Source organism: Mus musculus, chromosome 8 (genome assembly GCF_000001635.26).
Source record: "Mus musculus strain C57BL/6J chromosome 8, GRCm38.p6 C57BL/6J".
Classification (NCBI taxonomy): domain Eukaryota; kingdom Metazoa; phylum Chordata; class Mammalia; order Rodentia; family Muridae; genus Mus; species Mus musculus.
In genome coordinates this window covers 80281007-80425185 of record NC_000074.6, presented here as the reverse complement: position 1 = coordinate 80425185, position 144179 = coordinate 80281007, and the positions used below count along the sequence as shown (strand labels likewise).

The 144179-nt window shown below is 40.9% G+C and overlaps 2 long non-coding RNA genes across 2 annotated transcripts, besides 1 other annotated feature; one reads left to right on the top strand and one right to left on the bottom strand.

The window, feature by feature from the left end:
* The first annotated feature begins 30000 nt into the window (after window positions 1-30000).
* Gm30605 (predicted gene, 30605) lies at window positions 30001-112113 on the top strand. The gene is made up of 4 exons (NR_168035.1): window positions 30001-30307; window positions 94644-94742; window positions 95482-99912; window positions 111784-112113. It is a non-coding gene; the product is annotated as a predicted gene, 30605 (long non-coding RNA).
* Window positions 109735-110841: an enhancer, noted in NCBI's record as "Hh enhancer approximately 250 kb from Hhip". NCBI's record gives its function as "Hedgehog-responsive enhancer that can activate a minimal SV40 promoter in transfected C2C12 myoblast cells" and the evidence as "EXISTENCE:reporter gene assay evidence [ECO:0000049][PMID:26912062]".
* A 10003-nt stretch (window positions 112114-122116) lies between the features above and the next one.
* Gm39208 lies at window positions 122117-140343 on the bottom strand. The gene is made up of 3 exons (XR_878961.1): window positions 140187-140343; window positions 132863-133110; window positions 122117-122415 (listed from the first exon to the last, which is right to left on the bottom strand). It is a non-coding gene; the product is annotated as a predicted gene, 39208 (long non-coding RNA).
* Window positions 140344-144179: the final 3836 nt, after the last annotated feature.

Below are 144179 nucleotides of genomic sequence, written 5' to 3'. Positions count from 1 at the left end.
CATCCTTTTCATGGTGGCAGATGCTGTTTTTCTGTGATATTCTTGAACATGTCTTCCATTACAGATTGTACATTATCCACTTTAAGGGTAATGCACACCTTTTAATACCATGCATCTTTGTTTTCTGTATGTACAATTTTCTCCCAAATTACTAGTTTTTATTGTCGCCACTTCTTTCGTTTCTATTTCTTTGATAAACACATCTCTATTTTTAGCATTCCTTTTATTACGTCTGCCCTGAGTGCCATCTGTCTCCAGTTTCCTAAGGTAACAGCTTCAATCACTACTTTGGTACTTCAACTCTAATGAGGACTAATGGTACCAGTTTCCCTGTCATCCTGTTTTAAAAGCAGCTATACATTCTGGTATATGTTAATTCAGCTTCATATACTTTCAGATTTTCCTTTTGATCCATTTTTTCAAATTTATGACCCCACATTTATTCTATTTTCTCAAATATCCCATATTCACTTGAAAAGATCATATAACCAACTAGTTCATAATTTGGAAGATTTTGTCTGATCAGTAATGTTAAATTGGTTGTTGCAGTTTTTACACCTTTAATATCCTTTCTTATTTATTTCTTTATTTTTTCATCTGTACTATTAACTATGGAAAAAAGTGTTGAATTCTCAAACCATCTTTAAAACTTCACCACTGACTCCTTCCCACTCGACCAGCTTCCTCCTTTATTTTGATGAATTAACCCACTTATCCTCACAGAATGCTTCTCTTTTTCTGTCATTATATTTGCTATTCTGGGGTCTATTTTCTTATATTAACATGTCTGCTTCAGTTTTATTGTAAGTGACCATGCACAGCAGCTGTTGCTATTTGCATAAAGCTTGCATGAGACTGTGCCTGTTATACCCAAAGGCTATCTCAAAGAGACAGATATTTAGGAAGACTTTAGAAATTAAATGGCAGGAATGTGTTGGATAAAATCCATAAAATAAAATGCTAGAGTACCTGCAGAGATGGCCAAGGGCTAAGAGGACCTATGGCTCCTACAGTAGACCTCTTTCAGTTCCCAGCAGGCATGTGACTGCTGACAAGCATCTGTAACTACCTCCAGGGGATGTAACACTCTCTTCTACCCTCTGAAGGCAGCGGGCACACATGTGGTGCACAGACATCTATCTATGCAGGGAAAACATATTGTAAAAAGAAAATTCTAAAGAAATTGAATTTAAGGTATATTGAGTGGCAAGAAACTTGGGTGGAATGAAACTTTCAGAAAGTTCTGGTACATGAGAGTGAGCTAAGACTGTGAAGATATAAAGGACTCGCCAAAAGTTATGGAGACTAAAGGCAGAAGGATTTTTCCAAACTTCTGTCTGTAGTACCTTGAATATGGTATGTGCCCACTAGTAAATTTGTGGAGTGAATGACTTAAATTATACCTCATTTTCTTTGGAATTTCCAGCTGTATAGCTTGAATCTGAAGTATTCTCCACAGGCCCCTGTATGGACAGCTCAGACCCTCTACTATGGTGCTAGCATGAAGCAGAGATATCTTTAAGATGTAGGGGTTCTTGTGAGAAAGTTCAGTCACTGTGGCTGCGTTGTTGAAGTGTCTTCCTCTAGTTCTTTGCTTTCCAGATTCCATGGGTGAACAGCCTCCTCTACCATGCCCTCCCACCATGAGGTACCAGGCTACCACAAGCACATGGCAAAAAAGCCAAGTGAGCACAACCTGAGATGATTAAAATGGTGAGCCAAAATAGGAAGAACTCTGCTGGGGCAGGGCATCCGGGCACCTGGGCTGGAAAGTTCAGGGCTGGGGGCAGGGTATGCTAGGTAGGAACTGAGGGATGCTGGGAGAGCCTGGAGGCCAGGTTTGCAAAATAAGCACCTCAGGCCCTGGTCTGAAATCCAACAGAAAGTTTATAGAGGTAAGATTGGCAAGAAGGATCTCAGGGTGGAGGAATGACTGCGGCTCAGGCTCATCCTGGGCTCTGTCAAACCCACACCCAGTAGACTAACCAGGACCAGGGGGCCCACCGATTATCTACGACTTAACGCATACCCATCCTCTTTAGGCTGGAAAGGTGAGTAGTTTAAGGGAAGTAGCTCTCAAAGCTTGGTGCTGTCAACGTTTTCAACTTCTCTCAAGGTCAAAGGTCTTCTAGTAGTCCACCCCCTCCCCTCCAGAGAATGTTGGCTTTCCTTGTGGGATATGAGAGTGAAGGTTTCTTCTTGTTGTTGTTTTCATACTATCTGGAAACAATAGGTAAAGTTGCCTGTGAAACACTTTATCAAATAGCCCTGGCTGAAGTCAAAGCCACGATTGGCTTACAATGAGATTTCTGGTTCAGAGCTTTTTTTTTTTTTTTTTCCAAACTATTTCATAATGGAAAACAAATGTGTTTTGAATGTGAAACAAGGAGAAAAGTTACAAACTATTTCCCTAATTAAAGAACGGTTATCAAACATGTGCTGTTGTTCACTGTAAATAAACCTAGGAGATAACTCACCATGCCACATTTATTTGTTTTTGCATACCTTGAGTGAATTTGTGTGTGACAAACAATGGAAAAACGTGGTGTGTGTGTGTGTGTGTGTGTGTGTGTGTGTGTGTGTCTGGAGCTTGATACCAGCACTCTATTTTTATATAGTGTTAATCACGATCTCGTCTCATTAACTTTCTGACAATCTTCAAACAAGCAGTGAGATTTTGTTCCGCATCGTCAGCGTTTTTCTACACACTGGACTGTCTTTGAAGTTAATTGGAGCCCTCCACATTGATGCAAGATGAGGTTAAAAGTGAGCAAGAAGCTCAGAGTCTGACCACAGGACCACTGATACCCTGTATAGCAGGAAGATACACAAGCTCAGCAGGGAGCTTAGACCCCTCCACACAGGTAAAGGCTGATGCACAGTATCCTGGGAGTCACAAGCACAAAGGTGTGTGTGTGTGTGTTTGGGTTGGGGGGTTGGCTACTGCAAGTGAGCATGTGATGTAACTGGAAAGGCCGGTGCTTTCTCTCTTGTTTGATGCCCCAACCATTGAGTACCTGACAAGGAAGTAGAAAGGTGTCTGAGAAATCTTTAGTCACATTTAACCTACATGTGAATGACACTCACCAGAGCAATGATTTAAAACCATGAGGTATGGTCATCCTGGTCTCCATTTCTAAATACTAAGGATCCTCACAAGATCCTTCGAGGAAATAATCTAGTTTTCCATGACTAGACTAGCTTTCTAAAGCTTTATGATTTGATTTAGGATCATTTGTGTATTATGTGGATACATTCAAATAGCTACAAAATTAGGAGGGTCTTCCAGCTGGGATCATTCATTTATTCATTCAGAGTTCATCTGTTTGAGCATGTAATTGGTTCTGAGCGTTTTACCAGTCCCTTGGGACACAAAGGTAAACAAGCAAATGCTCCACAGTTTCTTTCTATTAAAGACAGTATATTCATGATTAAATGTTAAGCTAGAGATACTTTTAATAAAAATGTTTTTCTAGCACTTTATTCTTTTCCTTTTTGAAACGAGGTCACTCTGTAGGCTAGGCTATCCTGGAGCTTACTATTAGCTCAGGTTGTACTTGAACCAGCGGAGGTTCTCTTGCCTCAGCCCCAGCATGAGCCACCATGTCTGGCTTAGCGCTTTGCTCCACCTCTTGTTTCTGTTCTTACAGATGTGGAAGTGCCTGTTATCGTGAAAAATATTTATTATATCATTTCAGTTTTTTATATTTATTCAATTATATGTGTGTGTGTGTGTGTGTGTGTGTGTACCATGTGCATGCCTGTTGTCAACAGAATTCTGAAGAGGGCATCAAGTCCTCTAGAATTAGAGTTGTAGAAGGCTGTAAACTACAGTGTGGGAGCTGGAGTCCTCCACAACCACAACAAGTGCTAATCCTAACAGTTGAGATGGCTCTCCAACTAACTTATATGTGTTTTTAAATATTGTCAAATTTAATGCTTAAAAAAAAACTCAGCAGCTGCTAAAAGTTGGAAGGTGAAAGTGTTTTGCTTAGAGTTGAATGATTAGCAATGTGGCAGCTGGACCACTAGACCAAGCACAAAACCCAAATTTATGTCTTCAGTGTTTTCTTGGTAGGTAGATGCACTTACAGACGTTTTTTTTCCATGTTCATCATTAAAACATGTTTCCTAGTTGAGATCATTATTTTATAATCAATGTGCAAACCCCTCCCCACCCCGGTCAATGGCACATTGGTCCCCACATTGGTCTATGGCACTCCTTACAATGAAAACTGCAATATGAGTGTCTTAGTATATGGAACCTCATTGTTTAACATGGGACACAACAAGTAAGATGTGTAGAAAATAGAAAGTCACTCTTCCCCCAGAGTCATCATTTCTTCCTGACAGTTGAGAATCTGGCAGTGCAGTAGGATTTGCTTCTAAATCAAGGCACAAATTGTCTTAAACATTCAAAGAAACCCTGACTTCTTTGGGTTTCTTTGCTCTTTCTTGTTCTTCTTGTTGTTTTTTTCTCTTATATATTATATCCTGAACACAGTTTTCCTTCTCTCCTCCTCCCCCTCAGCCACCCTTCCCTCCTCACCCCTATCCACTCCTCTTCTGTTTCCCTTCAGAAATGGCAGGTCTCTCAGGGATATCAAACAAACATGGAGTGTCAAGTTACAATAAGACTAGGCACCTCCCCTCTTATTAAGACTGGACAAGGTAGCACAGTAGGAGAACAAAGGCCCCCAAAGTGCAGGGGTAATTTCTGGTTTCACTGGAGGCTTGGTTGTGTCATGTGATGTTTTTTTCTGAACGCTGTCTTACTAGAGGATGTTTTGATGAAGCAGCATGTGGTGTTTCTCTGGAAGCTGCCTGGTGAAAGAACATGTGGTGTTCTGCTGAAGTGGATGCTTGAGAAGACACAGGACGTTTGGAAACAGTGTAAGTACAACCCAACAGACAGCAGATGATGCTCTGGCATTGGTTCACCTTGCTTTCTTCTCTGATCTTTGCTTGTTGTGACTTCATAGAGAGAAGTCACAGAGAAGGCACCAGAGAACTTCTGGTGGTATTCCCACTGGTTCTTGAAGCTTCAGTGGACTCCCGCCGATCAGTAGAGTCTCCTAGTTTCCTCTGGATCAGGCTGCTGCTGCTGATTCACATTTGTTTTTTTTTTTTTTTTTTTTTTTTTGCTAGTGGACTGGACTGCTGACAATGAAGATTATAATCTCCCCAAAGAACTACTTCTAAGCAAGTCCATACCTACCTTGTCCTAATAGCCATCTTCTACCCCTACCTTTGGTCAGTGGCTTATAAAGGAGGTTGACTCAGTTAAGAACCCTTATTAAAGTAGGTTTTGAAAAAATATAAGCCTACACCAAAGTAGGCAAAAGAGATAGCCACCTGCTTCAACTGTTAAGACTTCTACAAGAAGACCAAGGTATACATCCATAACATATATGCAGAGGGTCTAGATCAGACCCATACAGGGTCCCTGATGGTTCAGTCTTAATGATCCCCTATGAGCCCTGGTTAGTTGATTATGTGCATTTTTCTTTGATGTTCTTGACCCCTCTTAGTTTCTACAGCCCTCCTCCTCCTCTTTGGCAGGATTCCCTGAATTCCACCTAATGTTTGGCTGTGGGTCTCTGCATCTGTTTAGATTAGGTGCTGATTAAAGCCTCTCTGATGACAATTATGCTAGGTGCCTGTCTATGAGTATAGAACAATATCATTAGGGATAATTTTATTGACTTCCTCCCAACCCCCGTTTTGTTTGGTTTTATCCTACGTCTCTGGGATAGCTGATCTTTGGTTCCTGTCCCTCTAGATAGTGACAGTGGTGGCATGAATCCCAAGCTGGATTAGTCATTGATTGGCCACTCTCATAATTTGTGCACCACCTTTATTTCAGCACATCTTGTAAGCAGGGCAAATTGTAGGTCTAAGGTTTTGTGGTTGTGTTAGTGTCCAAGCCCCTCCCCTAGAAGTCTTGCCTGGCTACAGAAGATGACCAGTTCAGGTTAAATATTCCCCATTATGAGGAGTCTAAGCTAGGGTCACCCTCAGAGTCTTGGGAGTTTCCATTGTAATAGGTTTTTAGCTTGTCCCTAAAATGTCCCCCCATTCCTATTTTCATTTACAGTTCTCTCTCCCTCCATCCTCCCCACACCTGATCCTTCCTGTTCCCATTCCTCTAGGGAGATTCACAATGCTCCCTTAATCCCTCCTTGTTTCTAAATTTCTCTGGGTCTGTGGATTGTAGCATGGTTATCCTTTATTTTACAGCTAATATCCACTTATACATAAGTACACACCAAGCTTGTCTTTCTGGTTCTAGTTACTTTACTCAGGATGATTTTTTTATTCTGTTTCATCCATTTGCTTGCAAATTTCATGATTCTATTTTTCAACAAATATGTAATATTTCATTGTGTAAATGTACCACATTTTCTTTATCCATTCTTTGGTTGAGGGATACCTAGGATTTTTTCCAGTTTCAGGATATTATGAATAAAGCTTCTATGAACAGAGTTGAGCAGGTGTTCTTATGCCAGATCAATAGAATAAAATCAAAGATGTAAATTCATGTAACTATGGTTATCTGCTTTTTGATAAAGAAACCAAAATTATACAATGAAAAAAAGAAAGCATCTTTAACAAATGGTGCTGGTCTAACAGGATTTCTGCACGTAGAAGAAGTAAACAGACATATACCTATCATCCTGTGCAAATTAAGTTCAGATGGATCAAAGACCTCAACATAAAACCAGATATACTGAACCTGATAGAAAAGAAGTGGGAAATACCTTTGAATACATTGGCATAGGAAACTACTTCCTAATCAAAACACCAATAGCACAGGTATTAAGGTCGACAATTAGTAAATGGGACCTCATGAAACTGAAAGGTTCTGTAAGGTAAAGCATATTGTCAGTAGTACAAAACCCCAGCATACAGAACAGGAAAAGATTTTTGCCAACCCCTAACATCTAACAGATGGCTAATTTCTAAAATATATAAAGCACCCAAGAAACCAGATACCAACAAACCAATTAATCCAATGGATCTAAAAACAACAACAACAACAAAAATTCTCAACAGAGGAATCTCAAATGGCTGAGAAATACTTAAAGAAATATTCAACATCCTTAGTCGTCAGGGAAATGCAAATCAAAATGACCCCGAGATTCAATCTGATACCTGTCATAGTGGCTAAGATTAATACTACAAGTGACACAACCAGAAAGGACTTCTGGTGGAGGGATGGGACACCAACCCAGCCACAGAACCTTAGACCCACAATTTGTCCTGTCAGTACGAGGTAAAGGTGGAAAGATAGAGCAGAAATTGAGGAAATGGCCAAACAATGACTGGCCCAGCTTGAGACCCATGCCATGAGACAGAGCCCTTTCTTGACAAATTTAATGATACTCTGCTCTGCTGGCAGACAGGAGCATAACTGTCATTAGAGAGGCTTCACCCAGCAACTGAAGGAAATAGATGTAGAGACCCATAGTCAAACATTAGGCATAGCTTAGGGAATCCTGCAAAAGAAGGGGAAGAAGAACTGAAGGAGCCAGAGAGGTCAGGGACACCACAAGAAGACCTATAGAATCATAGAGAATGAACCACCATACTTGCATGGGATGGACCTTGTCCCTCGTACATATATAACAGTTGTGCAGCTAAGTCTTTATGAGGGACTCCCAGTAGCAGAAGGAGGGGCTGTCTCTATCTGTTGTCTGTCTTTGGATCCCCTTTCCCTAACTGGGCTGCTTTGTGTAGTCACAATAAAATTCTCTAGTCCTACTGAAACTTGAGATACCAAGGTGGATTAATATCCATGGAAAGCCTGGCCTCTCCTTTGCTAAGGGAAGATGGGTGAGGAAGGGGAAGTAAGAGGAAGGGACTTGGAAGAAAGGAGGGAGGAAAGCTGTAATCAAGATGTAAAGTAAATAGATAAATTAATTAATTAAAAAATGCAAGTGACAGTTCATGCTGGTGACAATGTAGAGCAAGGAAAACACTCCTACATTATTCGTATGTAGGTTTAGATTTTTCAAAATCTACTTTTAATGTGGGTTCACAAATGCTTCGCCCACCCCTATTGTAGCCCACTGTTCAAAGGTAGGAGAGAAAAGATGGTAAGTAGGACAAGGGGATGTGGACCTGGTTAGAAGTAGTTCTTTGGAGAGACTGCAATTTCCATGTGTCAGGATACCAGCAGTCCAGTTCAATAATGTCAGGATACCAAACAAGAATCAGCAGTGGTGGGTGGCACAATTCAGCAGAAACAACCAGTCCTCTATTGAATTGATACGAGTCAACAGGAGTGACCAGAATCAGAAAAGAAGCCAGCAGAAGTTCTCTGCCATGCCTCTCTCAATAAAATGAATGAAGATCAGCGAAGATCAACGAAGCATTGCAAAGCTAGCTATACAAACACATCACTATCCTTGAGTCCTGTTTAAGCTCTCTCCAATTTCACATGTTGTCCCACTGGTCTTGCCTCTGCAAAACATCACATAAATCTGTGTCACCTGCCATATCCAGAAACAGGTGGGAATGCAAACTTGTACAGCCATTTTGGAAATCAATATGGTGGTTTCTCAGAAAACTGGGACTCAATATCAGCTATACCACTCCTGGGCACATACCCAAAGAACACTCCATCTTACCACAAGGGCTCTTTGTTATTGTCATTGTTGTTGCTGTTATTTTACTATTGATCTGCTCATGAGCATCCTATAAGCAGATTCTCAGGCAGGGCAGGTGCCAGCAGGATGCTTCTCTGACAACTTGGGTTTTCCTATGGAAAAGGCTGCTTGTTCCACTCTCATCTCTACATCACGAAGCCTGCACACTCCACTCCACACACGCTTGCTCTATTTTTGTGTTTCAATGTGGAGAGCTAGAACTCATAAACGAGACTGAACAAAATAATCCTCTACACTCTGTTCCTGGATATGAACTTAGATTAAGCACCGTCAGAGTTATAAAATTAGTAGAAGTTTACTGGGGAGTCTTCATTCCAAATAATTTCAGCAGAGCTTGTTCTGAAGAGTCCAAAATAGGAAGGTTGCTGAGTGTTCTGCTTACATAATGTTCATACCCTGTGCATACAGAGATATTCACCGAATTAAAACATTACCTTAAAAAGATGTATTTATGTTTATGAGCATGTGCCTGCTTGAGTTTTAGATGCACTGTGCACATGTAGGGGCCTGCAGAAGCTTGAAGAGAGCTCAGATCCCCTGCAACGAGAGTTACAGGTGATTGTGAGTTGCTCCATATGGGTGCTGAGAACTGAACCTCTTAACTGCCGAGCCACCTCTCCACCCTCAAATCTCACCTTGAAAGTTGTACACTGATTTTCCCTTGGTTCTCTGGTTTATGCTTGTGATTGTCAGCACCAATTATAAAAGGTGGCATCTGAACTGGAAGTTTCTTTTTGTCATAGACTCATCTTGAACCTCTTCCTACCAGATGGTCATCAAAAATGTGCCCAATAAACCTGAAACAATCTAATGTTCTTGAGTAACTGTGAGCTTGGTAGTATAATCATTTCTTGGTGGAGAAGAGACCTCTCTTTTAAGAGCTAGTGAAATACATTGCTGAATGGAGTATTATTCTGACACCCCACTGTATTCTGAAACTGCCATGAGAATGATTCTCTCTCTCTCTCTCTCTCTCTCTCTCTCTCTCTCTCTCTCTCTCTCTCTCTCCTCCCTACAGCCCTCCCTCTCTCTTTCTCTGGAACTAAAAAGCTCTTTCTTTTTTTTTTCTCCTAGAAACAGTAAAATCCTCTGATCTGTGTGGTTTAGTTCTTACAGCAGGGGACCATAGAGTATTGGAGTGGAAGAATAACTGAGTGGTGGAGTATCTGAGTATTGGAATAGCTGAGCTGTGGAGTAGTTCAGTAGTTGAGTATTGAGGTATCGGTAGTTGAGTATCTGAAGTAATGGAGTAACTGAGTAACTGAGTGGTTGAGTATCTGAGTAGTGGAGTAGCTGAGTAATTGAGTAGCTGAATAATTGAGTAGTGGAATAGCTGAGTCATGGAGTAGCTGAGTTGTGCCTCCTAGTAGCTGAGCCTTTTGTTTGCTCATTTGTTTCTCAAGATTCTAGACTCTCTTTGACTTACAGATGGAGAACGTTTTTTGTTTTCATAGATTTTGGTTATCTAGAAGAATGTTGAGGGACTCAATAAGTAGCTATGAAACAAATAAGTGGACCAGGACAGATGAGCTGACAGGTGACTTTTTTATTCTTTGCATTTAAATGATTGTGGAACTTTTCAGAAAGCAGTGTTGAGTCTGTGCCCGGTGCCACAGCAAGACTTTTGTATATCATCTTTTTTTTTTTTTTTTTTTTTCTTTCCATTTTTTATTAGGTATTTAGCTCATTTACATTTCCAATGCTATACCAAAAGTCCCCCATACCCACCCACCCCCACTCCCCTACCCGCCCACTCCCCCTTTTTGGCCCTGGCGTTCCCCTGTTCTGGGGCATATAAAGTTTGTGTGTCCAATGGGCCTCTCTTTCCAGTGATGGCCGACTAGGCCATCTTTTGATACATATGCAGCTAGAGTCAAGAGCTCCGGGGTACTGGTTAGTTCATAATGTTGATCCACCTATAGGGTTGCAGATCCCTTTAGCTCCTTGGGTACTTTCTCTAGCTCCTCCATTGGGAGCCCTGTGATCCGTCCATTAGCTGACTGTGGGCATCCACTTCTGTGTTTGCTAGGCCCCGGCATAGTCTCACAAGAGACAGCTACATCTGGGTCCTTTCGATAAAATCTTGCTAGTGTATGCAATGGTGTCAGCGTTTGGATGCTGATTATGGGGTGGATCCCTGGATAAGGCAGTCTCTACATGGTCCACCCTTTAATCTCAGCTCCAAACTTTGTCTCTGTAACTCCTTCCAAGGGTGTTTTGTTCCCACTTCTAAGGAGGGGCATAGTGTCCACACTTCAGTCTTCATTTTTCTTGAGTTTCATGTGTTTAGGAAATTGTATCTTATATCTTGGGTATCCTAGGTTTTGGGCTAATATCCACTTATCAGTGAGTACATATTGTGTGAGTTCCTTTGTGAATGTGTTACCTCACTCAGGATGATGCCCTCCAGGTCCATCCATTTGGCTAGGAATTTCATAAATTCATTCTTTTTAATAGCTGAGTAGTACTCCATTGTGTAGATGTACCACATTTTCTGTATCCATTCCTCTGTTGAGGGGCATCTGGGTTCTTTCCAGCTTCTGGCTATTATAAATAATGCTGCTATGAACATAGTGGAGCATGTGTCCTTCTTACCAGTTGGGGCATCTTCTGGATATATGCCCAAGAGAGGTATTGCTGGATCCTCCGGTAGTACTATGTCCAATTTTCTGAGGAACCGCCAGACGGATTTCCAGAGTGGTTGTACAAGCCTGCAATCCCACCAACAATGGAGGAGTGTTCCTCTTTCTCCACATCCACGCCAGCATCTGCTGTCACCTGAATTTTTGATCTTAGACATTCTGACTGGTGTGAGGTGGAATCTTAGGGTTGTTTTGATTTGCATTTCCCTGATGATTAAGGATGTTGAACATTTTTTCAGGTGCTTCTCTGCCATTCTGTATTCCTCAGGTGAGAATTCTTTGTTCAGTTCTGAGCCCCATTTTTTAATGGGGTTGTTTGATTTTCTGAAGTCCACCTTCTTGAGTTCTTTATATATGTTGGATATTAGTCCCCTATCTGATTTAGGATAGGTAAAGATCCTTTCCCAATCTGTTGGTGGTCTCTTTGTCTTATTGACGGTGTCTTTTGCCTTGCAGAAACTTTGGAGTTTCATTAGGTCCCATTTGTCAATTCTCGATCTTACAGCACAAGCCATTGCTGTTCTGTTCAGGAATTTTTCCCCTGTGCCCATATCTTCAAGGCTTTTCCCCACTTTCTCCTCTATAAGTTTCAGTGTCTCTGGTTTTATGTGAAGTTCTTTGATCCATTTAGATTTGACCTTAGTACAAGGAGATAAGTATGGATCGATTCGCATTCTTCTACATGATAACAACCAGTTGTGCCAGCACCATTTGTTGAAAATGCTGTCTTTCTTCCACTGAATGGTTTTAGCTCCCTTGTCGAAGATCAAGTGACCATAGGTGTGTGGGTTCATTTCTGGGTCTTCAATTCTATTCCATTGGTCTACTTGTCTGTCTCTATACCAGTACCATGCAGTTTTTACCACAATTGCTCTGTAGTAAAGCTTTAGGTCCGGCATGGTGATTCCACCAGAGGTTCTTTTATCCTTGAGAAGAGTTTTTGCTATCCTAGGTTTTTTGTTATTCCAGATGAATTTGCAAATTGCTCCTTCTAATTCATTGAAGAATTGAGTTGGAATTTTGATGGGGATTGCATTGAATCTGTAGATTGCTTTTGGCAAGATAGCCATTTTTACAATATTGATCCTGCCAATCCATGAGCATGGGAGATCTTTCCATCTTCTGAGATCTTCTTTAATTTCTTTCTTCAGAGACTTGAAGTTTTTATCATACAGATCTTTCACTTCCTTAGTTAGAGTCACGCCGAGATATTTTATATTATTTGTGACTATTGAGAAGGGTGTTGTTTCCCTAATTTCTTTCTCAGCCTGTTTATTCTTTGTGTAGAGAAAGGCCATTGACTTGTTTGAGTTAATTTTATATCCAGCTACTTCACCGAAGCTGTTTATCAGGTTTAGGAGTTCTCTGGTGGAATTTTTAGGGTCACTTATATATACTATCATATCATCTGCAAAAAGTGATATTTTGACTTCCTCCTTTCCAATTTGTATCCCCTTGATCTCCTTTTGTTGTCGAATTGCTCTGGCTAATACTTCAAGTACTATGTTGAAAAGGTAGGGAGAAAGTGGGCAGCCTTGTCTAGTCCCTGATTTTAGTGGGATTGCTTCCAGCTTCTCTCCATTTACTTTGATGTTGGCTACTGGTTTGCTGTAGATTGCTTTTATCATGTTTAGGTATGGGCCTTGAATTCCTGATCTTTCCAGAACTTTTATCATGAATGGGTGTTGGATCTTGTCAAATGCTTTTTCTGCATCCAACGAGATGATCATGTGGTTTTTGTCTTTGAGTTTGTTTATATAGTGGATTACATTGATGGATTTTCGTATATTAAACCATCCCTGCATCCCTGGAATAAAACCTACTTGGTCAGGATGGATGATTGCTTTAATGTGATCTTGGATTCGGTTAGCGAGAATTTTATTGAGGATTTTTGCATCGATATTCATAAGAGAAATTGGTCTGAAGTTCTCTATCTTTGTTGGATCTTTCTGTGGTTTAGGTATCAGAGTAATAGTGGCTTCATAAAATGAGTTGGGTAGAGTACTTTCTACTTCTATCTTGTGAAAAAGTTTGTGCAGAACTGGAATTAGATCTTCTTTGAAGGTCTGATAGAACTCTGCACTAAACCTGTCTGGTCCTGGGCTTTTTTTGGCTGGGAGACTATTTATAACTGCTTCTATTTCTTTAGGGGATATGGGACTGTTTAGAAGGTCAACTTGATCCTGATTCAACTTTGGTACCTGGTATCTGTCCAGAAATTTGTCCATTTCGTCCAGGTTTTCCAGTTTTGTTGAGTATAGCCTTTTGTAGAAGGATCTGATGGTGTTTTGGATTTCTTCAGGATCTGTTGTTATGTCTCCCTTTTCAGTTCTGATTTTGTTAATTAGGATTTTGTCTCTGTGCCCTCTAGTGAGTCTAGCTAAGGGTTTATCTATCTTGTTAATTTTCTCAAAGAACCAACTCCTCGTTTGGTTAATTCTTTGAATAGTTCTTCTTGTTTCCACTTGGTTGATTTCACCCCTGAGTTTGATTATTTCCTGCCGTCTACTCCTCTTGGGTGAATTTGCTTCCTTTTTTTCTAGAGCTTTTAGATGTGTTGTCAAGCTGCTAGTATGTGCTCTCTCCCATTTCTTCATGGAGGCACTCAGAGCTATGAGTTTCCCTCTTAGAAATGCTTTCATTGTGTCCCAAAGGTTTGGGTACGTTGTGGCTTCATTTTCATTAAACTCTAAAAAGTCTTTAATTTCTTTCTTTATTCCTTCCTTGACCAAGGTATCATTGAGAAGAGTGTTGTTCAGTTTCCACGTGAGTGTTGGCTTTCTGTTATTTTTTTTGTTATTGAAGATCAGCCTTAGTGCATGGTGATCTGATAGGATACATGGGACAATTTCAATATTTTTGAATCTGTTGAGGCCTGTTTTGTGGCCTATTATGTGGTCAATTTTGGAGAAGGTACCATGAGGTGCTGAGAAGAAGGTATATCCTTTTGTTTTAGGATAAAATGTTCTGTAGATATCTGTCAGATCCATTTGTTTCATCACTTCTGTTAGTTTCAGTGTGTCCCTGTTTAGTTTCTGTTTCCATGATCTGTCCATTGGTGAAAGTGGTGTGTTGAAGTCTCCCACTATTATTGTGTGAGGTGCAATGTGTGCTTTGAGCTTTACTAAAGTTTCTTTAATGAATGTGGCTGCCCTTGTATTTGGCGCATAGATATTCAGAATTGAGAGTTCCTCTTGGAGGATTTTACCTTTGATGAGAACAAAGTGCCCCTCCTTGTCTTTTTTGATGACTTTGGGTTGGAAGTCAATCTTATCAGATATTAGGATGGCTACTCCAGCTTGTTTCTTCATACCATTTGCTTGGAAAATTGTTTTCCAGCCTTTTATTCTGAGGTAGTGTCTATCTTTTTCTCTGAGATGTGTCTCCTGTAAACAGCAAAATGTTGGGTCTTGTTTGTGTAGCCAGTTTGTTAGTCTATGTCTTTTTATTGGGGAGTTGAGACCATTGATGTTAAGAGATATTAAGGAAAAGTAATTGTTGCTTCCTGTTATTTTTGTTGTTAAAGTTGGCATTCTGTTCTTGTGGCTGTCTTCTTTTAGGTTTGTTGAGGGATTACCTTCTTGTTTTTTCTAGGGCATTGTTCCCGTTCTTGTATTGGTTTTTTTCTGTTATTACCCTTTGAAGGGCTGGATTCGTGGAGAGATAATGTGAGAATTTGGTTTTGTCGTGGAATACTTTGGTTTCTCCATCTATGGTAATTGAGAGTTTGGCAGGGTATAGTAGCCTGGGCTGGAATTTGTGTTCTTTTAGTGTCTGTATAACATCTGTCCAGGCTCTTCTGGCTTTCATAGTCTCTGGTGAAAAATCTGGTGTAATTCTGATAGGCTTGCCTTTGTATGTTACTTGACCTTTTTCCCTTACCGCTTTTAGTATTCTATCTTTATTTAGTGCATTTGTTGTTCTGATTATTATGTGTCGGGAGGAATTTCTTTTCTGGTCCAGTCTATTTGGAGTTCTGTAGGCTTCTTGTATGTTCATAGGTATCTCTTTCTTTATATTTGGGAAGTTTTCTTCAATAATTTTGTTGAAGATGTTTGCTGGCCCTTTAAGTTGAAAATCTTCATTCTCATCCACTCCTATTATCCGTAGGTTTGGTCTTCTCATTGTGTCCTGGATTTCCTGGATATTTTGAGTTAGGATCTTTTTGCATTTTCCATTTTCTTTGATTGTTGTGCCGATGTTCTCTATGGAATCTTCTGCACCTGAGATTCTCTCTTCTATCTCTTGTATTCTGTTGCTGATGCTCAAATCTATGGTTCCAGATTTCTTTCCTAGGGTTTCTATCTCCAGTGTTGCCTCACTTTGAGTTTTCTTTATTGTTTCTACTTCCCTTTTTAGGTCTAGTATGGTTTTGTTCATTTCCATCACCTGTTTGTATGTTTTTTCCTCTTTTTCTGTAAGGACTTCTACCTGTTTGATTGTGTTTTCCTGTTTTTCTTTAAGGACTTGTAACTCTTTAGCAGTGTTCTCCTGTATTTCTTTAAGTGATTTATTAAAGTCCTTCTTGATGTCCTCTACCATCATCATGAGATATGCTTTTAAATCTAGGTCTAGGTTTTCGGGTGTGTTGGGGTGCCCTGGACTGGGCGAAGTGGGAGTACTGGGTTCTGATGATGGTGAGTGGTCTTGGTTCCTGTTAGTAGGATTCCTACGTTTACCTTTCGCCATCTGGTAATCTCTGGAGTTAGTAGTTATAGTTGACTCTGTTTAGAGATTGTTCTTCTGGTGATTCTGTTACCGTCTCTCAGCAGACCTGGGAGACAGATTCTCTCCTCTGAGTTTCAGTGCTCAGAGCACTCTCTGCTGGCAAGCTCTCTTACAGGGAAGGTGTGCAGATATCTTGTTTTTGGACCTCCTCCTGGTCGAAGAAGAAGGCCCAAAACAGGGCCTCTCTCAGAAGCTGTGTTGCTTTGGCAGTTCCCAGAAGCTGTCAGCTTCTGTGGTGCAGACTCTCACCTGTGCAGACTAAAATCCTAAGTTCCAGGGAGTCCTGGAACCAAGATGGTGACCGCTGCTCCTGAGGCCGAGGCCGTCTCCCGAGCCAGGCGGACACCTGTCCTCTGGTCCGGATGGTGGCCGGTTATCTGCGGCCCGCCCAGGCTGCTGCCTCAGCGGCTCTGTGCTTCCGCCCGTCCCAGAAGCTGTCCGGTTCTCTGGTGCACCCTCTAACCTGTTCAGACTAATTTCCTAGGTCCCGCGGAGTCCCGGAACCCAGATGGTGACCGCTGCTGCTGAGGCTGAGGTCGCCTCCCAAGCCAGGCGGACACCTGTCCTCTGGTCCGGATGGTGGCCGGTTGTCTGCGGCCCGCCCAGGCTGCTGCCTCAGCGGCTCTGTGCTTCCGCCCGTCCCAGAAGCTGTCTGGTTCTCTGGCGCACCCTCTAACCTGTTCAGACTAATTTCCTAAGTTCTGCTGAGTCCCGGAACCAAGATGGCGACCTTTGTATATCATCTTACCTTTAAAATATCCTGGAAAAAAGTTTCTGTTGTTCCTATTTCACAAATGAAGGCATGGCTAGAGACAGTTGTCCCTGAAAGAAAGTGGGAAAGCCACACTTCCTGCTGGGGTTAGCATGAGTACAGAAGGTCAGGCTGACTCCCACCCCAGGTACAGTGGCTTCCCACACACCTATTGATGTTTACAATAGGAAATAAATAATAATGTTGATTTGAAGAAAGAGGGCAACAATTAAGAACTAGCCCAGGCAATTCACAAGAATGATCACTAGACTTAAGATCAGGAATCCGGTGAACTATGGATTTTTCTTTCCTGTCACCCTTATGGCCTAAAAACATCCAGGCTTATCCTTTTTTTTTTTTTCCATTTTTTATTAGGTATTTAACTCATTTACATTTCCAATGCTATACCAAAAGTCCCCCATATCCACCCACCCCCACTCCCCTGCCCACCCATTCCCCCTTTTTGGCCCTGGTGTTCCCCTGTACTGGGGCATATAAAGTTTGCAAGTCCAATGGGCCTCTCTTTCCAGTGATGGCCGACTAGGCCATCTTTTGATATATATGCAGCTAGAGTCAAGAGCTCCGGGGTACTGGTTAGTTCATAATGTTGTTCCACCTATAGGGTTGCAGATCCCTTTAGCTCCTTGGCTACTTTCTCTAGCTCCTCCATTGGGAGCCCTATGATCCATCCATTAGCTGACTGTGAGCATCCACTTCTGTGTTTGCTAGGCCCCGGCATAGTCTCACAAGAGACAGCTACATCTGGGTCCTTTCAATAAAATCTTGCTAGTGTATGCAATGGTGTCAGCGTTTGGATGCTGATTATGGGGTGGATCCCTGGATATGGCAGTCTCTACATGGTCCATCCTTTCATCTCAGCTCCAAACTTTGGCTCTGTAACTCCTTCCATGGGTGTTTTGTTCCCAAATCTAAGGAGGGGCATAGTGTCCACACTTCAGTCTTCATTCTTCTTGAGTTTCATGTGTTTAACAAATTATATCTTATATCTTGGGTATCCTAGGTTTGGGGCTTATCCTTAACTTCTTATCTAGGAAGCCATGTACCCAGATGTTCTGAGACAGTTCCACTTAGTGCCATCATTCATGAGAGAGTGTTGGGAGCAGTGTCCCAGGTCAAAGCATCCCACTTAGATGATATGCCTGCTTGTGTTAGCTCAGTTTTGCAGAGCTTTAAACAAACGCCTGACACAAACTACTAAACCTGAGGGAAAATGTGCTGGGTTCATGGCTTCAGAGGGTTCATTCTTTGGTTGCTTGGCCTCACATAGTTTGAGAAAGAATTCTGGTGGTGAGACATGCAGTACACAGTTCATGGTTAGGAGAGAGCTAGCTGTGTGCATGGTGCCCAGGAATCAGAGAAAGTGAGAATACAGTGAAAGACCCAAGCAAGACAGCCACCAAGAGACACCAAGAAACCGGATTCGTTTGGCTAGACACCACCTCCCACCATAACCACTTCCCAGGGATCATATATCACACTATAAATCCACTGAGGGGTTCATTGAAAGGTCAGAACCCTTATGACCTAATCATCTCAGGATATGCTTCATATACATACCCAGAAATATACCTTACTAATCTAGGCATTTCCAAGCCAGGAATCCAATCAACATCAACTATCTGCTCTACATGGCTGTCTTGGCATCTGTCTTCTTAGGATCGAAGCTATGCTGCTTGGGCCTTGGCTTAGCTAGGATTTTATTACTGTGATGAGACACCATGACCATGGCAACTTTTATAAAGAAAATCATTTAATTGGGCCTGCCTCACAGCCTTACAGTTTCAGAGGTTTAATCCATTACCATCATGACAAGACGCATACCAGCATGCGCACAGACATGGGGCTGGAGAGTTCTGTATCTTGGTCCAAAGACAGCAGAAGGTGACTGGGTGCTACTCTAAACATAGCAGAGCATAGGAGATCCTAAAGCCCACCCTCACACTGACATAATTCCTAAGCCACTCCTTCTAATAGTGCCACTCCCTATGGATCAAGCATTCAAACACATGAGTCTATAGGGGCCATTCCTATTCAAACCACCACAGGCGCTAAATCTGTGTCCTCTGGCAAGAAAATTTGGGTTACCTCACATTCTTTGTCATCATTACTCAAAGAACTGCTCTCAATTCTCACTATTCCTTGGGCAACTGTTCTAGTCCATTAGCTACTAAAGTTCTATTGTTCATACAACACACACACACACACACACACACACACACACACACACACACACACACACACCAGGTACACATGCACATGAACCACAGATTGCTTTTTATCTGAAGTTAAGTTGTCTCTTCTACTCTTGTTGGTTACATGACTGACTTAATTCACTTTATTATGGGTGTTCCTTTGGACTCATCTCTCATAGACAACAGTTATAGGATTTTTTTTCACCTAACAACAGAAACTCTGTGAGTCACTCCATTATAGGAAGTGGAGGACCATCTCTCCTGCAATCTGGACATAGCTTTGCAATGCCTTCCTTTGTAGCGTGACTGTCATCTTTTAAATGTCATTGGAAGATACTACATTGATCCTTGGTGATTTCATTGACTGTGTGCGCATGGTATTACCCCACTTCTGCAGAGAAAAAAAAATCAGCTTTTCAGGTTGCATTTCTACTTGTTAGGAATACTATGCCATTCTGCCTTCTGTGTCTTGTTGGTTTTGGATCTCTGTAAGCCCCTTAAGTTAAAAGCCTACCATTATGGTTACCTGTGCCATAAGAACTCATTTATTATTTTAGTCAGTGTCTTCTAGAAATAAAAGTCAGGTGGTCAGTTTATCACAGTTTCAGAAATGGTTCTGTCAGATTAAACTGCCTTCATTATTTAAATGTTTTTGATCTTATGATATAGTTTAAAAAAAAAACAATTTCAAAACAGAATAGTGCCACACTCAGCACATATTTAAAATGCTTCCTTGTCATTGCTAAGGATTCACTGTTTTCTGAGTTGGAACATCTACAGTTATTGCATGAAGGGACACCAAGACAAAGGACTTAATTTCATCATAAATCTATTAGTATTAGCTTTCCCAGGGCAAATTTGAGGATCTTCAAATTAAATTAACATCCTTTAACTCAAATCATTTTTCAAAACAAATTAAAAATGGTCTGAATGTGTGTTTTAAACTATGCTAAAATAAAAGAGGCAAAAAGCTATATATTCTGGTTGCTCTGTTCCCATTAGGATGGAAAAACAAATAAGAGGGTATAAAAGAGTGTAAGAAAAGCTGGAGCCGACTAAGGGTGGGAAGCCCAAGTCTGTGCATCTCTCTTGCCACAGAAGCTTCAGAAACTTCTGTTTCTTGGATCAGAATAAAGTATGAACCAGTTCAGTCCAGGTCACTGGCTTCCCAAGATCACCTTGTCACTTGGGGACTTGTAAGAAATGCCAACAAAATTTTTGCTTCTATTTCATAGGACTATATCAAAAGCTGCAGAGAGGAAACTTAGCAGCAGCTTGTAACATGTCCTATAACAAGCCCTCTGCATCATCATCCTCGTGAACCCCAGATCAAGACCCATTGCAACAGAGTAAAGGGTTCCAAGCCAAGTGTTGGGAACAGATGAAGGGGCCATTATTTCAGATATTTGCTTTATATTCTTAACACACACACACGCGCGCGCGCGCACACACACACACACACACACACACACACCAATAATAATCAGAGAAGAGGAGGTTATCAACTTGAAAGTGAGGAAGTGACATTGAAGGACTGGAAGGGACTGGAAAAGGAAAGCAGAAGTAATTATATTTTAATAAGGAATGTATTAATATTTTTAAAAATGAAAACTAAAACCCACTTCAGATTCTGGGTCCTTTTATTCTGGTCATGCCTTTGAAGCTGATGCTTCTCAGAGTTCCTTGTGTTCATTTTGCAGAACTGAAGCAACTGTGTGTGTGCATGTGTGCTGTATACATATATACATGTTCATGTGCATGCAGATATGTATGTATGAGAGAGGTATGAGTATATGTGTGTGGAGGTCAAAGGACAACCTCATGTGTTGATTCTCAGGAGTTAGTCATCTTTTTATAAGACAAAGTCTCTCTGTGACTTGGAACCAGATAGCTTAGTTTGGCTAGCTATGTTTGCCTCTCTTTGCCTACCCTGAGGTCACAAGCATGCACCATAGCACTAAACCCTGTAATATTAACATGGTCTGGAGCTCAAACTCAGGCCCTCATGCTTATAAAGTGAATATATGCATTATTCACTTTATAATACTAGATGCATTAATCCTGGTCCCCAACAAGGATTCGTTTGATGTCTCTGTTTGCCTTTTAGGTGCCTTCAAAAGGACAGTTCTATAGCCTGGGAAGAGGCTGGGGCTGCTGTTAAACATCTGCCAGGCTCTCTGAAGGTCCACACGGGAAAGAGCTGGTCCAGAATAGTGATAGTCCTGAGGATGAGCAACTGTGCTCTGTGATCTTCATGGACCATTTGTCTCCCGATGCCCTGTGCACTACGCAAGTTACTCTAAGGCCTCTGAAGCCCCTCTAGAGTTTAGAGGGCAAGTTCATCAAAACAGTAAAAGCACACGGACTGAATCTTGACTGTCCATGAGAGAGAGAGAGAGGGAGGGAGGGAGGGAGGGAGGGAGGGAGGGAGAGAGAGAGAGAGAGAGAGAGAGAGAGAGAGAGAGAGAGAGAGAGAGAGAGAGAGAGACTGAGACTCAGATGGAGACCATGGGAGTCACCATCAGGACACAGATGAAGAAGGATCTCACAGTGAGACTCAGATGCAGGTGACAGCCACATGGCTGGGGAGGTAGGCCAGGCCCCTTCCTCTTCTTACCAGGTCCTCCTGCCCTCAGGTTTAGCATAATCCATAAGAGGCTCTTTATCCTGGTCTCTTTAATTTACAGCCCTACCATACCACTATCCCTTCACCCTTGAAGAAGTTTTTCTCACTCCTTGGTAAAAATCTTTTAGAGTACGTTATTGTACCAGCCATTAGCAGGATGAAAGCTGATATCCACTAAGATTTACTTTTAAAGTTTTGTGTCAAAGTACTCAATTATTAGTGGGTACCAGGCCTCAATTGTGCAATGCTGAGTATGGGATCCCATTACTGTTACAGATCTTCCTACCAATAAGAGGGGTGGGCCTCCTGGGTTTTTGATGGAAACTAATTAACAATCATGCCTTTTAGATGCAAGTGTTATGTATAACTTTAGTCAACAATGTATTGAGTAAAGGAGAATTCTCTTATTTACAGAACTCTGTCCCTTCTCAAGAGACTTCATGGTTTCTTATAAATGATCTAATGATTACTTGGTTGCTTCTTCCTCTCTCTGGAGACTGGTGGCATCAATCCAGAATTACAATCGCTTTTAATGCCTTTTTCCTTTGCTAGAGCAAGCATGACATGAGTTATGATTGAATTCTTTTGCTATATTCTAGTAAGTTTATGGATACTGGAAGAATAGAATGCTATTTGTTTTTAGATCGACGACAGGGGTGACAAAGGGGAGTTTATGTGAAATTTATTCTCTCTGGGTGATTTCTGCCCACTGGTCCCTTTGTCCACAGCATAGTTTCCAATTTGCTTGTTTGTTTGTTTATTTGTTTAAGAGCATCATCAAGACACACAAATGCTTTGGCTGCTGAGCCCTATGTCCCCATCTAACTTCATTTGGACAAAATGTGTTAGTTGCTCTGTATCCTCTTTTTAGTCTTAATCATAGGACCCAGCTCATCTCAAGCTGTTTATTGTCTAAATCCAACATTGATCCAATCTCCATTAGCCTAATCTGGAAATGTGATCCCAATCCAGACCACAAAAATAATAAACAGGTAGGGCCCAGGGGAAAACAGAGGGACTCAAGCTTTAATCAATGAGAACTTGAAGAATGAACATTTTATAGTTATGAAAGCTTTAGGCAAAACCAAAACAGTTCTGTCATTGTTCCTCAAAGAAGATAATGTTTCACTATGGAAAAGAAAAAGAAGTGAAGCCACTCCCCTTTCTGAAGCCACTCTCATTTCTGACTGGTTTATGATGCAGGTTGAGGATGGCTATCTGTCCTCAGAGACTGTGTAAATAAGGTTTTCTTAGGTTCTATAGCATTCCTGAAAGGATGGAAATTTGTTGAGAATTTTCTTTTTTTTCCAATTTTTTATTAGATAATTTCTTCATTTACATTTCAAACACTATCCCGAAAGTCCCCTATACCCTCCCTCCCCCACCACCCTGCTCCCTTACCCACCCACTCTCATTTCTTGGCCCTGGAGTTCCCCTGTACTGGGGCATATAAAGTTTGCAATACCAAGGGGCCTCTCTTCCCAGTGATGGCCAACTAGACCATCTTTTACTACATATGCAGCTAGAGACATAAGCTCCAGGGGTACTGGTTAGTTCATAATGTTGTTCCACCTATAGGGTTGCAGACCCCTTTAGCTCCTTGGGTACTTTCTCTAGCTCCTCCATTGGGGGCCTTGTGTTCCATCCAATAGATGACTGTGAGCATCCACTTCTGTATTTGCTAGGCACTGGCATGGCCTCACAAGAGACAGCTATATCAGGGTTCAGTCAGCAAAATCTTGCTTGCATATGCAATAGTGTCTGCATTTGGTGACTGATTATGGAATGGATCCCCAGGTGGGGTAGTCTCTGGATGGTACATCCTTTCCTCTTAGCTCCAAACTTTGTCTCTGTAACTCCTTCCATGGGTATTTTGTTCCCTATTCTAAGCAGGAATGAAGTATCCACATGTTGGTCTTCCTTCTTCTTGATTTTCTTGTGTTTTGCAAACTGTATCTTGGGTATTCTAAGTTTCTGGGCTAATATCCACTTATCAGTGAGTGCATATCATGTGTGTTCTTTTGTGACTGGGTTACCTCATTCAGGATGATATCCTCCAGATCCATCCATTTGCCTAAAAATTTCTTAAATTCATTGTTTTAAACAGCTGAGTAGTACTCCATTGTGTAAATATTCCATATTTTCTTATCCATTCCTCTGTGGAGGGACATCTGGGTTCTTTCCAGCTTCTGGCTATTATAAATAAGGCTGCTATGAACATAGTGGAGCATGTGTCCTTCTTACCGGTTGGAACATCTTCTGGATATAGGCCCAGGAGAGGTATTGTGGGATCCTCCAGTAGTACTATGTCCAATTCTCTGAGGAACTGCCAAACTGATTTCCAGAGTGGTTGTACCAGCTTGCAATCCCACCAACAATGGAGGAGTGTTCCTCTTTCTCCACATCCTCACCAGCATCTGCTGTCACCTAAATTTTTGATCTTAGCCATTCTGACAATCAACTGTTTTTATCAACCCAGTGGAAACAGAAGCAGCTGCCCAGAGACACATTTTAGTTTCATGTAGAACTGTGGTTGAATGTATAGAAATGGAAACATTTTGGCAGACCCTTCCGAGGACAATTGCTTGAAACATGACAAAGGAACCACCAGCCCACCCCTGGGAGACTGAGGTATGCATGCTACTCAGTTCAAGCAACTACAGGAATGAGGTCTCCCAAGACTTAGGCTGTGGTCAAAGTGGGTAGATGCTAAAATAAATGTTTCTGCTCTGGATTATGGGAAACTCGGGAGCTTCATACACCAAACCAAGAGGATCGTTGAAGCTTTTGACCTCCTTTTCAGAGTAGAGAAGTCACACATCTGAGGCTTTAAGTTTCCTCTAAACTCTTCAGCTTGTGATGGACAGTTAGGAGCTTTGGTTTCCCCTCGATAGCTTTGCCAGTTTGTGTTTATTTGCAGGTCGTAGCTAACTGATCACACAGCATCTCCGTTCCATTGCGGTAGACCGGCGATGTTCACTTGGTTATTTTCCTGGAGATTGTTTGTGAAGTGTTTCCAGACTGCAAACAACTGGGTTACGCTGAACACTCTTGTTTTCTAAGCATTGGGTGTACCCCCTTCTCCTGTGTGACTTGGGTCGAAACTCTGGTCTGTTGATTTAGGGGCTTAAAGAATTTAGATGGAGCATGGGTAGGCACATAGATAAGCAGATGAGACACACACACACACACACACACACACACACACACACACAGAGAGAGAGAGAGAGAGAGAGACAGAGACAGAGACAGAGGGAGAGAGACAGAGAGAGAGACAGAGAGAGACCCTTAAAGCCATGTTCTGTTTATAGAAATCTGAAGCATTGACTTGTGGGCTACACATTTCAGAGAGAGAGAGAGAGAAAGAGAGACAGAGACAGAGATAGAGATACAGACAGAGAGACAGAGAAAGACAGAGAGTGAGAGAGACAGAGAGTGAATAAAAGGAGAAAGAGTGTAAAAGAACATAAAAGGGAGAGAGAGACAGAGCAAGAAACAGAGTGAAAGTCAGTTCAAATGGGTGACTCTAACCCCTGGCAAGAGATCAGACAGGCAAGTTCAAGCCAAAGCCAATTTCACTTTATTGGACCACACTGTTTCAGGCAATTAGAAAAATATTTGTTAAACATCAGATGAGAAAAAGGAACATGGAGGCCAATAATGCACAACAATGTTTATAAGAGAGAAATCATGAAGTGGGAAGAATAAATACAATTATTCTATCAGCACCTCCTGTTCTAGGGACAACTTAACTCACATGGAGAAAGCGACTCTGAACACAAGGCCAAAATACTTTCCTGTTGGCATCCTCATACTCCCTGCCCCCCACCCGTTTAAGATTTAAACAAGAAGAGCAACAACAGCTTCTACAATTAAAGTATATCATGAGATTATCAATCACTTTTTTAGTTAAAATGGCCAAAAGGATAATAAAACTGTCTTTTATAGCTCCTGTGCATCTTTGCTTTTTCACTCTGACTGAAAAACAAAAAACAAAACAAAACAACAACAACAAAAACCCGGACTAACTGATAAAGCATATGGGTGATGACCATAGGTTATCGAGTTCATAGAGGCTTATTTAGAGAGGTGAATATATGTCAGCTCTTCATCTAACACATAGGCTGTCCAGTCTCCCACAGTCCATGCAAGCATAATCAGTGTGATTGAGTTCTGTAGTCTGCTCTACCAATTTTTACAAATAAGAGTAACTGAGAACATGGAAATGTGAGACTCCATATCAGTTAGTCTCACCATCTACCACACACACACACACACACACACACACACACACACACACACACACACACACACAAACACACATATATACTACTTACACATACACACTCACACACACACATCCCTTACATATATACACATGTGAAATATCTATGATTTATACCCTATACATATCTGTTACATAACCCTCTTTATTCTGACTCCTGACTCTCTGCCTGTCTACACTTTTTTAAATAGATATTTTCTTTATTTACATTTCAAATGTCCCTTTTTCCTAGTTTCCCCTCCAAAATCCCCTATCCCCTCCCCTTGCCCCTGCTCCCCAACCTACCCACTTCCAATTCCTGGCCTTGGTATTCCCCTATACTGGGGCTTAGAACCTTCACAGGACCAAGGGCCTCTCCTCCCATTGATAACGAACTAGGCCATTTTCTGCTATATATGCAGCTAGAGCCATGAGTCTGATTGGTGGTTTAGTCCCAGGGAGCATTGGGGGTACTGTTAGTTCATATTGTTGCTCCTCCTTGGAGCTGCAAACACCTTCAACTCCTTGGGTATTTTCTCTAGCTCTTTCATTGGAGACCCTGTGCTTCATACAATGGATAGCCATGAGCATCCACTTCTGTATTTGTCAAGCACTGGCAGAGCCTCTCACAGAGCCTCTCAGGAGACAGCTTTATCAGGCTCCTGTCAGCTAGCTCTTGTTGGCATCTGCAGTAGTGTCTGGGTTTGGTGGTTGTTTATGGGATGGATCCCCAGATGGGGTAGTCGCTGGATGGACATTCCCTCAGTCTCTGCTCTGAACTTTGTCTCTGTAACTCCTTCCATGGGTATTTTGTTCCCCCTTCTAAGAAGTATCAAAGAACTCAAGAAGCTGGACTCCAGAAAACCAAATAACCCTATTAAAAATGGGGTACAGAGCTAAACAAAGAATTCTCAACTGAGAAATACCGAATGGCTGAGAAGCACCTAAAAAAAGATGTTCAATATCCTTAATCATCAGGGAAATGCAAATCAAAACAACCCTGAGATTCCACCCCACACCTGTCAGAATGGCTATGATTAAAAACTCATATGACAGCAGATGCTGGCGAGGATGTGGAGAAAGAAGAACACTCCTCCATTGCTGGTGGGATTGCAAGCTGGTACAATCATTCTGGAAATCAGTTTGGCAGTTCCTCAGAAAATTGAATATAGTACTACCTGAGGATCCAGCTATACCACTCCTGGGTATATACACAGAAGATGTTCCAACATGTAATAGGGACACATGCTCCACTATGTTCATAGCAGCCTTATTTATAATAGCAAGAAACTGGAAAGAACCCAGATGTCCCTCAACAGAGGAATGGATAAAGAAAATATGGTACATTTACACAATGGAGTACTACTCAGCTATTTAAAACAATAAATTTATGAAATTCTTAGACAAGTGGATGGATCTGGAAGCTATCATCCTGAGTGAGATAACCCAGTCACAAAAGAACACACATGATATGCACTCACTGATAAATGGATATTAGCCCAGAAGCTCAGAATACCCAAGATACAATTTGCAAAACACATGAACTCAAAAAGAAGGAAAACCAAAGTGTGGATACTTCGGTCTATACTTTTAAAATAGAACCTCTCTGTTATTTTCTATCCCTTATTGTATCCAATGCCTTAAAACTGTCAAATTCTACAGATGACATTGGTAAACAATGTTGGTGCAGTTAGTCTCCTGCTACAATAAACCAAAATGGGATTGGAGATGGTCTTTCATGTCTGCCATCACAGCCTAATGTGAGTCCTCAGATCAGTTTGGATTTTCTGAACAAGCAAATGCATCAAAGTGTATGTCAGGTGGTCATTGAAAATCTAGTGATGCCACGAAGTGGTGGCACACGCCTTTAATCCCAGCACTCGGGAGACAGAGGTAGGTAGATTTCTGAGTTCAAGGCCAGCCTGGTCTACAGAGTGAGTTCCAGGACAGCCAGGGCTACACCAAGAAACCCTGTCTAGAAAATCTATTTAAAAAATTTTAAAAAAAGAACAGAAAAGGGAAAAAAATCAATGATGATGAAGTGCACATAAAGACATATTTATATATAGCAACTGTCCAAGAAACACCAAGTTATTAAAAACCAAGTTATCTATAAATCCTAACACTAACTCTATTCTTGGCCAGTTTTAGCCTAGAGCTTCATTTTTTCATTGAAATCCAGTGACTCTGGGGATTTATTTTTTTATTGATTTTTAGGGGACAGGAAAAAATGTCTTAAACATTGACTAGGATTATGTTCAATAATGACTAAGGGATCTTCAGGCAAATCTAAAAGAAAGCATGGCTATCTGCATATAATGAGAGCATTTGAAAACACAGCTACCACCTAGGCCCAGATCCAGGACTCTGAATCAGCGTACCCCCAAATCTTTATTATTTGTGCAAGGTTGGGACACATGAAAGGGCCTGTCCTGCTGATGCAAAGCTATAGGATCTCCATGACACAGGGCAACAGCAGGATAACCAGGAGGAGTCCTGATGAGGATCCAGTATTCATGGTGTCACAGACCTCAGAGATCTCAAACCAGACCAGTGACTCGTGTCAATGAACGTTTGCAAGTGAAGATGTGCGGACAGAGGGGTACACTGTGGGACACACCGTGACACGCTGCAGCTCCCACTGAGATGTTTCCTATGCTTAGGGTTTGTTGTTGTTCTTGTTTGTTTGTGTGTTTGTGGGTGTGTTATTTTCCCAGAGAGGTTGCAGGGAGCTGAGTGGGACTGTGTGCATGATGTGAAACTCACAAAGAATCAACAAAATGTAAAAAAAAAGAGAGAGAGAAATTCCAACTGCACATTAAACTGACTTACACAACAGGTGAGTGCATTGGGTGTGTGTTTGTGTATGTGGAGTGTTTGTGTGTATGTATGTGTGTGTATGGTATGTGTACCTTTGGTGCATATTTCTTTGTGTAAACGTGCCTCTTTTTTTGTACCCAGATTCTGCCTGCAGAGGCTTCAGAATGTGAGGTGTTTATTATGCCCCCCCCCCCGCCCCAGTCAAAACAGCAGAGGAGAGAAGCTCGCCTGGGCATCTGGTCAGTTTTTAAGTACTGTTAGTGAATCACTGCTCTTGGAAGAGACTGATGTGGTGAAACATTTCTGCTAATTTCCCCTGAAGAATGTCACATTGGGTAATGTTCTGTGGGTGGTCATGTAATGAGACACTGGTGTCTGTCTATCACACATACTGTACATGAAAGGAGGCACAGATAAAGGTAACTTGAATTCCATCCCCCTATGTTTATATGATGCTTATCACCATGCTAGCTAGACACCCAGGCTAGAAGTTTTATGACAAAAAAAAAATTTCCAACTCCATTTATTTGAAATCAATGGGCAGTGAGACTAGACAGGCTTTTGAACGGGTAATCTGGACTGATGGGTCAGGATTGTCAGAGATGAAGTGACTGACCCACGTAGTGACAGTTCTCCCATCTCCAGTAGTGTGAGCATCTGCTTCTGTGGAGTGCCACGTGAAACAAAGCTTCTATCCTTATAACATATCGTAAGCACTTTGTGGGCGTTCAGCATTAAAACTGTTGTTGTTTGTTGTTGTTGTTGTTGTTTTGTCTTTATTTTTTTTAAACCTAAATCAGTGACTTTTGTAAAACCTGGCAAGTCACTGTACTGGTTTATTTTGAAGAACAATAGCATGGGAAATTTCGAAGGACAATATTTGGTTTCTTTTTTTTCCTATAGAAAAGAACAAGAATTGAAGCAACTTGTGTGGAATGTGTCAATGCAATATTTGTGTGTATGAGTACTTGCAACATATATGTGCATATATGATGAAAATTAAAACACATACTCCTTTTCATAAGTAAATATGTAACTTTAAGGCCCTTGGTAGTTTCTTCTCTTTACACAGTTAACAGAACCGTGTGTGTTGTTGATTAAGACCAACCATCACTCAGTTCAACTGGACATTTGACAAAGTCACATTGTAACAGTAAGGGGACCCATAGAACATCTGTATTTTCTTTTGAAAAGTCTTTCACTTCCTTCCTCTTTCTCCCTTCTAACTTCCTTTGTTTTCTTTCTGTCTTGAACTGTAACGAGGACATTCTGGCAAGCTGATTTATTCATCTTGACCTCCGCTGTGGTTAATCCACCCGAGACAAAGATCAGCTTCTGACAAACACTGCTTTCCTTTCCCTCAGATAGGAAAGAAATTCAGCAAGTTGCTTTCCGTCTCTGGCTTAGGTGTGCTTGAGAAGGAAGATCCTGAGAGGAAAGAAGCAAAGAGCATCTGTCCCTGGTTAATCTCTGTGTGTTCACCGGCACTGCATCCTGGTGTACTTGATCAACTGGATGCATTTCACCATCTTGAAGCTCTCCAATACTAAAGAAGTTTTAAAAGATGCTGAGGAGCCTACAGTCCATACTGGTATGTTCCAGTTTTGTTCTGTCATCAAATGGCATGGGAACAAATTTTTTATTCTCTTTGGATGGGAGTAGATTAGTCAAACACACTGGAAATGAAGATGAATACTAAGAGATCACTGGAACAATTAGTTCTGGACTCTTTATCAAACCCTGTACCTAAGCTGCTAACTATGAATGAAACCAATGCATGTGAGTATTCTATATGTTGCCTTTCTTCTGGTCACTTGTCAATTAGTAGTTTTGTTGAGAATTTACTCCACACGAAACAGTGTACAGACTCAGAACCTCCAAACCCTGTAGAGTCACCCACTATTTGAAGGAGTGTCAATGACTGAGACAATGTTGACAGTTTTGCAAATAAGTTAGTTCAGTGGTTAAGAAGTGATCTGTTTATAAGAGGGCTCCTCAACCTAAAATCTACTAACACGTTGTTAGCATCCAGGAGGAAGAGTAAACATTCAGCATTTCTTTTGTTATTCAGGCACTAATTAGTATTTCCTGTACATAGTGGTCCAAGTGTTCAGTGACTGGGGGCTGTGATCTTTGAAGAAAGAGCAGTCACCAACACCATTGCATTTAGAACCAAGAATGGAGAGATTAATTAACCCAGTGGTCCCAAAACAACTCTTAAATTTCCCCTAGCATTCATAGTAAAACCTAAGTTCTCAAAATCTAGCCTTTCTCCAAACTTAGGGAAAGAGAATTTGGAAGGCTAGAACCAAGTTTCTCAAGGTCTTGTATTAAATCTGAGGATCTGTCAGGTATGGGAATTACTGTCCAGGGGAAACCAATCAATGCTCGAGTAAGAGCAAAATCCCTAGAATCTCTGTAGCCTGGCTGTGCAAACAGTGCTACAGAGAGTAGAAGAAGCGGTTTCCTGCTCTCTGCCCACATGGCAGAGCGCCTAGCCCCCCCATGCTGGGGATAAGGTACCAAGAGCAATGTAGACCACTCTAGAAGACTGGCTGTGCCAACCTATTCCCCAGCTTAGTATTTTTCACTAGGAAATTTCAGAAATAATGGGATTTATGGGTCAAAGGAACCAACACGGCAGAAGCACAGTATCCAAGTTTGCTGACCAAAAGAAACTTGGAGGAGGGAAGGGTTTATTCCATCTTCCAACTCACAGTCGATCATCAAGGGAAGTTGAGGCAGGAACACAAGACAGGTACTTAGAGGTGGCAGAGATTAATGATGCTCATTGGCAACCCCATGGCTTGCTCAGCTTTCCTTCTTATAGAACCCAGAACCACCTACCCAAGGGTTTGCACTGCTCACAATGGCCTGGGCCCTTTCACATCAACTATCAATCAGGAAAATGCCCCATGGACATGCTCACGGGTCAGTCTGATAGAAGCTATTCTTCAGTTATGTATTCCTCCTCCTATATGACTCTAGTGTGCATCTAGTTGCACCCAACTAACACACACACTGAAAAAAAATCACATGAGTTGAAGCCCTGGTGTTTTCTTAAGTTAAGAGGCAGAAACCACAAAGTAACAAGGAAGGAGACAGGAAACCAGCAGCAAAACACAGAGAGCCGAAGCTGTGCTACAGACACCATGGGATGCCATGCCATGTGACTCTGTTGGTGAATTCTTTGGCAGGGCATATGCAGCCTGCCTTGCTTTTATTTAAGCTCAATAGACTTGATTCATCTCTGAAGTTTATTCAAAGTAGAAATAAAAGGGGAAGAAGAGCTCTCTTAGACACTTCCCAGCGTTGACTGCAGACTGCTAGTGCCCGAAAAGAGTCCTGCATTTACATCATTTTCCCTCCCTCTCCTCCTCCAATGCCTCTTGTCCTTTACAAATTCATGGTTTCTTATTCCTTAGTGATAATGGTTACATGCATGATGTCTATAAATTTATAAATACAACCCGCTGAGACCATTTGGTGCTGTGTTTAGTGCTGATGGGATAAAAATGAGGACTTGCCCAATCCAAGGTGGAGTTGAGGAGAAGGTTTTTGTAATAGACAGCAGGTAGAGTACATCTGGAAGGATCCAGAGCAGGGAGAGGAAGTAGTAGACTAGACATGGACAGTAGACCAAACCAGGCCATGAGAGGAGGGAGGGGGCAGTGAGAGAAAAGAGAAAAGAGGGAGAAAAGAGAGGGAACCAAGAGGCCAAGAGAGGAACCAAGAGAATGTGTGGCTGAGTTATGTATGAAAGAGTTGAAGGGAAAGGGCATCCTAAGCCCTGGGCTGGATAATCCATGGTAGTGGGGCAGGGTATGTCAGCCGTATCCTGTAACAAGGACTGGGGGCTGCTGGTTTGCGACCTAGAACTGACCTCTTGGTACTGACTAACCTATCTTAGGCTGTTGAGAAGTCTGGATTCTTCCCTCTCAGTCACCATCAATTGCTGTAGCTCTTTTGGGAGTGAAACCTTGTGAGCATTCCCTCTTCTGGTTGGCCTACCTGTTTCAGTTGCCATTGTTTTTGACTTTGTTTATGTGACCATATTAAGATTTCCTGGGTTGCAGTTTTTCTGTGATAGAGAAGACACGATACCAGAAAGTGTTCTGGTATAGTTTTCTTTCTGTCTTTTTTTTTTTTTTTTTTTTTTTTTTTGCACACTGAGGAGAGTTGGGTCATGGGACCAAAAGTTCTCCTGCTGTCCAGGGTTTTTCAGGCTTGGTTCTTCCTGATTCCTGTGTCCATTTCCCTTGGACCCCACACAGAAGAATGCAAATGTCCACCTCCCTCCAAACTTTTGCTAACTTGAACGGCTCTTTGCTTCTTACCAGAAATGAAAACTTCCTAAGATTGCTTTCAGAATAAAATGATCTATGGATTCAGATGGTTAACAAATATATTTTTCTCTTGAAACATGGCTCTCTCCTTCATAAATTTAGTGTATACGTATGAGGGTGTGCATAAATATGTATTTTGAAAGTTCAAAAAGAAGTGCAAATTTCTGCAGCTTCAAATTTCAACATTACTTTGCTGTACTGGCTACTCACACAAGCTCCCACCCCTATCAAAAGTAGATGGCTTCAGGGGACAGAAAAAAAATCAAGTTTCCTTAAGAGCATGGCTCCAGGTCGACCTCACTCCAGTGGACAACCCCATACCCCTGAGTATATGGGTAATACAAATTGGCCTAGATGGATTATTTAAAAGAGGAAGATTTGAATTTTACAGTAAAAGAAACATTAAACAGGAAAACACAGCTGTACAAGTGTTGTTAGGGTGTGGTCTCTAACATGGGGATGCTAGCCACCTTCTTGGCTAAGGACATAGAAGAAGAAAGCACAGAGCACCACCTCCACTTTAGCTCTTCTGGGTTGTTGGCTCTTTTCCTCATTCTGTCTGTCTTCACCAGGCCTGCCAGCCGATCTTGTCTGAAGTCATAAAATTTACAGACTAGAAGATAAATAAATATCTGGCAGCATCTTCCTCTTCTCTTTAATTGAAAATATTTTTTCTTTCATATAATATATTCCAATCGAGATTTCCCCTCCCTCATCTTCTCCCAGATCTACAGCAGCTCCCCATCCCCCACCCAACTGATGTCATGACTTCTCCCTCTCTCTTTGGAAAACAAACAGGCAAATGAAAAAATCTAACAAATCAGAATTAAAAAGAAAAAGTGCAAGGAATGACACACACACACACACACACACATATCACAATTTGAAACTGTAATATATAAGTGAAGGATTTGTAAGCTTAAAAAAAGCCCAAATAAAGCAATGTGAGACAAGAAACTCCTCAAATTACCATTGAGTTAGTTTTGTGTTAGTGTCTACTGTTGGGCATGGGGCCTGCCCTTAGGTGTGGTTTGTATACTTAGTGAGACTCCACTGGAGAAAACTATTTTTTCCATTGCAAATGGTTATCAATTGCAGATAGCTTCTGGGTTAGAGATGAGAGCTTATGCCCACTTGCCTTAGTTCTGGGGCCGAGTCTAGCTTAGACCCTTGAAGGCCTTGTGCTCACTGCCACCGTGTCTGAGAGTTCACATGGGCATCAGCCCCACTGTGCCTAGAAGACCTTGTTTCCTGGGTGGTCTTCATCCCCTCTTATGGGCTTTCAGCCTTTCCTTTTGCAGAACTCCTCATGCCCTGAGGGGAGGGATTTGATGAAGACAAATAATTTAGGACTGAGTATTTCAAGGTCTCTCACTCTCTGCCCATTGTCTGGTTGAGGGTCAATGTATTAGTTCTTGTCTACTGCAATTTTTCAAATCATACCTCTTCCTGCTAGTTTACAAGTTTGTGTCAATGGAAACACATAGAACTGTGATGTTGCTTCTCTCTCATTTTTAAAATAAGTGTGTGTGTGTGTGTGTGTGTGTGTGTGTGTGTGTGTGTGTGTGTGTTAGGTCTCAAACCAGGGGCAAACAGCTGATGTACCTATTTAACATATCAAAGTCCTTACCTGTTACAGGAACCCCTGGCTGACATATCTGGCCCTCTACCCTAAACTTTTCCAGCCCTGGGGATGGGCTGTCCTTCTCCCAGATCTCTTCCTTATATAATCCAACCATTTTAGTTACCTGGTCCTTTTGTATTCTTTTTTGGGCACCTGAATGCTATACTTGTTTCCCCTTTTTCCTTCCTCTTCTCTCTCCCTACTTCACAGAGCTCAGGGTCAGGTCCACTATGGACTCTCCCAGATCTCTACTTCTGGTTATGACCGTGCTAGGAGCAGCCATGTCCCTTTTTTATTTCTTTTTTTTTTTTTCCATTCAATATGTACATGCATATCTGCAGAAAATAAAATAGAGAACATTGATTATATGTCTAAAAGGATTCATTCAGGGGAAAACTTCTATAAAACATTTCTTATTTGCTTTATTTAGCTTTTCATTAAAAAAAAAAAACCTCCTCAAAACAAAGGTCAAAATTTAGTGCAGTATACTTTTCTCTTTGCCTATAGCCATGGTAAATATTTGTACTATTCTCTTGTACTGGAAGAAATAAACTTGCAATACTAAAGAAGAAAATATCCATTGATAGAATATTAATCTGTATTTCTTTTATAAATCAAAATTACCTAGTTTTTATTATTACATTGTTTTTTAAAAATTTTCTTTATTTTACTCCTCCTCCTCCTCCTCCTCCTCCTCCTCCTCCTCCTCCTCCTCCTCCTCATGTTTATATGGTGTTTGGTGGGTATCTTTATGCCACAGCATTTACTTGAAGTCAGAGGACAACTTTGTGGAGTTGATTCTCCTTCCACTTTTACAAGGATTCTGAGAATCAATTCATGTTGACCAGTGAGTGCCTGTCCCACACTATCAATTTCTAAATGTCTATAAGTCCACATGTTATAAAATATATAACTTATAGTTTGATGAAACTACTTCCTTATAAAGGATGAATGAGAAATAATGATAAGTTAAATTATAGCAGGCAAGAGATAAGCCATATTTGGCTGAAGAGGAGTTTATAAAACAGACTTTCAACCCAAGCTAGCCTTTAAATTACCGAGCAGACGTGAAGGCAAACATCGTGCAGAGTGGCCTGCCAGCCGTGAGTGTCAGTTCTTTCTACTGCCTAGGTATGTGGCAATGAAATGACCCGAGGACAAGAAAAATACACACGATGGTTCTGCAGTATGCACTAGATAATCTGAAACAGGACGACCATACCAGCTCTAACACATGTGTGTTCACAAAAGATTTCATGGAAGGGCCTAAGGACAATCAGGGGATGAACTGATCTTTGGGGGCTAAGAAAAAAAGAAATAAAGCTGGGTTTTAGATTCTCTAAACTTCAGAAGATGAGCTCTAATGTCCTGTCCCTTGTCTCCCTCCCCCCGGAGCAATAGCCAAAGAAATCTCCTCTGTCTTACTAATAAAATCTAGAAGAAACAGCCACTAAACACAGAGACACACCTTGGAAGACACAGTTTACCCTCTGAAAGTTAAGGGAAAAGGCAGCTATCCTTTTGATATTATAATTTTTAAGTCTTTATGCTTGTTCGGAAAGAAAAGCACGCCTGTTTCTCTACGGTGAAACTTGCTTTAGAAGTGATCACTTAAAACCAACCCCAAAGAGGTAGTGAGTTACAGGTAACTTTGCTATGCTGGTAGGCAGATAATAAATTTTAATGGGAGGCTTACAGTTTAGTTTTTCCAATGCTATTAAGTCATTCCACTTTTATGAAGTCTCAATTATGATACTAGTATATTTGCCCTGGCTTGATTTTGTAAGACTAATGCTTAATAAAAATGGTGGTGGAATTTAATCTTAACTTAAAAGGGAATGTTGGCAGAGACTGGGAGGAAAGTTACCTTCCATTCACCGAACTCAGTGTAAATTAAGGATCATGGCTGGGAGTTTCAGTCTTTCAGCTTTCATAGGGGTCTCATAGATTGCTTCCCATGATTCTCACAAACACTGCTACATTTGGAAGGTAGAAAAATTATCTTCTAAATGCATTTACAGAGTCTCAAAGACTTAGCAGCTACTTCCCATTCTTACCAATCCCTTTTGGAGGCCAAGTGCTTAAGGAAGGTCATGGACCTTCTGAGGTACCAGAATGAAGGCTCTAAAATAGCCTGGTTGTTTGGAGAATGCCATGGTTACAGTACCTTAACCTACCTGGCTTCTATTGTTTGCAGTCTTTGGCACAAAGCTCATTGTGAGGTGGAAGCTTCCTGCTTGTGACTGTGACTGTGACTGTGACTGTGATTGTGGGAGCTTTCTGAGCTTCTATTGGTGAAGGGTACTTAAATCAAATCAGAAATATAGATGGGAGAGGACAAAAGGAGCCACTTTGACACCCACCAGGAGAAACAGAAGGGCTCTTAGTAGACCAAATAGAAAGCTTGACCCAAGAAGAAGCTTTGCTTTAAAAGTGAGCAACTTTATTTTTATTTATTTACCTATCACATATATTGATTACATATGATAATAAGTTTCATAATGATATTTTCATAAATTATCATAAAGCATACTATATTTATTAAATTCAACTACCACTATTTAATCTAATGAGTTTTATCGGGTTGCTTATGAAAGCATGGATGGGGAATTAAGTATCAAACCCTGGGACGAATGGCTGAGATGCATCCCTCAGTCCCTAGCTTATAAGGATTCATCATTCTCTACTCTACCCCAGGGGCTGAGCTGCCCTTCCCCCAGAGATTCTTATCTATATAATCCAGTCATTTTGGTTACTTGCTTCTCTTGTATTTTCCTTTTAACCTTTTGCCCTCCTGGCTGCTGCACCTGCTCTTCTCTATCCCCCTTCCCTTCTCTTCCCTCTCCCCCTCACATGGCTCAGAGTCATGTCTACTCTAGACTCTTCCATATTTCTCTGCCTCTGGCTGTGCTCTTGCTTTTATTTTTAAAAACGTTTCTCTTCCACCATATATCGAGGAGCAGTTAAGTGCATTTTTAATTTCTTTTTTCATTCAGATTGCTTATAGGAGAAATGACAAGTAACCAGTAAAGAAATCTATACCACTGAAGAAAATGTCTTTCCCTCCTTCAGTTACCACTACTTGCCAATAGATACTGTTTTTAGTTAGGGTTTTACTGTTGTGAATAGACACCATGACTGAGTCAAGTCTTATAAGGGACAACATTTAATGGGCTGATTTATGGTTTCAGAGGTTCAGTCCATTATCATCATGGCAGGAAGCATGGCAGCATCCAGGTAGACAAGGTGCTGGAGGAGTTGAGAATTCCGCATCTTGATTTGACTGCAACCAGAAGACTGTCTTCCAGGCAGCAAGGAAGAGGGTTTCAAAGTCTACCACAACAGTGATGCACTTCCCCCAACAAAGCTTTACCTATTCCAACAAGGCCACATCTCCTAATAGTGTCACTCCCTGGGCCAAGAATATTCAAACCACCACAGATACTTAGAGAGGGGTGGAACCAATCTTGTTCAGGTCTTGTGCTGATAGTCACAGTTGTGAGTTCATGAATACAGAGACTATCTCATTCTTGGAAGACAGAACTTCAGGACACTCCACTACTTCCTTTAGCCCCTAGATTCTTTCTGCCCTCTCTTTTCAAATATTCACTGAAAGCCTATTCTTTTGGTACTTTTACCTTTGAGTTGAATTATAGTTCCATCTATGAAACATGATATCCACACATATGCCTGTTCTAACCAGAGTGGTTGGAGGATACTTGTTAGCCCTAAGAAGAAGAGACCTTTGGGTTGTTATTTAGAAGACTTATGAAAAATTTCAAAGGTATACAAAAGTAGGGCTGTTCAGTGAGCAAACTATATGTCTATGATTAGGTTATGACTAATGATACATGGTGATTCTTGTTTCAATTAAACCTCCACCCAATTCCTAACTCCTCACTTGTTCTAAAGTGAACCTCTGGCCCTGTATTATCTATCTACAGATATTCTAGTGTGTTTTCACACAAAATTTGCTTTTGTATTGAGTACTGGGCATATGTGTGGAAAAAAAATTAGAAATATGCATAAGATGAGTTCCTGCAGAAAGAGTTTCTGTTTAGCTCTGGATAGACATGAAACCAGGAAAATCAGCTCTCTCATAGAGCTGTGAAATCAAGTTTAAATCCTTTCACCTCAATTATATTCCTGTTTTTTAAATTTAATTAATTAAATTTAATTTTTTTATGTATTCATTTTATGTCCTATTCACTGCCACCTTTCTGTTCACCCCCTTCCATGATCCTTTCCCTCACCTCTCTTCTCTTCTGAGCAGGTAGGAGCCCTCTAAGGGATTCCCCCACCCTGGCACTTCGAGTCTCTGCAAGGCTAGGCACTTCCTCTCCCACCGAGGCCAGAGAAGACAGACCAGCTAGAAGAACATATCCCACTTACAGCCAACAACTTTTGGGGTAGCTCCCATTCCAGTTGTTCAGGACCCACATAAAGACCAAGTTGCATATCTGCTACATATGTGCAGGGAGGCCTAGGTCCAGCTGACGTATGTTTCCTGATTGGTGGTTCAGACTCTGATTGCCCCAAAGGTCCAGGTTAGTTGACTCTGTTGGATTTTCTGTGGAGTTCCTATCCCACAGTCCTAGCTCCTATTCTTCCATAGGAGTCCCCCAAGCTCCATCCACTGTTTTTGGCTGTGGGTGTCTGCATCTGTCTGAGTCAGCTGCTGGATGGAGCCTCTCAGAGGACAACATGTTACTGTCTGCAAGCATAAGAGAGTATCACTAATAGTGTTAGGGACTGATGCTTGCCTATGGAATAGGTTTCAAATTGGGTGAGTTATTTGTTGGCCATATTCTCAGTCATTGCTCCATCCCCCATCTCTTCATTTCTTGTAGACAGGATAAATTTTGGATTGAAAGTTTTATGGGTGAGTTGATGTCTCTATTGATTGCTCCATTGGGCTTCCTGCTTAGCTATAGGAGCTTACCTCTTCAGGTTCCACATACCCAATGTTGTGAGTCACAGCTAAGGTCATCCCCATTGAATCTTGGGTGCCTTCCTTTAACCCAGGTCTCTGTCTCATCCTGGAGATGCCCACTCATCTCTTTACTCCCTTCATTTGCAGATTTCCATTCATTTTCATGACCACCTAGCTGTCTCTCTTGTCCTTCCCCACACCTGATCTTGAACCCCCTATTTCCCTCCCCATCCCCTCTCCCACCCAGTGCAATCCCTCCATCTGTCTCTTATATCTATTTTATTTTCCATTCTAAGTGAGAGTCAAGCCTTCTCACTTGGACCTTCCTTTTTGCTTAGCTTCTTTCAGTCTGTGGAGTGTACATGGTACCTGTATTTTATGGTTAATATCCACTTATATGTGAATACATACCATGCATATCCTTTTGGGAATGGGTATCCTTACTCAGGATGATATTCTCAAGTTCCATCCATTTGTCTTCAAAATTCGTGATGTCTTGATTTTTTAAAGCTGAACTGTATTCCACTATGTAGATGCACCACATTTTCTTTATCCATTCTTTAGTTGAGGGGCATCTAGGTTACTTCCAGTTTCTGGCTTTTACAAATAAAGCTGCTTTAAACATAGTCCAGCAAGTGTCCCTGTGGTATGTTGGATCATCTTTTGGGTATATGCCAAGAAGTGGTACAGCTGGGTTTGAGGTGGAACTATTCCCAGTTTTCTGAGAAACCTTCAAATTAATTTTCAAAGTGGTTGTACAAGGTTGCATTACCACCAGCAATGAAGAAGTATTCCCCTGGCTCCACATCCTTGCCAGCATGTGCTATTCCTGGAGTTTTTGATCATACCCATTCTGACAGGTGTAAGATGGAACTACAGAGTTGTTTTGATTTGTATTTCCCTGATGACTAAGGACTTCCACCATTTCTTTAAGTGCTTCTTGGCCATCCTAGATTCCTCTGTTGAGAATTCTCTGCTTGTTCTGTACCCCATTTTAATTGAGTTATTTGGGTGGTTTGTGTCTAACTCATTGAGTTCTTTGTAAATTTTGGATGCCTTCTGTCAAATGTGGGGTTGGTGAAGATCTTTTCCCACTCTGTAGATTGCCAATGTGTCCTATTGATAGTGCCCTTTGTCTTACTGACACTTTGCAGTTTCATGAGGTCCCACTTATCAGTTGTTTGTCTTTGAGTGATTGGTTTAGGAAATTGTCTCCTGTACCAATGTGAGTGTATTTCCCACTTTCTCTTCTATGAGACTTAGAATATCCAGTTGTATGTTGATGTCCTTCAACTTAGACTTGAGTTTTGAGCAGGGTGATAAGTATAGATCTATTTTCATTCTTGTAGACTACCAGTTAGACCAGCACCATTTCTTGAAGATGCTTTCAGTTTTCATTTACATGGTTTTGGCTTCTTTATCAAAAATCAAGTGTCCATAGATCTGTGGGTTTATTTCTGGGTCTTCAATTCAGTTCCATTGGTCAATGTGTCTGTCTTTGTACCAGTACCATGCAATTTTATAAGTATTGCTCTGTAGTACATCTTAAGGTCATGGATGGTGATTCTTCCCTAAGTTCTTTTATGACTCAGGATTATTTTGACTATCCTGTTTTTGTTTTGTTTTGTTTTGTTTCGTTTTGTTTCGTTTCTGTTGTTGCTGTTTTTGTTTTTTCTATATGAAGTTGAGAATTACTCTTTCAAGGTCTATAAAAAACTCTTTTGGAATTTTGATGGGGATTGCATTAAAATCTGTAGATTGTTTTTGGTAAGATGGACATTTTCACTTTGTTAATCCTATCTATTCATGAGTATGGGGGTCTTTCTATCTTATGATTTCTTCCTCAGTTTCTTTCTTCAGAGACTTGAAGTGTCAGACAGATCTTTCACGTACTTAGAGTTACACCAAAATATTTTATATTATTTGTGGCTATTATAAAGGTTATTGTTTCCCTAATTTCATTATTGTTCCATTAATCATTTGTGTCAAAGAGGGCTACTGATTTCTTTGAGTTAATTTTGTATCTAGCTACTTTGCTGAAGGTATTTATCAGATATAGGAGTTCTCTAGTATATTTTTTGGGATCACTCAAACATACTATCATATCACCTGCAAATAGAGATACTTTGACTTCTTCCTTTCTAATTTGGGTCCCCTTGATCTCCCTTAGTTGTTCTATTGCTCTGGCTAGAACTTCAAGTATTATATTGAATAGATAGGGAGAGTGTGGGCAGCCTTGTCTTGTTCCTGATTTTAGTGGAAATGGTTTAAGTTTCTCTCCATTTAGTTTGATGCTGGCTACTGGCTTGCTGTATATTACTTTGATTATGTTTAGGTATGTGCCCTGTATCCCTGATTTCTCTAATACCTATAACATAAAGAGGTGCTGAATTTTTATCAAAGGCCTTTTAGTGTCTAGTGATATAATCATGTGATTTTTTTTGCTTGTTTATATGGTGGATTATATCGATGGATTTTCATATATGGAACCATATCTGCATCTCTCAGAGATGAAGCCTACTTAATCCTGGTGGATGATGTTTCTGGATTCAGCCTTTGAGTATTTTATTGAATTTTTGCATCAATATTCATAAAAGAAATCAGTCTGAAGTTTTCTTTCTTTGTTGAATCTTTGTGTGGTTTAGGTATCAGGATGACTGTGGCCTCATAGAATGAGTTTGCTGGTGTTCCATTTCTCTTTTGTTGAATAGTTTGAGGATTGTTGATATTAACTCTTCTTTGAAAGTCTGGTAGAATTCTGCACTAAAGCCATCTGGCTCTGAGGTGTTTTGTCTGTCTAGTTGGTTGGTTTTGCCTTTATATTTTATCTATCTATCTATCTATCTATCTATCTATCTATCTATCTATCTATCTATCTATCTATCTATCTATTGGTTGGGAGACTTTTAATGACTGCTTTCTTTAGGGGTTATAGCACGGTTTAAATAGTTTACATGATCTTGATTTCATTTTGCTAAGTGGTGTCTGGCTAGAAAATCATCCATTTCATTAATATTTTCCAATTTTATAGAGTACAGGCTTTTGAAGTAAAACCTAATGACTTTTTGAATTTCTACAGGGTCTGTTGTTCCTTTTCATTACTGGTTTTGTTTATTTGGATACTGTCTCTCTGTCTCTTGGTTAGTTTGGCTAAGATTTTGTCTATCTTGTTGATTTTTCTGAAAGAACCAGCTTTTGGTTTCGTTGATTCTGTATATTGTTTTCTTTGTGTCTAACTGATTGATTTTAGCCTTTTGATTATCCTGCCTTCTAATTCCTCTTTGGTGCTTGCTTGCTTCTTCTTCTTCTTCTTCTTCTTCTTCTTCTTCTTCTTCTTCTTCTTCTTCTTCTTCTTCTTCTTCTTCTTCTTCTTCTTCTTCTTCTTCTTCCTCTTCTTCTTCCTTTTCCTCTTCCTCTTCCTCTTCCTCTTCCTCTTCCTCTTCTTCTTCTTCTTCTTCTTTTTTTCTAGAGCTTTCAGGTGTACTTTTAAATTGCTGGTTCAAGAACTTTCGAATTTCTTTATGAAGGCACTTAGTGCTATGAAATTTCTTCTTAGCACTGCTTTCATGTATCCCATAAATTTGGGTATGTTGTGCCTTCATTTTCATTGAATTATAGAAAGTCTTTAATTTTTTTTGTCCATTTCTTCTCTGACCCAGAGATCATTGAGTTGTTCAATTTCCATGAAAGTGTAGACTTTCCAGTGTTTCTGTTGTTGAAGTCCAACTTTAATCCATGGCGGTCTGATAAGATTTAAGGCATTATTTCAATTTTATTGTAACTGTTGAGATTTGCTTTTTGACCGACTATATGGTCAATATTGGAGAAGGATACATGAGATCCTGAGAATAAGGTGTATTCTTTTCTGTTTGGGTGAAATATTCTATAGATGTCTGTTATGTCTATTTGCTTCATAATGCATGCAGGTTTCATTATTTCTCTGTTTAGTTTTTGTCTGGATTGCCTGCAATTGGTGAGAGTGGGGTGTTGAAGTCTCCTATTATTAATGTGTGGGGTTGGATGTGTGATTTAAGCTTAAGAAATGTTTCTTTACAGATGTGTATGTCCCTGTGTTTGGAGCATAGATGTTCAGAATTGAGATGTCATCTTGGTAGATTTTTCTGTTGATGAGTATGAAGTGTCCTTTCCTGTCTCTTTTGATAAATTTTGATTGACAATCCATCTTATTAAATATTAGAGTGGCTACTCCAGCTTGGTTCTTGGGTCCATTTGCATGAAAAACTTTTTTCCATCCCTTCACTCTGAGGTGATATCCATCTTTATTGTTGAGGTGTGTTTCTTGTATGCAGCAGAATGATGGATCCTGTTTTCACATCCACTCTGTTAACCATGCCTTTTTTTACTGGGGAATTGAGTCTGTTGATGTTGAGAGATATTAATGATGAGTGATTGTTAATTCTTGTTATTTTGATGTTGGTAGTAGATATCAAGTTTGGATTTGTCTTGAAATATCTTGTTTTCTCCATCTATGGTGATTGAGAGTTTTTCTAGGTATAGTAGTCTAGGTTGAAACTTACTTTTTTTTTTTTTAAGGTTTCAAGATATCTGTTCAGACCCTTCTTGCTTTTATGGCCTCTGTTGAGAAGTCAGTGTAATTCTGATAGGTCTGCCTTTGTTCTTTTACCCGGCCTTTTTCTCTTGCTGCTCTTTAATATTCTCTCTTTGTTCTATAAATTTTGTGTTTTGATTATTATGTGCTGGGAGGATTTTCTTTTCTAGGTCAGTCTAATTGGTGTTCTATCAGCTTCTTGTATGTTTATAGGCATCTCTTTCTTTAGGTTGGAAAAGTTTTCTTCTATGATTTTAATGAGAATCTTTACTAGGCCTTGGAGCTGGGACTCTTCACCTTTTTCTTTTTTTCCCATTTTTATTAGGTATTTAGCTCATTTACATTTCCAATGATATAATAAAAGTCCCCCATACCCACCCACCCCCACTCCCCTACCCACCCACTCCCCCTTTTTGGCCCTGGCGTTCCCCTGTACTGGGGCATACAAAGTTTACGTGTCCAATGGGCCTCTCTTTCCAGTGATGGCCGATTAGGCCATCTTTTGTTACAAATGCAGTTAGAGTCAAGAGATCCGGGGTACTGGTTAGTTCATAATGTTGTTCCACCTATAGGGTTGCAGATCCTTTTAGCTCCTTGGGTTCTTTCTCTAGCTCCTCCATTGGGAGCCCTGTGATCCATCCATTAGCTGACTGTGAGCATCCACTTCTGTGTTTGCTAGGCCCCGGCATAGTCTCACAAGAGACAGCTACATCTGGGTCCTTTCAATAAAATCTTGCTAGGGTATGCAATGGTGTCAGCGTTTGGATGCTGATTATGGGGTGGATCCCTGGATATGGCAGTCTCTACATGGTCCATCCTTTCATCTCAGCTCCAAACTTTGTCTCTGTAACTCCTTCCATGGGTGTTTTGTTCCCAATTCTAAGGAGGGGCATAGTGTCGACACTTCAGTCTTCATTCTTCTTGAGTTTCATGTGTTTAGCAAATTGTACCTTATATCTTGGGAATCCTAGGTTTGGGGCTAATATCCACTTATCAGTGAGTATATATTGTGTGAGTTCCTTTGTGAATGTGTTACCTCACTCAGGATGATGCCCTCCAGGTCCATCCATTTGGCTAGGAATTTCATAAATTCATTCTTTTTAATAGCTGAGTAGTACTCCATTGTGTAGATGTACCACATTTTCTGTATCCATTCCTCTGTTGAGGGGCATCTGGGCTCTTTCCAGCTTCTGGCTATTATAAATAAGGCTGCTATGAACATAGTGGAGCATGTGTCCTTCATACCAGTTGGGACATCTTCTGGATAAATGCCCAGGAAAGGTATTGCTGGATCCTCCGGTAGTACTATGTCCAATTTTCTGAGGAACCTCCAGACTGATTTCCAGAGTGGTTGTACAAGCCTTTCTCTATACAAAGAATAAACAGGCTGAGAAAGAAATTAGGGAAACAACACCCTTCTCAATAGTCACAAATAGTATAAAATATCTTGGCGTAACTCTAACTAAGGAGGTGAAAGATCTGTATGATAAAAACTTCAAATCTCTGAAGAAAGAAATTAAAGAAGATCTCAGAAGATGGAAAGATCTCCCATGCTCATGGATTGGCAGGATCAACATTGTAAAAATGGCTATCTTGCCAAAAGCAATCTACAGATTCAATGCAATCCCCATCAAAATTCCAACTCAATTCTTCAACGAATTAGAAGGAGCAATTTGCAAATTCATCTGGAATAACAAAAAACCTAGGATAGCAAAAAGTCTTCTCAAGGATAAAAGAACCTCTGGTGGAATCACCATGCCTGACCTAAAGCTTTACTACAGAGCAATTGTGATAAAAACTGCATGGTACTGGTATAGAAACAGACAAGTAGACCAATGGAATAGAATTGAAGACCCAGAAATGAACCCACACACCTATGGTCACTTGATCTTCGACAAGGGAGCTAAAACCATTCAGTGGAAGAAAGACAGCATTTTCAACAAGTGGTGCTGGCACAACTGGTCGTTATCATGTAGAAGAATGGACATTGATCCAGGATATGTAAACTAAGCAAACCCTTTCCTACCCAACTGGCTTTCAGTCATGGTGTTTTACCACAGCAAAAGAAACCCTTACTAAGACAGCTTGTGTTTGAGAAGCTTTGTGATGACATGTGCAAAAATCCTCTATGTACCAGAATTTAACTATACTCTAACTTATTCCCTCTCAGGCTCTGGGAATTCCTCTTCTCCAGGCTCTTTCAGCTTCTCAGCCTGGGTACCACTGGCTACTGGCTACTGGCCCCACACTCACAAATCCTCTCCTGGTGCCAGTCCACATAGCCTTGGAATTTCCAGAACTTTGCTGCCTGGAGAGGAAGCACCTTCTCACATTGGTAATTCCTGTCACATATGCATTAAAATTCAACTCAAATAGACATAAAATTAAACTAATACTAGACTATTGGCAGAAGGTTCCTGAGAAGAATAAGAGATGAATATGAACTTATTTTTTAACACATCACAAGATAAGGTGACTTCCCAGCTGACAGCTTTTCAGTTTCACTAAAGGTAGGGAGAGGGCTGATGAGATGACACATAGCAAAATGAAAGGTTTGAAGGCAGCACCAGAAGAAGTACCACATCAGCACTCACACCAAACTCACAGGCTACATCAAAAAGTTGATTTCCTGTCACACAGTCAACCTTATTTATATTCTATAGGCACTGGGATAACTTAAAGGCCAAGGAAAGGGAAAACATTGTTGAGAGTTCTGCATGCATCCAGTAGTAGGCAGGTCCTGGGAAAGAGGAGTCAGCACCGTATCCTTTCTGATGGGACATACATTGCACTCAGGAGACAAGGCAGAGGTCTAGCTGCTTGCAGTAGCTGGTATAGCTGCCTGGACCATTGATGGCCAGCCTTATGGACCTCTGAGGTTATGTGAGAGGCTTGAGGAAGGTGCAGGGAGCTTTGGCCAGTTGTTCCAACATAAAGACACTGGGAGGAACAGCTAGATGGGAGATGAACTAGGCCCATTGGTTCCATCCTGGCTATATTTTTTGTCATTTTATTTAATCATGTGGGACATATACTAAATACTATAAGATTAAAAGTGGAAATATGTCAGTTCATTAATAAAAATCAGAAAATACAGAGGTAAACAAATGATTGGTTCATTGCATTGCTCCTAGGATAAGAACATGGCTGGCTAAGTGGCTAAAAGAATGTAGTAGAGCCAGAACACCTGGGTGTGGGTCCCCAAGTACCTGCTGATAAGCTCGGTCAGCTTGTTAGGATCGAGCCACTGGAGCCTTCAAAGTTTATATAATATGGTTAATAGATTCAGTTCTTAATTGGGGTTTCTATTGCTGTGAAGAGACTATGACCATGACACCTAAAGGAAAACATTTCATTGGGGCTAGTTTACAGGTTCAGAGGTCTAGTCCATTACCATCATGTACAGGCAGACATGGTGCTGGAGAAGGAACATAGACTTCTACGTCCAGATGAACAGGTAGCAGGAAGAGAGTGAGACACTGGGTCTGCTTTGAGCACTTGAAACCTCAAAGTCTATGCTCCAGGAACATGCTTCTTCCAAGGAGGCCATTCCTACTCTAACAAGACCATATCTCCTAATAGTGCCACTCTATATGGGCCTATGGGGGCCATTTTCATTCAAACCATGATAATTCACCTCAAAGAATTTTAGCAGGCCTGATGTGTAAAGGACTTACTTAGAGGTAACTATAGCTTACAAAGTACTGTAGGCATTCACTCTTTATTTTATTGTTTTGTTGTGTATTTCAATTCTAACTAAAACAGTAGAAAGTTATTTGTACCTTAAAACTATATACTCTTGACCCCTTCTGCCTGGTCATTACTTCTGGGGCAGACTCCTAGTTGGTCTGCTCCCCTGAAGACACCATATCCTGATCCATCCTAGAGAACCTGTTGCACTTAGAGCAGTTGAGGATCAGCTGCACTCAGGGCAGTTGGACAACAGCTTGACTGTTCCACTGAAGATCCAACAGTCTGAAGGCCTCCTAGGAAATCTACTGCAGCCAGGGCAACAGATCAGCACCTTCTCAGCCCCTGTGAAGGGCCCCCAGTTGGGAGACCCCGCAGGTAGTCTGATACATCCAGAGCCACATGGAGACCTAAAGCAACCCAGGGACAAAAGAGGCAGACTCCATACAGTCACCCAGACCAACAAACACCAGGGATATCCAGATGGTGAAAGAAAAGCACAAGAGCATAACCAACAGAAGCCAAAATACGTGGGAATCATCAGAACCCAGTTTGCCCACCACAGTAAGCCCTGAATATACCAACATACCTGGAAATTAGGAATCTGTCCTAAGTCCTATCTCACGAAGATAATAGAGTTCTTTAAGGAGGATAGCATTTACTCACTGAAAGAAATACAGGAAAACACAGGTAAAAAGGTGAAGGAATTGAATAAAGCGATCCAAGACCTAAAAGTGGAAGTAGATACAATAAAAAAAAAAAAAAACACACACACACACACAAATGGAGACAAACCTGGAAATAGAAAACCTAGGAAAGAGGTCAGGAATTACAGAGGTAAGTACTACCAACAGAATACAAAAGATAGAAGAGAGAATCTCAGGTGTGGAAGATACAGTAGAAGAGATTGACACAACTGTCAAAGGAAATTCAAAACCTAAAAATACTCCTGACCCAAAGCATCTAGGAAGTTCAGGACACAATGAAAAGACCAAATCTAAGAATAATCAGAATGGAGGAGAATGAAGATTCCCAGCTCAAAGGACTTGAAAATGTCTTCGACAAAATCTTAGAAGAAAATTTCCCCAACCTAAAGAAAGAGATGGACATAAAGGTACAAGAAGCCTATAGATCACCAAATAAATGGGACCAGAAAAGAAAATCTTCTCATCACATAATTATCAAAACACTAAATGCACAAAGCAAAGAAAGAATATTAAAAGTTGTAAGGGGAAAAGGCCAAGTAACATACAAAGGTAGACCTATCAGACTTCTTAACAGAGACTATGAAAGCCAGAAGAGCCTGGTCAGAGATCATGCAGACTCTAAGAGAACACAAATGCCAGCCCAGGCTATTATATCCACCAAAACTCTCAACCAACATAAATGGAGAAACCAAATTATTATAGGAAAAAAAAATAAAACAAATTCAAACAGTATCTATCTACCAACCCAGCCCTATAGAGGATTCTGGAAGGAAAACTCCAACACAAGGAAAGTACCTGCACCAAAGACAGGACAAGATATTAATAATCTCACAAGAAAACCAAAAGTAGAGAGTCATCTACAAAACCAAACATATCAGGAACCAACAGCCATCCCTCTTTAATATTTCTCAATATTAATGGACTCAGCTCACCTATAAAAAGACATGTTAACAGACGGGATATGCAAACAAAATCCAGCATTTTGCTGCATACAAGAAGCACACCTCAACAACAAAGACAGGCACTATCTCAGAGTAAAAGGATGGAAAAAGGTCTTCCAAGCAAATGGTCCCAGGAAATAAGCAGGAGTTGCCATCCTAATATCTAATATAATACACTTTCAACTAAAGTTATCAAGTGTGATGAAGGAGGACACTTCATATTCATCAAGGGAAAAATCCACCAAGAGAAAGTCTCAATTCTGAACATCTATGCTCCAAATGCAAGAGCACCCAAATTCATAAAAGAAACTTTACTAAAACTCAAAACACACATTGAACCCCACACAATAATAGTGGGAGATTTCAACACTCCACTCTCACTAATGGACAGGTCATTGAAACAAAAACTAAACAGAGACACAGTGAAACTAAGAGCGGTTATGAACCAAATGGATTTAACAGTTATTTACAGAGCATTTTACCCTAAAATAAAAGAATATATCTTCTCAGCACCTCTTGGTACCTTCTCCAAAAATGACCATATAATTGGTCACAAAACAACACTCAACCGATACAAGAAGATTGAAATAATACCATGCATCCTATCAGATCACCATGGCCTAAGGCTGGACTTCAATAACAGCAAAAACTTGAGAAAGCCCACATACATCATGAAAATTGAACAACTCTTTTCTCAATGATAACTTAGTCAGGGAAGAAATAAAGAAAGAAATGAAAGACTTCCTGGAATTTAATGAAAACGTTGACACATCATAGCCAAACTTATGGGACACAATGAAAACCATGCTAAGAAGAAAGTCCATATCACTGAGTGCCCTGGTAAAGAAACTGGAGAGATCTTACACTAAGAACTTAACAGCACACCTGTGAGCTCTAGAACAAAAAGAAGGAAACTCACCCAAGAGGAGTAGAAGGCAAGAAATAGTTGAACTCAGGCCTGAAATCAACCAAAAACAAACAAACAAACAAACAAACAAATAGAACAGAACAATACAAAGAATCAGCAAAACTAAAAGCTGGTTCTTTGATAGAATCAACAAGATAGATAAAACCCTAGCCAAACTAACTAAACTAACTGAAGGACTGAGGGGCAGTATCGCAGTATCCAAATTAACAAAATCAGAAGTGAAAAGGGAGATATATCAAGAGAAATGGAGGAAATTGAAAAAAGCATCAGATCTTACTATAAGTGGTGGCACACACCTTTAAACCTAGCACTCGGGAGGCAGAGCAGACGGATTTCTGAGTTTGAGGCCAACCTGGTCTACAGAGTGAGTTCCAGGACAGCCAGGGCTACACAGAGAAACCCTCTCTCTAAAAACCAAAAAAAAAAAAAAAAAAAAAAAAAAAAAGCCTATACTCAAAACTGGAAAATCTAGATGAAATGGATGGTTTTCTAGACAGATGCCACTTACCAAAGTTAAATCAAGGTGAGGTAAACTGTCTAAACAGGCCTATATTGCACAATGAAATAGAAGAATTCATTAAATACCTCACAACCAAAAAAACCGCCCAGGGCCAGATGGATTTAGTACAGAATTTTACCAGACCTTCAAAGAAGACCTGATGCCAATTTTCCTCAAACTATTCCATAAAATAGAAACAGAAGGCACAATACCTAACTCATTCTATGAAGCTACAATTACTCTGATACCTAAGCCACACAAGGACCCAACCAAAAAAGAGAACTTCAGAACAAACTCTCTTATGAATATTGATGCAAAAATACTCAATTAAATTCTTGCAAACCAAATCCAAGAACACGTCAAAACCATCATTCACCACAATCAACTATGCTTCATCCCGGGATGCAAGGTTGGTTTAATATAGGAAAATCCATAAAAGTAATCCACTATATAAACAAATTCAAAGAAAAAAATCACATGATCATCTTCTTAGATGCAGAAAACGTATTTCACAAAATATAATAACCCTTCATGTTAAAAGTATTGGAGAGATCAGGAATTCAAGGCCTATACTTAAACATAATAAAAGCAATTCGCTGCAAACCAACACCCAATATCAAATTAAATGGAGACACACTTGAAGCAATCCCACTGAAATTGGAGACAAGACAAGGATGCTCACTTTTCCTGTATCTATTCAATATCATACTTGAAGTGTTAGGTAGAACAATAAGATGACAAAAAGAGATCAAGGGGATACAATTTGGTTAAGAAGAAATAAAGTATCACTATTTGCAGATGATATGATAGTATACATAAGTGACCCCAAAAATTCTACTAGATAACTTCTCCAGCTGATAAACAACTTCTGAAAAGTGGCTGGATATAAAATTAACTCAAATAAATCAGTAGCTTTCCTTTATACAAATGATAAACAGGCTGAGAAAGAAATTAGGGAAACAACTCCCTTCACAATAGCCATAAATAATATAAAATATCTTGGGGTAACTCTAACCAAACAAGTGAAAGACCTGTATGACAATAACTTCAAGTCTCTCAAGAAAGAAATTGAAGAAGCTCTCAGGAAATGGAGAGATCTCCCATGCTCATGGATTGGCAGAATTAACACAGTAAAAGTGGCCGTCCTGACAAAGGTAATCTATAGATTCAATGCAATCCCCATCAAAATCCCAACACAATTCTTCAAAGACATGGAAAGGGCAATTCTCAAATTCATCTGGAAAGGCAAAAATCCCAGGATAGTGAAAATTATTCTTAACAATAAAAGAACAGTTGGGAGAATTACCATCCCTGATCTCAAGCTTTACTACAGAGCAATCATGATAAAAGTTGCATGGTATTGGTACAGAGACAGACACGTTGATCAATGGAATAGAATTGAAGACATAGAATTAAAACCACACACTTACAGACACTTGACCGTTGACAAAGAAGCCAAAAATATACAATGGGAAAAAAAAGCATCTTCAATAAATGGTGCTGGTCTAACTGGCTGTCTGTATTTAAAAGAATGAAAATAAATTCACATTTGTCACCTTATACAAAGCTCAAGTCCAAGTGGATCAAGGAACCTCAACATAAAATCAAATACACTAAACCTAATAGAAGAGAAAGTGAGAAAGAGCCTTGAACTCATTGGCACAGGGGGAAATTTCCTAAAAAGAACTCCAATGGCTCATGCTCTACGATCAAGAATTGATAAATGGGACCCCATGAAAGCTTCTGTAAGGCAAAGTCAATAAGACAAATCGGCAACCTATACTACTCAGCTATTAAAAATGAGGACATCCTGAATTTTGCATGCAAATGGATGGAACTAGAAAATATCATCCTGAGTGAAGTAACTCAGACCCCAAAGGACATGCATATGCATGGCATGTACTCACTAATAAGTGGATATTAGGAAAAAAAGTACAGAATACCCAAGATACAGTTCACAGAACTCAAAAAGGTCAACAAGTTGTAGTGCCCAAGTGAGGACACTGCAATCTCACTTGGGAGAGAGAAGAAAGCAAACACAAGTGGGGATGGTGGGAGGGACCAGGGAGGGAAAGTAGACAGTGTGGGGGGGAGAGTTGGGGGGAAAGGAGGACTGATCTGGTATTGGATGAGAGAAATGAACTGAAGCCCTGAGGGCCATCAGAAAGAAGGGAAAAAGGCAACCTCAGGACATAGGAGGTTGGGAGGACCCTCCAGAATGTACTAGAGACCTGAGAGATGAGAGACTCTCAGGACTCAAAGGGAGAGACCTTAGATGAAATGCCCAACAATAGGGAGAGGGAACTTATAGAGCCCACCTCTTGCAGGAAGACAGGACATCAAGTGAGGGCTGGGGTTGCTATCCCACAGTCACAACTCTGACCCATAATTGTTCCTGTCTGAAAGAATTACAGGGATGGAAAAAGAGAGGAGCCTGAGGAAAAGAAGGTCCAATGACAGGCCCAAAGTGGGACCCAGATCAAGGGGAGGTTTCAAGGCCTGACACTATTGCTGAGACTATGGAGTGCTCACAAAAAGGAACCTATCATGACTGCCCTCCAAAGATCCAACAAGCAGCTGAAAGAATCAGATGCAGTTATTTGCACCCAACCACTGGACAGAAGCAGCTGACCCCTGTTGTTGAATTAGGAAGGCTGAAAGAAGCTGAGGAATAGCGGGATCCTGTAGCAGTCTCAATCTGGACCCCGAGATCTCTCAAACACTGGACCACCAAACAGACAGCATACACCAGCTGATATGAGGCCCCCAACATACATACAGTAGAGGACTTCTGGGTCTGTGTTCATTCAGAGATGGTGCACCTAACCTTCAAGAGACTGGAGGCCCCAGGGAATTTAGAGGTAAGGTGGGGTGGGGGTGGGGACATCCACGTAGAGACAAGGGGGCAGGGTGGAGGAATGGTACTGAATGGGACACAGCTCCCCCTCCCCCTGCTCATGCATGTATTTAAATGCTTAGTCACTAGAGAGTGAGACTGTTTGGAAGGACTAAGAATCCTTTGTTGGAATAGGTATAACATTATTGGAGTAGGTGTGGACTTAGAGAAGGTGTGTCACTGGGAGTGAGCTTTGAAGTTTCAAATGCCCAAGTTGGGTCCAGTCTATCTCTCTTACCCGCGTTCGCGACCGGCCAGGAAAGACGCAACAAACCAGAATCTTCTGCGGCAAAAGCTTTATTGCTTACATCTTCAGGAGCAAGAGAGCAAGAGAGCAAGAGAGCAAGAGAGCAAGAGAGCAAGAGAGCAAGAGAGCAAGAGAGCAAGAGAGCAAGAGAGCAAGAGAGCAAGAGAGCAAGAGAGCAAGAGAGCAAGAGAGCAAGAGAGCAAGAGAGCAAGAGAGCAAGAGAGCAAGAACAAGAACAAGAAAGCAAGAGAGAGAATGGCAAAACCCCGTCCCTTTTAAAGAGAATTATCCTCCACCTAGGACGTATTACTCCCTGATTGGCTGCAGCCCATCGGCCCAGTTGTCATCACGAGAAAGGCAGAACACATGGCGGGAAAACTGCCCCTGCACGTATGCAGATTATGTTTACCACTTAGAACACAGCTGTCAGCGCCATCTTGTAATGGCAAATGTGAGGGCGGCTTCCCACATATCTCTTTGCCTCTCTCTCTCTCTGTCTCTCTCTCTCTCTCTCTGACTGGGGATAGGTGTACCTCTCAGCTACTTCTTCAGCATCAAGCCCATCTGATGAGAGGCTTTCTGCTATGACGATAATGGGCTACTCCTCTAAATCTGTTAAGCAAGCCATCAATTAAATGATTTCTTTTCTGAGTTTTCATGATAAGCTAAGACAATAGATTATTTGGTGAAATAGGCAATTAGTACAGTTTAATTTTGAGATTTTTGAAAAAAAACTTTGTTTTTTAATGAAAAACATTTTTAGTAAGTAAAATAGAATAAAGCCACATTGATGTTATTTTCATAATAGTAAGCTACTAAAGAATTAAGTACAAGAAGTGTGATATCTTTTAAGCATGTTTGATGATTGTCACAAAGAAATAGATCTTATAATGTGAGCTACCCGTGAGTTTAATTTGTATATGTATAGAGGAAATATTTGTATAAATGGAAGACAATACCTCTCCTAGATTTTCTTTTTTAATCTTCTACTAACAATTCAAGGACTCTGTGTCTCTTTTCTTTGTGGTCATTAAGACTTGAACAGGCCTGGAGAGATAACTCAGTGGTTAAGAGCACTCACTGTTCTTCCAGAATTCCTGAGTTCAATTCCCAGCAACCACTTGGAGGCTCACAACTGTCTGCAATGGGTTCTGATGCCCTCCTCTGGTGTGCCTGAAGACAGTGAAAAGTGTACTCATATACATTATAAATTAAAAAAAAAGACTTTTGAACAAACTGAATGGCAAAGAGATAAACAGATATCCTCCCATGCTGTGGCCAAGGTTAAGGTCAAGGTATTGCAAAAGATTGCATGAGATGGGGTTTGTAGTTTCAAAAAAAAAAAAAATTCTAGATCTTCCCTTTGTGCCTCATGAGAGGATCATGTCATACCTAAGTATCATAGCTGAAAATGAGGCCTTCAACTCTTTCGACTTGCAGTATAATCTTCTAGTTTTGCATTTATATTTATCTGTTGTTTTTCATTTTTATTTTTCCTTTCATAATTTTAATTTTATTTTATATTAGAGGTTGGTTTGGTGTTGTGTATACAAATGCTAAAGTCAGCAGATGTGGTTGCTCCCAGATAAGAGAAGAGTACGCTGGCCTTTGTTGTACAAATTTAAACTTATTTGGTTAATAAAAGGGTAGATCCTGTAACTGGGCAGCAGAGAGAGAAAGGTGGGACTTGAGGATTGAGTGAAAAGTCTCAGGAGAGACCAAGGAAAAGAAGAAAGGAGACAAAGAGAGGAGGAGGCCACCATGAGGCCAGATGGATCATGAACAGGAAAAGTGGACCCTGATGACAAGCTGATGAAACAGAAATGACCCAGGTGAGACTCAAACCGCAAGTAACAGAGGATATGTGGCTGGGATGTAAATTAGAATCGTTCACAACCTGTCCAATCTAGGCTTACAGCTTGTAGATAAAATACCAGATTTTTGTGCCTTTTATGTGGGCTAGCTAGAATAAATAATTCATTTACAATTTTATGTGTATGAAGGTCTTCATGTTTGTCTGGGCACCATGTATGTGCCTGGTGCCTGCGGAGATCAGAAAAGATTATTGGATCTCCTGGAACTGGGGTTACAAATGATTGTGAGCTGACATGTGGGTGCTAGGAATCAAAATCTGGTCCTCTGGAAGAGCAGCAAGTGCTCTAAACCACTGAGCCATCTCTGCAGCCCTTATCTTTACTTCTTATTCTTACTCTGTTTAAATATGCAAGACTGTGTCTTTGATGATGCTTCCTAAGGCAATTTTATGCTTGCTTCCTTCTTCTATGCCTTACCATCTCCTTGTTTATTTCTGAGATTAGCTTCTGTTCACCACTATCCACAAGCTGGGTCTACACAGTTTCTCCAGCTGACCTGTCAGTTTTATGGCTTGTTTGTACCTAATGTATGGAGTGCTACACCATTGTTATGAACCCTTATGGGAGTTCCTTGGTTCCTGAACACACTCATTCATGTCGGCTGTCCTTGGCGCTTTCTGGTCTGAAGCAGATCAACAGCAGCTGTTGGGTCATGCTTATTGTGTCTACTGACTGCCACAAGAGCTCCTGTCCTTCGGGGTGATGGACCTGTCAGCTGGATGTGTTTGTGACAGTGTGATTCTGCCTGAATAGCCCCTGTGTTCCACAGAGTAGGCTCTCAGGAATGTAGTCACTTGGAGACTGATAGACAATCTAGGAAGCAGTTCACTCCCTATCATCTAGGTGTCAACATAGCCCATAGGGGTCTTGATGTTCTTCTAACAGCTCTCCACAGTCAAGTTCCCAGGAAATGGAAGCCAGAAGCCTTTCTTGGCGTGCAGCTTCATTCTCATCAGCCAATAATGCTTTAGGTAAATAAGTGTATTGAGTTCCACATTATCTTCCCCATACACATGCATACACATACACATGCACAGGCATATGGACAGGCACACACATTCATGCACACACACATATACACATGCACATACCCACATACACATGCACACACACACATATACACATAGACATACCCACACACACACATGCACACACATATACACATGAACATACCCCCCACATATATACACATATATACACATATATACACACGAACATACCCACACACACATGCATACACACATATACACATGAACATACCCACTCACACATGCACACACACACACATACACATGAAAATACCCACTCACACATGCACACACACATACACACATGCACATACCCACATACACATGCATACACACATATACACATGCACACACACACACACACACACACACACACATGCATGCTCACACACACTTTTGCTCACAATATTCTTTTTTTGTAACAAGCCTCCTTCTCTTCCCTCAACTGTTCTCTCTTCCTTCAGTATAGTAAGTCTTCAAAACTGAGCTTGTCTCTCCAGCTTTCTTGGACCCTGTCTCTGACTGACCAAGCCCTATGGGACTTGTCCTTCTCTGCTTTGTTAGTACTTTATTTCCCCTACTAATTTGACCTCTGTCACCTCTCTTTCCAAGAATTCCAACATTTTGCACTTAGAAAGAACCTTAGATAGTCTGTGGTCTTTTGTTTTTCCATATTAGTAATTAATCAAGGCCCTGGACATTTTAGCTCTTTTTGAGGACTAACATGCCTTCACCTTCCTGTAAATCCTGGGAGGTCTGGAGCTCTGCTCTTCTAGGGCCAGGATCTTATCGTTGAAGATTATGATGCTGACCTGCAGCTATTCAGTGCAGGGAATTGGAAATTTTAATTCAAAACCTATTGAAATAAAAAGATATTTCATTGTCAAGGGCTAGATCACCAATAGCTACCAAAGGGAGTTTTCATTTTGTATGAAATCATACTAGAGTGGCTAAGGTAGGAGCTGAGTCAGAAATATCTTCTGTGCTCCTGATAGCCAACATGTTATATACAGTAGGAAAAGAATCAGATTATACCTTGAAGAAGACACCTGAAAATGTATACAAATTCATATGCACAGTTAAAGAGGTGGAAGAGTTTGTGTGTGCATGTAGAGGTACACATTTACATACATGTACATATACTTCAAAATATGTATTACCATACGAATATCAATGTATATATGTGTAACTACATGTATATGACCAGCTTTGTACTCTGTCATGAATCGCTTGAAGGTCATGGTTGTAACACATTACAGTAAGAATTTCTAGCTGTGTCTTATGCAGGGTTTGTGCATAGTAAAAGTTCATGTGGTTCTCAGGACCTTTTCTCCAGGAACTTCTCTGGCATGTAGCACAGGAGTAGAATGGTTGCTTAGCATTTGAGATGCTCTGAGTTTCACCCCAGCAGTGCAAAAATAAATAAACAAATAAAAGAATGAAGGGGTGAGCTAGCTGCAGACTCTGGGATTCTTCTCCGTCTCTCAGAGTTCTAGCTGCTGTCTGTCACACTCCTTCCTTTCTGATGCTGCTATTTGGATGCCACACTCAAGCATCGAATGGGCCAGGACCTCTGAACCTGTAACAGTGATATGCCATGATTCCTTAGTGTTCCCAAGGGGATCAAGTACCTTGGCCTGAACATCAAGGTCTCACTGCAGCTTTAGTGGACCTCCATGTTTGCGGTCTGGTGGCAATAGAACAGAGCTGCTCTACTTAGTGGCTCTCTGGGCAGGCCTACACAGGATTTAAAACTATTACAGGAGACAAGTTAGCTGCAGTTTTGTGGGGCAGTGGGCTTAGCACAGGCAGCCTGGTCTCCAGTCAAGCCCAGGTCTTGAACTTCAGGGGACCCAATGGGTGGCGATTTCCACCTACATGGGACTGAAGGTGTTCAATCATGTCTCCTGGACCCCTGGCTCCTGTTGAAGTTACTGTCCCCACAGCCCCGCAGGAGAGGTGTGTGACTATCAGTCATGCAGACAATGTCCTAAGCTCCTGGCATTCTGGCTAGACTCCACCCCCACAGTTACCTGACTAAAGCCAGGTATGCTCCTCCCCACAGTTACCTGATAGCCCAGCCTGCTTGGCCCTTTCTCACTCTCTTTATGCTTTCACCTTTCTTATTTTCATCTCTAGCCCTCCTTCTCTCTCTCACTTCCCCCGTCTCCACACAGCCATGGCCAGTCCCCCCTCTTCTCTCTTTTCCCCTGCTTTCTACAATAAAGCTCTAAACCCATAGACTGTCTCTGCTTATCAAGGCCTGCTATGCTTTAACGATGGAATAGGCTTTCCCCTAAGGAGCCTTGTCTAATCTCCCACCAGAAGGCCTTTCTGCGCTCCAGCCACAGACCGGACCAGACCAAAGATTCTTGTCCGTGTGGGAACCACTCGGTGCCTCCCTCTTCCCCTGCCCTCTACTCCTTTCGGCCCTGAGGCTGACCGAGCCCCATTCTGTTCTCAGCTCTTCTGAGGTTCCATTGGAGTCTGGGATGCCCTGAGGCTGAGAACCTGGTACCTAGGTGCCGCAGACCTTTTAGGTCCCTATGTCTGCGTGGAACGGGGTCTCTCGACGCGGGTGGGCAAAGCGTGGATGATGACAGACAGACACACACGCAGGAGAGTTTGTGTGGAATCTGAATGTAATTTTACAACTCGAGCATCAGACTTTTTATGCAGAGGACAATAAGGAAGTTGGGTGACATATTCGCAAGGTACAATTGAGGTAACTGGAATCTTACATAAAACAGAGGAATGCAAACACAAAAGGTCTAACGGGAACCACCCAGGATAGAATACATTGATAACAGCTGGGATCAACAAGGGCTCCACCTAAAATTCACTAATCTTAGAAGCCAGGGTCAAGGGCTTCGCGTCCTTGCCATAGTTCCTATTTTAGTCTCTTGTATAGTCCACCTTCCCCTTAGGCCATTGTAAATATGTGTATGGGTGTAACTCTGCTATAGTATCTATTCTGGTTTCTCCTTTGGTCTGAAACTTCCTTCTTCCTAAGCGATGGTAAATTCCTGTGTAAGAGAGTGACATAGCTTTTACAATCTTGCTGAATTCTAAACCCTTGATCTTGGTCAAGGATGCCCTTGGACTGTTGGAACACTGGCGGAAGGCTTTAGCCATGTCAGAGCACTTATAGGAAAATACTGAAAGAGAGCACGTGGATCCATACTCTAGACTAGCGTAGTACTGGAACTCGGGAATGAAAAATTAATGTATGGGTAGAGAACACTAGCCTCCAGGAGGAGAGCTTCCTTGAAACTCTTTTGCCTCATGAGTGACTTTTAAGCCTTACGGCTTGTCCAGTTGACTCGACCAGAGAGCGTAGCACCTAGGAATGCCCCTTGTCCACCACCCACCAAGCTGGGGTCCGTGGCTTCACACAGCCATACTACTACCACCCTTGGAGCTGCGTGGAAAGCATACAGCAGTCCTTCCCTGTCTGCCCGCCCAGAGCACTGAAACTCTGGCAGGATGCCGGTTTTCTCGCACTCCCTTTATTCCCCCACGCTCCCTGCCCCACACAGTTTAGCATCTTTAAGGGTTACCTTCAATTGCAGAGTTATCCTGAAAGAACGGTGCAGATTTCAGCATAGCCTCAAATCATCATTACCTCCTCTCTCTTTACTACCACACTGCCCCTGTCCCCCAAGATCCTTCATTGTTTCCTCTGTCACCTCTGTCACCTCTGTCACCTCAGTCTCCACCTGCTGATCCCAAGCATACAGCCCTGGGGGCCTAAGCCAAGCTGGCCCAGAAGCATGTCTCTGCTTGGAATCGAACCTCTACTTCCCCCTAGGCTAACACCCAATGACAGAATGCTCTTGAGTCAGGTGTAAAGCAAACTGCCGCTCTGAACACAGCAGAAAGCCCAGCTGTCTTGAGACCCTCGGGAGAATGGGGAAGTGAAAGTTTAGCGCTGACACCTCTCAGGATGGTTGCAGATGTGCAAGGAGACTTCCTGGACTGAAATACCTACGTGTGGACAGGTGGCTCCTTAACAGAAATCTGATTGGCACGAGAAAGCCCTTGCACGATTGCCTTGACTTCTGGCCCTATTCAAGCTCCAGGAAGTGAAGTAACTCTAGCACCATGTTGCTTGGCCACAGGCACAGGGGGTCGGGGGTGGGGTGGGGGAATATGCATGTGGAAGGCTGTTGTGAATTTCCAATCCTTGATTTCTGTTAGCCGGGCCATGAAGTTTCGTAAAACTCTTCCATTTTGGCTTAACTGTGACAATTCCTCTATATACAGTAATTTGGAATCCAGAAGTAAAATAGCTTGTTTTTCTCCTGTTTTGCCTTCTCTGACTCTGTATAAGATGTTCTTGGGTCACTTGATCTTCCCTAACTGACCACTTACTGGTTACCCCAGCAATGACCAACTGCAAACCAAACACAAAACTTCTCAACCCCTGACCCTTTCTACCCCAAAACTATGACAACTTGTAAGCTGTCTGTAAGCTCTAATTTTTATGAGAACCCCCATTGTGGTGTGTTTTCTCCCAAAGAAAGGTCTGACCTGTATTAAGTGACTCATTTCCTTTTCTGTCCTTCATATTTGCAAATCATTCAGTTTTCATGAGACTGTCACCCCCCCCCCCCTCTTCAACCTTAGGGCTAGATGAGCTAAAAGGAGATTCCATTTTTTTCAGGCCACCTTCTGTTCAGAGTAGAAATGAAGATGGGCAGGACGGTGAGCCATAGTACCCATCTTTTTCTCTGCCACCACAGAGCTGGGGTTAAATGTGTGGCACCACACATTGTTTTCCTGTTACACGGTTCTGGAGATAAAGCTTAGGTCCTATGCTTTCATGGGAAGCCATCTCACCAGCCCCAGAAGGATTCATTTCCATGCATTAAGATTAAAAAAAAAAAAAAAAGGTTGACCAGAAGGATTGTGTCTGACCTATGGACAAATGGTATGTGTATGTATCACTGTAGTGGCTTTGGGGTCTGTGGATTGGTTCTGAGCTCTTTTCAATCAATAAAGTGCTCAAAATGTAATCAACAATCTTTCTTTTGCACACATGTTAGATTTACAGTCCTCAGTCATTGCCACAGTTGGGGTCCTCAGATTACCAATCCTATGTATCTTCCCCAACCCTCTTAATTGTAGATACTTTCCACAAGGAAAAATAAACTTAACACTCAAGTTCAGATTTTGTTTTCCCTAACAGTCCACTTTCTCAGTTTATAGAAGCGCTGGCTTTGTGGGGGACCAAATGGTCTCACATTAGTCATGGCATCATTTTTTTAACTGCTAAAAACAAAACAAAACTCCCTCCACCTGTAAAAATAGAATGAATATTTTCTGTATATTTTAGTATCATGTCTTAGGAAAAGGAATTCACCACCCAAACTCTTGACTGACACCCCTTCATCTTGTGGTTGAAAATGATGCTATGATTCTCCTCTGAAAGAGCCTGGGATTTAGTAAGACAGATCGAGATCTACAAGGGAACTTCAGAAAAATGCACTTCCTATGTTCCCCACAAAGAACAGTGAAGTACACTGGGAAATCAGCAGATATTTAAAGCCTTTCAATCTCAAGGCTTTAAATGTCCCAGAGGAAAAAAATCCTCCAGTATGAAGTAGCTAGGACATGTTTACATTATTGCTCTTTTCTGTATTATGGGATGGACTCCTTGTTTTCTATGTTGCCCATTATAATGGAGATGTTGTCGTCATGGCCAAAGTACTGACAAGACCCTACATTTTACATTGCTGGTGTTAATTCTTTATGGGACTAACAGAGGCTGCTATGGTAACAATAATACTTCTCTATTTATGTTGTTTCATTTATTATGATATGGAGAGAGAGGAAATTGAGAGCTGAGTTTTCTCAAGAGCTGCATTCTTTCCTGGTTTTAAGCTAAGAGACAAATAAAATCCACATGCAGGTAAGATGCTAATTAGGCACCAGTAACCTCACTTTAGAAAAGTATCTAGTTGTGGCAAACTTAATTCTGGCAAACTATGGAAAGTGCTGGAGCAGAGTTTCATCGTGTTGACAAATAGTAACTCTTCCTTTGTAGCAGGATTTTTCCTGTCCAATCTATTTAAATATTAGTGCAGCAGAAGGCCTGCGATTGGACAGGGAATAAGGGAGCAGAGTTAAGATTTGCAAAGACAGTGACTCAGGAGAGAGGGAGGAGGAAGCAAGATGGACAACGAACAAACAGAACAGGATGATTCAGATTCAGGGCGGCTTTAAATAGCCACAGGTAGATATAACACTATATAGGGATAAAATAATTGTGACAACTTGTCTAATCTAGGTGGGCAGCTTGTATCATTATCAATTGGCTCTGAAATTATTGTGAGGGCACCTTGTGAATTGAGAATTTGTTATTTTATAAGCCTGACTGATTAATTATAAGCTTCTAGAGTTTTGTTCTACCGGGTTGCTGGGTGTTGTGGCGGCTGACTGCAGGGTGGGCGGTTGTTGCATGTTGCTGGCCAAGGGAACTTAGCAAGTCAGGTACAGATATTTTGGCATTTCCAGGCCAGAGAAACCACCAATTGAGAACACCCCGATGGAGCCATGTGGCCCGCTGGTGCCTGGGGTAGTGCAGGATATCATTAGTCTTTTTAAATATTTTCCACAACATTCCTTGTTTCTATGACGATGAGTATGCATAAAAGCCACTGGCATCCATTCTAAAGCATGAAGTAGCTCAGCAGAAGCAGCCATGCAGCCTGGCTTCACTCTTGTGAAAACTCACACCCAGACAGTAGAACTGCACCAAGTTCAAACAAGACTTCAAGGCTGTCTCCTTTTTGAAACGTGCAAAAGGTTTTCATGTTGACATTGTAGTTCAAGTAATTAAACAAGAATAAGACATGTTCTTAGTTTTAAGAAGTTACCATTGTTTACCACTTTAAGAGGCTGTATCAGGAGGATTCTAAGTTTCAGGAGAGCTTGGGCTACATAGACTAAGACACATTACCAAAACAAACAAACAAACAAACAAACAAACAAATGCCACACTATTTCATAGTTCATGTATATATTATAGTTCATGTAACATATGAGAAGTGAAATATTATTTTTATCACTGTAGCAAAATTGCGGTTTCTTTCTTCAAGGGATGGTTCTTCCTGATTAAAGTGACAGCTCCATATTCATGAGCTAAGGTGGGCTCAGGACATGGGAGAGAGAGTGTGCAATCTTTGTTGGAGTTGTTGGTTACCGGATGGTGTTTCAATCAGGGCACCATGGCTGAGATTAAGCACCACGACCAGAAGGACCTCAGGAAGAAAAGGTTTACTTCATTTTACAACATGGAGTCCACCGTGCAGAGAAGGTAGGGCAGGAACTCAAGGTAGGAACCTGGAGACAGGAACTGGAGCAGAGACCAAGACAGAGTGCTCCTTTCTGAGTTGCTCCTCCTAGCTTGCTTCCTTATGCCACCCAGGACCACCTGCCCAGTGGTTAAGGCTGAGCCATGTCCTATCAACAATCATCAGTTGAGAAAATGCCTTGCTGACTCGCCTACTGGTTAATTCTGTAGTAGCATTTTCTTGATTAAGATTCCTTCTTCCCAGATAACCCTACTTTCAAGTTGACATAAAAATTAGTCAGGACAGATAGCTAAACACCTGCATCATTCCTTGGAATACTTTAACAAATTAGCTTTTTCTGAAGATTTATTGGGTCAAAATAGTTTGGTTATTCTATGTCCTCCAGTTTCTAATTACAAATAGACTCACTTTATTTTTTTCTATAATCATTTTATTTGTTTACATTTCAAATGATATCCCTCTTCCTGGTTACCCCTCCACAACCCCCTATCTCATCCCTCCTCTTCCCCCTCCCATTTGCCTCTATGAGCATGCTCGTTCACCCACTCCCCTGTCACTACTCTAGCATCCTCCTATACTGGGGCATGAAGCTTCCACAGGACCAAGGGCCTCTCCCCCACTGTCAGATAAGGCCATCCTCTGCTACATACATATCTGGAACCATATATCCCTCGATGTATACTTTTTGGTTGGTGGTTTAGTCTTTGGGAGCTCTGGTTGGTCAGTTAGTAAATATTGTTCTTCCTATGGGGTTGCAATCCCCTTCAGTTCCTTCAGTCCTTCCCCTAGCTCTTCCATTGGGGTCCATGGGTTCAGTCCAATGGTTGGCTATGAGTATCTGGACCTGTATAGGTCGGATGTTGGTATAACCTCTCAGGGAACAGCCATTCGAGGCTCCTGTCAGCAAGCCCTTCTTTTCAATAAAATAAATAAATAAAAAAAAGAAGTGTTTGGCTGTAAATGGGAAAGATTGAGTCCCTCCAAATCTTTTATATAAAATGCAAACAATGGACTTAGGTACTCAGAGGTCTTGGGCATATGACTATTTCTACAGTATATAGAGAGTTATCCAGACTTTATCTCTCCACTCTGAGTTGCTCAATTCTGAGTCTAATCCCCATGTTATTGTGAGATAAATGCTCTTATATCCCAGTAACATCCTATCAAATAAAAAACTGTCATGGATTGAACTGTGTCTCCTCAAGTTCACATTAAGTCCTAACCCATACAGTATAAGAGAAGCGATGGAACCTTTTGGATATTAGATTATTCTGGTGACCTATGTCAGATGGAGGTAGCAGAGAGCCTTGTTCCTTGACTCACTTTATTTTTACTTTCAAGACTTTTGATCTCTGATAACCTTGAATTGAACCTAGGATTTTCATATTTTTTATTTGATATTTTCTTTATTTACATTTCAAGTGTTATCCCCTTTCCCAGATTTCCCTCTGAAAAAACACCTATCCCATAACCCCTCCCCCTGCTCACCAAACCACCCACTCCTGCTTACCTGTTCTGGCATTCCCCTACACTGGGACATTGAGCCTTTACAAGACCAAGGGCCTCTCCTCCCTTTGTTGACCAACAAGACCATCTTCTGCTGCACATGCAGCTGGAGCCATGTGTCCCTCCATGTGTACTCTTTGGTTGGTGGTTTAGTCCCTGGGAGCTCTGGGGGGTACTGGGTAGTCCATATTGTTGTTCCTCCTATGGGGCTGCAAACCCCTTCAACTCCTTGGGTCCTTTCTCTAGCTCCTCCATTGGAGGTCCTGTACTCAGTCCAATGGTTGGCTGAGAGCATCCACCTCTGTATTTGTCAGTCACTGGCAGAACCTCTCAGGAGACAGCTAAATCAGGCTCCTGTCAGCAAGCAATTGTTGGCATCCACAACAGTGTCTGGGTTTGGTGACTGTATATGGGAGGTGGGGAGGTCTCTGGATGGCCTTTACTTCAGTCTCTGCTCCACACTTGGCCTCTGTATCTCCTCCCATGGGTATTTTGTTCCCTATTCTAAGAAGAACCAAAGTATCCACACTTTGGTCTTCCTTCTGCTTGAGCTTCATGGGGTCTGTGAATTGTATCTTGGGTATTCTGAGTTTCTGGGGGTAATATCCACTAATCATTGAGTGCATTTCGTGTGTGTTCTTTTGTGATCGGGTTACCTCACTCAGGATAATATCCTTCAGATCCATCCATTTGCCTAAGAACTTCATGAGTTTGTTGTTTTTAATAGCTGAGTAGTACTCCATTGTGTAAATGTACCACATTTTCTGATTCCATTCCTCTGTTGAGGGACATCTGGATTCTTTCCAGCTTCTGGCTATTATAAATAAGGCTGCTATGAACATAGTGGAGCATGTGTCCTTATTACAAGTTAGAGCATCTTCTGGGTATGTACCCAGGAGTGGTATTGCTGAATCTTCCAATAAAACTATGTCCAATTTTCTGAGGAACTGCCAAACTGATTTCCAGAGAGGTTGTACCAGCTTTCAATCCCACCAGCAGTGGAGGAGGGTTCCTCTTTCACAACATCCTCTTTCACAGCATCTGCTGTCACTTGAGTTTTTGATCTTAGCCATTCTGACTGGTGTGAGGTGGACTCTCAGGGTTGTTTTGATTTGCATTTCTCTGATGTCTAAGGATGTTGAACGTTTCTTTAGGTGCTTCTCAGTCATTCAGTATTCCTCAGTTGAGAATTCTTTGTTTAGCTCTGTACCCCATTTTAAAATAAGGTTATTTGTTTCTCTGGAGTCTAACTTCTTGAGTTCTGTGTATATATTAGAAATTAGCCCTCTACAAGGTGTAGGGTTAGTAAAGATCTTTTCCTAATCTGTTGGTTGCCATTTTGTCCTATTGACAGTGTCTTTTGCCTTAAAGAAGCTTTGCAATTTTGAGGTCCCATTTGCCAATACTTGATCTGAGAGCATAAGCTATTGGTATTCTGTTCAGGAAAAATTCCCCTATATTCATATGCTTGAGGCTCTTCCCCTCTTTCTCTTCTATTAGTTTCAGTGTCTTTGGTTTCATGTGGAGGTCCTTGATCCACTTAGACTTGAGCTTTGTACAAAGAGATAAGAATGTATTGATTTGCCTTCTTCTACATGCTAACTGCCAGTTGTGCCAGCACCATTTGTTGAAAATGCTGTCTTTTTTCCACTGGATGGCTTTAGTTCCTTTGCCAAAGATCAAGTGACCATAGGTGTGTGGGTTCATTTCTGGGTCTTCAATTCTATTCCATTGATCTACCTGCCTGTCACTGTACCAATACCATGCAGTTTTCACTATTTCTCTGTAGTATAGCTTGAGGTCAGGGATGGTGATTCCCCCAAAAGTTCTTTTATTGTTGAGAATAGTTTTGGCTATCTTGGGTTTTTTTTGTTATTCCAGATGAATTTGCAAATAGCTCTATGAAGAATTCAGTTGGAATTTTGATGGGAATTGCATTGAATCTATAGATTGCTCTCAGCGATATGGATATTTTTACTATATTAATCCTGCCAATCCATGAACATGGGAGATCTTTCAATCTTCTGAGATCTTCTTCAATTTCTTTCTTCAGAGACTTGAAGTTCTTGTCATACAAATCTTTCACTTGCTTAGTTAGAGTCATACCAAGTATTTTATATTATTTGTGACTACTGTGAAGGGTGTTGTTTCCCTAATTTCTTTCTCAGCCTGTTTATCCTTTGAGTAGAGGGAGTCCACTGATTTGTTTGAGTTAATCTTATTTTGCTGAAGTTTATGAGGCTTAGGAGTTCTCTAGTGGAATTTTTGGGGTGTCTTATGTATACGATCATATCATCTGCAAATAGTGATATTTTGACATTTTCCTTTCAAATCTGTATCTTTTTGACTTCCTTTTGTTGTCTAATTACTCTGGCTAGGACTTCGAGTACTATATTGAATAGGTAGGGAGAGAGTGGGCAGTCTTGTCTAGCCTCTGATTTTAATGGGATTGTTTTCAAGTATTTTGGCTACTAGTGTGCTGTATATTGCTTTACTAAATTTAGGTATGGGCCTTAGATTGCTGGTCTTTCCAAGACTTTAACATGAAAGAATGTTGGATTTTGTCAAATGCTTTCTCAGCATCTAATGAAATGATCATGTGGTTTTTTCTTTGAGTTTGTTTATATAGTGAATTACATTGATGGATTTCCATATATTAAAACATCCCTGCATTCCTAGAATGAAGCCTACTTGATCATGGTGGATGATCGTTTTGATGTGTTCTTGGATTCGGCTAGCGAGAATTTTATTGAGTATTTTTGCATTAATATTCATAAGGGAAATTGATCTGAAGTTCTCTTTCTTTGTTGGGTCTTTGTGTGGTTTAGGTATCAGAGTAATTGTGGCTTCATAGAATGAATTGGGTAGTTGTGAGGAGCCGCCCTCACATTCGCCATTACAAGATAGCGCTGACATCCTGTGTTCTAAGTAGTAAACAAATAATCTGCGCATGTGCCAGGGTAGTTCTCCACTCCATGTGCTCTGCCTTCCCCTTGACGACAATTCGGCTGATAGGCTGCAGCCAATCAGGGAGCGACACATCCTAGGCAGAGGATAATTCTCTTTAAAAGGGACGGGGTTTTGCCATTTTCTCTCTTGCTCCTGAAGAAGTAAGCAATAAAGCTTTTGCCGCAGAAGATTCCGGTTGTCCTGAGCGTGTTCTTGCCGGCGGACACAAAAGCTCGGGCAATAGGTAGTGTTCCTTCTGTTTCTATTTTGTGGAATAGTTTGAAGAGTATTAGTATTATGTCTTCTTTGAAGGTCTGATAGAACTCTGCACTAAACCCATTTGGTCCTGGGCTTTTTTTGGTTGGGAGACTTAATGACTGCTTCTATTTTTTAGGGGTTATGGAACTGTTTATATTGTTTATCTAATCCTGATTTAACTTTTGTATGTGGTATCTGTCTAGAAAATTGTCCATTTCACCCAGATTTTCCAGTTGTGTTGACTATAGACTTTTGTAATAGGATCTGACAATTTTTTTTTGGATTTCCTTGGTTTCTGTTGTTATGTCTCCCTTTTCTTTTCTTATTTTGTTAATTTGGGTACTGCCTCTGTACCCTCTGGTTAGTCTGGCTAAGGGTTTATCTATCTTGTTGATTTTCTCAAAGAACCAGCTCCTGGTTTCGTTGCTTTTTTGTATAGTTCATTTTCTTTCTACTAGGTTGATTTCAGCTATGGGTTTGATTATTTCCTGCCATCTACTTCTCTTGGGTGTATTTGCTTCTTTTTTGTACTAGAGCTTTCAGGTGTGCTGTCAGGCTGCTAGTATATGCTCTCTCCAGTCTCTTTTTGGAGGCACTCAGAGCTATTAGTTTTCTCTTAGCATTGCTTTCATTGTGTCCTATAAATTTAGGTATGTTGTAGCTTCATTTTCATTGAACCCTAAAAATTTTCTTTAATTGCTTTATTTCTTTGTTGACCAATTTATCATTGAATAGAGTGTTGTTCTGCTTCCATCTGTATGTGGGATTTCTATTGTTTATGTTGTTATTGAAGACAAGCCTTAGTTCATGGTGATCTAATAGGATTCATGGGATTGTTTTAATCTTCTTGTATCTGTTGAGGCCTGTTTGTGACAGATTATATGGTCAGTTTTGGAGAAAATACCATGAGGTGCTGAGAAAAAGGTATATTCTTTTGATTTAGGATGAAATATTCTATAAATATCTTTTGAATCCATTTGGCCCAAAACTTCTGTTGATTTTACTGTGCCTTTGTTTAGTTTCTGTCTCCATGATCTATCCATTGATGAGAATGTGTTGAAGTTTCCCACTATTATTGTATGGGGTGTGATGTGTGCTTTGAGCTTTAGTAAAGTTTGTTTTATGAATGTGGGTGACATTTTGCATTTGGAGCATAGATGTTCAGAATTGAGAGTTCATCATGGCAGATTTTACCTTTGATGAGTATGAAGTGTTCTTCCTTATCTTTTTTGATGATTTTAGGTTGATAGTCAATTTTATTCGATATTAGAATGGCTACTCCAGCTTTTTTTCTTAAGGAGTTATTATTTATGTCCTTCTTAAAGTCTTCTATCAACATCATGAGATATGATTTTTAAATCCAAATCCTGCTTTTCCAGTGTGTTGGGGTATCCAGGAATTGTTGTGGTGGGAGAACTGGGTTTTGATGATGCCAAGTAGCCTTGATTTCTGTTGGATATCATTTGCTTCAAGAATTGTTTTCCAGCCTTTTGCTCTGAGTTAGTGTCTGTCTTTATCACTGAGGTGGGTTTCCTGTATGCAGCAAAATGTTGAGTCTTGTTTACATATCCAGTCTGTTATTCTATGTCTTTTTATTGGGGAATTGAGTCCATTGATATTAAGAGATATTAAGGAAAAGTGATTGTTGCTTCCTGTTATTTTTGTGGTTAGAGGCAGAATTATGTTTATGTGGCTATCTTCTTTTTGGTTTGTTAAAAGATTATTTTCTTGCCTTTTCTAGGGTATAGTTTCCCTCCTTGTGTTGGAGTTTTCCATTTATTATCTTTTAAAGGGCTGCACCTGTGGAAAGATATTGCATAAATTTGTTTTTGTCATGGAATATCTTTGTTTCTCCACGAATGGTAATTGAGAGTTTTGCTGGGTATAGTAGCCTGGGTTGGCATTTATGTTCTCTTATGTCCTGTATGATGCCTTCCCAGGATCTTCTGGCTTTTATAGTCTCTGGCGAGAAGTCTGGTATAATTCTGATAGGTTTACCTTTATATGTTACTTGACCTTTTCCCCTTAGTGCTTTTAATAATCTTTCTTTGTTTTGTGCATTAGGTGGTTTGATTCTTATGTAATGGGAAGAATTTTTTTCCTGTTTCAATCTATTTGGAGTTCTGTAGGTTTCTTGTATGTTCATGGACATATCTTTCTTTAGGTTAGGGAAGTTTTCTTCTATAATTTTGTTGAAGATACTTACTGGCCCTTTAAATTGAAATTGTTTATTCTCACCTATATCTGTTGTCCTTACATTTGGTCTTCTCATTGCATCCTGGATTTCCTGGGTGTTTTGAGTTAGAAACTAATTGCATTTTTATTGTCTTTGATTGTTGTGTCAATGTTTTCTATGGAAGCCTCTGCACCTGAGATTCTCTCTTCCATCTTTTGTATTCTGTTGGTGATTCTTGCATCTATGGCTCCTGATTTCTTTCCTAGGTTTTCTATCTCCAGAGTTGTCTCCTTTTGTGATTTATTTATTGTTTCTACTTCAATTTTTAGATCCTGGATGGCTTTGTTCAATTCCTTCACCTGTTTGGTTGTGTTTTCCTGTAATTCTTTAAGGGATTTTTGTGTTTCCTCTTTAAGGGCTTCTACCTGTTTACCTGTGTTCTCCTGTATTTCTTTCAGGGAGTTATTTGTGTCCTTGTTAAAGTCCTCTATCAGCACCATGAGATGTGATTTTTAAATCCAAATCCTGCTTTTCCAGTGTGTTGGGGTATCCAGGAATTGTTGTAGTGGAAGAACTGGGTTTTGATGATGCCAAGTAGCCTTGGTTTCTATTGGTAACGTTCTTGTACTTGCCTTTCACCATCTGGTTATCTCTGGTGCTAGTTGGTCTTGCTGTCTCTGGCTGGATCTTGTCCCTCCTGTGGGTCTGTAAGCCTGTGTCAGCAACTCCTGGGAGACAAGCTCACTCTTGGCAGGACCTATGTTCAGCAGGCTGTTGAAAATCCTTAGCTCCAGGTGCAGATGGTGACCTGAAGGATCCTGTCCCAACTGCTCCACTGTTCCTGTGCCCTGTGCACTCCTGGCCGGTCCTGCTTTGGCCAGTTATTGGATAGATATTGGGTATCTCACCTCTGAGCCTGGGAGTGGGAGCACTCTTGGGAGAACAGCTCTATCCTGGCAGAACTTGTGTGCAGTGGGCTGTGGAACAGCCTTAGCACCCAGATGCGGATGGTGACCAGAGGCTAGGATTTTCATCTTGATAGAGGCATTCCATGTATAATATAATTGGAAATCATGTACAACTATGATTTCAACTGATGTGATAATTATATAATCTATACAAATAATTTTTTCTCCCTTTTGTTCCAGCATCCCCCTCTCTCCAGGCCCCACTTGCTCTGACCCATAGGTTTTTTTTGTTTGTTTGTTTTTTTTTATTTGTTTCTCATTACGGATGGTTGTGAGCCACCAGATGGTTGCTGGCATTTGAACTCATGATCTCCAGAAGAGCAATCAGTGCTCTTAACCTCCGAGCCATCTTACCAGCTCTCTATAAAAAAAATTTAGTTAATCTGCTATCAACTTTGATCATATTGTTATAAAAAGTAAGACTTCTCTGAAGAGGGAAGAGGTTTTAGTGGTTTTTGTTTTTCCCTTCATCTGATAGCTGAACCTCCTGAACATTTTAATTCTTTAATAAATACTTTCCTATACCCAGAATAATCTATCATATAAGAAAGATTTTATTTTTTTTTTTTCAGGTTTTACAACGTTTATTTCCTTATTTATTCTTCTTTCTTTTTTTTTTTTTTTTTTTTCCATTTTTTATTAGGTATTTAGCTCATTTACATTTCCAATGCTATACCAAAAGTCCCCCTTACCCACCCACCCCCACTCCCCTACCCACCCACTCCCCCCCTTTGGCCCTGGCGTTCCCCTGTACCGGGGCACACAAAGTCTGCGTGTCCAATGGGCCTCTCTTTCCAGTGATGGCCGACTAGGCCATCTTTTGATACATATGCAGCTAGAGTCAAGAGCTCAGGGGTACTGGTTAGTTCATAATGTTGTTCCACCTATAGGGTTGAAGATCCCTTTAGCTCCTTGGGTACTTTCTCTAGCTCCTCCATTGGGAGCCCTGTGATCCATCCATTAGCTGACTGTGAGCATCCACTTCTGTGTTTGCTAGGCCCCGGCATAGTCTCACAAGAGACAGCTACATCTGGGTCCTTTCGATAAAATCTTGCTAGTATATGCAATGGTGTCATCGTTTGGATGCTGATTATGGGGTGGATCCCTGGATATGGCAGTCTCTACATGGTCCATCCTTTCATCTCAGCTCCAAACTTTGTTTCTGTAACTCCTTCCATGGGTGTTTTGTTCCCACTTCTAAGGAGGGGCATAGTGTCCACACTTCAGTCTTCATTTTTCTTGAGTTTCATGTGTTTAGGAAATTGTATCTTATATCGTGGGTATCCTAGGTTTTGGGCTAGTATCCACTTATCAGTGAGTACATATTGTGTGAGTTCCTTTGTGATTGTGTTACCTCACTCAGGATGATGCTCTCCAGGTCCATCCATTTGGCTAGGAATTTCATAAATTCATTCTTTTTAATAGCTGAGTAGTACTCCATTGTGTAGATGTACCACATTTTCTGTATCCATTCCTCTGTTGAGGGGCATCTGGGTTCTTTCCAGTTTCTGGCTATTATAAATAAGGCTGCTATGAACATAGTGGAGCATGTGTCCTTCTTACCAGTTGGGGCTTCTTCTGGATATATGCCCAGGAGAGGTATTGCTGGATCCTCCGGTAGTACTATGTCCAATTTTCTGAGGAACCGCCAGACTGATTTCCAGAGTGGTTGTACAAGCCTGCAATCCCACCAACAATGGAGGAGTGTTCCTCTTTCTCCACATCCTCGCCAGCATCTGCTGTCACCTGAATTTTTGATCTTAGCCATTCTCACTGGTGTGAGGTGGAATCTCAGGGTTGTTTTGATTTGCATTTCCCTGATGATTAAGGATGTTGAACATTTTTTCAGGTGCTTCTCTGCCATTCGGTATTCCTCAGGTGAGAATTCTTTGTTCAGTTCTGAGCCCCATTTTTTAAGGGGGTTATTTGATTTTCTGAGGTCCACCTTCTTGAGTTCTTTATATATGTTGGATATTAGTCCCCTATCTGATTTAGGATAGGTAAAGATCCTTTCCCAGTCTGTTGGTGGTCTTTTTGTCTTATAGACAGTGTCTTTTGCCTTGCAGAAACTTTGGAGTTTCATTAGGTCCCATTTGTCAATTCTCGATCTTACAGCACAAGCCATTGCTGTTCTGTTCAGGAATTTTTCCCCTGTGCCCATATCTTCAAGGATTTTCCCCACTTTCTCCTCTATAAGTTTCAGTGTCTCTGGTTTTATGTGAAGTTCCTTGATCCACTTAGATTTGACCTTAGTACAAGGAGATAAGTATGGATCGATTCGCATTCTTCTACATGATAACAACCAGTTGTGCCAGCACCAATTGTTGAAAATGCTGTCTTTCTTCCACTGGATGGTTTTGGCTCCCTTGTCGAAGATCAAGTGACCATAGGTGTGTGGGTTCATTTCTGGGTCTTCAATTCTATTCCATTGGTCCACTTGTCTGTCTCTATACCAGTACCATGCAGTTTTTATCACAATTGCTCTGTAGTAAAGCTTTAGGTCAGGCATGGTGATTCCACCAGAGGTTCTTTTATCCTTGAGAAGAGTTTTTGCTATCCTCGGTTTTTTGTTATTCCAGATGAATTTGCAAATTGCTCCTTCTAATTCGTTGAAGAATTGAGTTGGAATTTTAATGGGGATTGCATTGAATCTGTAGATTGCTTTTGGCAAGATAGCCATTTTTACAATGTTGGTCCTGCCAATCCATGAGCATGGGAGATCTTTCCATCTTCTGAGATCTTCTTTAATTTCTTTCTTCAGGGACTTGAAGTTTTTATCATACAGATCTTTCACTTCCTTCGTTAGAGTCACGCCGAGATATTTTATATTATTTGTGGCTATTGAGAAGGGTGTTGTTTCCCTAATTTCTTTCTCAGCCTGTTTATTCTTTGTGTAGAGAAAGGCCATTGACTTGTTTGAGTTAATTTTATATCCAGCTACTTCACCGAAGCTGTTTATCAGGTTTAGGAGTTCTCTGTTGGAATTTTTAGGGTCACTTATATATACTATCATATCATCTGCAAAAAGTGATATTTTGACTTCCTCTTTTCCAATTTGTATCCCCTTGATCTCCTTTTGTTGTCGAATTGCTCTGGCTAATACTTCAAGTACTATGTTGAAAAGGTAGGGAGAAAGTGGGCAGCCTTGTCTAGTCCCTGATTTTAGTGGGATTGCTTCCAGCTTCTCTCCATTTACTTTGATGTTGGCTACTGGTTTGCTGTAGATTGCTTTTATCATGTTTAGGTATTGGCCTTGAATTCCTGATCTTTCCAGAACTTTTATCATGAATGGGTGTTGGATCTTGTCAAATGCTTTTTCTGCATCTAACGAGAGATCATGTGGTTTTTGTCTTTGAGTTTGTTTATATAATGGATTACATTGATGGATTTTCGTATATTAAACCATCCCTGCATCCCTGGAATAAAACCTACTTGGTCAGGATGGATGATTGCTTTAATGTGTTCTTGGATTCGGTTAGCGAGAATTTTATTAAGGATTTTTGCATCGATGTTCATAAGAGAAATTGGTCTGAAGTTCTCTATCTTTGTTGGATCTTTCTGTGGTTTAGGTATCAGAGTAATAGTGGCTTCATAAAATGAGTTGGGTAGAATACCTTCTACTTCTATCTTGTGAAAAAGTTTGTGCAGAACTGGAGTTAGATCTTCTTTGAAGGTCTGATAGAACTCTGCACTAAACCCGTCTGGTCCTGGGCTTTTTTTGGCTGGGAGACTATTAATAACTGCTTCTATTTCTTTAGGGGATATGGGACTGTTTAGAAGGTCAACTTGATCCTGATTCAACTTTGGTACCTGGTATCTGTCCAGAAATTTGTCCATTTCGTCCAGGTTTTCCAGTTTTGTTGAGTATAGCCTTTTGTAGAAGGATCTGATGGTGTTTTGGATTTCTTCAGGATCTGTTGTTATGTCTCCCTTTTCATTTCTGATTTTGTTAATTAGGATTTTGTCCCTGTGCCCTTTAGTGAGTCTAGCTAAGGGTTTATCTATCTTGTTGATTTTCTCAAAGAACCAACTCCTCGTTTGGTTAATTCTTTGAATAGTTCTTCTTGTTTCCACTTGGTTGATTTCACCCCTGAGTTTGATTATTTCCTGCCGTCTACTCCTCTTGGGTGAATTTGCTTCCTTTTTTTCTAGAGCTTTTAGATGTGTTGTCAAGCTGCTAGTATGTGCTCTCTCCCGTTTTTTCTTGAAGGCACTCATAGCTATGAGTTTCCCTCTTAGAAATGCTTTCATTGTGTCCCAAAGGTTTGGGTACATTGTGGCTTCATTTTCATTAAACTCTAAAAAGTCTTTAATTTCTTTCTTTATTCCTTCCTTGACCAAGGTATCATTGAGAAGAGTGTTGTTCAGTTTCCATGTGAATGTTGGCTTTCTGTTATTTATTTTGTTATTGAAGATCAGCCTTAGTGCATGGTGATCTGATAGGATACATGGGACAATTTCAATATTTTTGAATCTGTTGAGGCCTGATTTGTGACCTATTATGTGGTCAATTTTGGAGAAGGTACCATGAGGTGCTGAGAAGAAGGTATATCCTTTTGTTTTAGGGTAAAATGTTCTGTAGATATCTGTCAGATCCATTTGTTTCATCACTTCTGTTAGTTTCAGTGTGTCCCTGTTTAGTTTCTGTTTCCATGATCTGTCCATTGGTGAAAGTGGTGTGTTGAAGTCTCCCACTATTATTGTGTGAGGCGCAATGTGTGCTTTGAGCTTTACTAAAGTTTCTTTAGTGAATGTGGCTGCTCTTGTATTTGGAGCATAGATATTCAGAATTGAGAGTTCCTCTTGGAGGATTTTACCTTTGATGAGAATGAAGTGTCCCTCCTTGTCTTTTTTGATGACTTTGGGTTGGAAGTCAATCTTATCAGATATTAGGATGGCTACTCCTGCTTGTTTCTTCATACCATTTGCTTGGAAAATTGTTTTCCAGCCTTTCATTCTGAGGTAGTGTCTATCTTTTTCTCTGAGATGAGTTTCCTGTAAGCAGCAAAATGTTGGGTCTTGTTTGTGTAGCCAGTTTGTTAGTCTATGTCTTTTTATTGGCGAGTTGAGACCATTGATGTTAAGAGATATTAAGGAAAAGTAATTGTTGCTTCCTGTTATTTTAGTTGTTAAAGGTGGCATTCTGTTCTTGTGGCTGTCTTCTTTTAGGTTTGTTGAGGGATTACCTTCTTGTTTTTTCTAGGGCGTTGTTCCCGTTCTTGTATTGGTTTTTTTCTGTTATTATCCTTTGAAGGGCTGGATTCGTGGAGAGATAATGCGTGAATTTGGTTTTGTCGTGGAATACTTTGGTTTCTCCCTCTATGATAATTGAGAGTTTGGCTGGGTATAGTAGCCTGGGCTGCAGTTTGTGTTCTCTTAGTGTCTGTATAACATCTGTCCAGGCTCTTCTGGCTTTCATAGTCTCTGGTGAAAAATCTGGTGTAATTCTGATAGGCTTGCCTTTATATGTTACTTGACCTTTTTCCCTTACTGCTTTTAGTATTCTATCTTTATTTAGTGCATTTGATGTTCTGATTATTATGTGTCGGGAGGAATTTCTTTTCTGGTCCAGTCTATTTGGAGTTCTGTAGGCTTCTTGTATGTTCATATGCATCTCATTCTTTAGATTTGGGAAGTTTTCTTCAATAATTTTGTTGAAGATGTTTGCTGGACCTTTGAGTTGAAAATCTTCATTCTCATCCACTCCTATTATCCGTAGGTTTGGTCTTCTCATTGTGTCCTGGATTTCCTGGATATTTTGAGTTAGGATCTTTTTGCATTTTCCATTTTCTTTGATTGTTGTGCCGATGTTCTCTATGGAATCTTCTGCACCTGAGATTCTCTCTTCCATCTCTTGTATTCTGTTGCTGATGCTCAAATCTATGGTTCCAGATTTCTTTCCTAGGGTTTCTATCTCTAGTGTTGCCTCGCTTTGAGTTTTCTTTATTGTGTCTACTTCCCTTTTTAGGTCTAGTATGGTTTTGTTCATTTCCATCACCTGTTTGTATGTTTTTTCCTCTTTTTCTGTAAGGACTTCTACCTGTTTGATTGTGTTTTCCTGTTTTTCTTTAAGGACTTGTAACTCTTTAGCAGTGTTCTCCTGTATTTCTTTAAGTGATTTATTAAAGTCCTTCTTGATGTCCTCTACCATCATCATGAGATATGCTTTTAAATCTAGGTCTAGGTTCTCAGGTGTGTTGGGGTTCCCTGGACTGGGCGAAGTGGGTGTGCTGGGTTCTGGTGATGGTGAGTGGTCTTGGTTCCTGTTAGTCAGATTCCTCCGTTTACCTTTCGCCATCTGGTAATCTCTGGAGTTAGTAGTTATAGTTGACTCTGTTTAGAGATTGTTCTTCTGGTGATTCTGTTACCGTCTATCAGCAGACCTGGGAGACAGATTCTCTCCTCTGAGTTTCAGTGCTCAGAGCACTCTCTGCTGGCAAGCTCTCTTACAGGGAAGGTGCGCAGATATCTTGTATTTGGACCTCCTCCTGGCCGAAGAAGAAGGCCCAAAACAGGACCTTTCTCAGACACTGTGTTGCTTTGGCAGTTCCCAGGTGGTACAGACTCTCACCTAAGCAGACTAAATTCCTAAGTTCCTTGGAGTCCCGGGACCAAGATGGCGTCCGCTGCTGCTGTGGCTTAGGTCGCCTCCCCAGCCGGGCGGGCACCTGTCCTCTGGTCTGGAAGGTGGCCGGCTGTCCCCGGCCCACACAGGGTGCTGCCTCAGCGCCTCTGTGCTTCTGCCTGTTCCAGAAGCTGTCAGGTTCTCTGGCGCACCCTCTCACCTGTTCAGACTAATTTCCTAAGTTCGGCGGGTCCCGGACCAAGATGGCAACCGCTGCTGCTGTGGCTTAGGCCGCCTCCCCAGCCGGGTGGGCACCTGTCCTCTGGTCCGGAAGGTGGCCGGCTGTCCCCGGCCCACGCAGGGTGCTGCCTCAGCGCCTCTGTGCTTCCGCCTGTTCCAGAAGCTGTCAGGTTCTCTGGCGCACCCTCTCACCTGTTCAGACTAATTTCCTAAGTTCGGCGGGTCCCGGACCAAGATCAAGAAAGATTTTATAGTCATCATGACGGATAATGATTTAGCAATCATTTCTCCATTCAATGGTAACTTTATTAGGAACATTGTTACAACTAGCCACAGAAGGATGAAGTTAATTCAGGGGTGCTACTTGTACTGGATTTTTAGAATCTTGATTCACAGTGGTAGGACATTCTTTATTTCAATCAAGTTCAAAACCACAGCCTGCTATTGAGGTCTTCTGAGGTTACTGTCCATGCTTACCCTTCACAGTCAACATCATACCAGCCACAATCCAACTGAAAACAGAGACCACAACAAGGATTTTAACAGAGGCAATCCCTGTCTTACCTTCTCTTCCTGTTATGGCAATTAGACATTCTGACAAAAGCAACCTAAGGGAGAAAGGGCTTATTCTCTGGCTTCAAGGTATAGTCCATAATGGCAGGGGGTCAAGGCAGTAGGAGCTTGAAGCAGTCACAGCATGCCTATAATCAGAAGAACAGAGAAATGTATGCATGCTTCCTAGAGTTTGACTTCATTTATCCACATTGTTCAAAGATCCCTTGTCCAGGAAATGATGTTACTGACAACTGAGATGTGTCTTCCCACTTTGATGAATACTCCCTGCAGGTACTCTCAGAAGCTTTTCTTCCAGGTCACTCTAAAATCCTTCAAGTTGACGATCAATTTTAAGCATCACAATCTTATATATATCATTTATAACTATGTATAAGAATTCCCTGGGCAAGTGATTCTGAGCTGTGTGTGAAAACTAGCTAAGAATAAGCCAAAGAACTAGCAGCAGGCAATGCTTCAAGATTCTATGTGAGGTTCTGTTTGACTTCCCTAAGTGATGAGCTGTAACCTAGAAGTGAAATAAGTCCCCTTCTACCTAAGTTTCTTTTGGTCACAATATTTTGTCAGAATAAAAAGGCAACAGGAGAAAGGCTGCAACATGTTGATTTCAGTGACAAAGGAAGATCTCTGGTCTGTTCAGGATGCTATGACACAAAGCCCCAGACTAAGTGCCTTATAAACAACACATGCTTACTCCTCATAGCTCTAGAGGTTGGAAGTGCAAGATGAAAGCATCTGTAGAGTCAGTATTTGGTGATAGTCTGTTTCCTGTTACATAAGTAGTGCTTTCCTGCAGTGACCTCACACATAAAGGGGACAAGGCAGCTACCGAGGTTTCTTTTATAAATGCATTAACTTCATTATGAATGGTCTGCCCTTGTGACATGCTCATCCCCAAAGTTCCCATTCAGAAAAACTATCCTACTTGTAATTTGGCTTTGATGTGTTGTTTTAATTCCATTTCTGATGCTGTGATATAAGAACCAACAGAAAGCAACTTGGAAGAGAAAGGAATTTCTTTTAGTTTATAGTTTCAGATTATAGTTTATCATTGTGGAGAAACCAAGGCAGAAAATTCAAAGTTATTCATATCACATCCTCAAAAAAAAAAGCAGAGAAAATGAATGCATACATACATACTCATTCACTCATTTATGCTCAGCTCTATTTTTCCACTCTTGAATAGTTTATGGCTTCTCTGCTCAGGGAATGGTGCCACCCACAGTAGACACAGTCTTCCAACATCAATTAACCTAATTAATCCTTACTTCCAAGACATATCCAAGGCCAATCCAATGTAGACAATTCCTCATTGAGACTCTCTTTCCAATGATTCTAATTGAGTCATATTGGCAATTTAAGCTAACCATCACATGTATATTGTAGGAAGACACAAATATTTAGACCATAGTAGAAAGCATTAGTAAGGAGTTAAAGAATGCAGTCTGTGGACATTTAGTGTTACAAATAATAACCAATATTTTACCCTTTAATTGTTTGAATTTTTATCCAATCTACATAAATATAGGCTTCTAAAAGATCACTGTGTAGAGGTGACTCTATTCTATGTTCAGTTAAAAAGTTCAACATTGAGCTTTCTATTTCTAGTTTTTGTGGTGTTTATATGGACACATAGGTAAAATTATGATTGCATTCATTCAAGAAATACAGAGAAAATTATTCTTGTAATCGGGTGGCAAACACATATAAAATATACTATATTGAGTGAACTGTAATAGCTTTTCCCATGTAAAACAACAGCCACAGTCGGCATCAGAATTTAAAAACATTTAATTAACACAGCTGACTATGAATGTCTATTGATTAAACTTAAGTTAAATATGGAAACAAAACAAAATAAGCCAAAGATAGTGCTTTTTACAAGGTGGTATGTGCTTCTTTTGTTCTTTTTAAACCAGATTTTAGAAATGTTTCAGCATTCAGGAGAAATACATTATAAATCAGCCAACTAATCCCTTGTTGGCACTGAACGATTCTTCAATTAAAAAATTATTAGTTGAAAATCTTTTATCAAGACACTCATGTGTTGGAAGCCAGAAGATTTCAGATTTTGCAATAACTACAAAGGCAAGCTGATTCCGACAAAGCCAGGGAGATGAGAAAATTAAGTGACGAGGAGCTCAGACAGCTCAAGATCCAGTTTTGAAATTCTGCAAATGACTTGTAGGAACAATCGTTTGATCAAGCTCTGTTTTTGGTAATTGGATTATATCATGTACTGGAATGGAATGAAGTCCTATGACTTTGTAGCATCTATTTGGCAACACATTAGAATTATGAGCAGAGAGTTTATTTTTATGAGTTTTGCCTTGTAAAATGTTTGGTGGCAAAGAGAATCTTGAAATTGGGGTAAAGAGACATTATCTGTCCAGTATCTGACCTTGTATGTGAATGAACACATTTCCCAAGGTTTAGAGATGACGGTCCCATTTACTTTGCACATTTTCTTTGTGTTGATCCATTCATGAGCACCCACTAGTCAGTGTATTTTCTCAATTATAATGTTATACATTACAGGACAGAATTAATAGACATCCATTTCAAGCATTATTAGGAATATTAATTTGAAGATTATTTGAAAAATTAAAGATAACATTAAGAAAAGTAAGAATTTCTATGGAAATTATTATGTATGTGATATTACAGATCATTTTTAACAAACAAGTTGTAGAAAGGGATGTATATTATTTTTAGTGTTAAGATATTGAGATAATATAAATAATTTTTATGTTTCTCTTTAATCTATGAAACTATGAATTATATTATAAATGGAGTGATTTTTGCCAAGAATTTCTGCTAAGAAATATTTATAAGTCAACCAATTTAAAGCACATGCCAATTTGTTGAAGGTTTCTTTTCCTTTTTTATTTCTCTCTCTTTGTCAGTTAGGCTGGCCTTAAACCCAGGTATAAGTCACAGATATCTTACTTCTATTGAATTGTTTGAACCTGTCTTATTAAGTCATATAAGAAGTTAGTCTAGAAGGTAGAATATAGCCAAAGCTAGTTCTGAGCTCCTGATTTTCTTGCTTCCACTTTCCAGGTGCTGAAATTGAAGGAGCTGTTTAATGACTACTTGAAATATATAATTTTTAATCAATCTTAATATCCTCCTTTGCTCTCAAAACTGTCTTGGCTTGGGATCTTAGTGTGCTAGGTTGTTGTTATAAAATTCTACCATACACTAGGTTTTAAACACAGAAACTCAATTTGCCCCTGCTTTGAAAAAGATAGAAGCCCAGCATTGGCACAACAGCCCCGTCTGCTTCTCATGCAGGCTCTGCTCCTGGCTCTTTACCATCACAAATGTTATGGCAGGCACCCCAAGTCTTGAGATGGCAGAGACAGAGTCCACTCTTTCTAGTGTGTCTCATTAATACCACTAGGAGAGCTTCATCCCCGTGATCACATGTCATCCATATTATCTCTGATAGGCCTCAACAAATACTGTCACATAGGGTCACAGCTTCAAAGGAGAAAATTCAGTTCATTAAACTTTTACTTAAACTTGTAGCCCTATACCTAGGGATCACATTGTAGAATAAGAAATGATAATGGAGCTTCATATGCACAGTTCTTATGAGTCCTCACCCACCAACATCCAGGTTCTCAGATGCAGATGAAGGTACACATTTCCCTATAATCTGGGGGCTGGAGAGGTGGCTCAGCAGTTAAGAATACTGACTGCTCTTCCAGAGGTCCTGAGTTCAATCCCCAGAAACCACATGGTGTCTCACAACCATCTTTAATGGAATCTGATGCCCACTTCTGGTGTGCCTGCCTTCCAAAACAAGCCTCTTTGTCCCTTTCTCTCCTAGCTGAGCCCTCTCTTACTAGCACTTCTCTGCTAGCTTTTGAGGACACAACTCCTGCTGTACATCTTGCCAGGGAGCGTGGGATTCCTAGAGGCTGCTCTGAAGGCATTCTGCAGGGTCCCAGTCACTTTACCATTGTTAGTAACTCTCCTGCTTGAGTGGCTCAGAACTGTTGGCTAAAACAGGCTGGGGACGCCTCCAGATGGTTTTCAATGGTTTGAAAGAACCTGAAAATAATTTGAAGCTTTTGCTGTTCCTTCCCAGACCTCCTTGCCCTTGCCTAGTAAAATGAGCAGTGGATTCCTTTCCTTGGGTTCTTCACCATCTAAGGACCAGTCGACCCTCTCTTGATCCTGCCTTCCAGAGTTGATGTCCTCTTTTTGGTAAAGAGCTTAAGAGACCACATTATTTACACGGACACAGTTTAAAATTTGATTCACATCTTTGACAACGTACTTTTGGACCCCTCTACCAAACAACTCACACTTACAATCAGATGCGTTGGGTTTCAAGATTATTGTGGGTAATACAAGTTTTAGTATAACAATAATAATTCCGATGACTTCACTGTTTACTGCTTCTACTCTCATCTAAATGACAAAGCTAGGCTCCTGGGGGGCAAGGCAGTGACAAGAGCCTGAGGAGGACAAACCTTAGTTATTACCTCAAAATGTCCTGCCAAAAATGCAGGAATTTTAAGACTTTAAAAAAAAAAAGCTTTAAAATTATTTATTAGATCCACTCTTTTATAGATGATCTATGAAAGTTTGAGACCCAAATAGAGTAAATGCTCGGTTTTAGGGTGACATGTAGCATCGGATCACATTGAGATTCACCCCCTCAAGCCAGAATGCTTTCCACTGACTAACAGCTGCCCATTTCATCAGTTTTTCTGAATTACTCTCAAAATGCATCAAAATGCAATTGGAGGCAGTGTTCTGCATATGGTAGAATCTTCTGCATGACATGATTTTCTCATGAAATTTTGTACGTTTGTGTGTGTGTGTGTGTGTGTGTGTGTGTGTGTGTGTATGTGTGAGTGTTTGTGTGTTTGTGTGTGTGTACATCATTCACTCTTCTTCCTCCTCCTCCGTCTCCTCCTCCTTCTTTTTTTCTTCCTTAGACAGTCTCCCACCTGCCCCAGAATTTGCCAAGTAAGGTGGGCTGGGTGGCCACTGGCCACTGAGCAGCACCTGCCTCTATCACAAGCATGCACCCAGTGCTTGACTTTTTCCCTGTTGTTTCTGAGAACTGAGTATGGGTCCTGCTGCTTGTGTGGCAAGCGCTTTCTGAACCAAGCCTTTCCCCAGACCTTTGCACTGAAAGTATGGCTACTCTGCCTTTGTGAGGGTGTGGGTGTGGCTTTATCCCAAGCACAGGCACTTATCCTGGCATTTCTGCCCAGCCAGGGCTTCTCTTCTGGATTGTACATTTTATTTGTGAACTCATATCCAATCTCCAGAGCCTTGGAGTGTCATAGAAAGGAGTTGCTTTAATAATTCATACAGCTGAGGGTAAGAAAAATGATTTATGCTGTAAAAAATGAAAGCCTTTCTAATTAGTGTATAATCTAAACCTTAACTGCTTATTAAAAACATTTTTTTTCTCACAGAGCTGGATCAAGTTTCATCCCCAAGATTTTCCATTTTAAGCACAACATTTTATAAAGATGCAGATGACTTTGGAGCCATGTTCTTTCTAGCATTAAAACGCCAGGATGCTAACCAGTCCTGTGCTCACCTTTGAATCTCAGCAGAACTACAGGCAATCATGTCAGAGCTTTGGGGAAAGCTGTCCTAGAACTACTTTATTAGAGCGTCAATACTGAACCTCAAAAAGCAAATTTAGTGGGGTTTTTTTTTTTGACGTAAATTTTTTCTATGTGACATTTTCAGTTAATCAGTTCCTGCCTTAACTATGGTCACTGAACATCATTAATATCTTTCTTCTTTGTTTTTCCTCTCTGAGAGAAGCAGAAGAGGAGCATGCAGCAACATTTCACCTCAGGAACCTCAGACAGCCTTATTGATTCCCGTCTGATCATATGCTTTTACTTCCCTGTGCTCAATATTCATTGAATCCCTGCTCAAACCATCAGATCTTGAGTCACAGAAACTTCACACCAACAGTTTCAAGCAAAGTCTCCCATTTCCACAACCTTTTACTTTAACAAGGCAAACTAAATAAACAAATCTATTAAGGATGCCATCGTAAGCTCAGGGAGCAGGTTATTTACACAGGGAGGACAAAATGAGGAATAATAGGAAATATGATGCAAAACTGTGATGATTTATATAATTATTTCCTGTCATGCTTCATCTCAGCAATGCAGGATTTATAAGGGTGCTTTGCTTTACAAAACAATGATACATTGTATATAAACCAGAGTGCAAGCACACCAGCTCTGTTTAGCAACTAGCCAAGTGCTGGTAAACTCTCTCCAAGTCTTTAGCCCACCCACCAACTAGTGAGGGAAGTACATGGAGGTTTTACCCCTGTGTCAAACAAAATTTTATTTTCTAAACAGACCCCGCCAAGTGGGGTCTTTAAGTATTCAATACCCTGGTTTATTCTATTTTGAGAAGGCATTACTTCTCTCTGTCTCTGTCTGTGTCTCTGTCTCTGTCTCTGTGTATCTCCATCACTTTCCCCTTTCCTCTCCTGCAAAATTTGTGGGTTCTTTCTTAACACAGTGAAGTAAACTAGAAACATAGTAATAATAACTACCCTTTACTTGCACAGTCCTTTCTCCAACATTTACATGTTTATTTTTCACTGGATGCTAGTTATAGCCCTCAGGGAAAGAAACGGATTCTGAAGAAACCTGGACCTTCAATATGCAAATGACTAGTACAAGCCCACTGGGCTCATTGGTAACTGAGCTGAAGTAATTCTGCAGGCGTTCTAACTCCCAGTTCTTCTGCCTTTCCATTCAAGGGCAGTAGTTACATGATCCTTGGTTGTTATCCCTGCTGTGGGTCTGTGGGATTAAATCAATTATAAGATGTTTACCCATTGTCTCAAGGAGATAGGATGCTAATTAGATCCCTAAGTGTTCTTTGGTTTTCTAGCTGTATATTTCAGCACACTACCTGGCCTAGCATGAATGTCCTCAGATTTGGCAAGTTTAAAATGAAATCATCCTCACCTTGCAAGAGCCTCTTTCCTGGGTCTCACTTAGGACAACCTTGCTTGCCAAGTTGGCCTTTAGCCAGTAGTGATCTCCAGGGGGAAGCCCCACTATGGACCAGCAAAATAACTCCCCAAGTGGGCAGGTTTCACCAGCAGCATGGAAGCAAGGCTGTCATGCCACCTTGCCTCCAGGGTGGCCTAAGTCTTTGATTTGCATCTTAGTCCTTCTGTCCTTCCTTTCTCCTTCTGAGCTCCTGCATGCATGTCCCTGCCTGCCCAACCCTTCCAGCCAGCAAAGCAATAATTTTACTGTAGAAGCCTCAAGCTTAGCCTGGATCCAGGAACAAAGCTTGGCAGATCCTTCCAATGCAGCGACCTCTTCTCTTGGCTTTGAGAAGGCTAGGCTTCCATGGTAGGCTTCAAATTGACAGTTAAGGACACTAGGCCTAAATCTTTGTTTCCAAGAACTGGGCAATTCCAGGCAATTCCAGGCCTTGGAAGCTGCTGAGGCAAGGACAATGGGTCAGCCGCAGTTTGCAGACTTCCTCAGCTACTTCCTCAGCAACAATTTCCAGACTTCCTCAGCAACAGTTTCCAGACCTCCCCCAGCAAGTTTCTAGCCCACACATCCTGATAATGTAATGTCCATAGAGATGGACCCAGCAGATTAACTTAGAGGCTACCTACCCTAGAGTTCCCTATTGTGCTTTAAATCAGGCCTGTAAGTTCAGTTGGTGGTCTCTCTGTTCTCGTAATTGGAGACCCCAGCATGCTGGACTTCTGTAGAGTAAAACACTCTGCATTTACATATTATTTGAATTTAGGGTATCATTCTTCTGAAAATCATAGATCCTTATAGCTTGTGAATGAGGACATGGAGTTAGACAGAATCCCTTGTAGGCAGACAGATAAGGAGAGGGGCCATCACTATGTAATAAAGGTGGAAATTTTCTAAGATGGTCAGCTTCTTCCTGATCTGAGACAAAGGACTGGCTGCTTGAAAAAATTAAAAAAGGCCCTGTGGCCTTTTGTCTCTGATGGACTGGCTCAACAAGTTCAAGGCTGAATCAGGACTCAGTATGTAAGAGTTGTGGGCCAGTTAGCCTCTCTCTTCTAAAGGACCAACCCTAACTTGAGAGAGAAAAATTCTTTAGAAATTTGAAAAGAGACTGCATTTGGATTTTTGGCTTCTCAGGCCTCCCCTCTGTGTCTCTTGCATGTGTGCTTCCTCACACCCATAAAACCTTCCTTTAACTACTGATTCTGTCTTTTGCTGTCTGCAGGGTTTGAGCTTTCTCTACTATCTGTTTTGCTAAAAAAAAAAAATTCTGCTTTTAATACTTTAACTGGTGGAGCAAATGAATGCAATCAAGACCTGTAGACTATATCAAAGAGGATTACAGTGAATGGGGCTCCATTCCCCTTCCACATCCAATCAGCTCACTAATGTGGCTGATCCTGCCGTCTCTTCCCCTCCCACCTGCATCTTCTACCCAAAATCTTCTAAGGCACAAATATAAGCAGAGTCTGTTTCACTTCATGTCATAAGAAATAGAGTGCAGATTTGGGTGATTTATCAAGAGTAATATGATCATTTTAATAGATAATTATGTATATTATCTGCACTTACATGGAATATAAGACTCTTTTCTATATTTCACATGCTGGGTCTTTTCCTGATTCAGGTAGATCCCACCTCAAGTGGAGGGTAAGAGTTCCTACTTGCCCATCATCTCTCCTTTCTTTCCCATACAAAGATGGCACTTGGGTATTCTGAGTATTTAAAGATGAAGGAAAATAAGACCAGAAAAGCAAGAGGATATTTCAACTGTCTCCTGCCATTCTCTCTTGAAGTGGCTCATGGGAAGGAAATTTCTGCCACCATTTCATTCCTAAAATATACCATAAAATCTAGAAGATTCCTCTTGGAATGTTTCTATTTCTTCTCTATTTCAGGCACTCAAGTGACAGGTGTCCTACCCTGTGCATAGACGGAAGACGTGTCCGTAAAAAGGCCACGGAGAACTGCAATACTGGATCTTCCTATGCATGTCTCAGGTTGCTGCAGTCAGATCACGCTCTTTGTCAAAGCACTTGCTTCTGACTGTCTATAAACAGGTCCAGATTCCCCAAGTCAAAGTGGTCTCATTTTGAAGGTTTCCACTCCACACAAAATGTTTATTATACTAATGCATATTTTCTCTTGTTACTCTTTGTTTTGTTTTAGAGATGTCAGCTAGAAACTCTGTGGTGTTTTCTCTCCTACAATTGAATAACTAGGGCCTTATAGTTATCCCTTCATGACTTCTTCTTTCTTCCCCCCTTCTCCACCCTTTCAACCCCCTTAATCCCAGAGAAGAAAGAAAAAAGGATGGCTAGGAAAGTGGGGATGTTATCATTAGACTGCTTCCTGCTGATTAGGAGCATTGGGTTCCTTGGGGTAACTTTGATCTTTGCCTGTCAGGATATCTAATTTCTTATTCTTGTTCTTCTTTGTGCATGACTATTTAATAAGCTGTGACCAACAGCAACCAATGGCAACCAATATCCCACCTCACCTCTCAGGGCCCTAGCATTTATATGCTTATGAAATGTTCCTTCAATTCCAAACATCACACAATCTCTGAACGTATCTGCCACTGGAAAAATCACACCTCTGCTAGAGCATAAGGCAAATCATAGTCAGCTGCTGTGGACAATCTGAAGCAGCCCCATATCCCACATCTGGGGTTAAAACAAAAACAGAACTTTGTCTCTGTAACTCCTTCCATGGGTATTTTGTTCCCCATTCTAAGAAGGAATGAAGTATCCACACTTTGGACTTCCTTTATCTTGAGTTTCATGTGTTTTGCAAATTGTATCTTGTGTATTTTAAGTTTCTGGGCTAATATCCACTTATCAGTGAGTGCATATCATGTGTGTTCTTTTGTGCTTGGGTTACCTCACTCAGGATGATACCCTCCAGATCCATCCATTTGCCTAAGAATTTCATAAATTCATTCTTTTTAGTAGCTGAGTATTACTCCATTGTGTAAATATACCACATTTTCTGTATCCATTCCTCTGTTGAGGGACATCTGGGTTCTTTCCAGCTTCTGGCTATTATAAATAAGGCTGCTATGAACATAGTGGAGCATGTGTCTTTATTACCAGTTGGAACATCTTCTGGGTATATGCTCAGGAGAGGTATTGCTGGATCTTCCAGTAGTACTATGTCCAATTTTCTGAGGAACCTCCAAACTGATTTCCAGAGTGGTTGTACAAGCTTGGAATCCCATCAGCAATGGAGGAGTGTTCCTCTTTCTCCACATCCTTACTAGCATCTGCTGTCACCTGAATTTTTGATCTTAGCCATTCTGACTGGTGTGAGGTGGAATCTCAGGGTTGTTTTGATTTGCATTTCCCTGATGATTAAGGATGTTGAACTTTTTTTTTTTTTGGTGCTTCTCAAGAATTCAGTGTTCCTCAGTTGAGAATTCTTTGTTTAGCTCTGTACCTCATTTTTAATAGGGTTATTTGATTTTCTGGAGTCCAATTTCTTGAGTTCTTTATATATATTGGATATTAGTCCCCTATCTGATTTAGGATTGGTAAAGATCCTTTCCCAATCTGTTCATGGCCGATTTGTCTTATTGCCAGTGTCTTTTTGCCTTATAGAAGCTTTGTAATTTTATGAGGTCCCATTTGTCGATTCTTGATCTTATAGCTCAGCCCACTGCTGTTCTGTTCAGGAATTTTTTCCCCTGTGCCCATATCTTCGAGGCTTTTCCCCACTTTCTCCTCTATAAGTTTCACTGTCTCTGGTTTTATGTGTAGGTCTTTGATCCACTTAGACTTGAGCTTTGTACAAGGAGATAAAAATGGATCAATTCACATTCTTCTATATGAAAACCACCAGTTGTGCCAGCACCATTTGTTGAAATGCTGTCTTTTTTTCCACTGGATGATTTTAGCTCCCTTGTCAAATGTCAAGTGACCATAGGTGTGTGGGTTCATTTCTCAGTCTTTGATTCTATTCCGTTGATCTGTCCCTGAACCAGTACCATGCAGTTTTTATCACAATTGCTCTGTAGTACAGCTTGAGGTCAGGCATGATGATTCCACCAGAGGTTCTTTTATTGTTGAGAATAATTTTTGCTATCCTAGGTGTTTTTGTTATTCCAGATGATTTTGCAAATTGCCATTTCTAACTTGGTGATGAATTGAGTTAGAATTTTGATGGGGACTGCATTGAATCTGTAGATTGCTTTTTGGCAAGATAGCCATTTTTTACTATATTAATCCTGCCAATCTATGAGCATGAGAGATCTTTCCATCTTCTGAGAACTTCGATTTCTTTCTTCAGAGACTTGAAGTTCTTATCATATAGATCTTTCACTTCCTTAGACTTACGGAAGGAGTTAGAGAGACAAAATTCAGAGCAGAACATGAAGGAATGACCATCCAGAGACTGCCCCACTTGGGGATCTATCCCATAAGCCACCACCAAACCCAGACACTAGGCAGATGCCAATAAGAGCTTGCTGACAGGGGCCTGATATAGCTTTCTCCTGTGAGGCTTTACCAGTGCCTGGAAAATACAGAAGTGGATGCTCACAGTCATCCATTGGATGGAGCACAAGGTCTCCAATGAAGGAGCCAGAGAAAGTACCCAGGGAGCTGAAGAGGTCTGGTGCCCCATAGGAGGGCCATCAATATGAACCAACCAGTACCCCCAGAGCTCCCAGGGACTAAACCACCAACCTAAGATTACACATGTTGGGACTCATGGTTCTAGCTGCATATGTAGCAGAGGATGGCCTAATCAGTCATCATTGGGAGGAGAGGCCCTTGGTCCAGTGAAGGTTCTATGCCCCAGTATAGGGGAATGCCAGGACCAGGAATGGGAGTGGGTGGGTTGGGGAGCAGGGGGAGGGAGAGGAGTTAGGGGATTTTCAGAGGGGGAATTAGGAAAAGGGATAACATTTGAAATGTAAATAGAGAAAATATCTAAATAAATAAATAAACTAAAACCAGAAAACAAAAAACAAAAACAGAGTCTTATAATATTTCTGTTTTTTTTTTCTTTTAAGAAAAGAAAACAAAATTCTAAAATTCTCACTACAGGGTCCTAGCTAAGATGATACTTCAAAAAAAATCAGTAAAACTGTCAAATAGATTGTCTTAGTTAGGGTTTTACTGCTGTGAACAGACACCATGACCAAGGCAAGTCTTATAAAAACAACATTTAATTGTGGCTGGCTTACAGGTTCAGAGATTCAGTCTGTTAGCATCAAGGTGGGAGCATGGCAGCATCCAGGCAGGCATGGCGCAGGCAGAGCTGAGAGTTCTACATCTTCATCCAAAGGCTGCTAGTGGAAGACTGACTTCCAGGCAACTAGGGTGAGGATCTTAAGCCCACACCTACAGTGACACACCTACTCCAACCAGGTCACACCTATTCCATCAAGGCCACACCTCCAGATGTTGCCACTCCCTGGTCCAAGAATATACAAACCACAACATAGATGTATCAATTAATAAGAAAAGAAGCTATGAAAGAGAGCAAGGAGGGGTGTATAGCAGGGGTTGGAGGAAGGAAAGGGAAGGGGGAAATAATGTAATTATATAATAACTTTAAAAAATAAAAATATTAAAAAATTGTCTATCCTGAATATCTTTCCCCCATTCCTCAGCTCCCTTCACAAGCCAACCTCTGTAACAATTGAAAAGGTAACATAGACTTTCATGCCACCCCTCAACTCTGACTATTCTTACTTCCATGGTTTCTGGACTATTCTTACTTCCTGTCCCTCACACAGAACAGACATTGCTTCACATCAGCTTCGTCTGTAGAGATGTGTTTGCAGTGACCAAATGGCTAATTTGCCTCCTTGAGGGTGGTTGATCCTGTCTCCGTGATACCTACCTTTACAGAGAGGTCTGGGAAGTAGCTCATTAGGAGGTAGGTTCTTGACTGGGTTATTGGGACCTCAGTGTTTACCACTTCCTTCCTATGTACCAGAAAGTGATCAGTGTCTCCACAATCTTGTATTTAAGTGCTTCTTGCCAACTAGTGGGAACCTACTTCCTCTGGGTTGACTTACCTTGAACCAAAACAGTTGTGATCACCAGTTGAAGACTCTTTTTAACATCAGGCCTATTACTATTTGTCTTAGTTAGGGTTTAATTGATGGTGATTAAGAAGAGACCAGCATCACTGAGGTGACATCTAAGAAATGTTTTCTGAGAGCACAAAGAAGCTCTGTTTCAGAGACAGCCTCAGGCTGCAGCTGGACTTGTTAATGTATAAGAATCACCCAGGTGGTACCAGTTTTGAAGGCTTGAAGGGGTCATGGAGAACAGCTAAGGCTTGGCACTGTGAGAGGCCAAGAAAGGCCATTGGTGAAAGAGCAGTCTCAGTTGTAATTAATGGCCTAGGACTGAAGGAATCATGCAAAGAACTTGAGACTTGGCACCATGAAGGGAGCTTTTGAGAGGCTATTAGTAAAGCTTAATTGCAACAAAAGACCCCAGCATGTTGGAGATACCAGTACCATGGGATGACAACCAAGAACAGCAGCAGAATTAGAGAAGAGTCATCCAGTCTAGAGAACTACAGAGAGCAGAGCTGAAGAAGTAACATAAGCACTTTGGAGCAGCTCAGCAGATCATGTATGGATCCTGGGCACTGGAACAAGAAGCTATGAAGTTGAAGTTGTCTTGAAGACCCTAAGATATTATAAATGCCAGAGCTTCAGGATATGTTTCTAACAGGGAGTAGAAATAGTCCAGGAGAAAGAATTGTGCTGCAGTCAACAAAGCTGAAAGGAGTTGGACATCAAACATGGAGATGCAGAGCTTGGAGTTTTCCCAGCTGTTTTTTTGGTCTTGTTTTGGTCCAGTATTGCCTCATTATAATGTTTTCAAATGGTAATGTATATCCTGTGCCATGATATATTGGAAGTATATGATCTGCTTTTTGCTTTTGTATTTATATGGGATTACAGTTAAGAGATCACTTGTTTCTCAGAAAAGACATTGAACTTCAGACTTTTAATATTGGTGAGACTGTTATATATTATAGAGACTTTTGAAGTTAGACTAAAAATATTTTGCACTATGCTGTGACTAGGTATGGCCCCCATAGACTCATGTGTTTGAACAAGCCTATGATGTTAAGGAGTGAAATATGGTGGTTTGGATATGCTTGACCCATGCAAAGTGGCACTGTTAGGAGGTGTGGCCTTGTTGGAATAGGTGTGGCTTTGTTGGAAGAAGTATGCCACTGTGTAGGTGAGCTTGGAGGATTCCTATTGCTCAAGCTATGCCTAGTGTGGAAAGAGAGCCTCCTCCTAGCTGCCAGAAAGAGAGTCTCTTCCTAGATGCCTTTGGTTCAAGGTGTAGGACTCTCAGCTCCTCTAGCACTACCTCTGCCTGCCTGCTACCATGCTCCCTGACATGATGATAATGGACTGAACCTCTGAAACTCTAAGCCAGCCCCTATATAAGAGTTGCTGTAGGGGCTGGAGAGATGGCTCAGCAGTTCAGAACACTGATTACTCTTCCAGAGGTCCTGAGTTCAATTCCCAGCAACCACATGGTGGCTCATACCACCCGTAAATGGGATCTGATGCACTCTTTTGGTATGTGTCTGAAGACAGCTACAGTGTACTCATATAAATAAAAATAAATAAATAATAAAAAAGAATTGCTGTGGTCACGGTGTCTCTTCACAACAATGGAAACCCTAACTAAGACATTATTACCTCTTTGGATGAGTGGGAGGACCCCATAGGCTCACAATACCTCTTCCCTTTCCTGAGGTTACTTAAGTGATTAACAATTCCTGGGAATTAATGAGAGACTCTGGTGGTGTAGTGGCCCATACATTGCCCAGTGCGATCCATCAGAAGTATTGTTTTTGTGAATATATCTAGCTGTGGGTGGGATGCTTTATTATGATAGTTTGCCTATTTATAAATTGTTGAAGGAACTTCTCAGTGGTGTCACTGCCGTTATTCCTGTAAATAATGCCCTCAAATGTGTTGCTTTACCAAGCTAGACCTAGATTGTAATTTTTCTTTGGGCAGCTACTGCCTTCTCTGTCTAGAGCAAATAGATTTTTCCTTTCATCTCCCCAGGAACAGTCCATGACACACCACAGGCTCAAAGCAATGGGCTCAAGAGATCATCGGCTAAAAACTTGGAGACTCTGAGAAAAAAATGAATCTTTCCTCCTTGTAAGTGGATTTTCATAGATGGTTTGTGGCACAAACAGAAAGTGACCTGATACATCCACCACCGCTACCATGGGAGGGGTGCGGGGAATGAGAGGAAGAGGTTCTGTGCACCACAGGCATTATGATGGGAGCTGCCTGATGATTTTATTATCATGCACTAGATGCATCTTACCTGCTAAAGTATAAGAGGTATGGTGGAGATATGGGGGTAGGGGTGGACAGGAGAGATAAGAGCACAGGGTAGGGGCCCTGAAAGTCTCAAGCAGTGAAGATTTTTCTTCCTAGGAACTAGAGAAGAAACCTGAGCCAGTGTCCAGTAGGAGAGATGGGATGATATTTCCTGAAAGCCCCTTGACTTTCTATCCTGCTGTTTACAGCCTCTAGCCTGACAGACTGTGTTCCTGTGATAAGTAGTTTTTGTCTTAAATACTAGCTATGAGAAGAGGCCTAGGCACTAATCCAGAATTATTGTTAGGATTTAAAGGATGATCAAAGGAAGGAGGCTTTAAGACAGAGTTGGGATGTGGAATGCAACTGTAAGCACTAAAGAAATTCAAGCAAAGGGTGGAGAGGGTGGGTGCCCTGTGTGAATGCCCATGTGGGAACTGCTTTCTGCACAGGTTTCAGTGTCATTCTGTAGCATATACCAAGTGTTCAAGGATGGTGGTTGAAGGGATGGAGCATCTAGGTGAGATGATTTAAGTGGGAACTACCGGATCACAAAATCTTTTCCTTTCAGGACAGCAGTGTCAAGGACATTCTGAACGTGTGGAGAGAAGTCACCAGTGACCCTCCTGACGAAGATTCCAGTACTAGCAGGAGGCCAAGTAACCCCACACCAATTTCCTCTTTAGTGGAGGCTGACTGGCTTTCAGTGTATCCTTTTTGCTTGACTCACTAAGGAGCACCTCTTTGCCTTCTACAGGGAGAGTCAAAATTCCCTGTCCCTTCTGCCAGATACTGCCAGAGGGGCTTTCCCCCTTTGGCTCCTGGCTGAAAGCATGGCTAATCTGGCTGACTGATAACAACAACAGTAAATTCTGTAGTAACTGAACAGAGAAGAAAGGTGTGAAAAGAGGCAAGTTGACTGATGAATAGCAGATCACTGCCATCCTACAAGGAAACTTCTAGAATGTTGAACATTAGAGAGGAAGAAGCCCAGGGAGGAAATAACAAAGTTCAGGATACAGGGTTGTCGGAAGGCCTCCCTTATTGTGCCAGAGAAGTTAAAACAGCTTGTGAGAGTACAGAATATCACTTCAATTTCTCATCAAAGTCAGGAGACCATCTTCTCAGGCTGAACATTGCATATACCATTGGCCAGTGGGGCTTCCCAGCCATGGCTGCCACTAAAGCCCAGAGATGATTTTAACAGCTGTTCTTACAAAAATATTTTCAACACTAGGGTACTGGAAAAGCTAGAGCTGAAAAATAGAATATAAAGTCTCTTTAGAATAAAAGGAAATGCCTAGAAGCCCGGTAATGAATGCCACAGCTTACTAGAAAGGCAGATTTAAAGAATAAGGAGACACATGTTAAGAGCTCAAATTGAAAACAGGTGCTACAGCCATCTCAAGGAGCCATAGACTGTCAGAACTGGAGGATACCCAAGGGCATGGCATCCAATTCCCACACTTGATGTTCCAGGAAACCCAGGTCACCAGAAGTGAAGTGACTTTTCATTGCCACCCGCTGTTAGTGTCATATTAATCTCCTAATTCAAAAGTTAGTCTTCTCTGACCCAAATTCTTCTGGGCAAGGTTCAAATAAATATCTGCTTTGTTTTACAAAAGCTATCATAAAACTGAAGTTTAAATGCGCACACACATCTATTCTCTCTACTGTCTGACCCTCTAATACCTTGTTGGAGCTGTTTCAACAGCACTGGATGAACTTAGTATTTCATATGGCTCTAAACCTTGGCGATCTTCTTGAACTCTGCACATGGCTATCTTACGAGGAATGGTCCTGTATCTCTCCAGTTTACAACTGAATTGACACTTTTCTTTCATGTCCTTCTCAGCATCGACCATACAAAATACCTAGTACCATCCTTCCCAAAGTGAACGAGATGGGGACCGGGAAGCACAGTAGGGAGACACTCTTCAGGACCCATGTTCCCAAGCTGATACCAATTCACTGAATTTGTCACTATTGAATCAGTCACTTAACCAATGAACATTATGATTACCAGGATATCTCCTGCAACTCCTGTATCCTGGGTACTTTCTGAGGATAGAGGTAGAGTCTTTTTGCCAGGAGAAAGCTCTTTCTGCCTCTACTCATCTCTTTAGATGCAGAACACTTCTCACTGAGCATCTTACAGGTTAGAAATGAACTCTGTTTCCATCTTCTGGTTGAAGATTGTAGTCGGCCATCAGTGGGAAGAGAGACCCCTTGGTCTTGCAAACTTTACATGCCCGAGTATAGGGGAATGCCAGGGCCCTGAAGTGGGAGTGGATGGGTAGGGGAGCAGGGCAGGTAGAGGGTATAGTTGACTTTCGGGATAGCATTTGAAATGTAAATGAAGAAAATATCTGATAAAAAATTGAAAGAAAGAAAAAAAAAAAGAAATAAAGAAACAATCACCGACCTTACAGAACGCTTTCTGTTTGGGTCTTTCAGGTAACTGTTGGCATTCCTGTGTTCAGGAGTCACATATGTAGCCATCTGCTACATATGCAGCTAGAGACACGAGTTCTGGGGGTACTGGTTAGCTCATATTGTTGTTCCACCTATAGGGTTGCAGACCCTTTCAGCTCCTTGGGTATTTTCTCTAGCTCCTCCATTGGGAGCCCTGTGTTCCATCCAATAGATGACTGTGAGCATCAACTTCTGTGTTTGCCATGCACTGGCATAGCCTCACACGAGACAGCTATATCAGGGTCCTTTCAGCAAAATCTTGCTGGCATGTTTAATCAAGGGAGGTAAAACCATCCAGTGGAAAAAAGACAGCATTTTCAACAAATGGTGCTGGCACAACTGGCAGTTTTCATGTAGAAGAATGAAAATTGACCCATTCTTATCTCATTGTACAAAGCTCAAGTCTAAGTGGATCGATAAACTCCATATAAAACCAGAGACAGTGAAACTTATAGAGGAGAAAGTGGGGAAAAGCCTTGAAGATATGGGCACAGGGGAAAACTTCCTGAATAGAACAGCAATGGCTTGTGCTGTAAGATCAAGAATCGACAAATGGGACCTCATAAAATTGCAAAGCTTCTGTAAGGCAAAAGATACTGTCAATAAGACAAAAAGGCCACCAACAGATTGGGAAAGGATCTTTACCAAACCTAAATCTGATAGGGGATTAATATCTAGTATATAAAAAGAGCTGAAGAAGCTGCACTCCAGAAAATCAAATAACCCTATTAAACAATGGGGTACAGAGCTAAACAAAGAATTCTCAACTGAGGAATACCGAAGGGTTGAGAAGCACCTGAAAAAATGTTCAACATGCTTGATCATCAAGGAAATGCAAATCAAAACAACCCTGAGATTCCACCTCACACCAGTCAGAATGGCTAAGGTCAAAAACTCAGGTGACCGCAGATGCTGGTTAGGATGTGGAGAAAGAGGAACACTCCTCCATTGTTGGTGGGATTCCAAGCTTGGACAACCACTCTGGAAATCAGTCTGGATGTTCCTCAGGAAATTGGACATAGTACTACTGGAAGATCCAACAATACCTCTCCTAGGCATATACCCAGAAGAAGTTCCAACTGGTAAGAAAGACACATGCTCCACTATGTTCATAGCAGCCTTATTTATAATAGCCAGAAGCTGGAAAGAACCCAGATGTCCCTCAACAGAGGAATGGATACAGAAAATGTGGTATATTTACACAATGGAGTAATACTCAGCTACTAAAAAGAATGAATTTATGAAATTCTTAGGTAAATGGATGTATCTGGAGGATATCATCCTGAGTGAGGTAACCCAATCACAAAAGAACTCACATGATATATACTCATAAGTGGATATTAGCCCAGAAATGTAAAATACACAAGATACAATTTGCAAAACACAAGAAAATCAAGAATAAGGAAGACCAACATGTGAATACTTCATTCCCCCTTAGAATAGGGACCAAATACCCATGGAAGGAGATACAGAGACAAAGTTTGAAGGTAAGAGGAAAGGATGGACCATCCAGAGACTACTCCACCCAGAGATCCATCGCATAATCAGCCACCAAAGGTGATTGTTTCTTATTTCAACTTTGTGTTAAAAGTTACAAGAGAGCAAGCATGTGATCCTTCCAGATCACTATAGAGGAGATGAAGCTCCTAATTCCCTCCCAGCAATGAGTGAGAGGGAATGAATGAATGCTGTAATGAGGTGTGCTTTCCCCCTGGGTGTTTTCTTGCATCTTGCATAAGAAACTCCACATACCAGTAGGATTTGGTAATCAGGATTCACATCCTGTCTCTTCATGTGCCAGGACAGGTGCCAAAAGTGCTCCAGAAACAGCCCAGCCAGTGACACCTGCTGCATGCTCACCACGTAAACGCGTAGTTCTCAGGGCCCTGAAAGGAGGTAATATGGCTGCTGGGATGCCCTGATGCTGAGATGCTGCACATTCGGTTTGTTGTAATAGCATTTCTTGGTGAACTTCCTTTTAGAGTATAGTTCACAAGTTTATCAAAGGCACATTCTCTCAGAGATGAAGTTTCAGTAGTCCTCAAAGTTTTCTATTTAAATTTGCCTGAGTTCTGGATATGTCCTTCCTCTTGCCTTTTTCACACTTAACACTGAAAGCGTAACCAACTCCATTCAGAAGTAAAGAAAGGAAAAATGTGTTTTTGTACTTTGTAACAGCAACTGCTCTGTTTATAAGGAACAGCTTTCTGGGGGTTCAGGCAAAAGTACCCATCTCCAACACCCATCTCCTCTTTACTAGGTCTGCAGGACTCCATAAGCCTCATCCTCTTCCTGTGTGTTTCCACATCACCAAGAGAAGAGAAAACTTTGGTCTCAGTGAAAGGGGTGAAAGAGTTCGTTTCTGGAGAAGGAACTAGGCGAGGAGGAACTAGGCGCTGGTGCAATAATGTACTCAGGCACATTGCCCAGCCTCTTCATGCTGTTTACAAAGGGACTCAGGGGTAAAAAAAAGGAAACTTCCAGTCCCAGATACTCTGAGTGATGGCTACAAAGAGTCACAAAGATGGTGAGTAAATCCTGGCTTTCCACCCAGCATTAACCAGGCCCAGCTTCCAGCTCCCGGCCCTTTGCAAGTGCCTGGCTAATTCAGAAACTTGAAAGGCCCAACATGGGGCTGATACTTTTGTTCACCACTGACTGGCAGTCCTGAAATGGTCATAGCCCACCTGGACTGAGGAAATTAGGGAGATCTTTGTCCTGTACTAGAGGTTTTCATTGCATACAGGCTAGCGGGGAGGGAGAGAGGAAGGGAAATGTCCCCATAGTCAATCACTAAACTGAACTGTTCTGTCTCATTAGCTAGTTAATAAGGCTCCATTCCACTAGAAGTTCTAGTGTCTATATTCAGGAGCTGCTGGTCGTGTGATCCCCCCATTGATTCTGAGTCATTGTTCAACTACTTAAACATACCAAATTAATGCTTTAAAATTTTTAGGACGCTGGATATTGAACCCAAAGTCTTGTGCATGGCTAGGCAGGTACTCCTCCATCGAGATCCCCTGGGTCCCTGGATCCTACATTGTCCTTTATTAACTCTCAGTTGACAGGAGGGGGAAACTTTTGATTCATAGCGTCTTAAGAATGAGTCCAAGAAGATGGGGATGGGAGCGTGAGGCACTGCACTGACTTACGTGCTTGAAAGATGCTTTTGTTTTAAAGCAGGGTTGCAGTGAGGGTGGAGTGGTCCAGCAGGAAATTACACATAAATTTTACTGAAGATCAAAACCACCTTAGAACTGCAAGTGATACAATTATGCATCTGTTTTGACTTATAGCTAAGGAATCTCGACAGGCTCCTTGATTTCCTAGTGGGTGGTGCTATTCGATAGATCACTGTGGGAATATCTTTGAGGGTTACAATCTAGCTCTACCTCCAGTCCTGCTTTCTGTTTCCCGAGTGGCTGAGATATGAAGAACGGATTCCACCTCAGGATCCTATTAACAAGGATAGATCTGGGGAACATTTCTGTAGCCACACCTTCCCCACCATAACAGACCTAAACCCTCCAAAATCATGAGTCTGAATAAATCTTCCCAGTCTTAAGTGTCTTCAGCCATGTATTGTGTCACATTGAGTGATAAAATTACTACTATAATGTTCATGCAATTTGTTTGAGTTAGCTGTATATAAATTCAAATGTATCATTGCTTTTGAACTTCCATAGTCCACATTCCCTCTGAATCGTTTTCACAGGCATGCCACTGTAAAGTGCAATTGTCATCAATAACGTGCTCCATGAAGCCACTGTTCTCGTAACCTAGGGGTGAAACTCCCTGCTTCATTCTGAGGACACACAAATCACAAAGGTGGCTGAGAGCACTGAATGACCTCACTCCTTCCTAATAATGAAAGGTTTCATGTTTTTGGTTTATTTTCATATCACGCAAACCTTTTACTAATATTTAAAGGTCCCACAAGAAGTTAGCCATCAAGTCCTAGATGTTTTTCGAGCCAGCATTACTAATCTTTAAAACATGTCCTAAGGGTTAAATTAGAATGCTCAGTTGAGTGGGTAGTATATAATAAGCACGTTAAATTCTTGCTTATTTTATGTCACATGATTCACAGTTTCTCAAATGGTGACTCGGATTAACAAACAAGAAAAAGATTCTTAAGATAAAATAGAGAGAAGCAAAGAGGTCTGAGGGACTCCTGTTGTTTACTAGATGTTTTCAGATAAAAAATTTTCAGCCTACTCTTGGGATTCTTTATAGATGCCTTGGTTAAAACAGCAAAAGCATAAAAATGGAATCATTGGAGAACTTAGATAACAAAGGAAGAGGCACAGAGGAAGAAGATGCAAAGTCAGAGACACATGTGAGACACAGTTGTGATGGATACTAGCCAAGGAGAGAGGAGGAGTCTAAGGAAAGAACAAACCCTTCAGCCAGGACATGAGAAAAACCATGAGACTGGAAATAAAGACTCATAGCAGCACAATACACACTATCAGGAAGATTCTTTCAGAGGTGTACATAAGCATGTCTAAAGGACTTGAGTGTCACATATTAACAGGAACACAGTATAAGCTAACAAGATTGTTAGTATGCTCTTCAAGGAATGGAGAACTGCCATATATGCACATTTACTCTGTTCAATTTTCTGTCAGTTATTAGACTCTAAGTCAGTGGTGACATTTGTACTCTGGTTACTAAAAGCAGTGAAACCAGTAAAAACAAATTCAAAGCTTCAGAAAAACATAGAAATTATCCAGTCAAGAACAATCAAATACCCCAAACAAATATTTTTTTTTCTAAAATAGTAGCAACTGAGAGTAGGAAAGCATCCACGCTGGCTGTGTACTCATTAATTTGAAAAGTGTGTGAGACTGAGCAAACTATCTAATGTCACATCCTCCTTTTTTGATCACGTTCAGGACATATAATGAAAAACGAGATGCTGTCAGGTAGTTGAGAAAGCAATGACAGGCTCCTAGGTAGATGGGACTCCCACCAGCTGGGTACTGAGCTGGAGAAAAGAGGAGAAGTGGAAACTTAAGCTTTCTTTGGAAAGTCAGTTGTGTTGGATGGTGTTTTGCAAGGGCAAACACCTGAAGGAGTGTTTTCCTAAAGTGGACACAGATGAAAGGCTAAGGCAGACACAGTGAAAGAACATTTCTGCTAAAGCAAGCATCTGAAAGAATGCGTGATGAAGAATTTTTCGCTAACTACATATCTGTCTACCTTATATTGTGTAGTTAAGCTCCATTTGCCAGGATTCCATAGAAGGAAATGCTTCAAAAAACTTTTGGTGGTTTGCTGCACTTTCTTGCCACTTTCATGGCTGATTGGCAGAATGACGTCAGCTGAGACAGACACATGTACTGAGTTTGAGACAAGACCTGTGGAGGACACATGATGTTTGGAAGGAGTATAAATAAACTCAATGGACAATAAAGGAGGCAGAGCTTTGCTTCCTTATAGAGCTAGCTGTGCAATGTCCACAGTTCATCCCCCTGTTGATTGTCATGTCCACACAGTCTATCCCCTTCCTGACAATCATGTCCACAGTGCATCCCCTTCCTGACAGTCATGTCCACAGTGCATCCCCCTCCTGACTGTCATGCCCTTTCATGGCTGTCACTGATGCTGTGTCACCTTCTTAACTGTGTCTTAGTTGAAGTAGTTCATGGAACCATTTTAATAATTGCTTCTTACTGTTCAATGGGATGGAGGTGGTGTATTTAAATCATGACTCCAAGCCACAAATTACTAAGGTGTATGCCTATTCCTTCATTCTATCTACTACTGGAGATCCATTCTTTTTCTAGGCTCCTATGTATTTTCTCAATCACACATTTTAGTTTTCTTCTCTGGGCCACATTTTCTTTTCTCTTTTCTTTTCTTTTCTTTTCTTTTCTTTTCTTTACTTTTCTTCACTTTCATTTTCTTCCTCTTCCTCCTCCGTCTCCTCCTCTTCTTCTCTTTTAAAGCAAAGCCTCTTATAACCCAAGCTGCCCTGAAACTCACTGTATACCTGGGGATAACTATCAATTCCTGAGCCTCCCCCCCCGCCACCTCTCAAGTACTGGGATTGTGGGCATGAGCCCCCATGCCCAGCCTTCTGTACCAGTGTTCCAGACAGAAAACATCGCCTACGTGTAAACGTTAATCTACACGTGAGTTAGAATATAGCAGCTGTCAGTCTGCATCACGCTGCTGCTGCTGCTTAGCCAGTCCGTGGTTTGTGTTCGCTCAGGAACAGTTTGACCTACAGCCGCTGTAAGTCTTGCAGACTGAGCAGTTCCCAGCTTCTTTTGTCTTTGCAGGTTTTTGCCATTTCATCAAAACACATTGCCAGGCTAAGCATGTTTTCTTGCATCTCTTTAACTTACCCCTCACACTAACCTTATAAAGCATGTGGTATTATGAATTAATTTTTACAAACAAAGAAACACACTTTAAAAGACGTAATAAATGGCCCAAGCTCACTTTTCCTTGGCAGCAAAGTAAATTCTTGAGTTTATTTTTAACTCTGAAATACATCATTTATCAAAACTAAAGATTACTTACCTGCTAGAAACCTCATGGTAAGTCACTTTAAAATTGTTGATATTGTGAAATCATATTCACAAGTGCAGAAATACACAGGTCAATGTTTCTTAAGGTACAAATGATGTCATGGGGTTGACCAAAGTGGAGCTGGACCTGAAGGCAACAATTCATGAAAAAAAAAAGTTCTGCATATCATCAAAAGAACATCAGGCTCATAAATCCGGAAAGTGTTTCACCTTGATAGGAGATGATGTTACAGTTTAACTTCTCCATTGATCTCAAATACCAAAACAATGTTAAGTAAGGAATTTGCCTGCAGTTTTGAGGTGTTTGTTTTAAGCATCACAAAGATCATTCCATTGAAAAGCTGCTTCCTCTCTGGCTTTTGTGCACTTGCTCAATGGTCAGTACCTTTCACTGTGGCTTTGCATGCAGTAAGTACTGTGTCCTACCATCTAGACCTCAGCAAAGAATGAAAACATTCATTAGTAAGGCAAGTTTCTAATTTTGCTTCCAGGTGGTACAATTTGTATTACTTAGGGAAAAAAAAAATCCTTTCCTTTGAGGAAAAGGATAAAAGTTTTAAAAAGTATCAGGTTAAAATTTCGTAGAGTACAAAATAGCAGTTCAATTTAATATACTCTTCCTCTGCCATTTATTGCTGGGTGTGTTAAAGCACATCCAGGTCTCCATTAGCCTAGCATTTGAGTCCTATTAACAGGTGGATAAGACATTTATTTTTCTTAATAGAGTTAAATTCCTGGGGTTTATTTGGTGGTTTTGGGGAGGCTAGAAAACAGGATTGCAAAGAAGGTGGGAAAATGAGCTAGTGAAACCAAGATAATTTCTAGTTGAATTATGACCTCAAATGCATTCTGGAGAATGGAATTTCCACAACTCACAATCTTATTATTGGTTATTTCTGGAGTCATTGGTGCTGAAGGCAATATCCTCTATAGAATCCCAGGTCTATTTCCTGCTCTGTTTGCCTTTGCTTCCTGTTCTCTGTGTCAGTCATTAATTGTATTTTATATGCTAGCTTCCCAGAAGGTATTGAGATGCCTTGTTCCAAACACCAAATGTAGGCTTTACTGACTCAAGGAGGTACAAAACAAATTCTCTCATCAAGGAAAGTTACTCATTATTCTAGCCCCAAAATAAGACAAAGGAACACAAACGTAGGCTTGACATCATTAGCTGTCACCAACAGAGTGTTTACCCCTCCTCCAGCAAAACCAGAGTGAAGAGTTCAAACAAAGTCTGGAATGGCTATTGTGAAGAAAAATTGTCCTACCCTAGGAAATCCAACAAATGCAAGGGGAGAACCTGGTCATACACAATTGCCACTCTTAACTAAAGGAGCGGAGGATCCACATAAGAGAGAGAAATGAACGAAAGTAGAAATGCATGTTCCTTATGAAAAATCCCCCTTTAAGGTTTCTAAATGCAATCTTCATTTCAAAATGGGACAAGAAATAGTCAGATGTCACCCAAATTATCAGAGAGTTAAAGTAACCTCCTGGTATATGATACTTTCAAGTAAATCACTTGAGGTTGAAGAGATGCCTCAGAGGTGAAAACATTTGCCACAGAATTAAGAAGACCAGAGTTCAGATCCTGAGAACTCCTGGAAGTGTTTGATGGGGGCAGTGGTCCTCCTGTGATTACAGCCTTGGGAAGCAAAGAGCACTGGGAACCCCAGAGCGAGCTAACTGTGTGGGACAAGTGCATCAGTGAGCTCTAGTTTTGATTGAGACTGCCTGCCTGCCTGCCTGAACAGAGGAGGTAGATAAGCAATGGAGGGAAACCCCAGACTTCAGTCTTGGGCACATGCAAGCATGTACACAGCATGTGGCTGTATATTACACATGTGTGAGAATGAACACATATGCATACACCACACACATACATATGGAAAGAAAACGAATGTTTAAAAAGGAAAAGAAAGCAAGCCATTTAGGACTAGGGCATAGTTCAGGGTAGAGTTTTTGCCTAGCATGTTAGAGGCCCTGGATTCCATTTGCAATAATTCCCTGTAAGGGTATGTTTAAAAAATTGAGTTTAAAAAGCAAAGGAGGAAGAGGAAGAAGGAAGTTGGTATAGAAGCTCAATGGCCTAGGCCAGAGAGAGCAAAAGCCAACTCTAGGAAGGAAGAACAGGGGTAGCCACTCTGCACGTTTGCTGCCAGTTGGCTCTGTGACCAGTTACTGAGGGAGCAGGGCCGGGAGCTCTTGGTGCACTGTTGGCCCATTTGAAGCTGCTTGCCACTGACTTTAGTGGCTCAGATTCTTGCATCCATCAGACACTGTCAGGCATTGGGCTTCCTGCGGCAGCTTATCAGCTAGGTCTGCAGGCTCCACAGAGGGACAAGGCAGCTTCTAACTGTCCCCTCTCCTGGCTTTCAGGTTCTTACACTGCATTTGCAAATCATTCCCTGCTTGGTGGAAGATGTGCAGGCAGGATGACATGTCCCAACACTGGTCTGCTGTACTAGAACTGTCAGACTGGCAAGCTATTTCCTCACAATGAGAACACATGGGTCTTTGTGCAGCGTGCATCTGGAAACCGTCCCAGCTCAGGCATCTGGCCTCTGATTTACACCTTGCAGAGTAAGGCTGACCTGCAGGGAAGCAAGGAGTCTATAAGCAGTGGGTGGGCTGTGTGCTCCCTTCCCCCGTCCCTTGCCTCCTCCTTATTCTGAGAAACAATCGTGGGTGTTCCCACCTCCCCAAAAACTCCCTCCCTTAGAAAAGAAAGGGGAAAAGCTGTTTCCTGGCTGAATAAAGCTGAAACACCTGTGTGCCAGAAATACACAGATGTCAGACAGGCACAGAACCGCTGCGGATCCATCTGTCCAGCACACTGCACTCACACTCTGGTGGTTTGGGTTGGTGACCAATTAGGGTGGGAAACCCACACCAGAGGGAAAGATTCCTCTGGCCTCATTTCTCTATTGCCTTGCAATTCTCCTCCTCATGTTTCCCCCTTACTGGAGCCCTACCCAAGCACCACCATACACTGCCAAAAACAATGCTCTGCTCCAAAGGGTCTTGGAAGCTCCTTGTGTTAGAGCTGTCTTTCCTCTGCCATAACTCATCCCGCCTTCCTGACTGGAGGGCCCAGGAGGACAAATGGAAAGAAAAGTAATGCTTGCTGAACTGCTGTCATAAAAATGTCTGCCCGTTATGTGCTGGCATAGGAACTACTGCTGGGGGAAAGGTATGCCCGGCTTTCATCTTTCCTAACGTGTTTACTGAGCACTAATGCACCTGGCTTTGTGCTAAGCACTACAGCATTGGCTGACAGAGTCAGGTGAATAAAAAATACTCAGCAACCAATGAAATGACAGTGCCCATTTCTGTGTTTTGAACACTACATGATGTTCTTACAACTGGCCTTTGTATTCTGTTGCTTTTATCTGTAACCTGTACGTTTTTGTTCTCCTTTTGTACGGAGCAATGTCCACAAAGAACATAGAATGGCTCTAAATGGATCAGCACAGCTCTGACTCGTGATCGTTTTAGAGGATAACAAGATGCTCAAAGGTGAATCAGGCTTTAGTAAGCCATTAAGTTCTGGGTATTACACAGATGTACTTTTCAGAGTGCTTTGGGACATGATCTGGAGTATAGGAGCTGATGAATGTTAGGAGGAGATGAAAATTATCAATCAGAACCTCAAAAAATGCTATATATATATATATATATATATATATATATATATATTCTGGAAACTGAACACTAAATGGCAAACCAAACTCTCAGATTCCCCAGAGTCTGTCATTCATACACACACACATACACACACACACACACACACACACACACACACACACACACATATATATATATATATATATATATATATATATATATATATGAGACAAATTCTGTCTGGCACAAGGATCATTTCTGGTGGTTTTCAGTTGATTTAAGCTGCAAATGCTGGACAACCGAGTAATGTAGCTTTTTATTTGTTTGTTTGTTTTAATACATACACATATATGTATGTATACACACACACAAACATATGCATACAAACACATAATTTTCCATGGAGTTAAGCATATGATTACTGAAAAGTTACTGAATAGTGCACATTTTCTATGTACTCCTTCTGTATGGAGAGTTCTAAAAGTCATAGCTCTTGTAACCAGTTATGCTATATTGATCCAAACTAAGAGAACAACACTAGGACACTTCTGGAAACTAAATGCTAAATGGCAAGCCATACTCAGATTCTCCAGGGTCTGTCCTAAGGTTCTTCTCTGGTTCAAAGAATTGATCCAGGATATTATAATAAACTGTATTGAGGTTCGTCTTGGTTTTAAGTGAAGTCTTTCTCAGGACTCAGTTGATGCCCTACTGATACATCACCACTTTTGTAAAGAAGACCTCCTCTTTGGGTTCTGTAATATGCAGAGAAGAGGGTAGACAGCGGGTGGAGAGGGAAGAAGGGAGTACCCCTGATGGTTTTATTTTTGAATCTACCTGCAGAATGAGTCAGAAAAGTGGTTTTCCTGACCTGCCTATCTTCTCAGGCCTGAGGGGGGGAAAGGTCAAGTACTCTCTCTTGATGACTTTGTTAATCTCTAGAGACTCAATGGCTATTCACCCGGATCAGCCCTGGGTTACTATTTACATGTCTCAGTTGGGAAAAATGAAGGCCTGCCTTGCAGAATAACTGCTTAGGAGCACAGAAGCAAATCTCACACATAGGACCAAGCTGAAGGCTTTAAAGGAGACAGATACAACTCAGACTTGAAGCCCAGCACAGTGATGAGACTTGTTAGAAGAAAGGGTGGTTTGCCAAGATGGCAAGAAAATATTGTGTGTATGTATATGCCCACGCACAAGTTCGTGTGTGTCTACATGTGTGTGTAGGTATATGTATATATGTGTTTACAGAAGGCACAGGACTTTATGAAATGCCTTCCTCAGCCTGTCTCCTTCTTTCATGAGACAGGTCTCACAAGGTCTCTCACTGCACCCAGAACTTGAGCATTGTCTAGATTGGCTGGCCAGGAAACCCCAGGGATTCTCTGTTTCTCTCTTCTATGTGCTGCTCTCACAGATGCACGCCTCCACATCAGCCCTTTTAACATGGATGTTGGGGTTTAGAACTCAGGTCTCAGTCCGTGCATGACAAGTACTTTACTGACTGAACCATCTCCCTATTCCCCTCTACCCCAAGAAAATGTTTCTGCAAAGAAATATTTAGAACAGAAACTGAACATGAAGGCTCTCGGTGTGTTTGGGAAGGTGAGAAGGTGTCCCAACCCCCACAATTGACAAATCCCGGCTGGCACAAGGATCATTTCTGGTGATTTTCATTTGATTTAAGCTGCATTACTCGGACAACCGAGTAATGTAGCTTATTTGTTTGTTTGTTTTAATGCATATGAGATCTGCAAGCCAGTGCCTTGCTGGGTGCTCTCTCTGGATCTTGAGGTCTAAACTGTCTTGGATGGAGGAACATTCAGAGAGAGTTAGCTGCATTTTGGACCCAGGATCCTGAGCTACAGACATCAAAGTGAGCGGCTTCTCCGTTCTGCACCAGCAGACGTGCTGGAGGTTGAACGGCAGGTATTACAGCCCGGTAATGATCATTCATCTTAGTCACAATCGCAAAGAGCTTTCCATGCCTCCCTCCCTCCTCGTGCCTCCCTTGCCTCCTCCGTTCAACCCCTTCCCTCACAATCCACACGAAGCAAAATGTGCTCATTCCTTTGCCCCAGTAATGCCAGCAATGATGCTGTTGGGGGCGGGGCAGGGTTCTCGGATCAAAGAAGCCTCTCGAGCAGTGCCCTGTGTGGGAAAGGAGCCTCACTCCCCAGCCTGCCTCTCTTACTTTCTCTCTCCACACCAGGCATTCTTTTATCGGTTCAAATTAACATTAAAGAACAATAACCAAGTGATTCAGGACTGCAACCCGACAAACAAACAAACCAAAACCTGGGATCCTTCCACAATAAAACTCCATAGAATGCAAGAAACTGGCACATTTTAAAATGACTCTTTATTAACAGAGGAAAAGAAAAAAAAATCATATGAGGTAAATCCTTCACCAAGCAACTCACCAGGGAGCCTGGTAAAAATAAATTGCACAGCCTTAATTTTTCTAGCAGCTTCCATGCTAATTCTTTGAAACTGAGTACGAAGCCCTTGGCCTAATCCCAAGAGCCGCGCTATAGTAAATAGTGCACATTTAATGCCGAGGTTCCTTTTAGCACCATTCAGACAGTGACTTCAGCTGCACAGCTTAGTCATAGCAGACATTTTTGTGGTGAAAGCATTAAACCCACATGCAGCTCTTTTTCTGTGGTCACTGGGGGTCATGCTCCTTCCCCATTAGCTGAATAAATCATAAAGTCGGCTTGGACCACCCAAGGAGCACGGCCAGCATGCCGCAGGCAGTGCCTACAGCTTGCTATTTCTTTTCAGAATCTACAGGGGGAAAAAAAAGAAGCAGAAAAAGAAAAACAAGGTGGAAAACACACACACACACACACACACACACACACACACACACACACACACAGACTGGCCATAGGAAAACATTTTCTTTTAAATTGCAATATCTTTGCAAATAATTTTTTTTCTTGTATAGTTTTTTTTAAATCTATGTTGTTAAAAACAAAAGAAGCTTAAGAAGAAAGTTAGTTGAAAAACTAAAGCCACACGCATGCCTCCTGTCATAAACTACAGTTGGACGGATTTTATTGTTGTTGTTTTCTGTTGATTTTAAATTAAGGGAGCCCACCCTGTGTGGCCGGCCTCTGATAAGACACATAGCAGATGCAACGGGGGAGCTGTGCATCCGGCAAACTGACAAGGCCAAAGGGATTTAACAAGGAAGCCACCGTGTTGTCTAATGTCCCCTGTGTCAAGTGATTCACTCCTTCAGGGGTGGGGGCGGTGGACTGGGAGGAAGGTCTTGCAGGCCCCATTCCCATCCGTCAGTAAATAAGATAAGAAACAGGAATTTTAAACACAACTATTAGCAGGCAACTGCTATCACTTCAACAAACCACAGCTCCTTAGGCTGAGCAGTTTCTTCAAGGGGACAAGAGGGGGGCCAGAGGAAGACATCGATGCTTTTATCGAGCGCATGAGCATTTAAAAAAGTGCACTGACTCAGAATTCTGACCAGCATTGTCTGCTGTAATTCTCTCCTCAACCTCCGGGCTATCACTTCCCTAACACCAAGGGAAATTGGGCAAGAAGATGGGCTTACAGTTCTTCAGAGGTTCTTAGTCCCTCAGCCTTCTGTGTGCTGAAGGAATCTGGTGCCAAGTGACCAAATGGCCTGTCTTCCTGAGCAGGCCTCCCTGGGCTCTCAGGAACTTGGAGAAGAAGGTTCCAATGTGTCTGTAAATCTGCAACTGGTTTCTTAGGAAAATGGCCATCAACAAATAGATTATTTACCCTTTGCTTCATGTCAAGATAATCCATGTAATTTCTCCCTGAGTGTTCCTGCAAAGCTTTTTCTAGAGTGTTCTAAGTAAGCCCTCATCGCCTCCAGAAAAGACAGTCTACCTGCCCAGCATAGGTTGGATTACTGGATCAAATAATCGAGGAACGTGAGTTCAAGTCTCTCAGTTGTGTGGGACTTAATACGGTCAGGTGTAAGGTCACCCTTAATCAGAGTCATCCTGTCTGGACGTTTCTAATGGTCAGAAGTCCACATCCTAAAACTCCAGCAAGAACCAGCTGACTCTTCCTGGTGATAACCTCCAGCCTGCTGTGAACTGGCTAATTAAAGATTTCATTTGCTAAGTCTGCTTTCCATAGTGACTCCAGGACACTGTAGACCAAGCCCCCCGCAAGCTTCCACTTGCCCTGTAGCCTGATTTTTCTTTCTCTTTTTTTCATACACACAGATTCCGTCTATTTGAGAACATCCTCAAGCAGATAGTCTGAGGCGCCCTTCCTTCCGAGGCAGAGTGCTTGGACCAGCTAGGAAGACAGCTGACACGCCTTATCTAGCTGCTTATCTGGGACCTTGTGGACTGCCCTTGGAAACAGAACCAAATCTGCCTAATCAAAATGGATGCAACATGGACAAAATGGCATGCCTCTGCATCTGTGGGGTCTCTGTACTGCAGCAGAGGCAAACAGTCCCAAAGAAAATAGTCCAAGCACAATAGAAACTCTACTGAAAACAGATGAGTGTTAAGAAATAAATTTGGAACAACCCCTTTCGTCATTAATAAGTATCAGTCAGTGGATTGTATGCTTAGCTCTTGAAATATCTGCAATTCTCTCACTCAGTCAGCCTCTGAATCGCCGTGAGTGCTCAAGCACGTATGTGCGTTAAGGTGTGTGTGTGTGTGTGTGTGTTCTGTGAATATACGTACATATATTTGGTTTTTTTAATTGAATATTTTATTTATTTACATTTCAAATGTTACCCCCTTCCCTGGTTTCCCCTCCAGAAACCCTCTACCCCACCCTTCCTCTCCCAACTTCTGTGAGGGTGCTCCCCAGCCCAACCACCCACTCCTGCCTCCCCGCCCTGGCATTCCCCTACACTGGGGTATCCAGCCTTCCCAGGACCAAGGGCCTCTTTTCCCATTGCTATCCATCAAGACCATCCTCTGCTACATATACATCTGGAGCCATGGGTTCCTCCCTCCGTGTGTACTCTTTGGTTAGTGGTTTAGTTCCAGAAAGCTCTGGGAGCTCTGGTTGGTTGATATTGTTCCTCTTATGGGTTGCAAACCCCTTCAGCTCCTTCGGTCCTTTCTCTAACACCTCCACTAGGGACCCTGTGCTCAGTCTAATTGTTGGCTACAAACATCCTCCTCTGTATTAACAGGCTCTGGCAAAGCCTCTCAGGAGACAGCTATGTCAGGCTCCTGTCAGCAAGCACTTCTTAGCATCCACAATACTGTCTGTGATTGGTGACTGTGTATGGGATGGATCCCCAGGTGGGACAGTCTCTGATGGCTTTTCCTTCAATCTCTGCTCCACACTTTGTCTCTGTATTTCCTCCCTTGAGAATTTTGTTCCCCCTTCTAAGAAGAAGTGAAGCATCTACACTTTGGTCTTCCTTCTTCTTGAGCTTCTTGTGGTCTAAGAATTGTCATTCATATATATATATATATATATATTTGGAACACAGGGAACATGAAAATTTCTCCTCATAGTTTGAAAAATTTTTAAAAAGCTAATATTTTTATGGACACAAGGATAATGTTATTAAAAGGGAGAACTCTATCTCACCAGCAATCATGACAGAATGAGTGACCTCCCCTTACCACCATCTGTCTGTATTTCCCAGGATAGGATCTCATCGGACACAGCTTTTGGCTCCCACGTTCTGCTCTCCAGAGAAGTTCCTGCGTAGGTGGGCCCCTTATGATATTCTTTTGCTCTTTTCCCAAAGTTAATCTGTTTAGCCCTGCTAAAGGGCGGAACCCCTTCTATCATGAGATAGAAACCAGTATAGTTGTAGTTACAGATAAGGTGAAAAATTCAACCCACCACAAACTCAAAATCCTCCTTAAAGGCTAAAGTTAAACTAATGAGGAATAACACTTTCACTAACTTGAATTAGCACCTCCGCCCTGAGGCATTTATCAAGCAACCATTTTGATCTATGGGTTCTAGATCAAATCTATGATCATTTACCCATATATCAAGGAGCTTCCACAAGGTGCCTGGTACTGTTAGAGGTGGCAGGCCGGTCCTAAAAGCAGAAATTGCTAGAGCTTTGGATCTCACTTAAGCACTTACCAGCGGAGTATGTTTGGGCAAGATTTCTAACCTCTTAATGACTCGATTGTCTTATCTATGAATAAAAAGTAATCCTGGCACCCCAATAAACATTCATACTACTCTGTGGTGGAGACAGAGGGGCATTCAATACAGACTCTGCTGCTTTGAGGCTTCTTAGTGAGTGAATTAGTATACAAAGACACACTATGCATATGACATTAGGAATTCTCCCAGCTGCTGCTATAGATCATGTGCAGCAGTCCTTGTGAGAGCTAAGGCACTGCTGGACATTTTGTTGTCTTCTAGGTTCTGAATACAGACAAAGAACTGCCATTACAACCTGCTCATTGGACTTAGTGCTTAGGAACATCCTTTCCTGCAAGTGGTTCCTGTCGGTGGCAAGGGTAGCTCTCATGCTCATTCTTTCTTCCTTCTCAGCACTAGAGCCCTGTCACTTCTTACTGTCCTTAGACTAAGTAATTGCCTCTCATCTTCAATCTGGTCTTGTACAGTCAACAATTCCAAATGTAAGTCCTTTGGGAGCTGGGAGCCTAGCTGTTTAGAGCGTCCTAAGAGTCTCTGATCTCTTCATAATTTCCTCTGCCAGTGCTCTTCATCCCATCCTGCAACCAAACACAGGAAGGAGATCTTCTTGGTTAGCCACACCCCACTGTGTCCTGAGATGGTCATCTAATCCAAACCAGCTCTCCCTGCTGAACCTCTTCTTACTTGATTAGTACATCAAAAAATATACAAGGTCAAAGCCTTGTGGTAAGATCTAGAGAGGAGTGGGAGCCATGTTCTAAAGGGTAGATAATATCCTTTGACAGGGAAGAAGATAGAACACCTCAGCCAACCTCTGAGAAGCGTATTACCCACTGGGCAAAGCAGACATTCAAAGAGATTATTCCTGATAATATGATGCAGACTACAAAGCAAGTATAAGGACCATCTAGAAACAAATCGGGGGTGGTAAGAAGTTAAAGATTTGGAAGAGCAAAAAACTAAATGATGGGGCAAACTGTGATAATGTGCTCACAGGGTTAAGTGGAGAGATGAATGGTGGTAAGGAGAAAAACTACTCTCAACCCCCCTCCAATGGAGGAAAGGAGAGAGGGGTGGAGGGGATAGTGTCTGGGTGGGAGTGCCCTTGTTTTTGTCAGAAACAAAACAAGGTGGTGATTAGGGTTGGGCAGGGCAGTTGGGGGTAGGGGTAGGTGATGAACAGGAAATTGAAGATGACAAAGAGATGAAATTTACAATATTCAATGAGGAATGAGAAATCAGGGCAGAGGCAAAGAAATAAAGCAACTCAAAATTCCGAATGAGATGGAAAGAAGAGAGACTGACTGTAATGCAGTTGTCTTCAGTAGGGCCACATTACCAAGGACAAGGGAGAGAGAAGGGAGAGTTTCATTTATTCAAGGTTTTCCATTTCAAGATGTCACAGATACTGTGGAAGAAAATCACACATGGTTGAAGGGCCTAACCTGGACAGACACTCTATGGCTGTTAGGATGAAGTCAAAGTCCTTTACACTAACCCAGAATCCCAAACGGAATGGACCCTCCTTTGTGTCTGTCCATCTTTATCCTTTGGCACTCCCTGGGTATCTCCAGTCCCTTAGCACTCCTTGAAAGTACAAATAGCACACAAGTTCTTGGGCTTTCTGGCTGGGAGAGTCCCCATTCCCTGTACACTCAATTGTCTAAGGTTTATCATACTTGTCACTACTTCGCTACTAACTTTCTTCTCCTATATTGTTAAGTTCATTGAACACATTTTACATTTTTACTGCTATATGCTGGATGTTCTTCAGGGCTTTGTTCACAGTAGATACTTAAAATCATTTGTGGGACATGGCAAGATATGGCGATAATACCAAAAGGGGGAGCGAGTCCAGGCAGGCAGTGAGGATGCTTCAGAGTGTTTTCCCAGGGTCAGAAGGGTTTTCCACGTGACACTCCTCAACATGTGCTAAGGAAACTTGTCTGGGCTAAGTGGTGATCTTTGTTTTGTGGACATCACAGGCCTGGAAAGCTGGTGTGCTTGATGACTTCTTTCTGGTCAAGTAGCATTCGAAAGCTCTCAAAGAATTAATGCAAGTGGGAGCAGAAAATGGTCTAAAAATCTAAGGCTGACATCTTGGGTTAAAAATGGAGAATGAGAGACATGTCAGTGAGTAATTTACTCCAAGAGAAGTGGGTGGTGAAGTTCCATCACTTGAAGTTCCAGGGGGAGAAGCCTCATTCTTTAGTGGGTGTCTGGCCTCCAGATTTCTAGCTCATGGGAGCAAGGCCAAGCTGCCTAGAGGGATTAGCATGGCATTGCTGTGTTGGAGTGGAACATTTGTTGAAAGTGCAGTGCATACAATTTAGAACTTTTTTTTTTTTTAAACACAGGGTCTTAAACAAACTGGCATTTCCTGATTAACGAAAGTTAATGAAACCATCAGTCAGAAACCTGCATTTCCCAAATACTCTCATTTTTTATTTAGCATTTAATAGTATTTATCAAACTATGATTTCTAAAAATTTTTACATATTAGCATTTGCCCAGGAAAGAGAAATTTGAATGTGTCACACTCACTGCTACATCCATACGATTAGACAGGGCCTGAAGTAGAGTTGAATACTCAAGCTCTTCCTTAAAACTCAAAACCAGGTTTGTTTTAAAATCAATATATGTCATTAAGTACTTATGTTTCCTATGTGATTTTTGTTTTAAAAGATTGATTACATATTTTGGTTTAGGGCAAAAATGAATCTTTATTTATGAGTTGGATTTTATCCATTACCCAATCTATTTGTCCACAGAACTCCTACTCTTCAACCTTGTGTATTTTAAATAATAATTAAAATACTGCACAAGAAACTACACTTTGCAGAACTACTCTGAGACTACAGCTATCCATACCTTTCTGCTTTCCACAGGGAATAGTAAGTTGGTCATCTTGCAGGTGACCAACATGGCCAACAAGCTCCTACCACCACCCTGGGATGTTTTTCCCTGACACAGAAGCAATCTCCAGGAGAATGACGTACTTCCAGGGACATGCATTATATCAAATATCAGCTTGCATGTGACCATGGTAAAAAAAAAAAAAAAAACAATCACTGGGCTTTATAGATCTGGAATAATGCACTGGATGTGTGTATTCAGATTAAGCAATGCAGAATATTCAGCTAAATTACAATGGCTAGATAGAGACGTTTTTTGTAAGTGTGTCCCAAATATTACACAGATAACAGATCACACCTGTAATTAAGCCACAGGCTCTTTATCTGAAGTACAAATTTAACCAGGTGTTGCTTACTCTGTCGTCCTAAGCACATTATTGCTTCTCTGTTCTAGCTTGAAGAGGCCCCCTAAGATTGCATAGTGAGCCCCCGTGGGAGCCTTGAATGAACTTCATAGCTAGCTCTTGCTTTTGATTCAGTTAACTAAATGTAGGTTAAAGTGAAGCTTTGACAGCAAGAACAGACAAAGCTTTCTCAGATGTCCTGGAAAACGGCATGGCACAACATACAGGGACCAGCAAGCCAGCTCCAAAGGGAGCCAGCTGCCCCTCTCCTCTGCCCACTAGCTCCTCGTGCCTGTGTATTAAGAGAAGTGGGGCGAGATGGAAGAGACGCAACTTGTAAGCATTTCTCTGACAGTTTACTTTTAATAACATTGTTTGTCTTGTGAAATTGAGTAGGAAAGGCAGCTCAGTGGCAGCTTTAATGCTGTTAGACACCACCAGATAGCTAAACTGTGCAAGAAGCTTCACTTTGGGAGTTCCCTGACTCAGAGTTCCACTTGTAAACCTGGGAGAAGAAACGGAAAATGACAACTTGAACCAGGGAGCAATTGAGGCTCAACAACTGTATAAGGTAATTTATATAAAGATGTTATCTTTGGGAAGGCTTCCTTTGAAGGTCCGCAGAAAAATCTATAACTAGAAAATATGGAAATATGAATAATTTGTGTATTTTATATAAAATTCCAAGTTTTATACTACTGAGAATGCAAATAGAGGTTCACATCCAACCTTGCCTCTAGTACTTACATATCCTCAGACAAAGCATTTAATACCCTGGACTTTACACTCTCATCTATAAAATGAATTCCCACATATGGCTATTCTCAGAGAGTGCCTATTAGACCACTTGTAATAATCAAGGCAAATGCTTCAAGAAACATCATACAAAAGCCTTGAGATCAATGCCTGCTTGCTGATATTCACAGAATGACAATAGGTAAGTTAGATGAATTGCCCCATACTCTGGGTCAGCTTTTATTGTAGGCCAAGTGTTACATCAGGAAAATATAATCTGACCACAATACCAATTTTTTGGTTTTGAGACTAAAGAAGACTGAGCATGGCTGAACCTCAGGGGCTCGGTAAAGGGCAAAGGGCCTTGTCCTCATTACAGTTGTAACCCATTTGGAAGGGAAAATACACAGTTGCCATAGCAGAAACATCCAGTCTGGTTTGTGATTCAGTGCCCATCAGTGACAAGGACAGTAGGTTTCTTTTAGAGATCACAATAGAGCATGGGAAAATAATTTCATGAAATTGATTTCCAAGGAGGAAAGAAGGGGCCTGTGGAAATAAAGAGAAGAAGGCAAGGCCATGGAGACAGGGACACAATATTGGAAAAAATCTTCACTATAGTATGCACGATCACTGAAGACAGGAAGATTAGCCTGGCAAGAAGATATCCTAGAGAATAGCACACGGTAAAAACATGTTAAGCAAAACCATAGCAGGTGGACTGTTTTAAGATTAGGGCAACTATGCAGCACTGAGCAATGGTGTTTGGAATTTTGAAATCTGCATGAATATTTAAAAATATACTACATACTATGCATTTACATGCAAACATGCATACACTATACACATGTCTCATTGTGTGCATTCTCTATAGTGTTAGTAAAACTGACAATGTACATTGTATCTGCACTCTTTGTATTAACCACAAATAGTGTGTTTTGAAGGTGGAGCAACTGACATCTTCTCGGAATAAGATTTTAAAAAAGAGCCTCTAGCCCTGTATTTGAAACCATAACCATGATCATCTCGGGCCTAATAGCTCATGGTGCTTTCATTTAGTTCTGCATGGGCCATAACTCCTGCATTATCATTTTCCTTCGTTGCTTCATCCCCAGTTACTGTTTTAGCTGCTGCTCTCCTCTGCAATTCTGTTGTAGAATAGTTTCTAAGCCTCAGCAGTGTGATTTGCCATGCAGAGAATGGCCACTGCGGTTTCTGCTGTCATCCCTTCTCCACATATGTCTTATCCAGGGAACAATCTCCATTTCAACACTGGGAGATTGGTTGCATTACAAACCTTTGTTAATTCACTTCTGCTGTTAACTAATGGCCTACGTGATTTTGATGAATTGCTAATGGCCCTGCATCTATCTATTCCTGAAGCAAGTCCAGGTTTTGGAACAGCAAAAAGAGAAAACCGTGGTAGAAACAACTGGTTCTGGAAAGTGATGCCTGATGGAATGGTGTCTTGTTCTACCCATCAGGCTCCTGAAAGATCCTGGCCTTATGGATTTAATTTCCTGCAACATGGTCAATCAGCACACTGTTAAGATGCGGTACTGCCAAAGAAAGAAAAAATTCAGTGATGATTTTTCCCCATGTTGTCAATGAAAATCTTACATTGGCCAAGTCTGGATTTCTTTGTTCAGTCTTTGAACACAGCTTTGGGATATGGATTTAATAAAAAGTGACCTATGAAACAATTTTGTGTTAGTCCATTTGTAATTAGGAATGGATTGGCCATGATGATGTCAGTGGTGACATCACTGACTAAGCCTTCACTGAGTAGCTTGGGGATCTTCATGGACAGTTGTTGAGAAGCCAGACTCTTTCAGCAGTTGCCAAGGCCCATGCTCTCAAAATCTTCATCAGCATTGGCTCTTTCTGCACTTCGGTGACAGTCAACTGTATTACTAAAACCAAACCTATCCTGGGCTATGATGTTGTGCTTGGGTTTCTTGCCAGATGACCACTGGGAAAGAATCCAGAGGATGGCTTCAGCCACCCTGAGCCCCTGTCTATGCTTAATGTAAATGTTCCTTTGCACATCTCAGAAAGTCTACAATAGCTCAGTGGATATGAAGCTCCTTTGTGTGAGTGAGCACTGGGTGTTACAGGAGTATTGCTGCTATGATCCCAATTGTTTTTATCCTTTGTCATAGAATTCTTAAGTATGTATCAGGTCTTGGGTTAAGGAACATTATCACTTTTTTTGTAGATCTGGCCTAGGAGACAAATTTTTGTTAAGTTATTTTTAAGATGGGTATGTGTTAATTTCTTTAAGTCCTGACATATTTATCTTCAAATTTATTATATATTTAAGAGATTTCTTAAATGTTGATTGAATGGACACAACTTTGTCTCCCTTCATAACTTGGTATTACTACACCTAATCTCAGATACTAAACACAGATGGGAATCTTGGATAGTCTTAACCTTTATATTCTCTGTGTTTTACCGTATTTTCATCTTAATTTCATGTGGTACTGTAGGTCTTTGGAGCATTTATTTTTGTCTTGTTGATAACCTAAAGTCTCTGATTTTGTTAACCTCTTATTCTGTGTTACTTGCTAGAATCCCATCAATTCCTAAAGCAGCAGTAGATACTCTAGTAGATGTTTAGTATATAATATCTATACTATCTCTACTAAAGTCAAATAGATAGATGCATATTTTCATTTTTTTCTGCTTTCTTCACAGACAGGAAAGAACAAGGATTGATATAAGGAAGCTGAAAAGTAGACTTCTAAAAACTCTCCAATAGTTGAAACATCTTTTCTTTCTCTCTCTCTATTTTGTAGACCATGGCTAGAGCTATGGTCATCATACAAACAGAGGGTGCTCTTGTGGTTGGTGACTGACAAAGACACAAACTGAAGATGAATCAGGCACACTGTAGGCACCTGGAACCCAGGTGATGCTGTAGAGCAGCTGAGACATGCCTGAGCTCTTGCAGAAGAGGAAATAGGAAAATGACCCTTCATTGTATGTTAGATGCACTTGTTTTCCAAGACAGTTATTAAGGGGTCTATGAGTTTCTCTGAAGGATTCCTAAAGGACTCATGCCCATATTTCAAAGTCATCATTTCTTTTAAAGGTTTCTGACCTTACTTAAGAACATGAACTCCTTAAAATGAAGAAATTTGACATGTAGAAATTGAATTTATGCCAATGTTGTATTCCTTTACTATTTGAAAAGCATTGTACATAAACTGTTCTATAACTCTAGAACATTTGACAAAACCTTTGTTGGTGTTATTGTCAATGTCAAAGACATTTGACACCTTAAAATTATGAGTTTCTTGATTAGAGGTACAGAGACAGGAAAGAGTTAGAGAATAACATACATAATACATACATACATACATACGTACATAATATATACATACATACGTACATACACACATACATACATACACACATATACACTGTTTTTTTATCTCTCACATTTGGTTTAATTCTCAACAGTGACATTTTTATTTTTTATTTATTTTTTAATAGATATTTTCTTCACTTACATTTCAAATGCTATCCCAAAGGTTCCCTATACCACCCCCACCACCACCACCCTGCTCTTCAACCCACCCACTCCTGCTTCCTGGCCCTGGCATTCCCCTGTACTGGGGCATAGAATCTCAACAATGACATTTTTAAAACATTGCTTCATAACCAGAAAAAGTAGAAATGTTAGCGGCTTCATTAAGTTGCAGACTTTCATAACCAGACAAACCTAACTTAAAGGGGGAAAGGCTTGTTCTGTGTCATCCTTTTAGGGTTTCAGTACATCATGAAGAGAGGGTGCAGCAGAGCATCCTAGCTCGGTGATGAGATCTGGAAGCAGTAGACATAGTGCTCACATTACCTGACTTTCTCATCTACCCCTTTACTCCGTCAGACCTCCAAGTCAATGGATGGTGTTATACCGACTCATGAAAGATCTTTTACCATTAGTGAATCCTTCCTGAAAAGTTTTTCACAGATACCCCTAGGCTGTATCACTCTCTTAGTTACATTTATTCTAGTCAAGAATCACCACCCTTTCTTAATTTGATGTCAGAACACATCTTAATCTATATTTAAATCCTGGCCTTTTAAATTCTCATGATTCTCTCACAATGTAAAATGCATTAGATCCATCTCTAAGAGTCTCTATAGTCTTAACAACTAGAATACTGTTGTAAGGGGCCAAGTGGAATACTCTTAGACTAAAGGAAAATTCTTAACTATAATCAAGTTAACTCTTAACAACACAAGATAAAACCTAGAAAGGGAGAGAATAAATCTTGTACCTCTGTGTCTATTGTCTGAAGCATTTTGGATAGTAGTTTTAATTGCCTTTAATTTTAATTTTAATTTTAATTGACTTTGTCAATACTGTTCTTGATACCTTATGATTGGCACTCTTCATGGTATCTCTCTTGGGTGGTTCCACCCACTGCCCCCTTTTTTCTTTAGCACATGGTTCATCTTCCTAGAATAGCCAACATCCTGAGTTCTCCATTATGTGTTCATCTATCCTTCACAGATTCACTGATTGCCCTCCCAGAGACTTCCTTAAGGCTCTCCTTGACCTGCTGTTACTCATTGCTTACAAAGCCTAAGGTTTCCTTTGGAATCCTTCTTGGTTTTGTGATTCTTGCACTCAGAATGCCTGAAAAAAAAATGACAATCATGTGGACAGTGTCAAGACCAGTTGTGACTTTAAGTAGTAGTGAGGTCATCTTAGGGCATGGATCCAGTAATCTCGGGGTACCTAGAAAAAAAGAAACAATTCCCTAAGTTGCTGGTACATATGGGGTACCCTGGAGCTCTCTTACGAAAACAAAGTCTTTGAAATGAGAGAAAACCTTTATATGCTTGATTCTGAGGTTAGAGAATAGGCCAATTCCTTAGATACTTTCAGGTAATTTTCCTACTGTCCTGATGACTTTTTAATATCCACACTCTTGTTAACAATGGCATCTTTCTTGGTACCCAAATTAGTGCAAGGGATAAAGACAGAGTCTTGTATATATTACACAGGTGCTCTGTCGCTAAGCAATACCTCCACCTTTGGCTCCACTTTAAACGTGTTTGTCATTTGGACAAAGTGCAAGTTTTCAAACATTTTTAGTTTACCTTGGGACTTTTAATTGCACCTATAAATCTTGCAAAAAAGGCAGCTATTAATGTCCATATGATAGCTTTAATGTAGCTTCGTAATTTAGTCCCTCATAATATTTAATCTATAACCTGCAATTGTTGTTCCCACAAGATCTCAGGACATTGGCAAAATGTTGACAATTATCAGATGGAATATGAATGGCTGTAATCCATTTCCCTTTGTCTCTCATCAGAAACACCATAAGCACATCTTTTATACACGCAGTGTCTGTGAGCATGCTGGTTTTCTGAGCTCCTTCCAGGACCACTCATTAAGCTCAGCTTACAATATGCTGGACTCTCTCTAGTCCACTTCACTATCTTGTGAATCTCACCCACAAACTACTAAGGGCATCAGAACCATACTGAGTCACAGCATTGGCCTTATTTTCTGAACTAATTTTCTCTCTCAGGTTTTTTTTTGTTTGTTTGTTTTCATTTTTTGTTTTTTGTTTTTTTGGGTTTTTTGTGTGTTTGTTTTTTACTAAATGGCAGAGTACCTAAGAGAGACACATTAGGGAAGGCAATGTTTATTCTGCTTCACAGTTTCAGAGTTGGGGGAGTGTTATCAGGGTGAGGAGGACATGACACAATGGAGCTATTTGCATCATGGCCAGGATCAGAAATAATACACAGCTGTCTGACTTCCTTCTTTTTCCCTTTATTCTATCTGAGTCCCCACTGTCTGTTATAAGGCCCTCAAGAATAATAATGTCATATTTTTTTAAATAAAGCTTTGCTTGAAGAGTTTTTTAAAAAATACCAACTTCAGTTTGGCCAGTCAAGCCAGTGAAGTACAGGTTCGAGCCTGTATACAGACGTCCTGTTTTCTCTGAAGCATTTGGTGCCTTGAACCCAGAACCTTGCAAGGCTCAACAAGTGTTCTGTCCCTGAGCCACACCCAAGCACTTTACATCTATTTATTTTTGCTTTGAGACAGGGTCTTGTTAAGTTGAGTAGGCTGAACATGGACCACCCTTCTGCTGCCTCCGTCTCCTGAGCAGGAAGGGATTTTTAGGCCTCTTTCACCAGGCCTCCAGAGCTGTGTGCTCTGCCCTCACTTCACTTGAGTAAAGGAGAGAGGAAAACTGCATCGAATCTCTTCATCCAACTAACGACTGTTTTCTCAGATTTCATGGATGAGCAGAGAGTATGGCCTGCAGAGAGGACAAGGAGATTTGACTTCAGTAGGAGAGCCTGAGTTTTGGCAACCAGACAAGTAGAGACTAAGCTTTCTGCCGGCCTGTATAGCACTCTCTCTATTTTATAATCTATCATTTTAAAGTGGCCAGGGAGGAGAGTTTTGTTTGACAGTTCTGCTGATTTCGGATTTCTTATTAATTGCAGAGATAATTATGCTTCTTTAGTGATCTCCAATGATTTTTTTTTCTTTTTAGCAAATAACCGAAGATAAGCTTAAAACATTTTCTGAGAGAGTGAGAATCATTCCAGAAGAAACAGGAGGCACAGTCATCAAGTACCTGAATCAACATGAAGGGAATCCACATTCTCCGAAACACCAGCCACACGGGAACGCTAAAGCTGATGTCATTGGTGGTCTATGACCAGAAGAAAACACAAGCCAAATTCATTTGCTGGACTCAAATCAGTTTGGTAGCTCAGGACTGTCCCCTTGCGATTGCTTCCCTGGGAACATCATGCTAGCCAGGACAGAGTGCCAGGGACCCCAGACAAAGCTGACCACATTGGTTTAGAGAGATTTTAATACCAGGCTCAAAGTTAGAAAGTTTTTTAAGGTCCAGTTGTACAAATGTAATACTCAAGTGCCTGCATTATTTTTCAAACAATTAGGAAGTCTATCTGTGATTATATTTCAATATATTGGCATACTCCATTGACTTGAACATATTTATGCTAACTCTATTTGAGGAAGCAAGAAACTAGGGCATTTCTGTTGCTTTTGTTAAAAGCCCATCAAAATATATATCAAAAAGCAAAATAAAATGAAAACAAAAACGTTAAATAAGCCATAAAGAGGATCATAGCTCTGTTACCTTGTGGATTAAGTCTACCTGACCGTATGCTTTCAACAGGTCTGTTAACTGATCCCAGAGATTGCTTGGTAATAGATGGGGTTTGATCTTATCTGAATGGTTTTTCCTTGGCTACATTTCTCCATTTAAAGTCACTTTCCTAAGAGTGATGTACATTTTGGGCATCTGAGTATATTTGTAGAATAGTAGTTATGGTAACAAGACTAAGTTTACATGTCCGTCCACATCAGCACCATGTACTCAAGATGGATTTCAGCTGCCAAAAAGGTCACTCCAAACTGCTTGCACAAACCTGTCTTTATGCCCTGTTTATTATGCTCCCATGTAGTAGATGTCTTAGGCACTGAAATGCACGGCCATATATCAACAGCTCTCTGGTGGTTCCGAATGTTCTAAACAAGCGCAAGGGTGCACTGAACCTCCCATGTAAACTTTATACAACAGTTTCAGCAGAACTGTAATTATTTACAAAATGATGGCATGAGAAATCTCTGGATTTATATCTTACGTTAAAGTAACTTAGATGGTGTCCGCATAATTCTTGTATTCGTGGTAGGTTTGTAATTTATTTTGCTTTATTTGGGTTGCACTTGATACAACTCTAAGGCTATTTTCATTGAAATTTCAAAAGGAAAACAACAAAGGTATTTAACAGGTTTTTGAAAATGCATGACAGCTAAGTCTGGGATATCTGTGACCCCCACAGAAACTTGATTTATTTTTGGACGTAAACTATTGTAAATTGGTAATATAATGTGAAATCCATATTTTCCTTGAGTTTTTTGCTTTTATGACAAACTAAGGCAAGAAAAAATAGGTCGTTTTAGAAAAATATCTGTAGATACTAAGCCAACTAAATCAGGTGGAATTCAGAACTTCATGTCCCTTTTAAAATTTTGTTCCATGTTCAAACCAGCAAACCTAAGCACAGAGCTCCCTTTGAGGCCAAGGGGACTCCCTGTTTGTACTGGCATCTCAAGGTGGGCATGAAAAAAAGGGTTGAAGTCTCAGAGAATGTGGAAAAATTCTACTTCTGTGGAGATGGCCGTCTTAAATTAAAGTGACATAGTAACATACATGATATGTACTTGATGTTGGCTGTTTTCCTACATGTAAACTCTTTAGTAGCTCACAAAAACATGTTGTCATTTACATACGATGTATATCTACTGTCAAGTCCTCTCCCCATCCCAGGAGAGATCTTAGGGCACTGAGTCCTTCAGTAAAAGTAATGTAATAGGTCTCTCATGGCTTATCTTAGAAGCCAGTTCGATTAATTATGTCTTCCTTTGTCTTTTGACTCTTGTGAAGTTGCTTTTTTTTTTTTTTCCCACCAGAATTCTCAGTTCACATATCAAAATCATCTTGGGTGTATTCTACCGAGACATGTCAGTGAATGTTCAGCCATGTATAATCTGTTATAATTGCTCTCTTATTACTGTCCAGCCTTTAACTATTTCCCCAGCATCATTGTAGAGAAGAAAAAGATTATTATATCGTCTTTCTGCAACAGGAAAATTGAAAAGAGAGCAGTTGCCTAGGTGGTTTTTATTGAAGGCAGAAAGCATGCAGACTTGCAGAGTCAGCATTCTAAGAGCATTCAGTGTTTTGAGCCGGTCATGGCTTTGGGAGTGCCTTCTGACTGAGGAGTATGGAGAGCCTAACAATGGCTGCTGTTCTCTGCGCATCATCAGTGGGGGTAACTCAGGTCGGCTCTCACAGGCTTATTCATTTCCTCAGCTGCTGTCCATGTCACTTATGGAGAATGTTTAGTTTTATTCACCACCAGGAGACATTTTTTTTGGGAATAGCAGAAGTTTGTCAAACCTGGCGTAGCATATTAAACCTACAATGGTGTGGGGCTGGAGAGGCGGCTCCATGGTTAAGTTAGTTCCCAGCACCATCAGGGAGATTATGCTCACAGATACCTCCAGTTCCAAAACATCCGACTCCTGCAGCACTGACACCTGCAGGAGTGTGGTGTGTAACAACTCACAAATCCGCATCAATAAAAATAAGTACATCTTAAAAAAATCAAATCTAAATCCTGAAAAATAACAGAACTTACTATAATTTTAAAAACAGATTTAATTAAAAATACTTTTCTTATGTGGAAAATAAACTGTCCTGCTGAAGAAATGTGATTTGCTGTCCAGTCAAAGCCAGAAGCAGCAGGTGATCACAGAGTTGTTAGAGTTGGGAGCCCTGACCTTTGTCAAACCAAAAGGGAGGAGAGCTGGGCAGTGGTGGCGCATGCCTTTAATCCCAGCACTCGGGAGGCAGAGACAGGTGGATTTCTGAGTTCAAGGCCAGCCTGGTCTACAGAGTGAGTTCCAGGACAACCAGGGCTATACAGAGAAACCTTGTCTCGAAAAACCAAAAAACCAAAAAACAAAAAAAGTTTCCATGGCAGTTCTGTGCTTCATTTAAAAAATATGAAATGGGACAAACACAAGCTTGCACTTAATTGGAAAAACTAGGGGGATAGCCTTTTATATCCCTTAGCCCAATTAACTTAAACATCTTGGGAGATTATCATTTTGTTCATTTTTTTTAAAAAGATTTATTCATTCATTCATTCATTCATTCATTCATTCAATGTATTATAAGTACATTGTAGCTGTCTTCAGACACTCCAGAAGAGGGAGTCAGATCTCATTACAGATGGTTGTGAGCCACCATGTGGTTGCTGGGATTTGAACTCAGGGCCTTCAGAAGAGCAGTCAGTGCTCTTAATGGCTGAGCCATCTCTCCATACCACTTTGCTCATTTTTGTGGTTGATTTTACACAAACTACCCTTCCTCATAAAATGTCACTTGTATAAATTTATTTTGAAGATTAGAGTTGTGTACAAAGGCAAGAGACAATTCCTTGTCTCTTTTGAGTGGAAACAATACTTTAAAGGACAATTTTATGGTATGTCTTACAATTATTAAAGCTTCTCCCTCGTATAATTTAAACAGGTGCAGACAAGAAGGATAGTCTCCACAGGTTTGCATTCACTTTATATTAATTGTTCTAAAAATAAAGTTAATAACAATGAGGGTCAAGAATCACTTCTTTATATTTATAGAGATAATACAGAGAATAGGATGACCAGAGCTAAGCCCTCAAACAGAAGTCTATTGGTGATGTGTCTGTAAGAAGTGATAATTCAGATAGAAGGAATCTATTAAAATGCACTTGAAATTTCAAAATTTTCTGGACAATTAAAAATTTGGGGGGGGGACAATGTCAGATGTTCTAAAGTTAGATTTTGGGAAAGAAGGAGAGCTTTCATTAGCCCAAGAAACTGTCAATTACTCAGTGTGAGAAAGAATACACATAAATGTGGAGGACATGCTAAAAAGAAGAAGACATAGTATCTATCTATCTATCTATCTATCTATCTATCTATCTATCTATCTATCATCTATCTATCATCTGTCATCTGTCTGTCTATCATTATATCACCTCTACTTATCATCTATCACCTATTTACTATTATCTGTCATTTACTATCTATCTATCTATCTATCTATCTATCTATCTATCTATCTATCTATCTATTGTCTATCAATCTACCTATCTACCTACATGTCTCCTTCTCTTAATCGGTGTGCATATATGTGCATGGATATTGCAATATTTGTGTAAGAGGTATATGTACACATGTGTTTTAAGATGCACGCATCTGTGTGAACTAAAGCAAGTTACAAGTGTTCTGTGCTACCACAGTCTGCACTAGGTTTCGAGGCTAGCAGTCAACCTTTCCCAGCAATCTTCCTGTCTTCACCTCTCACAGCACCAGAATTATAAGTGTTCGAGACTACTCTTGGCTCTTTAATGTGGGTGCTGAGATTTGAATTTGTGTCTTCATGCTCATGCAACAAATACTTTTACTGACCCACTCGGTCATCTTACCAGCCCAGAACATAATCTTTTTAAGGAAAAAAACTTCTTTACCCTTTCTGGATAAAACAAACAAAAAACAAAGATCTATGTCAAAACTTTCCATATTTCATCAACTCAGTCTAGGTAGCTGTGGACTGAGGCCCATTATAGCAGGGACGGATAGGGAAAAGAAGTGGGCAGAGAGAAAAGGTGGCTGATTCTCCTCCCCTCAAAGCTTGATCCACCCAGACTACAGTAGCAGCTGCTCAGGAATGGGAAATACCAAGGTAGGAACCATTTCCCCAGGTTAAGACTGCTTCTCTAATGAGAGAAAGCAAGCTGGGGAAGAGATATAGAAAGGTTTTCCAAACTGCTTTCTGGATTTCTAGTAGCTTATCAGAAAGGCTCAATGAGAGAAAGACTGAGTAGATAGGACCTCTCAACTTGATAGTAGAGGGCACTCATTGATCCTATACTGGAGCTAAGTCATCTCCACTCACCATGTTGGAACATGGAAACATCTAGTAGCTCTAGTGAGGATATTTTTACCCCACAAGGCAGCACCAAGAAACTCTGGTTGTTGTTGTTATTGTTGTTGTTGTTTACTTTTTCTGATGTATACTGTCAAGGTATTCAAAAGTTCACACAGGGACCTCATGATATAACAAACCAGGAAAACTCTATACCTCTCTGTGACATGCTCTTGACAGACTACAGCATCAACATGGTTGAGGCAGTGGTTAAAGCCACAGCTATGTTCTTGGATGGTTTCAAAGATGTTGGATTCAGTTTTTAAACTTTCGTGTAAGGATATGGTTGATGTTCAAGTGCAACTAGTCATGGTGAATTCTCCAAGCAGGGATGCCTCTGCAAAGGCAGGCAGGAAGTGGAGTGGCTCTCATCTGTCAATCAGTGTTTCCTTCTAACTTCAGACATAGATGAATGAAAGCCATTCATTTTCCCACAGCTTTCATGAAAGGCGGGACAGTTATGAATTACACTGGCAGAACGTCCACACTACCACTTGTCATAGAAGTCAGTACAACCATCCCAAGAGCCAACTGACATTCATGAGTATCATTCAAATACCTCTCATGCACAAGGGACTCAGTGCCATAATCCAAATCTGGAGCAGGACTGTACTTTGGAGGAGAGGACAGAGTTTGTCATCCTGTGAGATCAGACTGACATGCCCGTAACTATTTTATAAGTCATCATTGGTGAATTGACCAGTTTTCTAAGAGTCGCTAGATTTTGTTGTTGTTTTGAAACAGTCTCACTGTAAAGGCCAGAATGCCTGGAACTCTTAATTCTCCTGTTTCAGTGCTCAGGGAACAGGGATTACAAGTGAGCATCATTTTGTCCAGCTTCTGGCTTGTTCATTCAATCCTGCATACACACCAATTAATCTGAGCCAGTTTCCCAACTTCACTGTATTCCATTTAAAATTATTGTTATTTTTCTGCTCTAGGTTGTTCTGACTAGTTAAAACCTTTGGTCTAGAATGAAAACATCAATGAAAATGTTTCACTTTAAATAAACTTCCTTAGGACCACCACCACTGTTGAGTCCTGTGTCCCACTCCCCTTAACCACTTCCAGCATTCTGAATCACACTGTGGTGATGCTGATGTTCCATCCTAAGCTATACTGAGGTGTGCAAAAGTCCAGGTGAAGGCACTTTTAATGTGGTGACCATCACAGTGCTCCACACTATAGAATATAAAGATTTTTCTTGAAAAAAAAATCTAAGCCAAATGATTATAATTTTGCTGTGGAGTCACCAGAGTCTACCATGCTATTAACCAGTCCTACTGGTGTACACATTTCTTTGCAAGCATTTGCTGAGATAGTGTAAATTACTTAACTACAGCAGCAGCATACTTTCTCTCCCTTAATCTTGATCTGATCCCCGAGGGGCTATTTATTACAGATATATACAACTTGTCATTGGAAGTGAAGTTAATGTAATTTGACACAAGTAGCTCACATTGTTTAATGTGTTCCAGAAAGTTAGCAAATTTAGTTCAGTGGGTACGCACATGGTCTTCTGCCTGAGAAGCAGCAAGGAAGGAGCAAGGCCAGGGGTGGGGGCAGATATTAAACACTGCTCACTGTAGGTGGCCAATTAATACACTGTGTCCATGCTGGAACAAATCCTTCCTCTGTATACATAAAACATATAATCTCTTATCTGCTTAGGCATTATCAAATATTTTAGCAAATCCTAGTAACTTCAAACACAGGTTTAATGGAATGCAGAACATAATCTGGTTGAGAAGGTTTCAAGAGAACTACTTTGCAATGCCATTATAATCTTATCCCATGTGGAAAGATGTCTGACTTGGCAAAACACGACATGCATGAAAACAACACATAGCTCCGGCCTTTCCAAACTCGGAGCCACAAATCATGAAAAGATTCACCGTGATTCTTTCAAAGCTGAGGGTACAGTTATGGGCCTGGTTCTCAACATTTGGTTACCAGATCATATTAATATGAGGAGAAATTCTAATAGATGACCACATCATATTAACAGCACAATTCAGCTGGGATTTGTGCCAGGATTAATTCAACATTGTGGTTTATATCTCATCATCAAGTTAGAAGCAATACAATTAATTAGACCACAAGCATGGAAAAAATCGAAACCAACATAACCAGTAATATAGCCCTGACTAAACTCCAGTTTTCACACATACATTGACTCTAAAAATGGATCCATGTCTCCCTCAGTGAGGCTATCTTAAAAACATTCCCTGGATGGCTGGGATATATTTTAAGCATCTTTTCCTTCTTTATATAGGATTCCACCCAGCCCCTTGGGGTGGTTTAGATGTAGGATCATCAAGAGGGTAGAGTGAAGGAACTTTCCTTTTTAGAGCTAGGCAGAGACAGCACAAAGCCACAGAGAAGGCAGCTAGGGAGAGGCAAGAGAAAGTACACCCTGGGGACAGCTCTTCCCTAAAGGAAAGAAGGCTTTAGATGAACTTGACTTACAAGTGTTCTCCTGTCACCAAGAACACACACAGCCAAAGGGCAAGGTTATGTTTTCAGGACAGTGATGTGCCTGGAGGGTTTGCTTAGCTTAGGATATCTAGCACCTGGAGTGATGTGGGACACTTCCTTCTAATTGTATATGGTAAGCAAAGATTCAGAATATTTATAGAACAACCTTGGGAAGAACATTACTGGGTTGTAGGAGCATGCTCAGACCAGAAAATTCATCTTCTTTGAAAAATTGTCCAGTGGGCCTCTGACCCTATATGACTTAGGGAAGGTATGCTTTTGACCTTCTGGGACCAATGAGCATGTCAAGTCAGTACAGCCTGGGGATGGATTTTCTTTCTTACTTTTTGTCAGTGACTGACATTTTTTTACCTGACCAATAGCTGTGCTGAGCACCTGAAGTTTCCAAGATTTTAATCTCTGGCAAGACACTGTTGCAGGAATCTTGCTGCTGTTTGGAGTAACAGTCTACTGGTGTAGAGACTATCTTCAGGAAGAAACTATTTTACAATCATTTGCCACCCAGCCTGTGTGCAAGTACTACTGGCTTGCTCTACGCTTGTGGGCAGACACAGAAAAGAGGCCTGTGTATTATATTTTAGACGGTGCACAGCCAGGCTGGTGTAGGTTCCTTTTTCTGATTTATGGGAAAGCCTTGAAGCAGTCAGTATTTCCTCTTATTAAAATTGATATAGGAATGTCCCAAGCTTTAAGTCAGGAGGCACTTCTTTCCTTTATATTCTATACAATGTAAGGGAAATAAATTATAGTACTCCACTATTTATATTCTCTGCATACACTGTCACAGAAGTTTCCAGGCATTCCACATTAGTTAATAGATGCTATGAGGTCTGATCTTAAAGATTTGTGGTTCTTGTAAACTTACCCTTTATTCAGGCATCCAGTCCCTGCACCTCGTGTTACTTATTTTTCTTTGGGAGCAAGGGCACATTGTAGAGGTAGCACTAAGTCCTTGATGGAAACACATGTACCCTAGTGGGTACCACCAGAAAATGGGCAAGGTGTGAGAGATGTTGACTACTGCCAAAGTGCCTATGAGAAAAATCTCATTTTCTTCTATTGGGTTCTGAAAAGTAAGATCCTGTGTTACTGTCCAATCCACTGTTTGACTCTCTACCTTCTGTTAGCGATTGATCTCACCTGGCTGAGGAGAGGGACACTCAAGAAAGGAGATGTTATCAAGAGGAGTTCCACCAGTCCACTGAGCTGCATTCTTCTTGCTCCTAACAGGGTTTAAGTATCTACCTCCAAAGTCCACACAAGCCCTGCAGAAGCACACAAGACCTTCTGTGGGGTATTTAATCTGCATTTCAAGTATCAGCTGGTGTCTGGTCTGCTGAAAAGCTTTCCAGTTGCAATCTTGTTCTACAGAAGTATATGCAGAGAGCCTGCAAAATGTAAACAAAACCAAGAATCATAAGGATATTCAACACTTTAAACTTAAGAAATTATTTTGGCTGTATGATTCTGATTAAGGTTTCTAGATTAAAAAGAAAATCGCTCAGTGTAAGTGATGGTTTATTTAAAGTCAATGATTTTCAAGTAACATTCCTGAGGTCCTCAACAGGTAGTCAGGCAAGACGAGGAGGGTATAGAGAGAATTGATCAGATTCTGAAACTGTGGCTATTGCTTTCCTTAACGTTCATCATAAGACATCAAGAGAGGAAAGTTCGGAATCACCATCTACAGCAGTGGACTTACTTTATTTCCAAATCAGACTTAAGGACATGAATAAAAATATTCCCAGCAAGCATCATGAGAAGATAAATTTGTAAGTAGACTGGAGAAAAAGACAATAAATAAGGGTATTTATGATGACTTCATGTTTCACTGGATGTAAACATAATAAATACATTTTCACTGGGGAAGAACATAAATGATGGAGAAATGTTTTTAAACAACCTATAGATCTAGGCATGTAGAAGTAAGACATACTCAGTGCATGTGAGGTATGCTTGTGTGTGTGTGTGTGTGTGTGTGTGTGTGCACTTTCGTGTGTGTGTGTGTACAGAGAGGACAATCGTGATGTTGTTCTTCAGGCACTGTCCACTGCTTGTGTTGAAACAGCTTCTCTCATTGGCCAGGCACTCAGTAAGTAGGTGGGGCTCCTGAATATCTGCCTCCCCAGTGTTGGGATTGCATGCACAAAGCACCACACACAGCCTTTTAAAGTGGGTCCTGAGCTTCAAGTCCAGAAGAGAGCTCATCATGTAAACTCATTTGCCCTGCTAGCCCACAGCCTCACATTGATCCCTGAAACCTTCTATGGAAGGGAGAACCAACTGACCTCTGACCTCTACATGTACCCAGTGGCACATGGGTATATTGTATGTGCTCTCTCCCCACCCTTCTCTCTCTCTCTCTCTCTCTCTCTCTCTCTCTCTCTCTCTCTCTCTCTCTCTCTCACACACACACACACACACACACACACAGACACATACACACAGACACACAGACACACAGACACACACAGACACACACTAATACCACTTACAAAAATCTTTACTTAAGAAGGAAATAAAAGAGAAAGCAGTACTTTATTGGTCTACAATTTGAAGAGAGTTGTTCTGGTCAGGACCTTTACAGGTTCAGCCCCCTTTCTGTTTCCATTTTACATGGGGACAATATTTGTTTCAAAGCATGACAATAATAGCTCAAAGTCCCTGGAAATTGAATCTTCGTTAAGAATGTTACTCACACTGGTCTACCTTTCATTTTCCTAATGTCTTTTCCATGATCTCTCTGACAAAATAGTTATAAAATAAATAAAAAGCAATTTCTACTGTGAGAAGAAAGGCCAAATAATCAGTTAGGAAAGAATTGTCTTAATGAACTGCCAAGCCTCAGCTGGACTTCCCAATGTAAACTAAAAGAAAATGCCCACAGCTTCTGCTAAATTAATTCCTATTGCACATGCTGAGCCAAAGGTTATCTAGTTTGTCTGAAGTCTTTAAAAAAGGCATGATTACCCAACCATAGGCCACAGGAAATGGGCTTGGGAGATGGGGTGGGTAGATGAACACAAATCTGAGTGTCAAGGTCTACTAGGATTTTCTCCAAATGTATTTTAGATTATGTACGTGGAGTTATTGGATCTATCTACAGCTCAGAGCTACTGAAGGCATTCAAAACCAGTGGGATAGAAACTGGCCCATTATGCAATGTAGGAATTAAACCCATCAGCTTGATGGTAGGGATGCAGTCTCTCCTTTCCTCCTAACCAAAAATGGGCATGACAGTAAACTGTTACTTAACGAGTTAATTTTGAATACATTGTCTTCCTTTATTCCTTCCTCTCAGGGTTGGATACCTGCTCTCCTACTTACCTCCAAAGCATGTTTAAAATCACCTATGACATGGAGAAATCATCTGTAACATGGCCTCTTTGTGTGTTTCTTCCTTAATGCTGTCATTGCGAAGGGAACCTTTTTTTTTTTCTATGCTTGCAGTGAAGTCATAGTTAAACAACTCTGATTATTGATTGAGTTAGCAGACAGAATAAATAAATAGGAAGAGAATAAAGGTACCCCTGTTGGGTATTGTCATATATTGACAGACAACAGGACCCTTCTGTCTGTTCGTTATGTGTCTGTTTGTAGGACAGTAGACTCAAGATGACCAGGAGTCCTTATTTAGCTATAGCAGTTAAAACACCTGCTACCAACACCCCTCTCAGCCTTGGTGCATTATTTAAGAGAATTATGGCCCACAGCCTAAAGCATTCCTTCTAGGTAAAGGATCATTAAGGGTTAATGACCCCATCCATTCCTGGAGGCCAAGACTTATTTCTCATCAGCCTCCCCCCTTGGAATCCTGAAACCCATGATTATTGTTTAATTTAAACACAATCTACCATGCTTGCAGAATGTTCTTATCTTTGTCCTTAAAACATAACGAGCACATTTCAGTGAATGTAATCAGCTGTTTATGTATCAGCCGCTTCTTGGAAATAACAGGAATTGCGTCTCTCATTTCATAGAATTTGCAAACAGTTTCCTAAGAGGTCAGCGCCCACTGGTTCTTTCCTCCATGGGTTGACACATGTGTACTGTGTGTTTAGGGTTACATATTTTAAAATTAGCAACCAAGGAAATGTTTCACCTCAGTGTCCCCTCTCCTGACACTTTGTTCTCGGCACAGACTTGAAACAGGGAAAGCCACTGGTCTAGACTGTCCGGTGATAGCCCGGCTCACGTTTCTTCTGGCTATTTGATAATGATTTTAGAAATACCTTGGAATTTTAAAATTCAATGACATTAAATGTACCATGGATTTTTCGAAAGTTTCACTTTGAAAATACTTACTGCTGCACAAAACTTTGTTACATTTCTTTAGTCTACTTGCTAATCCCCTGATTAGGCAGCTCATACTTGGAGGAGCCAAGGAAAAAAAAATCACTGTGCCCGCCAAAGGTAAATAGACCGTGGATGTCTTTCAAAATTCTGGTTTTTTTCTTTTTTCTCAATAGCTTTTATTTTTGTTTTCTGATAAAAATAAATGATGTAGACTAACAAGCCACTCATTGATCTTTGACCTCTTTGGCAACATCAAAAGCATTTTAAAAGCCAATTAGTGGAAATACAGAGAAAAGGTCATTTTATTACGGCACTCAACATTACAACGTACATAGATTCATACCCCATGGCTTTCATTAGAAAAATAAAAAGGAAAATACTTCCATCATAAAGCAGATAGATATTTGCACGCACAGACATCTCTCTCATTCTCAGACTTAATACAATGGCTTCCTGAACACAACTGGCACGTGGAGCCACTGTGATTGTGGTCTTCATCATCTCCTTATATGGGCCAGAGACAGCTCTGATAAATGATGTGGACTGATAATCCCCAGGCTAATTTTAGCCACTGGCTTTAATTGCTTTCTTAAAACTACTTTTGATGGGACTGTTTCAGAAGATGTAATCCATAAAAGATTAAAGATTTGCATTTAGTTTTTTTCTATCTTTTCTTCTCTGGTCCTGTTGGTGGCAATCTGGAGAACAGAGGAGAGAGTTAAAACCAAGGGCACAGAAGACCACAGAGCTGAATACAAATCTTCAGAAATTAAAATTAAAACAATTATTCCATCGAATAATTACTCATTATGTTTTTAATTAAGTTCATAAATGGCATGTGCGTGAGTGTGTGTGAGTGAGTGTGTGTGTGAGTGTGTGTGTGAGTGTGTGTGTGTGTGTGTGTGTGTGTGTGTGTGTGTGTAGATGCTAGGACTTGAACCCAGACTTTGTACATTCTGGGCAAAGAGCTTTACTGTTGAGCTACACCCTCAGCCTCCTCTCTCTCTCTCTCTCTCTCTCTCTCTCTCTCTCTCTGTGTGTGTGTGTGTGTGTGTGTGTTTATGATTTGGGGAACCTGCAGTATTGAAGCACTGGGGTAGCCATGCCTAGGACAATACAATGAAATAAAAGCACAGTTGATGCTCTAGAAAGTTGCAGTGTCTCCTTGAACGCCACACTCTTGTAAGTCATCTTATACTTTATGCTTGGTTACGATGTCCTTTAGCCTGCTCCATTAGAGATGGTAGAAATTTTAATAACAAAAATATTCTGCAATTAAAAGACCAATATTTAAAAATGGGACCAGTCAGTTCTCTAAGCATGATATATTTCATATTTTCATATGCATATTATGCAAAATAAACAGGTATATAACAGGAAAGCCACCCCAAACCCACTAGAACAAAAATCTAAGTACATTCTGAAATGAAGCATAATACTGTAATGTAAAAAATATGTGGTACTGGCAGAATAAAGCCATCAAGGTCACTTGTAACACACAAGCTCAGGTACTGAAAAACTGTATCAGACTTTGATTTTGAGAATAGGAATTTGCAGCTCTTTCCTGAATGCTTTTTCCTTTAAACTACAAACAGACTCCAGTCATAAGAACCAGATGCTGGTGTCTTTCTTGTTCAGCTGAAGTTATCAATATCGAGTTTGAAAGACCCAAAACATTTGTGTGAGAACTTGACTATGTCTGTAATCAGGTCATGCTCACCTGACATGGGAGCCAAGGTCTGTTAATGCCTTTGAAACAGAAAAGAAGTCAAGGCCATTCTGATCACATTTTTTTTCTCTTTAACTCTTTTAAGTTGAAAAATTATTTGTTTGAAATTTCACATGCTTGGGCAGCACCCAAACTCCCTGAGTGTTTTCAAACTGCTGGCATTCAGAGGATATACCTTTTACACTCTGGTCAGTTCTGTTGACTGCTTGATCTATTTGATGGAGTGCAGTCAGTGGTCAAAAGCACTAGGGCTGCCCCTAAACTGTCTTCTGTGGTCAGGGCAGCCCCAAAGTTACTTGTCTACAGATAAAACCAACATGGTGGTAGTGATGCAGTCACATCGAGTGCTCACAGGTTCTCAATCTCCTCGCTGACCTTCTCTTCAGCATCAAAATAGTCTGTGTACTGCTTCTTCCAATTCACTTCAAGTATTCTACATAAAGTCCCTTCATTCTCATGACAATAATGTACAAATATTTATGCACTTGATTTAAGGCTTCTATAATTCACAAAAGTAAATTCAGAGAATGAGTAATTAACTTCAAAACCACATTTGACCCCAAGAATTCACATATTGGGATAGAATTTATGAAAAAAATGCCAACTATTTGTTAATCTTCTGATGTAATGCATGAAGCAGAGAACATAATTAAGTGTTCTCTGTATAGCAAATATGTGTGCCTATATTACCTAGACTTCACTGCTATTCATAATTTTAATCTTATAAATAGGTAAGTGTCCTGGAAGTATTAGCTCTGTGGTGGTGGACAGAGCAGTGGTCCAGGCTTAGTCTATCTATGACTTCAGTGGAGACAAGCTCATAAATGAGTGTAAACAAACAAATAATTAAATGGGAAGAGAATATATCTAATGAAGAAAATAGGGCAGACTAAGGTTTGTTTTTCTTTATAGGTGGTATTATGGTTTGATATATGTGTCGATTTAAGTAGACCATACGGTGGCCAAATATTTGCTTAGACACCCCTTTAGTTATGGTCATGATGGTGTTTTATGGGGAAATTAGCTTTGGATTAGCTAACGGACTGAACAAAGCAGGGTGCTCTTCCCAGGTATCTAAGGATACACACGAGAATTCTAAACTGCCCCATCGGTCAAAGGAGAAAGCACGGGATGAGTGGAGATATTTTGAACTAAATTAAAACAAGAGCACAGTATGATAAAATGTGTTGTAATGTTTTAACATTTAAGACAATGCAATATTTAGAAGAAAAATTACAATTGTAAATGTTTATATTAGAGATCATGGATGCTTAAAATCAATTGTTTTAGATTTTTCACCTTACAATGGAGGAAACAGAGAATTTAAAAATTAAACTCAGAGATTAGAGAAGGAGGAAAGAAGAGCGGCAATCAGTAAAACAGACAATGAACCAAGAATGGGTATGAGTGGAACTAAACCCAGTTCCTTGAAGCCAATATCAGAAATGAAAGGGGCTCTTCGTTGTATGGACTACAGAAACTTAATTTATAGTAATAAATTAATAACTACAAATATTTTTTGTGCTTAGATTTAAAAACAAAAACATTCTTTGAAATGAAAAAAAATACTCATGGTGACTAGAGAAGATACAAAAATATTGAATCCTCCTCCTCTCTCTCTCTCTCTCTCTCTGTTTCTCCCTGTCCCTTTGTCTCTGTCTTTCTGTCTCTGTCTTTCTGTCTCTGTGTGTGTGTGTGTGTGTGTGTGTATGTGCCTGCCAAATGTGTGTACTTATGTGTATATGCCTGCTATGGGTGTGTATGCCTGCTATGGGTGTGTATGCATGTGTGCCAACCATGTGTATATACTGTGTATGTGTGTATGTACCTGTGTGTGCCTGTCATGTGTGTATACATGTGTATGTGTGTGCACATATATAGAGGCCAAAGTTTGACATGAGTCATTTCACACTCTTGCTTTTCATCTTAGTGTAGAAATAGGATCTCTCGCTAAACCTAGACCTTACTAACTCATCCAGACTGGCTGATAGCCAACCCCAGTGATCCTCCTGCTTCTGACTTCCCAGAACTGGACTTATAGGTGTGCACTGCCCCATTAAATGTGAGTGTTTTTTTCCTGTGAGTGCTAGAGATCTAGACTCAGGTCCTTATCTCTGAACATCAAGTATTTTAATAATGGAACCACTGTCAGCATTAGAAGAAAATGAATCATTAATACCTTTGAAGAAACTAGACAGTTATAATACAAGAAATCAGCAGCTCAAGTTCAGTAATATGTAAAAGTAATTATAACAGACCATTATAGAATACTATATTGTGGAAATGTAAAATTGCATATGATTAAAGCCAACAATGCCATGCATCGTATTGAAGGGGAAATAAGATTGTCTCGACTGGTTATAGAAAAATCATTATCACAACCTAATATTATTCATAATAGAAATTCTCAAACCAGGAACAATAGAAGCAAACTCTTACCCTTCAAGAAGAGGACACCTGTGTAGCACTGTCAATCACTGTGCTGCTCAGTGGTGCAAAAGCACAGCTCTTTCCTCTGCACAGGATACCTGATGTCAGCATGTTCCATGGCCCAGAGGCCATCAAAACTGGCAGGATCCAGCAACAAAAATGCAATAAGAATCATCTAGAAATAAAGAGGGCATGTTTTGAATCTGAAATGTCCCTCTGCAAGCTCATTGTGATTTTTTTTTCCAGCTGGTGGCGTGATTGTGAGAGGCCATGTTACCTTAGGTAGGTGGAACTTAGCTGGAGGAAGCAGGTCATTAAGGACAGATCCACCTGAAATGAAAACCTAACGGTTCTTTGGAAAGACATTTGGATGGCGCTTTGCTAGAGCAAACATGTGAAGGATCATTTAAAGTGGTCATAGGTGTGAAAGGCTAAGGCAGACTTGTGAAGGAACATTTCAGTGAAGCAGACATAGGCAAGAGGATGTTCTGCTAAAGCAATCATGTGAAAGGACACGTGATGAAGGATTCTTTGCTAACAATATGCATGTATTGGTCAGCCTTGCATTGTGTAGTTGAGCTGAATTTGTCAGGACTCCATAGAAAGAAACACACCAAAAAACTTCTGGTGGTGTGCTGCAGTTTGTTGCCCGCTTCCTCTGACTCAGAGTGATTGGATACGTGTGCTGAGCAAGAAACATACTGACGCAAGGCACATGATGTTTGGAGAGTATAAATAGGACTCCAAAGAATGATGGAGACAGAGCTTGGCTTGCTGGTACAGCTAGCTGTGCAAGCTTGTAGGTCTCGAGTCTTTCCTGATCTTCGCTTCCCTGAGAAGCACAGCCAAGAACTTTTCCTGATGTTCCTCCTGATCCCTCCTGCTGACTGAGCCAAGGCTAAGGCCTGGCTTTTCTCTGCTTGGTCATGTCACCACTGTTGCTAACCTGACTCTACCAAGCTGGACTGCTGGTGTATTCCTGAAGTGTTTGTGAATGGATCCATCTGCCATTGCTAACCTGTAAACCGAACTGCTGATACCCAAACAACACAGATAGGAGTTGCTCCAAAGAACCTTTCTAAACAGGTCCACTTCCCCCATCCATCCCCCATCCCACCCAGTATCCTTTCCTTTCCACTACCTCTGATGAGTGATGGGCTACAAGAGAGGTTAAAGTGTTTAAGAAACATCATCAAAAATCAGATTTGAAAAATCTACCCAACGTGGCTTATACATAATGGGTAACTGCTTCTTTTTTTTTTCTTTTTTTTGTTTTCTTAGTTTCTTTTTTTTTTTTCCATTTTTTTATTAGGTATTTAACTCATTTACATTTCCAATGCTATACCAAAAGTCCCCCATATCCACCCACCCCCACTCCCCTGCCCACCCACTCCCCCTTTTTGGCACTGGTGTTCCCCTGTACTGGGGCATATAAAGTTTGCAAGTCCAATGGGCCTCTCTTTCCAGTGATGGCCGACTAGGCCATCTTTTGATATATATGCAGCTAGAGTCAAGAGCTCCGGGGTACTGGTTAGTTCATAATGTTGTTCCACCTATAGGGTTGCAGATCCCTTTAGCTCCTTGGCTACTTTCTCTAGCTCCTCCATTGGGAGCCCTATGATCCATCCATTAGCTGACTGTGAGCATCCACTTCTGTGTTTGCTAGGCCCCGGCATAGTCTCACAAGAGACAGCTACATCTGGGTCCTTTCAATAAAATCTTGCTAGTGTATGCAATGGTGTCAGCGTTTGGATGCTGATTATGGGGTGGATCCCTGGATATGGCAGTCTCTACATGGTCCATCCTTTCATCTCAGCTCCAAACTTTGGCTCTGTAACTCCTTCCATGGGTGTTTTGTTCCCAAATCTAAGGAGGGGCATAGTGTCCACACTTCAGTCTTCATTCTTCTTGAGTTTCATGTGTTTAACAAATTATATCTTATATCTTGGGTATCCTAGGTTTGGGGCTAATATCCACTTATCAGTGAATACATATTGTGTGAGTTTCTTTGTGAATGTGTTACCTCACTCAGGATGATGCCCTCCAGGTCCATCCATTTGGCTAGGAACTTCATAAATTCATTCTTTTTAATAGCTGAGTAGTACTCCATTGTGTAGATGTACCACATTTTCTGTATCCATTCCTCTGTTGAGGGGCATCTAGGTTCTTTCCAGCTTCTGGCTATTATAAATAAGGCTGCTATGAACATAGTGGAGCATGTGTCCTTCTTACCTGTTGGGGCATCTTCTGGATATATGCCCAGGAGAGGTATTGCTGGATCCTCCGGTAGTACTATGTCCAGTTTTCTGAGGAACCGCCAGACTGATTTCCAGAGTGGTTGTACAAGCCTGCACTCCCACCAACAATGGAGGAGTGTTCCTCTTTCTCCACATCCACGCCAGCATCTGCTGTCACCTGAATTTTTGATCTTAGCCATTCTGACTGGTGTGAGGTGGAATCTCAGGGTTGTTTTGATTTGCATTTCCCTGATGATTAAGGATGTTGAACATTTTTTCAAGTGCTTCTCTGCCATTCGGTATTCCTCAGGTGAGAATTCCTTGTTCAGTTCTGAGCCCCATTTTTTAATGGGGTTATTTGATTTTCTGAAGTCCACCTTCTTGAGTTCTTTATATATGTTGGATATTAGTCCCCTATCTGATTTAGGATAGGTAAAGATCCTTTCCCAATCTGTTGGTGGTCGTTTTGTCTTAATGACAGTGTCTTTTGCCTTGCAGAAACTTTGGAGTTTCATTAGGTCCCATTTGTCAATTCTCGATCTTACAGCACAAGCCATTGCTGTTCTGTTCAGGAATTTTTCCCCTGTGCCCATATCTTCAAGGCTTTTCCCCACTTTCTCCTCTATAAGTTTCAGTGTCTCTGGTTTTATGTGAAGTTCCTTGATCCACTTAGATTTGACCTTAGTACAAGGAGATAAGTATGGATCGATTCGCATTCTTCTACACGATAACAACCAGTTGTGCCAGCACCAATTGTTGAAAATGCTGTCTTTCTTCCACTGGATGGTTTTAGCTCCCTTGTCCAAGATCAAGTGACCATAGGTGTGTGGGTTCATTTCTGGGTCTTCAATTCTATTCCATTGGTCTACTTGTCTGTCTGTATACCAGTACCATGCAGTTTTTATCACAATTGCTCTGTAGTAAAGCTTTAGGTCTGGCATGGTGATTCCGCCAGAAGTTCTTTTATCCTTGAGAAGACTTTTTGCTATCCTAGGTTTTTTGTTATTCCAGACAAATTTGCAAATTGCTCCTTCCAATTCGTTGAAGAATTGAGTTGGAATTTTGATGGGGATTGCATTGAATCTGTAGATTGCTTTTGGCAAGATAGCCATTTTTACAATGTTGATCCTGCCAATCCATGAGCATGGGAGATCTTTCCATCTTCTGAGATCTTCCTTAATTTCTTTCTTCAGAGATTTGAAGTTTTTATCATACAGATCTTTCACTTCCTTAGTTAGAGTCACGCCAAGATATTTTATATTATTTGTGACTATTGAGAAGGGTGTTGTTTCCCTAATTTCTTTCTCAGCCTGTTTATTCTTTGTATAGAGAAAGGCCATTGACTTGTTTGAGTTTATTTTATATCCAGCTACTTCACCGAAGCTGTTTATCAGGTTTAGGAGTTCTCTGGTAGAATTTTTAGGGTCACTTATATATACTATCATATCATCTGCAAAAAGTGATATTTTGACTTCCTCTTTTCCAATTTGTATCCCCTTGATCTCCTTTTGTTGTCGAATTGCTCTGGCTAATACTTCAAGTACTATGTTGAAAAGGTAGGGAGAAAGTGGGCAGCCTTGTCTAGTCCCTGATTTTAGTGGGATTGCTTCCAGCTTCTCTCCATTTACTTTGATGTTGGCTACTGGTTTGCTGTAGATTGCTTTTATCATGTTTAGGTATGGGCCTTGAATTCCTGATCTTTCCAAAACTTTTATCATGAATGGATGTTGGATCTTGTCAAATGTTTTTTCTGCATCTAATGAGA